Source organism: Nycticebus coucang, chromosome 11 (genome assembly GCF_027406575.1).
Source record: "Nycticebus coucang isolate mNycCou1 chromosome 11, mNycCou1.pri, whole genome shotgun sequence".
Classification (NCBI taxonomy): Eukaryota; Metazoa; Chordata; class Mammalia; order Primates; family Lorisidae; genus Nycticebus; species Nycticebus coucang.
Window position 1 is genome coordinate 56,497,571 of NC_069790.1, and position 118,688 is coordinate 56,616,258.

The following is a 118,688-nucleotide window of genomic DNA, read 5'->3' on the forward strand; positions in this document are numbered from 1 at the left end:
ATAGAATGAGGAACCAACTGAAAAAAGATCTTGGTGTTTCTAAACTATAAGAGCTCTCTATATATTCAGGGTATTGGATTTTTGTCAAATATTCATGTCCTAAAATTTTCCCCCTTGTATTTTTTCTATTTATGTCTTTTGGCGTGCTGAAGTTTTAAATTTTCATGTAATTGTAGCAATTCTGGTTTTACCTTTTGATTTATCCTTATTTCTCATCCAGGGATGTGATATTCACTTACATTTTCTACTTATTTTCATGTCTTTAAACCCATTAATCATTTTACATTTCTTTTGGTATACAGACTAAAGAATGGGAATTTACTGTTCCCATCCCCTTAATAAGCTTTTCTGACAATCATTTTTTTGTATAAGAAAATAAGCCAGAATATATCTTGCCAAGTAAGTTCACCCAAATCTCAATTATTCTAAGAATGAACAAATTAAATTATATATTTGTGTAATCATTTCTGAATGTCTTTGCAGAGAAATATTCAAAGTGGTAAGATGGGCTGAACTGCCAACCAAAATTGGCAATCTTTATTTCAGCCTTCACTATTAAGCTAAAAAAGTCATTTTCTCTTGCATCATGTGAAGAATTCAAACTCTTTCAACAGTTCCAAAAGTCTCTAACCTCCAGTCATACAGCAGACTTCGACGTGGTGCTCAATTCATCAAGCAGAACCCTGAATTGTGTGTAATCCAAGTCATGGAACACATCCAGTTTATGATATCAAAGACTATATCCAGAATGCATTTTATTTTTATGGTTTTAGTATAAAGGCATTCTTAAGGAAGAGAATAATAAAGGGACTTCAGTTAAATGTCTTTGCAAACATTATAATTTAGGTGTAGGCTGAATTTTTAATGCTTCTGTTGGCTATCCTCAAGAATGGGGAGGTTTGGCAAAGGAAAGAGGGAAGGATCAGGGTAGAAATGAGTCCAGCAAGTAAGTACCTTTTCGAGCCAGATGGCAGATTTCTGAATGTGATTGTTATATTACAGAAAATCCCAGTTTAGAGAGCATCTATGGTTTTATCTCAATTTCAGCACATTGAAATATTCTGTTAAACATCTTACTCTGAAAAATTAGTGAGTAATGTAACTGGTGTGTATCTGAGTCAATATGGAGAAAAAATTAAGACATTTACCACGTACACTGGTGTTATTATGTCAATTTCCACAATAATCTCTTACCCATAGACTCATTAAGAAAATAAAATATAATGTATTTTAGTAAAAAATACTAAATTTTATTTTAGTAAAAAAATACATTATATTTTAATTATATTATTTTCACTATTACATATAAAAACAGTACTGCATATTAAGTAAGAGATAGGGGTTACCAGGTTAGTTTTATGCTTGAGCTCAAAGAGGAGGAAAAAAAAAAAACGTATTTTCACTTGGGCATTGCTATTGGAAGATACAAGTGTTTTCAAAAGGCACAGAGATACTGGTCATCTTTCTTTTTCAATTGTTTCATCAGGAAGAGTCTTTTCAGGTGATAAAACTTACAAGCTAAATTAAAATGTATTCTACTCATTGGCAAGCTACATGAGCAAGAATAATGTGATCACAGTACTTGGAAGTTTTTGATTTATAACTAAACTATTCCCTACTTATAAGGCTGCAGTCTAGGAGGCAGAGCAATGAATCATTACAATTGTCTATCTGGGAAATGTCAAAAGATTAAGTAAGGGCAGAAGAAGAGAGAAAAGGAAAGAACACACATTTCTGTCCGAGAAATATTCCTCAATTAATGGGAATATATCAGTAGCACATAAATCCAGTACTACAGAAATAATTAACGTTTTTAAATCTTTAAGCAAAACTAATAAACATAACGCTTAAACTGCCTAGGTGGAAAGCTGATAATCCTCAGAACCTCTAATAAGTACATTATTACAAACTTATCCCTACACATTAAGAGTTTGAAAAAGCAAATTTAAGTTGAATAAATGAATTAGAAATTTAAACCAATCATTAATGGATCCAGCTTTTTAAAAAGAGAACACATATAGTTTAATTGATACTTTGCCAATAGAAAAATAAGCATCCACAGACGTTTATTTAATGTTTAAATTACTCCACATTTTCACATACAGTGAGCAGAAAAAATATTTTACCCCACATAGTAAAAGCAAACAAGTGCAATCATTCAGAAATTAAAAATCATAATCAAATCTGTACAGATAAATAAATGTGTACTTCTAACAGTTAGCTTGTAAGAACAAAACAAAACAAACAAAAATATTTATTGCCCAAAGTCACTGGTTTACTAAAAACTCTACTCATGGTAATACATGTTAATCATAACAATTTACATGTTACTATACTGCACAAGTTCAGACTGATAAATATTTTTTAAAAATAGGAGGGGGGAATACCAAAACGGCTATAAAGAGCTTTCCAAACATTGGAAATAATATACAAAAATTAGTTACTGGGGAGAAAATATATTAAATAGATCCACAGGGCAATTGGTATTACACTGGTATAGCTTGTGGAAGGGAAACAGGTGCGCGTTTGGCTTGGAAAGAAAATTTGGCCTTTTTATAAAAAGAAGTAACGTAACACCAACAGTGACAAAACTCCTGCCATGGAGCTTTAGAACTACTATCTAACACAAAGTATACAAAGATTTAGGCTTGTATACCTGAAACCACAGTTAGGAAGAAAAATCATTTCAGGAAACATGTAACATCAGAACATGAACACATATAAATTAAAGGCGTACTGTTTATCATTCCATATCATTGCACATATGACAAGAAAACAATACTGCAGTCATTCTTGAGTAAGAAAGTTTTCAGTGAAGTAGGAAGTTCCATGATGAATACAGGTGCAGTTTTACAACCACAAATTTAGTAATATCAAAACACTCAGTGGCGTCACTAAGCTAAGTAAATTATCTGTACTTTTTGCTGGAAAGGTAATCATTTCCCTGCTTTCATATGTTCACTTAAAATCATTTATAAATGGAAATATAGATTCAGTAGAAAAAGAAATTTTCACATGCAATCCTATACAATGCATTCTGGTTCATCAATTCTTTTTAGTATTTCACATTGCTATATACATTTCCAGTATATACAATCATGCATATTCAACAGGTGTCATAGAACTGTCCTCTTGCCACACATATTTATATTTACATATATATTTATATCTCCAGATAGATGTTTTTCTTCTTCAGGCAGACACAAAGTAAGCCAAAAGAGTTCAGTTTTAGGAACCTAATCTTTTGATTTATCTTGAATGGATGATAAGATGAGGAGTCCACAAAAAAATGCAGCTATACATGCCAACCTTTTCAAGAGAGACGAATTATCTTTAGGAATAATAATGTGTGCCAGATCATTAGTGATCTGAGAGATTTCATGTGCCACACAAACAAATATGAAAGTGCTGACAATGATGTTGAGCATAGGGTTTCCGGGAATGAGTACCAAGATGCCCCTTGTGTCTGCTGCCAGCCATATGTGATATTGGCAAATAAATAGCTAGGAGAAAAACATATTTAAAGTTAAATGTGTACAGAGGGTGCATAAACAAAATCATAGTTTTTCCTAATTTAAATATTTGATAGCATAATAACATCAGAAGGCTTTTCTGAAACCATTTGATTCACTATTGGCCCTGAAATTCCCCTGCTGAGTCTACTTTCTAGAATTCCTACTTCTACACAATTTCTCTTATAAATGAGATTAAAAACACAGAACACTTATTCAAGGACGCAAAGAGAAATCTATTTTCCCTATTAAAAAAATTTAATAAATTTTACACTTTAAAATATACCTGTTACGATTACAATATAAATTCTATTGTTTTAAAACATTCTACTTCAAATAGTAAAGCTCAGACTACTCAATATATTTTAAAATCCACTGTTTAAAATTATTTTGTAGATTATTTCATATTATGTCCCTCATGCAAAATGTAATGAGTTTAAATTTTTTCCCATTAATTTCCAATTGTAATAAGGGTAAATTTTATTATGGTGAACATTAATAAACTGAATTCCAGTAATATAATATTTAATTATGCAGATGAACCAACCACAAATCAAAATCCCCTCCACTTGATTTTCCTTATACCTGGTCTAATATTTTTCTCTCCTGATCTCGGCATCTTGGTTATATCAAAGCTTAAGACAATATAAATAATATTTTGAAAATCATCTATAGCTAGTCATTTTTAAATATGGCTTTTAAAACACTCTAAAATACTATACTCTTATAATTCCATAAATAACATAGCTTTTGTTTAAAAAAAAGTCTGTCAGATTTATAAATCCACATGTATATACTCACATACACGCACACACACATTTAATACCTGATTGTGCAAGATAAAGCAAAATCTTATTGTACCAACCTCTAATGAAATTTTTCCAAACCAAGCAAAAAATGAACTGTAAACAGAACGTGCATATCCAGGGATGTTCCGTATAAGGATGAAGGCTAAAATCTAAAGAAAATCCACAAAAGCAAATATTAATAATGTCCTTGTTGAAAAGTATTTTACATAAAGCTTTCCTTTGACTGGTACCTTTATTCTATTTATGTTCTTGAACTTGACACTTACAGAATTTTTTTTAACAAAGTATTAGGAAGTTATTTTTGCCCTAGAGTACACCAGACTGGATTTCTCAATATATAGACTACATACCAAAGTAGATGTTAGATAGTTCACGGCTGAACAATTTCATTTTATGTATATTGGGGAAAAAAAATTTTCCTGACGCCCTTTTTTGTGCAAAAAGTTGGTATCACATTTATGTAATAAAACTTCACAAAATCCCATGATATAATCCTGCTGCTTTCACATACTATCTGCCTGGTTGGGAGCCACCTCCTTTCTTTATTCTGCCAAAATCTTTCTTCCACTAACAGCCATGTTAGCATGGAAAATGCCATGGTTTTCGAGATATTTTCATGTTTTCTATGCATGGCCTGGCATGAAGTCTTGATCTGTAGTTGCATGTAATTCATTTTCCTCTCTGGATCTTTTCTCCCCCAGAAGAATCTCTAGCTTTTGGGCTCTCAAACTTCACTTCACCCTGCTCACCTGTCCTTTTGTACCAGGTGAACAATCTTATATTTTCTATACCTCCAATTCATAGTCTCAGATTTTTTTTTGCTTTAAAAAATCTGCCTCCTTATTAAAAACACAAGGATTTGAAAAGAAAAAAAGTGTTTCCACATTCACAGCCACCTTTCAAAATTTTTCTCTCATAAAAGGATGGAAAAATTTATTGACACTTCAGAGAAAAACCTATATTCAATGTTGATCACCGTGGGCACAGGCATTTTATCAAAGGATGTAGGAAGAAGTCTCTGGGATGCACATAAGATGAAAAAATAGGAGTATAAGCGTGGATAACTCTATCACCAGGAAAAAGGAACCAAGGTGAACTACTCAGGTACAACTGACTGATCCTCAAGGAAAACAGCATCAGAAAGACTCAACTTTGGATCCACCCTTTGCTTATGTTAGTTTTGGGGCTTTTGGCAAGGTGCATAACCTTTGGGTCTTTTTCTTCATTTATACAAATGAAGACAAACTTAACCGAAAATCGATGGGAACATTAAATGTGAAAACATATGTGAGGTACTTAAAACATACACTGTAAGTCATTTAAAGAAACAGAGTAGGTAATTAACAGCATAGGTAGTATATATAAACAGCAAAAATCATGATAGTGAGACCTAAATGAAGCCTTTGTACATAAAGCCATTTGAATATTATTATAATTAAATTATTGCATAAGCTGTAAAATGCTAAAAAAGAATAACACATACACTTATACATACCAATCACTAGCCTGAGCAATAGAAAACCTATAAATAGTCCTAAGCAAGTCATTTTCCAGTCTTTCTGACTGTAATCTACCATTTTCCAATGTGCATTTCATTTCTTTAGCATACTCAAGTCTGGTGTTTTCTCAAATGCTTAGAAGACAATATGATTCAGAAAGTTGAAAATCAGAGAAACAATGACCACAAAGAAGACAATTAAGGTCTGTGCAATTATTCTTATTGGCCTGCTAGAGAAATAACGTTCAAAATTTGGCTTGATATAGAAATAATGTTTAAATTTGATCAGCATTTGTAACTCGCTGGATACCGTGCTAAACACTTTCCGTATATCATTTATGGGTAGCACCTATTCTATAGCTAAGCCTTTCTGGAAGTATTTATCTAGACTGGTGGACAAAACTAAGAGGTCAGGATTTAAGAAATAACACATAAGCGTTCCTTTGGGTTAGGTTGGGAAAATATTTTTCCCATAGGATACCAGGAATCTTGTTCAAGTTTAAAATCTTAAAGGTGCACCTTTAGATTGTACCTAAGGATATATACATAGCTCATATAAGGAGGTCACTATGAAAGTTTCGAGACAATCTGTGTTACTGTCCATTATTTCTCTTCCAAGAAACACAGTCAACAGCATCCTTTCTGATTCACCCATGCAAGTGTCAACTTGCTTGGCTTATTGGTGTTGCTGGGAAGGCTTCATTTGTTTCCATTTGCACAGATGTTATGTTTCTTGATTTTTATGTATCTCAAAACTTTCATAATGACCTGCATATAATCACAATATCTATGACCCCCCCCCCCGCAACACACCTGTTCACATCTGAGAATAAGAGTGAAATGTAGTCAGGATAAGGATGTAACCTGCAGCATTTGGAGCCACTTGGATGCCCTGATTTTTACCATAGGAAACAAAGGCCCTTGAAAGTAAGTAGCAGCCAATAAAATTGGAGGTTGCTTCAATCTGTGCTCCAGATATATTCTTTTACTTTGCAATGGAGAAGCTAAGCCCCTCACAAAAAAGTCACTTTAGAACTATGAGTATGTGGAGGGTGGTGGTGAGAAAGGCAGTGCGAAGTCTCAGAAGTGCTGATGTCAGTACTGCTCCCTGTGTAGCGCTCTCTCCCTTAGCTCTCCTTACATTGTTCTGTGTTGGTGAACTGTGAGTGGCAATGTTTCCCTCCCATCCTTCAAGACATAGAAATGATACCAGGTAAGATATCATAAAACTATGAGGGAGGTGAGATACTACCACTGACACACCAATGCCAAGGAGTTACTAGTAAGCACTACTGTTTGTTGTCTGTAGAAGTCATGAAAAGGCTATATGAATACAATATAATGTTTAAAATTTCATCATCAATTATGCGTGGAGAATCTATCACCTGGTTGTTGCTACTGACTATTCTGAGGTTTAAAAAAAAAATAGTCCATGCATTTGAAGAGAATTCAAGCTCCATAAAATCCTCCAGAATTTTTCTCTGTTTACTATATGCCCAGAAGGGCTACTCATCTTTCAGACCTCAGCTTAGATACTACTTCCTTCAAGAACTCTGTGCCGATATCAAGATTGACTAGGAAGAATTCCCATGTGTTTCCAAAGCAACCTACATTTAATCATTCTCACACTAATCACAATGACTTATGGTTACCTGCAACCAGAGGTGTTGTATCTCTGGAAAACGTAAATCTGATTTGAGTATCCCCCAACCTCTGCCCACCTCTAACAGTCATTATCATACACTTCTCCAGACTCTGGCTCTGTGAGTTCCCACAGCACTGGCATTCTTTACATTCCCTGAATGTACCATGCTCCCTTCCAATCCAGAGCCTAAGTTCTTGTTGCCCACTGTGCCTTCATCCCTCCATTCTCAGTTTGATTTTCTCAGGGAAATCATCTCTGGTCCCCAACCACTGCTCTTTAATTCCAACTTGGTAATATGCCCTTATTATATTCTCTTACAGAATTATGTACTCCTATTTATAATAATGTGGTTTTTATATGATTACTATCTATAACAGAAGAATGTAGGCTCCACGAGGGTAGGAAATGTGTCTGATTTGGTTATCACTGCAACACCTAGTGTAATGTCTAGCATACAGTAAGTATCAAATATTGTTAAGTGAATAAAAAATTGTTAAATGAATGAATGAATGTTTATTGATCTGTATCTCTATTAGACTGAAGTTTCTTTAGGGAAGGTGCCTTATCTTAAGTGTATTACTTAACACACAGTAGATAATAGCTATGATTAAAGAGATAAAGAAATTTGAATAAATGCTAAAAAAGCAAATATAAGAAGGGGAATTAACATTTACTAAGTGCCCATCAAGTGACAAATACTAAGCTAGATCATTTCCATACATTTAATACAACCACCCTTTGAAAGAGAGTTTAATATTAATTCAGAGGAAGGGCTTAGAAAGATTAAGTAACTTCTTCCATTTTCTGGAGTTTGATCTTAAATCTCTCTGCCTCTAAGAACAATGGTCTTATCAAGAATTAAAAATAAACATTAAATCATTACCTACCTGTACCACAGAAACAGATGGGTGGAGTTCATTGCACTCTGCTTTGTTTTTACAACTGCTAGCCCAGATGGAATAGGTCTAAAACAAAAAATGTATGCAACAGTTCAGAAAACCGTTAATTCTTAAAGAAACATAATTCTCACAATTTCTTTTTATAGTTTTCTTTATAACCTTATACTTCATTATGGCATATAAAAAGCATCAGTAAAAAGTACCCACAGGTTTGCTCAACTGTCCAAATGTAAGAAAGCAGAGAAAGAGGTGCATAGGTCTGCTTTTTCTGGAAATAGTGATGATGAGGCAATAAAGGCTCTTTACATCAAATACCTTACATGTTATTTTTCCCAAATATATTATAACTTATAAAATTCTCATTTCATCGAGCTCTCAGTCAGTCTTCATATTTAACTTATATATTTTTTCTTTAGAATTTATGCCCAATTAGAAAAATAGAGAAAAAAGAATTTAAAAAGTAAAGATTTATTCATAAAAATAATTCATGACATCCTAAATCTTAAAGTTAATTTTATATCATTTAGAATTTTGGAAAATTAGAAGATTACATTTCAAAACTTACCAAAAAAGAAACTACTGAAATAAACAATAGGAAATTTGAAATTTTGTTTGAAAAAAGAGGTTCACCCTTTCCTTCAGAAAGTACATGACGTTTCTGTAAAGCCAGATATACGAAAGCAAACAGCATTCCATGGAAGACTACCTGAAAAATAAAGAAAAAAAAATTGTTTAAAATTTTTAAATAGTTACCTATCAAAATATAGTAAAAATATTTCATTGTTTAGGGCGGCACCTGTGGCTCAAGGAGTAGGGCGCCGGCCCCATATACCAGGGTGGCGGGTTCAAACCTGGCCCCAGCCACAAAAAAAAAAAAAAAAAATCTAATTGTTTAGGAATATTCCTAACATATAAAAGAAAGTAGGGTAAAAGCTTAAAGGTTTGGCATTTCTATAAAGGATTTAAACTTCAATAGTAAAACCTGAAGCAATGAAATAAAGCCAATGACTGTTAGAAATCATCCCCCATAGACAAGCAAAACCCCTCTTGTAACAGGATAAAATAAAGCCAGTTCATTTGGGCAGATCTCAATAGCAAGTAATAAAGACAATTTAAAAATAATAAAGAAACTCTCCTAAAGACATGATAAAATGTAAATGTACCCAACAAAGATAAAACACATTTTGGTCAAATGCAACAAATAATAACAGTAGCAAATAACACTTTAAAAAGAAGTACATGCACATAAGTATAGGAAAAAAAAAAGGCACACCAGAAAGCACATCAGCTTTTTTTTTTTGAAACAAAGACTTAATGTGAACCATCGCTTCAATAGACTGAATGTTTGTGTCCACCCAAAATTCATATGTTGAAATCTAATTCCCCAGTGTGATCATTTTGGAGGTAAGGCCTTTGGTGGGTGATTAGGTAGTAAGGCTGAGTGAGGCCTTCATGAATGGGATTAGTGCCCTTTATAAAAGAGACCCCTGAGAGCTCCCTTGCCACCTCTTACCACGGGAGAACTCAGAGAGAAGGCAGCTGTCTATGAACCTGGCCTCACCAGACACCAAATCTGCTGGTGATGTAATCTCAGACTTGCCAAGTCTCCAGAAGTGTGAGAAATAAATTTTTACTATTTATAAGCCACCCAGTCTGTAGTATTCTATTACAGCACCCTAGACAGGCTAAGAAATCATGCCACAGTTGACTGCATTATTGAGAAAATTGTGAATTTAAAATTACTTGATATGGAGATTTTAGCAAAGATTTTTATTCATATGCTTTTGAAATGCAATGCAGTACATTGGAAAGTATATATGTGTAGATATTGGAAACCAAGAACGGCACAGAATAGGCACTAAAAACATTTGGTGAGAGAAAAAGATGAGTCAAAGATGAAAGAAAAAGGGGAAAAATTGAAATAATTAACATCTATTTAACGTCTATTATTTCCAAATGCTGTGCTAGATATTCTACATTTTTTTGATCCGTTAAATCTTAATCATCCTTCAAGATCAAGTTCATAAAATACTCCAAGATACTGCTCTTTCTGCTTTGCACACTTCTACCACAAAATCCGTATTACATAGTTTAGCACCTCATTGTTAATAGTCATCTTGGATTTTAAACTAGATTCTTAAGGCTTAGCAGCCTGGTGGCATGTCTTCTTTCTAACAGTGTATCTCATAACAAAACCAGTATGTAGGGCACATACTGGGCCTCAATAAATATTATTTTGAATGGCTGAAGCATATGTCAGATCACCTATAAGTTAAAATTACAAGTTGGGCAAAAGCCACTTTATAGACATTTTTAACTGATATTTTTCTAGCTGACCTACATATATATATATATATATGCATACCCTTCCACTGCTACAAAGAAGAAAGAGTAGTGGTAGTAGTGGACTGCTTTGATTTACTACATCAACATGTTTCTTTTTCTTCTTTTTTTTTTTTTTGCAGTTTTTCTTTTTTCTTTTTTTTGCCTGGGCCGGGTTTGAACCCACCACCACTGGTATATGGGGCAAGTGCCCTATTCCCCGAGCCACAGGCACCACCAACATGTTTCTTTATTCTAAAATTAAGTAAAAATAAATGAAAAAAATTCTGAATGATTTTCTAACAATATCACTTGAAATGACAAAATATCACAAAGTAAATACGTACATAACGGTCTAACCTCCATCTGAACCACCATTCATATACATTCCCTTGCAGTTCAAAACACTTGGACAATGGCCACAGAGAAAAGATCTTTTCAAATGCGCCCTGAAAAAAGGAATTCAGAAAATAAATTAAGATGATACAAGTCAATAATTGCTTTGCAATTCTATTATAAATTATAGGTTTTCTTTTTAAAGTTAGGACTATGTATGCATCATTCACAATTTTAAAATTGTATTTATTTCATTTGGAAATGGCACTTCATTTGAGATACATTTAAAAATAAATTTATTTTACCAGCGGCTAATAAAGATGATTTAAAACTCTGTAACTTATTTTTACTGCACATGAAAGGGTACTGAGAGAGCAAAATTAACTCCCCCCCCAAAACCAGTAATCAGAAAATTATTCTATTTAAGGTTTTTAACACAAAATAGCGAATATTCACTAATCAAACAGAAAAATACAAAATACCTCAGGCAATATGGTATTGATACCCTAAAGAATGATTGTTAAGGTTAAAATATAGTTACCTTTCTCCAAATGTTTTTAATAATCTATAATTAACTACCTGAGTTAAAAGAGTATTCTAAATTAGTCACTTTTCTCAATCAACCATACCCAAATGCCATTACTAGCCTTTGAAACAAAGTTTACAATTTTACTCTGGTCAAGTTATTGAATGGTACTCTCTTACTAATCTGACAGCCTGGAAAATCTGGGAATGAAGGGACAAAAGTCTTGGGTACATTCCTGCACATTAATGAAGTCTTTCAAAGAAGAGAACAAAAACCTCAATTTCCAGACTAAAGAATGATGACAAACTCAATTAAGGAAAGTTCTACCATTAGATCTTATGCCACATCATAAAAACATAACATCACGATTTTAAAAAGGCTATTACAAACCAAAGACAAAACATGAAAAATATTATATTTTAAACAATCCTGAATCCTTAGATCAGAAGAACTTTATTATAATAAACTACAATACTCTCCATTCAACCAGAATTTAAAATGTACATATTAAAAATAAGATTCTCTCAAAATTTATGTCCCAAAAGAGTTGCAATATTATGTACATATAGATCACATATGCTGGCATGAATATAGATATATAATAGGTATATATTATATAAAAATATAAATCTTATTGATTATATATGCGGCATATCTATGACATATATAAGATGTATTTACCATTTAAAATTTTATTTCTAATTAAAATTTATTTCTTAACATGATCAAGAAATAAGTATTTATTAGGCAACCTAGTTTGTGAAAGATAGTGGGGCTGCAATGGGGTGGGGATCTTTTTCTTTCTTGTGCAGTGGTCAGCACTGACCTCAAGCTAGAGAAGTGTTCCTAATCCCTATATCGAACCTCTGGTCAGCTTTCTTTTCTTTCCTTCAAAAGTACCCAAAGAGTGTTGGGAATTTTAATGAACAACTGTCCAGTAGTTATTGCTATTATCTGACTAGTTCTTTATATATTTGCCTGTTGCTTCTTTATTTTATTGATCTATTAAAAAAACCTTGAATATTAGGAAGCAATAATAATGCTTTAAATGCTACTGAGTATAAAAATATATAAATGCCTACAAAAATGCCCCCAAACAGCTTTCTAGGACTATATGTATATACACACAAAATGCCTATAGGACATGTATACCTGGCTGTGCCAGGCACAGTGTTGGAGGTAAACCACAGCACATGTCACAACTATAGACATCCAGATTAAAAGGTTGTTATAAACTTCATGCTGCCCAAATAACACAGCTGCCTGAAGGATTTAGTCAGCAGGCAGCTGTGACTGCTACTCTGCTAAAGTCTCAACCATCAGAACAGAGGGATCAAAGGTTAGAGTTAGGAAAATGACCAAATTTTATAAAATTAAACATAATACATATATACATATCCCTTTGCTCCCAAGCTGGTTTTACTAACTGCCAAAATTTTACTCTACGTAGTTATGGAAAAATCAAGTAATACTTTGATGCAATGAATAATGCACAAATTAAGTTGCACATTCTGTCAAGAGAATTTTGATCTCCACTTAGAGTAGTGTCTTACAAGAGGCATTCAATAAACGTTTGATTGATCAAAGTCAAGTAAAATGGATCCTGAACAATTGCCAGAGGAAGAGCTTTAAATTGCTCTTACAACAAAAACAGTGGTAACAAAAGTAGATATATCTCAAAAGAACTACATGGAGTAGTCAACTATCGAGTGACACTTTTATTACAGTCATTAAAAAATGAAGCTTAAAAAAAAAACTCTAAGTCTTCTCACATACTTTAATAGACTTGAACTTTAAAATAAAATATTACAAAATATAAACTGAAAAGACTGTACAAACCTGAGAATATGCCAAAAAACATATGAATAACAGCAAAAAGGCTAGTTTCAACAGTAAGCCAAAATGCCAGAAACAATTTCCTAAGAGAGAAAATATTTAATTTACTAACACATATGAATTTGTATTAGAAAACATATTAAATACTTTCTACTTAATGTATTTATACCCTGAATAATTCTTAAAATAATTTAAGGCTGCTTACAAGGATACACAAAATACATCTAGCTAGTATACATTACAAGTAGGGCAAAACAAAAATCAGGTGGAGGACTCTTCCTAAGAATGAGGCCATAGGGTATCATTGATATTTTAGATACTTGCTGTTCATCTACTATAAATACATTTTAAAATACCTCCTGGATTCAATTCTACCTATTCATTATTGAAAGTTACAACAAAATTTGGGACAATATGTTCAATGTAATTTTTTTTTTTTATTAAATCATAGCTTGTGTACATTAATGCAATCATGGGGCACCATACACTGGTTTTATAGACCATTTGACATATTTTCATCACACTGGTTAACATAGCCTTCCTGGCATTTTCTTAGTTATTGTGTTAAGACATTTATATTCTACAATTAGTAAGTTTCACCTGTATGTTCAGTGTAATTTTAACAAACAGTTATGTTGAATATAAATTAGGTAATATTGCTTAAACACTCAAGTTCCAAAGAGAGAGTTTAAGCACCCTAATGACCTAGGATTTAACCATACGATATGTTTTAACATATACATATTTTAAGTGTGTTCAAAGTTTATATATATTGATTGTTTATTAGATAATATGCTGGATTGGTATACAGAAATTAAACTCCTAGAGGCTATCTAAAGAAACTAATGAATTTTTTTTGTCGTTGTTGTTGTTGTTGTTGTTGCAGTTTGGCCGGGGCTGGGTTTGAACCCACCACCATTGGTATATGGGGCCGGCGCCCTGCCCACTGAGCTATAGGCACCGCCCTGAAACTAATGAATTTTAACAGGCTGGAGTTCAAGTGTTTCTTGAAAAAGTACTTGATGTTATAAAACAGCCAATGAAAAAATATTTTTGAAATATAATATTTGGTTAAAAGAATCAAGTTAAATACATTTTAAAAAATAAATTATTTTTCAAAAAAAGGGAAAATTTTATTTTAATGATATGATCTTGAGGGTAAAAAATTAAGATAAATGACTGTGGCCTTACTTTGAACATTATCAGTAACTGACTATGTAAAATTTGTAAACAACAACCTTTTGGGTTCCTTATACATAAAACAGGTTGATAATAACTGCTTAAATGGTTGTCTAATAGATAAATTATGTTAGAGCTTTTAAACTTTGATTGAAATAAGAAGCCTTTTGTAAATGAATATTTACTCATAATCTCTATTTATAAGAAATAAAATAAAGGAGAGCTGCCAGAGTTAAGGCAGGATGGTTGGGGTCTGGGGTCCTACTTGGCACTCCTTTTTCTCTCATCGCTCCTCTACTCTGGCTCTGTACAAGACAGTTTGAAAACTGTAGCCTTAGTTATTATGTAAAATGGCTTTGAAAAATCGAAACTCAGAAAAGGGAAAATGCACACGACATAAATGTAAGCTATTATTCTTCACTGTTATATTAGTTGAACTATTAAGCTGTAATATTTAGAAAAAGTTAAAAAACAAAATTTTGAAATGTCAAAACTGTTCATATATTTAAACTGTTTACATCTATTAATAAAAATAATAGCCTTTACCAATTAAAAAGAAATCTAGCACACCAAAATAATAGATAATTAACATTATGAAGAGTATATTTACCGTTTGCTTTTTTTTGGATTATTTGTGGCCACATTGCTAACGTAACATATATGATCATGAACCATACTGTGACCAAAGGGACAAAGTAATAGAATTGATAAGGCCGATCCATTACTATACATAAGACCACTACCAGGAAATTGAGACGAAATAAGACCTATTAAAAAGGAGAAGAAAATGGTTTTCATTCCAATTCCAGGTACACATGAACAGCAAAGACATTTTCTCTGGCAGAGTATAAACATTTAAGACTCAGAAATAACTATGAAAGTATATTTTACTTAGACCTAAAATTATATTTGTTCTATAATCACTGTAAAGAGGTGAATATAAAATAGTTATGCATTGTTATATTAACTAAATCCAGGCAAAGCACTAGCCAAGCTGTCCTCTTACTGCAATTGCCATCTTGTTAAATGCAGGAAAAAACTGTAAACCTCTTTCTTAGAGCTATAGTTTATAAACAGAGATTAGATTATTTTAAGAAAGGGGTGCCATTTCATCTCGTTTGATGTTGATTCACCCCGTTTGGGATTAAATTAAGAGTTGTCATAGATATAAAATAATATTACTCTAAGTGTCTTTGGGACCTTTTTAACAGCCATTTCAGGTATCAGTTTTGATGTTATTCAAAGAACACAGAATTTGGGCTGATTTGTATTAGTGTTATACTACTCACTATATAACCTTGGGCAAATTATTTAACCTCTGTGAGCCTTAGTTTCTTCATCTGTAAACATAGAGGTGACAACTTGGGGTTGTAATGGGGGGGGGAATAAATAAAATAATGTTTAGAAACTTTACAGAAGAGAAATTTAATAAATGCTAATCCTCTTCTCTGAGAAAACATATCATCATATAATAATTCCAGATTACTATGTATACTTCTCAAAACTGAAGTGAATCACAAGCTGTGTTTTTTATACCAGTGCTTTTATTATATATTCATTTAATTTCCCATCACTAATAAGTTGTTTATAGCAAATTACTAAATACAGAACACAGAAATAATATAATTTTAAAGTGCTATTTCATAAATTCAAATTATTCATGGTTCTATAGTGACCATATTTATATTTGCTCAATAGTTAGGTGCAAAAGCATGTTGAATTGAAAGAAAATTAAAATAATTGAATACATTCCTACCTGACATACTCTATGGATTCCAAAGTCTCCTTTGATCCAAAAGTATGAGAAATGCCCATAGCCTGTCTGAAACAGATATGCAGCAACCAGAACTCGAATGTGCATGTACACAGGCAAGAACTGTTGACAAAAATAAACAGGGAAAATAAATGCTGGCATCAACTACACTTTGAATTACCAAAATGAGTACGTTTAACAAAGATAATAAGTCACTGTTGTCATTTGGCATTAGTTCAATGAACAGTTTATCCTCAAAAGTTAGGCACTATAGCAGGGATTACAAAAATGTAGATTTTGGAATCAGACAGGCCTAGGTTCAAATTCTGGTTCTGCCATTTTTCAGCTATGTGACTTTAAATTTTCCAATCTGCAAAATAAGACTATCACCTCCTTCTTTAAAAGGTTCTTATGAGGAATGAAGGAGATAAATGTGAAGTACTTTGTACATTAACTTGCACTCAGTTAGAATTCAATATATGATAGTTAAAATCGTTAATCACTATATATCCTGAATGTAAAATTATTCTGGACTTTATATTTTCGCGTTGAAAAACAAAACAAACAAAAATCACACATTTTTGACCCCCTCAAATACATAGACTTTAGACTATTTGAGGGTCAAGTGACTACTTATATTATTACGAAAAATACATATTTTCAAAAACATGCAAACATAATCTAGGAACATTATTTCCTTCCCATTTTTATTTTATGAAATAATTTTGGTTTATACTCCTACATCACTATCTTCATCATGCCCAATCCCTGTAATCATTATCACAGTTTATCATGGTTTTCCAGAGCATTACATCTTCACTTCTGCCTAAACTGAGTGAAATACAACATGGCATATGCTAGGAGTCTCTAGAAATGTTATCTTATTCATAAATACTAATTCTCCCAACCTTAGAACACTGTCATTCTGTCTGTCCACCACACACTGGTCCTTAGGTGTCTATACTTGATCTCCACAATATAACCAGCGCACTGTTTTAAAAAATAATCTTTAAAAGGCTTGTTCAATGACATCCAATCCTCGCAATTATAAGGCCATTCTTTCTAAAGTAACTACTATATCTATGTAACATTCCTTTGGCTTCTATCAATATTTTATGGACCTGTGTGATCACTCCTGCAATTATCCAGCATTAATATTATTTACGGCCATTTTAGACGTATCTTCCTCAAGTGATGCTTTGTAGGACAAAATAATTAAGTGGACACATTAAACAGATATTATAAGGGCTTAAATGTACGCACCTTTTGCGTATACCCTTGACTACATCTGTTTCTTTTTGGGGGAATAAAATTTTTTCTGGAGGAAAAAAAAATAAAAACTCAGAACCTATAATAGACCATAAATTCTTCCACCTAGCCTTCACTCTAAGCAAAATGATAGATTTGCTGTCTCCTAAACTGGTTCTTCTTGAGTTTCCTGGTCCACTCACTTTTGTTTACCTCCTTATTCTGCCCTGGAATATGTTTCCCCTAAATACATTTTGCTTATTCAACTTCTATTTTTCTTCAGAACCTGGTTAAAAATTCTAATCTTTGGTATCTGATGAATGTCATTTCACCTTCTGGAATTTCTAATATCTCTCATAATCCATATATCAAACACAATTTTACTTATTGTCCTTCATTATTAGTTACTTTTAAATGTCTTACCTCATTATTAAATATCAGAAATTTTCAATGAAAGCATAATACATTAGAATCACGAAGACGAAGGTAGGAAATGTAGTACTGAAATAACCTAGGCCTTTATCTCATTCTTGAATGCACTCTAAAATACCCCCTTCCTAGACTTGCCTAAGTAACTTTTAACAGCATAAAACATACAAGCTCTCAAGGCAATCCATTCCACTTATCGGTGGTTATTAATTACTATAAAGTTCCTTTTCATGAAAAGTTGAAATCTATATGTAAAATCTACTAACTTTAGCCCTCTAGAGTAGCAGCTCTGTCCAACAGAAATAAAATATGAGCCATATAAACAATTTTTTGATATGGCTACCAGAACATTTAAAAAGTTAAAAGAAACCAATGAAACTAATATTAATATATGCATTGTGTTTAACTCGGTGTACCCCAAATATTATTTCAACATGTAATGAGATATTTTATATTCTTTCTTTCTACAAAGTTTTTGAACTTAGTATGAATTTGTCATAATTGCATTTAATCTGGTATGTATTTCACAGTTACAGCACATCTCAATTCTGACTAGCTACAAAGTGCTCAACAACCACATGTAGCTGGTAGGCACCATAGCAGAGAGTAACTTTAAGGTTGTATGTCCAAGCTAAGTCACTCTTACATCTGATAGCTCTACAAGTATTTGAAAACAGATGTCAAATTTAGGTTAACTATTCCCAATTACTTTAATCACTCTCCATAAAATATGCTTTCAAATCACTCTACGCCCAGATCTGGGACTGCAAAGTTGGTGTTGGTTATTATATTTAAGTAGTAAATACTATTCATTTAAATAAAATTAAAGACCATCATGACAATTTTCCAAGTTCCTACCAATATCGACCTATTACAAATTTCATGTAATATTTCTCCCATACTTTTATCTTAAGATGTTTTCAACCAACAGAAAAGTTGGAAGAATAGTACAATGGGCACCTAGATGCCATGTAGAATCATGTAAAGGATGCTAAATGTTTCTCCACATACCTCCTAGAAAGGATACTTTCTTACATGACCACATTATCATAGCATATGTAAGACACACTCATATTCACTGAATATGAAGATAATAGTACTTAATATACAATCCATATTCAAATTTATTCAATTATACCAGTAATGCCTTTTATGGTTTCAAAAGAAATTTTTTTACTCTAGGAGCCTTAAATCAAGCATCACACATTGCATGAGTAGTTTTGCCTCTTTCACCTCCTTTAAGCCAAAATTGTTTTTGTTTTTCATGAGTTAAGTTTTACTCACAGCAAAATTTTGGTATTAAAAATATATTTGGAATTCCAACTTCATTACAGTTAATAGGTAGGCTGACTAATGGTTCCATTTTTTTCTCATCCCCACATTTTCTCTCACGACCTTTCATTGAGATCTCTTTATAAAAGTTACTTACAAATTCTTTTTTTTTTTTTTTTTTTTTGTAGAGACAGAGTTTCACTTTATCGCCCTCAGTAGAGTGCCGTGGCGTCACACAGCTCACAGCAACCTCCAACTCCCGGGCTTAGGCGATTCTCCTGCCTCAGCCTCCCGAGTAGCTGGGACTACAGGCACCCGCCACAACGCCCGGCTATTTTTTTTTTTTGCAGTTTGGCCAGGCCGGGTTTGAACCCGCCACCCTCGGTATATGGGGCCGGCGCCCTGCTCGCTGAGCCACAGGCGCCGCCCTACTTACAAATTCTTAAAGGAAGGGAAAAAACACAATGGAACACAAAAATCACCTACCGCATGTACCTAACACGCTGCTTTCTTCATGTTAAGTTCCTAGCATGCTATCCACATTTGTTATAAATTATATTTCAAAAGAATGTTTATACTAAGGATGATAATCTGCCAGACCATCTGCATTATTTTAATAATCCTCTAGAATTTTTTAAATAGTTTTCTCTTTTAGCATAAAACATGGCACAACTGAAGCTTGACATATTTTACTCAAAATAAAAAACATTAAGTTTCGTTAATTAAAACAATTGTGGCAGTAAAATTTTTTCATAAGGGTAATCCCTCAAACATACAAGAATCAAGTCCCAAAATATGCTATCACCTATGTTAAGAATGCTTTGCCAATATAGATATAGGCCATTTTTAACCACGAAATCCTATATAAAAGAATAGGCATATGTTAATTAGTCATTATATTCATCTCTTAATGAAAAGTATGCTCTTCCAGAACAGAGATGTTTTCTAAAAATCATAATTTAGAACGTATTGGGATGTAGCTAAGATATATTAGAATGTTAGGTTGGTAAATGATTATAATAGAACGCCAAATTGCCTTCATCCTTTTATGATCTAAACACTTTCTGGAATCACTGAATTGAAGAACTCAATCTGCCATTAATTCTTTCTGCCTAATTTTTTTTTTACCGTAGTATCACATTTTAATATGTCACCAATTAATTACGTCTCTAAATGATATTTTCTTAAAACAAACACCCTCTTTCCCCCAAATTAACCCAGTCTTTATTTGCATGGCAGAAATATTTCTAGATTCAATATTCATCTCTATTTACTTCTTAGATAAGCACCGGATTTAGCCTACAAATTCTGAGCTGGGTTTATAAACCACATTTTGCTATCTCTATCTTTCCTTTTACTGTCTTGATTCTTCTATAGCTATTCAAATTCACTAGCTTTCCTACAGCTGCAGTACCACAGGAATTCACTGTTGCCACAAATGTAATATCATAGCCATATAACTGCAGCAAAAATTACACTTCATTCCTCTGCCTTCTGGCCTTCAAACAACCCTAAAATCACCAACAATTTTTGAAAATAATAAAGAGACAATGAAGAATAACATTGTTTTCAAATTGTTGGTTGACACCTGAAAAACCCCAGTAACAATATTATTTACCTCCTTATTTGCTGCTGTGGAATTTTCAAAATACTCCTTTCTGGGCAACACTCCCCTCTCACCTCAACTTATTAAATATTATTTATAGATATGTACTTTACATAAGCAAATTAGGTAATAAAACCCACTTCAGTAGCTCCCAAATTATTAATGACTTTCTTAACATTTTAACACATTGTATAGAAGTCAGGTTGTATCTTAACTATAAAATATCTATGTGAAAAGTAGTTGTTAGCCTCACCCCTAAAAGTTTGTTTTAACTGTGATATAGCCGGAATGCTACAACTCAAAATTAATACTTTTTTTCTAAACCCTAATGTAGCAAAGGTGGCCAGAGATCATGAAAATCCTAAGTATTTTAAGACACTGAGGGAGAAGAAAAAAACTATTTTGTCTATGTACAGAAGACTCTGGGTGATCAAAGGAAGGGTTTTGCCCAGCATGGAGGACACAATAGTACTTAGGAAATATGGTATACTCATGGTCTAGGATGGTAGTGCATCTTTATCTGGATTCTCTGAACACCAAGGCAGACAGTGCTAAGTTTTTTAACTTTAAAAATGTAAAGATAGTTGATCAAACTTCATAAAAGTGAAGAATATAAAAATACAATTTGATTTCTTTTGATTGTAACTTGTCTATCTAAAGTCTTTGCAATTGTCATCTATAAAGTTTCTTGATAACTTTAAATTAGTTGTTCAACAAGATGACAAGAAATAACACTTTTAGATATCAGATATTCCCATCATTAAAATTAAGAGAAAGTAAATATAAATCAAGTATTTCCTTGTCTCTTAAAAATTATTTTTGCTATTAAAATTACACTTCTCAAAGAGTAAGGAGAATGTGAAGACAGGATATCAAGTGGAAAATAAGAAGGGTCTTTAATGGGTAGAGAATAAAAAACACAAAAAAGAAACATTAAAATGACATTTCCTAGACTTTCTGAACTTAAAATACTTACTGTACTTGCTCCAGAGATGTGATAAATCAAAATTACTAGTTGCATCCAGCCTTTCCATTCATCTGTTTGTTCTCTATTTAATACTTTAGTCTGTGTAAAGGAATCAGAATCTGTTTTAAAATTCACCATAAATTATTTAGACAGTATATATTAAGTATGCTAACATTTTTCTTACAAGATATAAGGGTAATGCTTCTTTCAAAAGAATCTTCGGAGGGGCAGTTAAAAGTTGTCATTTTATTTTATGATAAAAGATATCATAAAACTATTTTAATTATAATATGAATTTGAAAAGTAAATATAAACTAAAGGAGATTTTGAATATTTGAGTTGATCCTTTCGGTTTTATATTAAAATGACATTTAAACTATAATAGTTGTGAAAATTTATAAACCTAAAAATGGCATTCTGTAATTTTCTTTAGAATTTTTGAGTTAAAAAAAGACCTTAATAGTTCTTTCAGACTTTGTCAGAAAAAGCTCTATTATAGTTTATTTTCCTTTGTAATTCTTACTAGATATGAAGAACTGATTAATAATCCTTAAAGGAGAGGTATTTTTTTTTTACAATAGAATTACTAATTCAAATGAATCATGCCTTGTAAAGATGTAAGACAAATATTCTGCGACATTACACAAATATTCTGAGCAATGATAGACTATTGAAAAATAGGAAATTCTAAAATAGAAAATTCAAAATTCCACATCATTATGTAAGTTCTAATTTGTGTATATATGTCTGACTCAGAAATATATAAATATATGTTCATACATACTAGTATTTGTTAATATGTATAATTCTATGTTTTTAATTTATTAAAGATAATAGTATCTTGTGATTAAAGACCACTGTAAAATGAGAAGCTTCCACTTTCTCAATTCCCAAGCAGGCAAAATAACAAGTCATGAAATCTTTTTCACAATCATATTTCCCACCTTTTCAAAAATTCACATGCAACTCTGAACTTCTTCCAAACTGTTCTGAAAAAAACTACAGCTAAGAGTCCACTAAGTGAAGTGTAACTACAATATTCCTTCATCCTCCTCTTTCTACATGTTTGTATATTCTGGTATGATAAACGACATTTTTTTAAATGTAAAGATGGTAATGATAGAAGAAGGATAATATGAGCTAAGAAGAAAATGACTCTTACCTCCTTAGTATTTTCATTGTAAAATACTCCCAAAACCAAGATGTAGATAATCGGAATAAAGAAAGATGAATGTGTATAAAACTTGTTTTCCTTCATAAACAGATTTGCACGATCACACATATAGAAATAAGCCATAATCAGGCCAAGTTTGCAGAAAGACTGTAAAAGTACTTCTAATGGAGACACAGGGATATTGATAATATTTTTCTTTTCCTCTCCACTTTCCAAATCAGTACATGACTTATTCTTCCGATGAGCATTACGATGAATTATATAAAAAATTAAATATCCAATAATAGATAAGGTGAAAAAGCAAGCAGCTAGCTTCTGTATGAGAGTAAGAGGAGGCCGAGGTTGACAACAGGAACCATCTACAGGCTTCAAAATCTTATTGCAATATACGTTCATAAGAATCATTGCACTCTGTGAACAAATCAAGTTATTTGGTTATTATCTTGTCAGTGATGCATTTCACATTAGATTTTCTCCTGTGAATACTGCTGAGTTTTCAGCACTGAAGCCAAAATGCTTTTCATACTTTTTGCTCCCACTTCCCAAACACTCATCAAATAATGGTATTCCTTCGATCTTTCAACAGCTAGTTCAGGGTGTTTCAAACTTCTGGGACTATGATCCATAATAAAAAACTCATTTTATAATGTGACCCAGGATACATTATAGGAAAGAATACTTACCCTTACTACTTGGAATGCACTCTGACATTGTTCTATTCTATTCTTTTTTTAAAAAAAATATACTGATTTCACGGCTGCTAATGTGTCATGACCTTTGCTTAAAGAAATACTGACAGATGTCAAGGACCAAAGAATTTTAACTATCAAACTTTCAAAACAGAACATACAGAGACTCTACTATTTAGATGTGATAAAAGAATGTAATTAATATCATCAGTGAAAAATTATTAATTCTTAGCTAACAATATTTATAATACACCTTTCATTTGGTGTATAGTTTATAGACCACTTAGGATTCAACAGTTTTAATATTTCTCATGTTAAATATAATACAGAAGCTTCAACACACTTTGATTATAAAATTATTCTAGGAAAGCTGTCAAGATTCTATCTAAAGTTTCAGTCGGACTCTAATTTCATAAAAAATTTATAGTTCAGGTGTTTGTGGAACTCTAGATGATAATATTATTTAAGCCTAAGTATTTAAAGTACTCAAATATTTAGTAACCTCATCCTTTTAGCTCTGAGACTTCAGGAGGTTCTATGCTAACACGCTTGCAGATCCTAACTTACAAATTCCATCGCAAGGTTCTTAATCAGGTTTCAGGAGAGTCTACAAAGCCTCATCAAGTACACAGAGAACTCTGTGTACATGCAAACACACACATTTTATGCAGCAGAGGAACAGAACCATGGCTTATTATCAGATACTCAAAGAGTTTGTGTGATCCTCAAAAAGTGTGTGATCCTCAAAAAGGTTAAGACCATTGCTTCATATGATTTAAAAAAACACCAAATATTTGTTCTACTATGTGTGAAAATTTATAGTTATGTGGTTCTCCTTCATTTAATCCAAATCTCTTTCTATCAGTCAACCTGAATTTGTTCAGCACCTACTCTGTACACTGAATAATGTCCAGGGTATAGATTACAGGAAACAATAAAAATTATTTTATATGTTAAAAAATGTACTTTTCATTGAAGAGCTCTTCATTCATCTTGTCAGCTTAAAGTTTGAAGTTAAGGACAACGTAAAGCAGTTTTCAAACATGAGCATGCTGAGAGCATGTGAGACAAGGTATTTTAACAGCGATTAGTACTCAATAAAGGAAGTTTCATTTCATCCTTTCCATAACTTCTTTCTCTCTTAGAGTATACTAAAACTCCTATTTATATGTTCAGCTAGATAATAGAAAGCAAAACTATTTCTGGATGTACCTTTAGATGGAACAACTAAAAGTAATTAAAACTGCAATAAAGTAAATTACTTATAACCATTATAACCAAAGTTATGACTTATGCCTATAACCAATTGATATTATAGTTCCCATCTACTGACAAATACAAGAATCCTTACAGTTTCTCTGCTTGATTCAGGAAGATGTAAGCCATCCAAAGATTCCATGATAGTTTCCTGAGCAATTAATTTGGAAACACTGAACATCTTAACATTCGATTTAGAATTTCTGGTGCTACTATTCAAAATACTGACTGCAGCTTCATTGTAGGCATCTATCTTCTCATTAGTGATCATCTTCCTATTTTCACTTAACAGATCTTCATAAACAGGATCTACATGTGAAACACATTTTTAAAAACACATTAGAAAGCTCTAATGGTAAAAATTGTGAACATGGAAGTTATTTAATTGACATTTCATATTTTGTTCTTAAAATGTGTATGATACTAGGTACCTAATAATTCATTTGTACATAAAGCTAGCTAAGATAAATAGATTTCCTACCTTATATTAAGTTTTTGAGTCAACCAGTAAGCTCCCTCAAATTTAAAGAATTTTTGTTCCTTCTCTATGTACATAACTTTAAGGAAACATTTTTATGTTCTAGCATCTCTTATGAGTTTAAAATTTTGGAATACTGGGTTACACTATGAAAAGAAATTAAAACTGGACTATGGAATGTTGCCTAATTAAGAACAGCAGCTCATCTTTTTTTTTTTTTTTTCTGCTGTCACTATTTAATTCTGTAAACTCCGTTCATATGATTAGGAGTCAATATCATTTAGGATTAAGGTCTGTCTATTCTTTTATTACTTACTATAATTTATAATGTATTTAAATTTTTCCCATTTTAGTAAGAGAAAGGTTAACAATGAGTCAGGGATATAGAACAAATCATCACAACCCTTTCTTATTCTTTTTATTTTGACATTCAACTTGAAAATAATCATAAGAGTTTCTGACATACAACTTGAATTGTGAAAATACCCAGATTGTGCTGGGTATTAAATAATCGACATTCAATAAATTCCTGAAATGAGTTCATCTAATATCTATTTTCTCTTAAAGAATTTCATTACCAAGTATAAACTATTAAATAGATGGCATGAATTTAAATATTCGCGTAATATTTAAATATTCGCACAATATTCTGTCAATTCAAAAGTATATTTAATTCCAATATTTCTAATATTATAAAACAGATTTACTAATACTTTTTCTCTATTTTTACTTATCACAATAAATATACTTCGTAAGAAACAAAAAACCAGAGGTAACGATCTCATTTGCCTTTAGGACTTACCTCTTTGTTATATTCTACAACCATTTCGCCTGTTGAGAATCCTTGGAGAATATTTTTTATTTACTTATTTTTTACTTATTGTATTTATAAGTCTGTTCCTTACACTTAAAAAAGGAAAGCAAATAACTCAAGTTTATTCTTATCTTGCAAACCTTATTTCAAAAGTTATTCTCATAAAGCAGTAACTTTGCGTCTTGAAATGGAAGATAATAAGAACCTGTGCCTCAAAATATATACAATATGACATTTTCATTATTTATTCCTTACCTTGTAAGACCCAATAAACATCACTGGTCTTTGCCAATTTTTCTAAAAGTGGTGCTATGGAGGTAATGTTCATTTTGTATTGCGAAAGTGCTTCATTGCTACCATTGTGAATCTTGATGGACCACTAATAAAAAGGAAATCAATCATTAATTCAGTATCTTTCACAGAAAAATTAAAGTATATAATTTACTTATTGTGACAGGGTTACTATTTTAAGATAATTCTCAGTTTTGTTCATTCTTAGAAATTACTTCATGAAATATATAAATATATAAAGGCAATTAGACAAAAAAAGCTGTCATAAAATTAGATTTATAATGTATAACAATTAAGAATATAATTTTAAGTATAAAAATTTTATACTTAAATTTTATACTTTAAAATTTTATACTTAAAATTATATTGACATGTAACACCAAATTTTCTAAGTTCATTTAGGGCTTTTTAAAAAATTCAGTCTGATTATAATAGAAATAAGAATTAAAAGGTAAGTACAATCAAGAATTCTATTTGATATAAGTTGACTTTTTCTTAGCACATCCTTAAGGGTGAAACAAAAATCATGATGTAACTTGCCGTGGCAGCTCCTGCTACAATCACATGGGGCTTTGCAATGGAATCCTAAAGGAAGAAAAATCTTCATTATAGTATTATATTCAGTTCAGGGAATTAATACGAGCAAAATCATTTATTTTTTTTTCCTTAAAATTTAAGTTCTTCTAAATGCATTTACAAAAAAACCTATTACTAAAATGTAACATAACCTAGTATTAATCTGAACACTAAGTAAATTACTTAGAGTAAAGCTCTAGTGTATTGTGCTAGCCAAGTAAAAGATACTTATGGAAACCTACAAGGGCACACAGTATAAATGTTAAATAAAATACAAGGTCAGTGCCCTAAAGAAATATAACCTTTAGGGAAACTAAATTCAATGTGTGTTTAACAAAACAAACTGATAATCATTAAAGACCACACGTGGGTGGGGAGGGGGAGAAATCCTTAGTAATTTTCACCAAATGCAAATTATAGTAGTCTCTCCTTATCCGTGATTTCACTTTTTGCTATTTCAGTTACCCACAGTCAACTAAAGTCCAAAAATATTAAATGCAGGATTCCAGAAATAAACAATTCATAACTTTTAAAGTGTGCGTCATTCTGAGTAAAATGATAAAATTTCATACCATGCTCCTCTGTCCTGCCCAGGATGGGAATCCTCCCTCTGTCCAGAGTACCACACTGTATTTGCCACCTACCCAATTGTCACTTAGTTGTCATCTTGGTTATCAGATCGACTGTCAGAGTAATGCAATGCTTGTCTTCAAATAACCCTTATTTTACTTAATAATGGCCTCAAAGCACAAGAATAGTGTTATTGGCATACTGTTAACTATTCTATTTTATTATTATTAATGTCTAATTATGATTAATTTACAAACTTTTATATATATATATTGGTGTAGAAAAAAACACGGTATATATAGAGGATTGGTAAGATCCCTGGTTTCAGATATCTATTGGGGGAAGGGGTGTTAGAATGTATTGACCATGGATAAAAGGGAGACTACTGTATACTGTGTAAAGTATATAGCCATACTATATTGTTAGTATATAATTATACTAATTAGTGTGTAATTATAGTATATATTATACTATCTATAATTATGGCATATAATACAGCATATAGTAATGCTATCTATATATAATTACAGTATATACTATGTGTGGAACTAAGTGTATGTATAGTATAACATATACATATATAGTACTTAGGAACTTACCAAGTACTTTCTCTTAAATTATCTCATTTTAACCTAGATGCTTGCCACTTTGTGAATTTGGCAGAAAGTACTGTGAATATCTTATAGAACATGGATACAGATTCAGAACGCCTACGGGCGTATTGCTGAGGCCTTGCAGGTACAGAGTCAGAACTTAAGTCTTCTTTTGACTTCTGAGTTCAGTGCTCTTTCTATCACATCAAAAACCTGATATTATAATCATGTACACAGAAGCACTTAAAAATAACCAATAATATAGTAAGAAAAAATGTGATCCACATACAAAAATTAAAATATCTGTTATTATGTTATTATAAAGGTAGTAGAATACTAGGAAAATAATCATAAAATGAACCCATTTCCTTCAGAAATATGCCTACTCACTCCTAGTCCAGCATGCTTCATTTTACACTGTTAGAAAATTTTTTAATGAAAAAAATAATTTTTTTAAAATTTCCTCATCCCTAGTTGGCTCTGTCGTGTGTGTGTGTGTGGGGGGGGGTGTGTGTGGGGGAGACAGGGTCTGTCTCTGTCATCTGGGCCAGTGTGCAGGGGCATGATCATAACTCACTACAACCTCAAACTCCTGGCTTTAAGCAATCCTCCCGCCTTGGCTTTCTCAGTAGCTGGGATACAAGTGTGCACCACCCTGCCCAGCTATCTTTCTCATTCTTCACATGGCTACCCCAAACCTTGTATTTGTCTCACAGGTTCTTCCTGTCCTCTTCCTCCTTAGCGTAAAGTCTAATTTTCAAACTTCATAGAGAAAACAGAATTCCTGCAACACAGGTGCTCTCAACTTCTTTCCCTATTCTTACAACTTCTTCTTATACTCACTGTAGGATAATATTTAGAAATAAACATATCCTACATCAAGCACACAAAGTGAATTCAGTGTGAGTATCTTTCCTTGACAAGATAGTAAAAATATATCCCTAATCCTCCCAGTGACTAATCCCTTACTCTGTGCCCAGATTCCCTCCCTTTTCACTTCTGGAGTTATAATCCCTGAATTATCTCCTCCAACTCCCATACTATCAATCTCATCCTCCTTTTCCACTTCTCCTTCTATCTCTCAACCTGAATCACCTTTATTCTCAAAAAATATTTCTCCAATCCCATCTCTTAACCACTACTCCACATATTGCATCACGATCCTCTTAAAACTGTCAATAGTTCTTCATTATATTCAAAATAAATCCAACCAAATGTCCTTACTTTTAGAAAATACACTCTGAAGTATTCAGAAGTACCATCATAAGAAATGGATAGATAGGTAGATAAAATAAGTCCACCCCTCGCATATGGCTTTGGGTATCACTCATAATCCAGTATCTACTTACATCATCTCTTATCACCCCTCCCCCAGAAGGAAGCACATGATCAAGAACAACTAAAACCAAACACAGGTAAGGCAGCAGAGTCATACTCAGCCCCAGTCATACTTAACTGCTGGTGATTTCCTCAATAGGCTATACACCAACGTCAGCACTGTTTCCTTTGCATGGAACATTCCCATTTCTCACTCCTCGCACTCACCTTTAAAGACCTGCAATCCTGCTGTACCCTGTACTTGCCCTATTTTAGCACTTGTCGCATTGCTTCCTTATTCACCTATATATGCCACTCAGCTATAAGCTCTTTGAGGGGAATATCATGTTAACCAACACCGTCTAGCTTAGTACCTAGAATATGTCAGGTGATTTATAAATATCTGCTGAATAATAATCTACTTAGAGTCCTCCTAATTCAACTTTTTTTTATGCCTATAGGCTTCTATAAAGCTGTTCCAGTTAATAAGTACACATATCTTCTTCCTAAACGATAGTTCTTTTGGAAATATATCCTCTGGGAAACTTCCTTGGAACATCACCTATACTCTCACCACCTCCCATGCTAAATGATTCTACCCATGGTGCTTTTATAGTCCTTTGTGCTCAATTCTGTGTTAGCCCCTGACTTACCATATCATCAATAAGTCACCATTAACTAGACTGAAAATTCCTTGAGGGCTGAGATTAGAGCTAATTCTCAGCCACATTCCTATCACTCAGCCCAAAGCTAGCAACAGTACATAAATAATAAAAAATATGGCTCGGTACCCATAGCTCAGTGGTTAGGGTGCTGGTCACATACACAGGGGCTAGAGGATTCAAACCCGAACTGGGCCTGCTAAACAACGACAACAACAAAAAAAAAATAGCTGGGTGTCGTAGTGGGCACCTGTAGTCCCAGCTACTTGGGAGGCTGAGGCAAGAGAATCACTTAAACCCAAGAGTGTGAGGTTGCTGTGAGCTGGGACACTGCGGCAATCTACCAAAACAGACATAGTGAGACTCTGTCTCAAAAAAAAAAAAAAAAAAAAAATAATATTCTCAGGATCTAGCAGCTCACTGTGGAAATGGTAAAAAAATAAATAAATACATATGTATATGCATATATACATACACACTCCCTGAATGAGTGAAAATCAGCAACTAATCAATCTTTGGTGACCACTTAACCATTTACCTAAATAAATTGAATCTTTTCCTACTGTCAATAATTACAAAGAGTTTTACAACAGAATCTAAGGCTTCAAAATTATTTTTAGCATATTAGAATTGAAAATTTGGATATGTAACATTTCTCCAGATTAGTAAATAACTTAAAGAGTTTCTGCAATCTCATAGGACTTACAAATTATACTGTATTGATGTTTAACTGTGAATTTCTACTACTTTAATAAATACACTTTTCAGATCTAGCACAAACATAAAACACACGTTTAAATCATTTTAAATATACATACAACATTATTCTGTCATCTGGACATTTGAAAACATAACAAAAATCACCAAAACACAGCAAGTAAGTGCAGACCCTCAATTTACCAGAAAGTTGAATTCTAGAAGTTGTCTACGTATTTGCTTTTTAGAAACCAGAACACATTTGCTCAAAGAAACAAGGTTAGAAATGGTGGCTAGGTTCCCACAAGATCCTACAAAAGCCTATTTATTGCATGATGTGGTTGCAGCACTAAACATTTACTATAAAGAGAAGCAAAAAAGTTTAAAAATTAAAAAATTTTAAACTATTACAGAACAAGTAATTCAGCAAAACAAGGCCCACAAAATTGAATATTGTTTTATCCATTCCCAATGCAAATGCCTTTAGGAAAGAAGACAGGTTTAATTAAAGGACTGACAAGGGGCTACATGGAGACTTCTGTAGAGATTGTAAAGTGGACTTGTGAAAGCTTAGGGGTGTTTTGAGGTTAACAGCACATCTAACTTATCTCCAAACATTATGAGCTAAAATATACTAGTCTAGTCTTCTGAGTCATAAATGTAATAATAAAAGAGAATAATGGCTACACAAACAAAAGTTTCCTAAAGCACTTGGGCATGAGTTTGAAGGACAAAGGGAAAAATGCTTAAGAGAATGTATATTGTGCTCGGAAAATCACCTGGGTTTGAATTAACTCAGCTATGGCACTAACAGAAAATGTTAAGTCTGGAAAGTCTGGTATAAGCATCTCTCCTAGATCTAAAATGGTGATAATAGGACAGAAATATTGGATTAATACTTTTCTCTTCTCAGTTAAGTGCTAGACTCTGTCCAGCACAACGTAATTGCTATCCACAAGGTATGTATCAAGTATAGGAGAGTGAGACAGGCTAGCAAAAGGAAGAAAACCTGATGCTTGTGGGATTTTATAATCAGATTGCTAAAAAACAAACAACAACAACAAAAAAACAAAACCAGACCTATATTGTCAAATACCCACCTCAGTCCACACTTTGATACACTGTTTCATTGAACCATTAACTTCTGGATGCCACAGAAAATCCTAAAAGAGAAATGTTAGAAGTAAAGAAAAAGAAACTTTTTTCCCAAGTTTCCACACACAGCATTGAAAGAAACCTCTTATTTCTACCATTCAAAAGAAGCGTTAATTCGTGACTCGCCTGAGCGACAGTGAGACCCCGACTCGTGAAAAAAATGGAAAAACCCAGCCGGGCGCCGCGGCGAGCGCCTGTAATCCCAGCGGCTTCCGGAGGCTGAGGCAGCGGGGTGCCCGCAGCCCGAGTCTGAGGTTGTGGTGAGCTACCACGCCCACTGCACTCTGCTCAGGGGCATAGGGTGGGACCTTGTCTCAACAACAACAACAACAACAACAAAGTAAAGAAATAAAAAATAAGCAACGAAATAAAATAAAAAAGCCCCCAAAAAAATAAATAAAAAAGAAGCATTAATATTTGCTTACAGAGCACATAAAAGTAAAACACCATGCTAAGACATCTTCATCCGCTAACTCAGTTTGGCAAGAGTCTCACAGTAGTTCTTACACCTGTTTTGCCTTTCTCTAATCTTTCATCCACATTTTAGACAGATTTAAAAACTTAATTCCCATCTCGCCACACCCCTAGTTAAGTATTCAGAAACTTGAACCCTTAAAATAGTCTATAGTCCTGAAAACTGCTGAGAAGGTCCAGGATCTGCTGTCCACCTTTTCTCCTGACGCTTTACTCTTGCTCTCCACGTGCCCTTTGTGCTCCTGGTCAGTCCCCGAGACGCTGTGTGTTCCTTTTTCTCTAGGATTTTGCATATATTGCTCCTTGTGCCCATAATGCTCATAAATTCTGCCACTGAGCCTGGCTAACTCCTACTTATCCTTGAGGCCTCGGTTAAAATATCACTTCTTCAAGGAGAAAAAATTTCAATTCTTTGCTCTGTACACTCCTAAAGCCCCACTTTTTCTTTTCTGTCCTCTTTATCCTATTTGCATTTGCATGTAGAGAACTATGACGATTCACAGGCACATTCTCATTTACATGTGGGAGCTAAAGAAAGTGTATCGTAAGGAAATGGAGACTAGATTGATGAGGCTAGAAAAGAAGGCGTAGAAGGAGAGGAAGGGTAAAAATACCCTCAGTAATAAAAATGTATTTCTTACCACTGATCTGTACACTTAAAAAGGATAAAAGATGGTAAATAATATATGCATATTTCACCTCAATAAAAAAAAAAACCCTCCAAGCAGTATCAGGTGAAGAGCATTTATATCTTGATCTCGACTGAATTTTCATTGGGAATAGGAATTCAGAAAATTCAGAAAATTCACATATACTCTTTTATGAACCTTCATTCTACATACATACTGGTTTCCAAATAAGGTATAAGACAAAATTTTGAGAGACCAGATTTTCTATTTTATTATAGAATACAACTCACATAAACTTTTATCCCGTTAACTTAATATTCGTACCTACTCTCAAGAATACCTTAAAATATACTTAGTTTGTATAAAGTATTAACCTTTTTATAAACAAATTAACCAATAAATATAGGTTTGACATTATAATGCCCAGCTTACTATGAACTTACCACTTTAACTGATGCAATCTTGTCTTCAAAAGGAATGTTTTCATGCTACCATAAAAAAGAAGACAATAGAGAAACATTAATGTATAGATTAAATTTATATAAATAATTCCCCCCTTGGCCGCTTTCATTGATTTATTTTTATGTACCAATCTCAATTACCTATACATTCAATACAAGGGTGAAAAAACCTGCATAGAATACCAAAAATTAAGTGACACCACTTAAACTTTTTATGTGATTTTCAACATCTAAGATGCAGTTCAAAGATAAAACTTCAACTACAAATAAGTCCATATAAGAACACCCCTATCTAAATTATCCTTTTGCCAAACTTGTCAGGATTCCAATTTAACCACAGTATTACTATCTATGGCAGAGACAGATTGCTTCCCTACATTTATTTCTTGAGTCCCTTCAAGTCAGGCAGAACTACATGGCTAATTCTGGCCAATGCAAAGTGGCTAGATGTGTCATGGGTCACTTCCAGGCTGAATTTTCCAGGGCAGTTCTCTAGTCTCTATCTTCTCTTAACCTGATACAGAGACTGAGGTTGCTGAGTGATCCAAAGTACTACAGAAAATGGTAAAAATTCCAACAGCAAAAATCCTGTGATGGAGTGGAGCAAAGCCTCTTGGCAACTAACCTAGAACATGCAGCACTAAGTGAGATATTAACTTGTGCTTTGTGAAGACTGAGAGTGGTTTGCTGCTGTAGCTACATCTTCTAGTTCATTCTCACCATATACTAGTATACAGGCCCTGATTAAACAGGAATGGACGTAGATGACTCTAAGTTATCGTGGGTTTCACTGTGAAGACAATATATAAATAATTCTTTTTTAGAAAAAAATTAAAATTTGAAGAATACAACTTCTTGTAACCAAGGGTTCCATATAAAGATTGAAATCCTTTCAGAGTTAGAAATCCTAAGTAGGATGGGGGTCAGGGTAGTCAGTAAGAAACCAATTCTGCTCCTAAAACCAAGGTTAAAATGTTTTCATTAATTTTACCAAATAGAAACACTGGGTTGAATAAAATTGCATAAGTCTTCTCTTCTTCCTCCTACTCCATCCTTTTTCCCCAAGTATTTTCTTTTCTTTCTTTCTTTTTTAATTAAGTCATTTGTACTCCCCAAGTATTTTCAATGGCATTATTTGTTACTTGTTAAGTCTTTATATATGCAAGTGTCTATTTTAGAGCTCTATACTCTATGCCACTGGGCTTTTTGTTTGTTTAACTATCCCAATACCACACTGTCTTAATTACTATATTGTTTTGCAGTTTTTTGTTTGTTTGTTTGTTTTTTGTTTTTGGCCAGGGCTGGGTTTGAACCCACCACCTTTAGTATTTGGGGCCAGTGCCCTACTCCTTGAGCCACAGGCGCTGCCCTAATTACTATATTGTTAAACTAAATTTTGATATTGTAGATCAAGTCCTGACAACTTTTTTCTTTAGATTTTTCTGTGGTTATTCTCAGTCTATTGTCATTCCACAATTTAGAATCTAAATTGTCATTTTTTTTTGAAAATTTAGAATCAACTGGTAAAGGTCCACAACAAATTCTCTTAAGACTTCATTGGAATTACATCAAACATACAGATCAATGTGGGAATAAATGACATCTTTAGAAATTGAGTTTTCCCATCCAGGAATCTTTTACTTAATTATGTCTATTTTACACTGTCTTTCAATTAAGTTTTGTGGCTTTGCTGCACACAGATCTTCTATATTTGTATTATTCCTATGTAACATAGTTTTTGTTACTCCTGCACATGGCATGGTTTTCAAAACACTTTTTAGTCCTATGCATATTGCTGACACACAAGCAATTGAGGTATCAAATTAAGTTTTGTTATGTTCATCTTATAATCAACTACTTTGTTAAAATCTTCATAAATTCTAGTACATTTTTTATAGATGCTATGGGATTTTCCATGTGGAGAACTGTATTTTACAGACTCCTAAGTTTCTTTTCAATTCTTACTTTTTAAAATTACCTTTCTTTGGCAAGAACTTCTAATACAGTGTTGGATAGAAGTAGTAGCAATGACCATCCTTGTTTTTTTTCCTGGTTTTAATGGAAATGTATCTAACTCTTTGCTATTAAGAACATCCACTATAGGTTTCAAGAATATTTACCAGGTTAAGTTTGAGGTAAAGTAACTTACATAAAAGAGAAAGAATGATGCCAATTCTTTGATTTTGTTGGGACTTGCTTAATGGGATAACATATGATCAAAAATGTTTCATATGTTCTTTGAGAAAATATATTCTCTAATTTTGGAGTATAGTCTCTAAACTACAAAGCTAAAAGCTTAAAAAATCATGTCTGCTAATCATCTACTGTAAGTTCACTAGTTTTATTTGCTTGTCCTAGTATTAACTGAGAAAGCAGTGAGCAATTCTCCCACTAGGAAGGATTTGTCAATTTCCCCTTTTGTCGTTATATTAATTTTTGCTTTATAAATTTTAAAGCTAATTTATTAGATGCCTACAAGTTTAAAATCTTAGTGATTTGAACTTTGTCATTAGAAAGTGACTTTATATATTCCTAACAATACTTTTTGCCACAAAATCTATTTTGTGTTATATAATATGGCTTACCCTTCTTTAAAAGCATTTGTCTGGTGAATCTTTGTTCATTTTTTAATTAAAATGTTCCTAAATACTTTTATTTTAGGTTTGTCTTTTTAAGCAGCAGCAGTTCTTTTCAAAAGCAAACTGAAAATCTCTGTTTAGCTCACATGTTTAGGCTCTTAATTTCATTATAAATGTTTCTACCATTTTGGTTTTTGATTTCTATCCCCCCTACCTATAGTTTTTACATACATATATGTAAAAATAGCTTTTTATATACATAGATGTTTGTGTATATGTGTATCACATGTGTATACAGGTATACATGTATATATATAAAATATATATTTGACTAGATGAGTTTGTTTTTATTTTTTAATTTTTTTCTCCTGGGTTGTAATTTACACATTTTAATTCTGTTCTTCTAGTCTTTACCCTAAAATTTTACTGCTTAAATCTATAAGTTTTAAAGAAAGATAACATTTTAGAGAGCATAGTGTACATTAGAACATTGTAATTATGATCATCTCCTTCTGACTTACATGGTATTAATTGGCCAGTTCTTTAGTTCTGCCTTTCCACTAAGTGCAAAAAGATATTTTATACAGTGTTTAGATTACATACATGTTTACTGTATCTTTAACCATTGCTTCTTTTATTTCAGATATTTTTCCTGAACATTTCCCTCCTTCCTGGTGCTTTAATCGTTTAGAAACACCCATTTTAGTGTAAGTCTGGTAGTAAATCCTCACAGTGTCTGTACATCTGAAAATGTCCTATATTTCAAAAATAAAGAAATTTTTATGCTAGGTGTACAATTCTAGGTTAAACTTACTTTCCCTCAGAACTTTATCATTACTATTACACTGTCCTCTGGCTTCCAGTATTGTTACTGAGAAACATGCTGGCCCACGCGGGGACGCAGGGCTGTCGGCACGTCCCTTCAGGGCAACCCACACCGTGACTATTGGCCTATCATCATTGTTCTCATCTCTGGTTTGGCCTCACAGTTTGATTCTTTTTTGAGGAGTGTCTCCCATTTCTTCAAAGTTAAGAAATGTATCCACAGTGTTTTTCAAAATCTAGGCTGTAGTTGGATTGACGTAGAAGGGCCCCCCCATATAGCCTGCCCTATGGTTGAAAGCAACACAAAATAGTTTTCTTTACTGTAAGACTCCCCAAGCTTTTAATATCCTAGCCTAAATTAAAACCATTGAAGAGGGAGACATGCTATCCAGCTCTGCCCAAATTCATTTAACCAAATCTTCTCACAGAACTAATTTTTCACAAAATGTAATTTGAAAACAGTCCAGCACTAATGTCTCTTTAAAAAAAATGCTGCAGTAAAGAACAGAAACCAATTCAAACAAGGAATATTCAAATATTCCCATTCCACCCAAACATATCCACACCAAGAATTAAAAAAAAAAAAATGAGCTTTTACAAAATGTCAAATTGTGCTAGGCATAAAAAATGTATTTAAAAAGATAACAATACATAATTTCTGTCCTTGAGGTGTACAGAGTTAAGAGAATATATAAAATGTAATTTGGCAAATGCTCCACTAGCAGTTTGAATTAAATATTATCTTGATAGCTATCTCTTTAAACTTGGTACTATCTTTACTTATTTCTTTTTAAAGGTGTATATATTAAAATATATCTTGTTTGATAATTTGGGGATAAGTGGATATCCCTAGAAAATAAAAACTGGAAACCTATATGGTACAAGTAGGGCTCAGAAACAAGGTACAATATTATATCTACTTTTGGCAGTAGACTAAACCATTATAGCTTTTTTTCAACTATTGGTTGCCAAATACATTATTCCAATTTTCAAAAGGTCATACAATTCTAAGTCCAGAAGTACTTGTATTAAAACTTTCTTTCAAATCAGAAATCTCTTTTTAAAAATTTACTAAAGATTTTTACTAATTTGCAGTACTTTAGGTTATTAAATAGTTCTAACTCTTTAGCATAATTTTGTATATGTACAAATGGAAAATACATTTACATTTACAGATACTAAATAAAGTAACAGTTAACTTTACTATTTCCATTATTCTTATAAAAAAATAATTCCTAAGGACTTAGGGCCTTTATCATCATCACTACGTGAATGGCTACTTAGCAGGGAAGCTCCTAAGTTTTAACTCCTTACCACACAGCAAATTGATGTGTTTAAGCAGATTTTTATAAATTCATGAACTTTGTAATTCAGAACGTTCTCTCCTTTTCTCCACACAAGGTTGAGGAACCTATAGCCTTTTGATTTCAACATTGTTCTTTTTAAAGAATCAAAGGAGACAAAAAAGCTTCAATTACTTTTCTGCTGCACTCTTTTTAATAAAAAGATTTGCTCTGTAAAATCTGGATTTAGTCAAAAGACTGCAAAGTCCAGAAGGCTACATGCCGTGGCCCCAAGGCTGTAGGTTTATTCCCCACTTCAAGATATCTTCAAATAAGAAATTTTCCAATAACATCACAGCAAAAATTTATTGTGTTATTTTAATTTATAGCATGATCACCCAATGCCAGAAAGGTTTCAGAATATTAGGCTCCAATGTATACCACTAATTAGAGTATAAATTAAAGGAATTTGGTAATATAATCAATAATTTTTTTTTTTTTAGAGACAGAGTCTCATTTTGTCGCCCTCAGTAGAGTGCTGTGGTATCACAGCTCAGAGCAACCTCAAACTCCTGGGCTTAGGTGATTTTCTTGCCTCAGCTTCCCAAGTAGCTGGGACTACAGGCGCCCACCACAAAATAGTTTTTTAAATGTTTACATTCTTTAACCTAGTATTTGCATTGCAGAGATCCCATCTGAAGGAAATAATTAAAAAAGCAAAGATTTCATGCAAAGTAACTTAAAGTGTCCTTTTTTATTGTAAAAAATTACTAAAACTATAAACAGCAAAAAAAGATTATATACAATTACATTATATCCACTCAATATGCTGCCATCATAAAGCTATTTAAGTTGATTATATAATATGGGTGAAGTATGATTAAGTGGTGGGGAAAAAAGCAAGATATAAAATTATATATGCTAAAAGATTACAAGTGTAAGACTGAAAAGAAATCTGGCAAAATACTAACAAGAAGATAAGAGATTACATTTTCTCTTTGTCTTCTTTTTAAGAAATTCTAAAGATTTTTCATAGTAAAAATTTATTAGAAAACTAAAAGTTTACTAAGTTAATAAAAATCTTGCCAATACCTTCCCTATCACTTCTTTTTTTCACGTTCACGTTCACCATTATAACAAATCATGCTTCTTTCCCCTACCTTTCCCCAAGTCAAAATAAAACTCTTCCAGTTGCTACTGTCTTGAGAGACACAATTCTCCTAAGACTATACTGTCTAAAAGGGAACAGATAAATTTTACCTTATTTCCTTCTTCTTTGAATTGAGGATTAATTATTTTTACAAAAGAATAAAACAATTGACGAATTCTGGAATCTCCAATAAATGCAATATGTTTATCTACTAGGCAGTTCTTTGCTTCACTGAAAACAACACAGAAACATTAATTAAAATAAGTAAAATCAGAACATTCCCATTTTGAAAGCACATGGTTTGTGAAGAAAGCTGAACAGGATTGTTACATATATGGTTATGTTGCTTTAGAAGTAGGTGGCAAGGTTTGTTTAACTTACCAATTCCAGTAGTTATGTGTAACTAACTCTCAATAATAATGGCCCCATTCATTAAATATTTAAGATGTACTCTATCTCTATTAAGTGCTTTATATCCATTATCTCTTTATCCTCAGATTAGCTTCGTAAATTAGGCATCCAAATTGCAGATTAAGAGTCTTTTGCTCAAGGGCCATTAGACCGGATTACCTCTCACCTGAGATAAAGCAGGTTGGCCAAAACTCCTTCCCGGAAGCTCTAGGACAAGAATACTCATTTGGAGTCAGCCCTACCCCTAGGCTCAGTCACAAGTCTCTACCCTACTCTACCCCATAGAGAGGAGAAGGTACTCTCTGTTTCACCAACTGCTTCCCACTAGATACTGAGACCCTTTCTAAAAAAGAAAACATACAAAAAAAAAAAAAAAAGGAAGAAATCATACCTGATTTTGTATTTATGCATCATACAACTGTGAGGCTGCCAAACTTTCTCTCCAAGAAATCTGCCACTTGAGAGAAGGTATTCACATGAATCATTACCTATAATGGTTACATACAACAGTGTTATAAACCAGAGCTAAATTTTTGTATTTTGCATTTAATTTTTGTATAAAATTTGGTATATATGTTCCTTAGAATCAGAAAGTACTGTTTTCTATGTTTCACTTTACTTTTTTTTTTTTTGTAGAGACAGAGTCTCACTTTATGGCCCTCAGTAGAGTGCCGTGGTCTCACACAGCTCACAGCAACCTCCAACTCTTGGGCTTAAGCGATTCTCTTGCCTCAGCCTCCCGAGTAGCTGGGACTACAGGCGCCTGCCACAACGCCCGGCTATGAAGGCCTGGTTTTAAACAAAGTTCCACAACTAGGAAATCCTTCAGTCCCATGTAAACTAGGACAAGGAGTCACTCTTCTTCCTTTGGACATTTTACTATGCAATATTATGCAATAGTTAATTATCCATAATCAATGGGGTTAAAAAAGAGTTTGCAGACATTACAAATGAGGGGAGTATAAGATATTTAAATTAACATGAGATTATAATAAAATATCAACATTTATTAATCTCTAGTTCTTTATTAACAGTCAATAGCAAGCTACATGTGTTTGACAATTAGTTATGGTCAGGCTGAGGAGTTTGGTAAGAGGAATACTGCAAAAATGGTATATGAACTCTCAGGGTGGAGATAGAAGACCCCAAAATATTTAAAGTCCAAGAACACACTTCTTTTTTTCCAACCTAATTATTCATCTGTCTGGCCCAAGCATAGACACGATGGGATATAAACGCAAGACAGGTGCGCATGAGCACTGAAGGTGCTGCTGACTCGGCATCATACCCTCTAACGCAGAACCGAAGGAAAGGTAACAAGGCAGTCTTATCTTGCTGGTGGAAAACTAGATTAAAAAAGCAGGATAAGGAAAGGAAGAGATCAATTATTAAATTTTTATAATTATATATGTAACCTGAGCAGGTTGTCTCGATTTCAAAGATTAATAACCTGTCTCTGAGTAAACTACAAATAATTAGTGCTTAATAATTCCTAATATTAAAAAAATAATTCTAGCTCTAAAAGAAAATTAAGCTACATAAATAACCAAGGATGAGTAAAGAAATAACTGCAGGAGCACACAATTAAGTTATTTTCCTAAAACCAGCATTCCTGCAGCACTTTTTAATAATAGCCATATAATAAACTCCTATTAAAAATCTAGCAAATATTTAAAATTAGGGTAAAAATTCCATTTTTATAGCATTTCTAGCTCTTTAAACAAATCTATTAAACCAAGTTAAAAGTTAGTAACACATTTATTTTTCTAAAATGTTATAAGCTAGAAATCACGAGGTGTTAGTCTATGGTGCATTTCTTGCTTTTATTTCTTCTTTCTCCCTTTTTTTATTGTTTTTCTTTTTTTTTTTTATTTTTTTTTATTTTTGGCCGGGGCTGGGCTTGAACCCACCACCTCTGGCATATGGGACCGGCGCCCTACCCGTTGAGCCACAGGCGCCGCCCTTATTGTTTTTCTTTTTTAATAAACAGCTAGAAAGAAACATACCTCGGTCAATACTCAGTGTTTGAGATTATATTATTTGTTATGCATCTACATGGATTATCAATATGATTTCATGGCGATGGAAGTGCCACACCAATATCTTAAAATAACCAGTCTTTTCTCACCAGAAACTGTGTTTAAAATGCACACTTCTTCTTTTCCCCTTCAGTGCTACTACCCACACCTTGTTTCTCAGTAGCTGGCTAGTGGAAAACAGCAGCTCTAATTTGTGACCATCTATTAGAAAAGCCCCACAGCAAAATACATTTGAAGTTGTCACTAACTGAAAGGTACTATAAACACAGTATGTTAGAGACTACTGATCATTCCAGGGAAGAAATTCTTAATTTACTAATTAACACGCTAGTTGATGGTGATTACACATATTTCTTAATACAAAGGTTTTTTACAAACCTTGTATCTGAAATTAAATCGGTATGTGTTTCTGAATCATATCAGAAGATATGTCTTTCAGCTAGAAGACAGGAACTACACCAGTTATTTTAAGAGCATCTAATATAGAGAATTGTTAGAGAAATACTAGACAACTGAAAAGGCAAGACGAGAACAGCTATTTTGTAAGTCAGCAAAATAATAAAAATAGTAGTAATCATAAATATTATTGTGATCTGATTAAAATAAATCAACCTTATCCAAGAAGAAAACTCCACCAAATGTCATACTCTAAAACAAGTTCTCTTTTCTTAGAAAGGAAATGTATTTTATACCAAATCACTGTATATAAATCTAGACATTAAAATAAGGTAAGGCGCCACATGTTTATTTACACCGACTAAATGTAAGTATCTGCTGGCACTTATCTTCCTTTCCAAATTTCCCAAAAACAAAACAAAAACACAGTCATTATCTTCAATTGCCTAGCATAATTTTGATAGTTACTTTAATACAACCAACAGGAGATGAAAGGTGCCAAAGTGTTCAGTTAAATCAAGTGAGGAACATAATAACAAAAAGCAACTAAAGGGATAGAATTTTCTACTTCAGCTGCCTCCAACACTAAAAGCATGTAAATGAGTGGCTCACTGTCTTCCTCTTCATACTGTTATCATAAGTGAAAGCATTCTGGTTGTCAATACAATCTCAGGTTTTTATACTTGATTTTTCTAAAAGAGAAAGATGCCCCAAAGCAAACAAAATAAACAAACAAAAACACGCTGAAAAACAGAATGTGGCAACTAAAGAAAACATTTCAATAAACCACAATTTGTATTCTCCTTTGAACAGAATGCCTCTGGCACACCGCACCTTTAGACTGAGTCGCCCTAGTAAAGCTGTGTTTCCTTTTATCAATAATGAAAATACTAGATCATAAAGTTTGGCATACAGTTTGTAGAATATTTTGTTTCAACAAATTATACTTTAATCTGGGCTGAAAACCACCGCAAAACTTTTTCTTTAGACAAGCTAGGAATATGTCAGTACAAGTGATGTCATACAGATCAGGATCTTCTTAACAGTCAAAGGAAGAAAAGAATAAGAGACCTATAGCAGCTTCTTTCTTGCTTTAATTTCTGAAGCTTTCAACTCACTTTTTCCCCAAAAATACAGTAACATTTAACATTGCCATTTAATATGCTTAGTGAAAAGAAAGGAATTCAATTTCAACAAAATTAAGGCATATGAATTAAGTTAACTTCATCAATTTAAAAAATTGAATTTGTCCAGATTGGAAGTATCCTTAAGTGTAAAGATACTGGCCTCCTGTCACAGAAATGATTTTGATCCATAATCACACTATTAATGGACATTTTGTGATTCAATAATGTTAGACATTTATAAAATTTAGGAAAAATACGGTTAAGAGATAATTATTTTTTAAATGTCATTCTATTATATGAACTTAATATTAATAGTATAAACCCCCCCACTTTCTTTTTTTTTTTTTAGAGACAGAGTCTCACTTTATGGCCCTCGGTAGAGTGCTGTGGCCTCACACAGCTCACAGCAACCTCCAACTCCTGGGCCCAAGCGATTCTCCTGCCTCAGCCTCCCAAGTAGCTGGGACTACAGGCGCCCGCCACAACGCCCGGCTATTTTTTGGTTGCAGTTTGGCCGGGGCCGGGTTTGAACCCATCACCCTCGGTATATGGGGCCGGCGCCTTACCGACTGAGCCACAGGTGCCGCCCCCCCCCCCACTTTCTAAAATTGAGATTAGAACATGAAATTCAATAAAAGCCATAAAAGAACCAAATGCAGGGATGAAAATGGGAAAAAATAAGGACTTTGAATATCTAGTTATCCAGTTATTTATGGAGGTCCTAACTGTGAGTTAGGCTGTAATAATTTAAAGATGAGTAAGATACTCCTGGAAGCTCACAGTTTGTGTGGGGAGGTAGATGCCAATTATTACAAAACATCATGGTAAGTATTTACAAGGTGCAGGGCAGAAATGAATTTCTAATTCCTACTTCCAACGTGGTGACATTTGAACCAAGCCTTCAAGGAAAAACCTGTACTTTCTTTCAAGGGGAGAGAGGTTACTGCAGACAGAAAATCAGGTATCTGTGTGATGTGTAAGAAGGGCCAAGCATGTTTAGACTATGGACCTGGAGCTTAGGAAGAATAAGGGAAAAAAGGTAACAAAAAGGAGGCTTAGGTCAGATTTTGAAGTTTTATTACATACAACTTCTAGAAAATCACCACTTGGCTGGAAAAAGAAGGGGAAAACTCTTGGCTAGTACTGTGAAGTTGAATTCCTGTTTCTAAATGGTTTAACCCAGGGCTCCCTGGAAAATGCTTTCTTGATCCATCTTCTATACATCCCCACTGTCTAAGAAGCTCTAAGAAAGGCAGACTATAACATGAAGCAGTCTAACAGTGTTCTAAATCATAGCTCAGTCACTGACTAGTTATGTATCTGTAAGCAATTTACTTAACCTCTCATGCCTCATCTTTAAAATGTAAATAACACGGTAATAGACATAATCTAAATTCATTGATTATAAGACACATCATTATTTTATGTCATAGTAAGAAAAAAATGTTACCAATTAAACTTTGGCATGCAATCAAAGTTTTAACGACTCATCCTGATTACAGGTATGTTAAAAATAGGGGGTGAGGGACGAATATGGTTAATTGTATCTACCTCACAGAAAAATGAATTAGAACATGTAAAACCCTTAGAAGAAGATTCCCTGGCATATAGTAAGTGCCCAGTGTTAGTACACACTATCTGCCAAGCTTTACTTTCTGTAGTGTATAATTCTTTCTTTTACTTTCCATGCAAGGCAAGAGATACTGAATATATATAATCAAACTACATTCACCTCACCTTACCTGAAACAGACTCATAATCACAGATCCAAGATCCTAACACACAGCCTAAACCTCTTTATCTAATATAAGGTCGTTTCTTACTTTAAAGATTTATGATGCTAAATGTATGGTTATCTTTTTATGAAGGGCATTGCACCTGACTCAAGTTTGACAATGCCAATGCATGAGAATGGCAAAAATGTTTCTGGTAAGATGTTTATTTCTTCTAGTCTTTGGCTCAAGTTCTTGACATTCAGTCTGGGCAAGTCTACACGCCAGGTGTACCGCTTCACACTTACGGCACTGAAGTACCTATGGAAACTGATGACTTGCTTCTGGAGGAGGCCTTACAAACAATTCCAGATTGCTACACTGACTCATAAGGTCCCATCTGACATTCTATTCTCCCTGCTGATGACACATCTCGATGAGATGAAATACAGAGGGTGTCAAAAAATGTACACACATTTCAGGAAAGGAAAAAAACTGTATTCAAATTCTAATATTGAATATATATCGATAATATTTGTTATCGGTATGTACCGTATCTTGTATCTCTTGTAATTGCAGAAGTCAAACATGACTTGAGTATTACTATCTTAATCCAGTTTTTCCTTTCTTAAAATGTATACACATTTTCTTGACACCCTATGTATATACCCTACATATAAAAACTAGTATTCTAAACTTATCAAAAGAGAAAAAGCACAATCAAAAAAAAGGAGGGACTAGATGTTTACCTTTAGGACAATATACTGCAGTTATAAAATTTATCTCTACTACTATCACAAAATTAAGTAAGGTTACTGTTATATCAAATCAGCATAAAATGATTAATAGTAGTTAAATAAAATGTTTCCTCAAAAATCACTACAAATTAATGCATCAACATTGCTAGTTTATTTTGCATTTGAAAGAAAATGTTGGACATGTATCACAGTGACTGCAGATCAACCAAGGCCTTGCCATGTCACATGGCTGTGATCTTGAGTAGACTGGAGGAGAGAGGCCAAAAAAAGAGTATAAAGACTCTAACTTTTTGTATCAATTTACCATATTTATCTTAGGAGCTGTTCATCCAGTATGATACTAGATTGTAAAATTTTTAATCCTTGGGAGTTGGAGGAAACAAAACAGCAAAATTGATCAAAATGTCCTATGCTTTGAAAGATGTCTTGCGATGAGACTACAGCTTAGTATCCCACTTACTGGATATTTTGCCAAAGTGAGTGTGAAGTTAAACGGGCACAGCGTTAAAGTGCACCTGTCCATTACACAATACATCTTGACTAATTAATCTCACAGTCACCAAGAGCTATCCAGATAATGACTTTGATAGTATTATGAGCCAAAAATAAAAGATCACATCATTATTAATTTCCCTCTTCCTCTCAGGCTCTCTCCTAGTGGCATTTTTACAAGGAAGAAAAGAATCAATCAGCAAGGACAAGTAAACATGCTGTGATTACTGAAAGATAACTCTGAAATAAGGAGGTCGTATTTCCTTTTCCCCTTTACACCAATTTCAAAACCCATAGCGGAGGCCTGCTTTGAAACAGCTTACAACTTGACTTCACCGCCCACCTTTACTCCTGTCAATCCCTAACTTCTTTTCAAACATCCAGTGCCTCTGCTTTGTAAAAAGTGTGCAACCGGAACCCTTAATGCTTCTGAATCACAAAGGCTGGGGTGGCACCTCCTCATTGACCACACGCATCTTTTGCCAGCAGTAGCCCCTTTGGCAAAGGAAAATGGGGCGGCCCTTGCCGCTGTCCAACAGCCCAGCCCCGCAGTTACAGGGGCAGAGGCCGGATTAAACAAAGGCTAAAGAGCCGGGGCCTGAGAGACAGGATCTACGGCCCCACTCCTGGCAGGGGTGCCCCTAGCAGAGCGACCTCCTTCTCCACGCGCCGGGGGCTGACCCCGAGGGCCGTCTGGCCGACCTCCTGCACGCGAGCCCGGGGTCAGGCGCGTCTCCCGGGCCTAGATCGTGCAGGAGTCAGACCCCGGCGTCCCCCAGGGCCAGGCCCCAGGTTGGCGCCCCCGACCCCAGGTTTGGCGGTTCGGGGACCCAGAAGCGCCGGCCCGTGACCGTGACCTGTGGGGCGGCCGGCGCGGGGGTCCGCTCTGTGGGTCTGGGGACACCTGGGGGCACGTGGGGGCAGCGCCTCCCCCGCGGGCCGGGCGGGAGGGAGGGCGGCCGCGTGGGCGTGGGCGTGTGTCGGGCGCGAGGGGCGGCCTCCAGCCGCCGCGTCGCCGCCTCCCCCCGGCCGGCCCGGGCAGGGGGGAGGGCCCGCTCACCTCGGTAGCGGCGGGAGGCGAGATGGCACGCTGCGAGCAGCAGCACTGCCACCAGCGCCAGCACCTTGGCGCTCCTCACGCTGAAGTAGTGGTTGATCTCCCGCTTGCCCAGGTTGTAGGCCAGAGCCGCCATCTTGGTTCCTCCATGACAACAGTGCGCGGCGGAGCGGGGAAGGGGCGCCGCACAGGGGCAGCACTGGGGTTGCCGCCGCTGCAGCCAGGCGGGCAGCCGCCGCCAGTCCCCGCGGCCGCCGCCCGCGCCTCCCGCCGGGGAGCCCGACTCTGCGGCCGCGGCGGCCCTGGCCTCCGCCTGCCCCTCCTCGGCCGCGGCCGACTCGGCGGCCTCCCCCAAGCCCCGCCGCCGCTGCTCCGCCGTGCCGGTTCCCCGGGCGCCCTGGACGCCTGTCTCCTCCCCTTCCTCCTCCTCCTGTTTAGCCTCCTGCCTTAATAGCGGCTGCGCCTCCGAGGGGGGTCCGGATGCCCAGGGCTCCGGGGTCACTGGCCCCTGCGAGCCCTCGGGGGTCACCGGGTCACGGGTGCCGGCGGGCGGCGGCGGCGGCTGCAGAGTCATGGGGGAGTGTGGAGAGCGGACCAGAGGTTCCAGCCTGGCTGGGACGCGCGCCCTGGGGCTGTCTTCTGGTTTACTGGCCGCTACCTGGTCAGGTTAGGGCAATAGAACTACAGTTCCGGGAGAAAGGTACACATCGCCCCACTCCCACTTTCCCCAACACTCCCTTCCCTGAGCCGTCTACACCCTGAACCCGCCCAGAGGGATGCGGGGGCCACCCCAGGGTCACAGGGGCTTATTGTCTGGCCAACTGGGACCCCCGTCAGGTCAGTTGGGGCGCCCCCAAGTACTGGCCAGCTTTGAGATTTCTGGTGGTTTAAACTCACTGCCTTGGTCCATTTCTCTTGAAACTTTTTTCTTTTAATGTTTTCAGTTTGACCAGTTCCGACGGGTGAAGGTACCTCGAAGTACAGAGTGGAAAGTACAGAAGGAACCTAACTTAGTTTAGGTGTTGTTGAGAAAAGAACCAGGCTGATTTGTATTTACACAAAGGTTGGCTGGGTGAATGCACCAATTTTTTAAAGTGTGTTTATGACAATCATCATCCCTGCTTTTAAAGTTGGTTACTGTTTTGTGATTGTCAGTAAAGTGAGCCCTCTTTTTTCCTCCGTATTCCCTAGTAAAGCACTTGTTATTCCTACTCTTTTTTCACCCTCTTTGTCCCCACCCTGGTCTTTCTTGCGCTGCCTTCCAGATGGGAATGATTATTTACTTTTCTTGCCGTCCTACTTGTCTTGCCTTGTTTAGAATGAGTCATTGGTCAGTTGGGGTGTTGTCGAATTTTCTTTACAACTTTCCCACGTAGCCATTCCTGATCTTGTGCTTGTAAGCCCCTCTTAAAATTATAGAATGTTAGATTTGAAGGGGCTGTAGAGATCTTGTCTAGCTATTCCCATTTTTTCTTTTTCATGTAAGGGATTCTTGTGTTTTCATCCATGGACCTCATATATCGAAAGATGTTGTCACTTAAATGAAATCACATATATCACTGTCATGGATGTAATGCTAGTAAGCAATAAAGTTAAATAAGTGTACAAACATTTAGGCACTGTTCCCTGCAAATGGTCGTTTAATTTTGACTATCATTCTGATCTGAGGTAGATCACATGCTGGAAGAATTTAAATCAGATATTGTAAAAACCAGATAAATAACTCTGCTAACAACATACGGCCCGCTAATCCCATCGTAGACATTGCTGTGACGTCATCAGCAGCAAATTAGAATTTCTGATCAGCATTCAATAACCAGTATTAACCCACAGGGTTGATTTAATGCCTGCCAAAAGTAAAGAAACTTGACATTTAATTGCAATTTCCAGAAGGCTTTCTGAAATACTGTAAATAGCCTGTAAACCTTTCTTTTTTTCTAGTTTAAAGCTAATCTCTCTGCCCCTGCTCTGAATCTCTCCCTGTTACCCTTTCTTGAGGGTACCGATGTTTCCATCTGTTATCCCCACCTGATTCCTCTTTCTGTGTCCTCCAGCTCTCCCTCTCTCCTGGCTGTTTGGCTTTTCCATCAATACATTTCTCTTTTAATGAGAAACATTTATGAACTCTGTGTTCCTGTGTGTTTACATCTTTTCTTTCCTCCTCTGACAAGCATCTAGAAAGAGTGTGTTGATTAGCAATCTTCACTTGCTCAATTACCGTTGTCTCCTCAGCTCACTTCATTGCTCTTCATCAAGGCAGTGGAGAGTGACCTCTTATTACATCCAAGGGACACTTTATATTCCTTATCTTCCTGAGCCATTTTGTGGCATCTGACACTGTGACCATGCCTACTTATTTGGTATTCATCTATCAAGTTGTCCTTTGTTTCCCTCTAGACCCTCTCTTGGTCCCTTCTTTAACTATGATATTAAGCAAAGGTCTATTGCCAGCCCGCTTCCGGCTGATTTTAAGTGATCTTAGAATCACTTTGCCATTAGTTAGTGGTCCCATCACTCCCAAGTGTGCGCACACACACACAGCCCTGATTATATCAGTCCATGTTTACCTCCATCTGCCCACTGGATCTTTCTACTAGGATAGCCTTCAGGTACCCAACACTTATCATTTCCTAAACAAATTTGTTACCTTCCCTTCCTCTGCTTTTGGCCTTTATGCTTCATCTTTTCACCATAAACACAATTGTCCAAGCAAGTGGCTGGGTTGTCCTTGCTGCACTCTAAACAACTCTCAAATTGGTTGCCTCCTCTGTATCCAATTGCTGTTACCTTGGTTAAGGCATGATTTCTTCCCTGCATTTCTTATTCTTTAACTCATCTTCTTCTGGTCATTCAAAAATCAATCCTACTGCCATTCTGCCGCGTGTCTTACCAGCAGAAGCTTCCTTAAACTCAAATCTAATGATACCATTTCCTGCTGAAAACAGGTTAGTGGCTCCATGTTCCTAAATATTTCCTATTCCTAAACATCTAGAATATTTACTAATTCTCAGCAGGTTGCTTCTCCTCCTAATATTGAGGGAGAGAGAGACCATCTGATAGAAACTCTTTCAACCACTGCATAACTTTAAAACAAACTACCACACTTTATCCCTTCTCTTCTGACTCAAAGAAAAATCCTTCCTCCCCTTTCCCAAAGCTGTCACTTTCATCTGTGTCCATGTCTGTATCAAGATCACTTCATTTAAGAATCTGGTCTCATAAGTTTCTCTTCCTTATTTCTTCTGTCTTAAATTTATTCCTCTTCACTGTTCGACAAATTCATCCTGTCTTAAAGTACCTTTCTTAATACACCACACAATCTCTCTTCTGTCTTCACCATCAAACTTTGTTGAAGGAACAATCTATACTTAGTGTCTTATTTTTTTTCTTACTACTTACGAGTTCTCTAAATGCTTGAAAACTTACTTCTGTTCCAACTACTTTACTTAAATCACTCTTCCAAATGTCACCCACTTCCAAAATTACCACATTCAGCATCTTTCTCTAAGCTTTACCTTTCTTGACTGTGCAACGCTGTTAAAACGTTTGCTTTCTTCAAATCTTCTTGTTTGACTTTCGTGAAAATACGTCCTTCTGGCTCTCCTCTGACCTTTCCCATGCATCTCCAAGAAGATGCCTCTTGCTTTTTCAAACCCCTTTTATGAAACTGCTTTCAAGTTTCTCTTGTTTGTTTCTCTTCTCAGGAAACCTAAATTACAAGTTGGCTTTAACTATCACACCTGATCCATTCTCATAACCTGGATTTCTCTCATGTACTTCATGCACTCCACACGTTTTCACATGCATACGGGACAGATTCAACGCTCTTTGTACCTCAGGTTCAATGTGTTGGAAACAAGTTTTATTTTCCTTCCAAAATCCATCATCCTGGTATGTTGACCATTTACTTCATTGGTATCACTATCCTGCAAATCATTCCAGCTAATCATTGACTCATCTTTCTCTTCTACCTTATCTAAAGTTTAAGTTTTCAAAGGAGGAAAATATTTGTAGAAATATTACACCTTATAAGCCACTCAATTATTTTGTTTATTTTTCTTTTTCTCATTCTCTTCCTTCCAGACATTATGCATTGGGGCACAAGGACTTAGTCCTTTTTGCAATATTTGTAGGGAAACCTTGTGAAAGACGTAGAAATTCATAGATATATTCACATCATCCAGGACATGATGCTGGATAATTAGAACAAAGTACAAAAACTTTAATTTAGAGTTAATTTCTAACTACAATAAAATAAGACATTATTACTATTTAATATAAGGACTACCTTCAGTACACTGAGCTGGTCTATATGTAGAGTCCTATCAAGTTCACTTGGAGAGGAAGCCTCAGGGGAGAGAGGGAAGTCATACTTACGGAGAGATTGACAATGGCTCATTTATTTCTTCACTTTTAGCAAATTGTATATACAAGCTCATCAAATGAATGAACAGATTTTATTATTTATTATACTTTCACTTAAACTCATGAAATGGAAAGGGACTTTAAAAATGCCCCCAAGGGAGCTGTGAATTGAAGATAATTCTAGACATACAAATACTAGTAAAAAAAGAATAATATACAAAATGGAATCTTCTACCCCAATACAACAGGATGTTTATCAATTATATGGTAAAAAATGCATGTATGTGTATGTGTATATATTATATATATGACAAATATATATAACAACCACTTACATCGTCATGATATCATCAAAAAGAAATTATCGAGACTGTTTACAATAAGAATTCATATCCACTCATTGTTAATGATGGACCTTGCTGTAAAATAGTGCTTAGAAATGAGAGTTACTACTGATATAAATCCATCAGAACTAGCAAGATATTTAGAAATTAAGCACCCAAAACATGAATTAAATCTTTATTCTTTAAATCACCCAAAACATGTAATGTGAGTGCTTCAAATTACGTTTTATATTTATACATAATTTATAACTACACATAGTTGAAAGAGTATATGCTCAATTTTTTAACTGACCTGAGTACACAGTAGAAAAGTTGGCATCACTTACCTAATGAATGACTGTATTTTTACACTCTGCCTTCCCTTAAGCTTTTTCTTTCTTCCCAGATTTAGCCTCTACTCTGTAAAAAGCTGCTACTGGCCTCCTTACCTCTAATTTCAATCTCTTTTTTCCCCCCTGATTGCTGCTAGAATTATGTGTCTAAGACTTATATTTGATCTTGACACTTCCCTGCTTTAAAAATTTGATAATTCATTATTGAAACAAAAAGAAATAATTAACCTCTCACCATGTTTAAGGTCATGACTTGGCCTAAATCTCCCTTTTCTCTCCTAGTTCTTGCTTCATCTAACCATGCTGAACTACTAGCCAGGAACACTGCACACCTGTGGTTTTTCTCTGGCTTGAACTCTTCTCCCCCTCCACATCTCATATTCTACTTATTTAAAATCATTCTCCTTTAAAGACCTGCTACATTTCGCCTCCCTCATGAACTTGTGCCCATAGATCCTTATGGGAATACAAATCTTTTTTCCCCCCTTCTGATTTCTTGTAGCACTTTGTTTCTGCCTGTGTATGCGTTTGTCACAGGCACCATCCAGTCAATCACAAGAGATAGCTTCCTTACTTGTGCATATTGTATATAATTGGGAAATCATCAGTTTGGGCCTTAGAGATACTACACCTTATAAGTCACTCAATTATTTTGTTTATTTTTCTTTTTCTCATTCTCTTCCTTCTAGACTTTATTCATTGGGGCACAAGGACTTAGTCCTTTTTGCAGTATTTGTAGAGAAACCTTGTGAAAGACATAGAAATAAACAAAAATATCATGGTTGTCTTTAGTGGAAAACTGATTATCTTTAGTGGAGCCTGTGTTCCTTTTATTGCCTTTACAGCAAAGCAAAATAACTGTACTATATTATCTAATATTTATAGTAATGTAAATGATTCTTTTTTTTTTTCTTTTTTGTAGAGACAGTATCACTTTATGGCCCTCGGTAGAGTGCCATGGCATCATACAGCTCACAGCAACCTCCAACTCCTGGGCTTAAGCGATTCTCTTGCCTCAGCCTCCCCAGAAGCTGGGACTACAGGCGCCCGCCACAACACCCAGCTATTTTTTGGTTGCAGTTCAGCTGGGGCTCGGTTTGAACCCACCACCCTCGGTATATGGGGCCGGCGCCTTACCGACTGAGCCACAGGCGCCGCCCGTAATTGATTCTTATTCATAGAATAAGAATTGTATCTCATTTGACAGTCAGTGATTATTTCCCTATGGATATTGAACAGATTTTCTAGCTATTAAACAAATTTATTTCAGCATTTCTGCTGACCCATATATGTGGTGTTCTTTAAATTTTCCTTTGAACTTAGTTGTAACATCTTACTGGTTTTCCTGTTAATTAATGAGTTAAATAAAAGTTTTGATGCATGTTCATTGTATATCTGTATGAAAGTCATAATTGTATCTTCTTTTTAAAAATTATCTTTTACTACATGGATATGCCTTCACTTTCATACATATTAATATTTCTTAAATTCAGATTAAAGAACATTTAATGAAGAATACAGGAGGAAATTGAGACACTTTTCTTCTTGGAATTTTTAAGACCATAGGGTAGAGAAATATTTTCCAAATTGAATTTTTGCTTGTCTAAACAAGGGACTTTAGAAGACTGAAAAGTGCTTATTTTTATCACAGTAAGTTTGAACATAAACTTTGGATCTTTTGATTAAGTTGAGTCTGCCCAAAACAAAACAAAAGAAAACAAAGCCAAAACAAAATATCCGATTGGTATTCACCAAATTACTTAAGAAATGATACAAAAAAGACTCCAAAGAAATTCTAAAGTATTACTCAATTATTTCATATGAAAACATAAATTTTTAATTTGGAAGTTTGCACCTTGAAAAAAAAGATACAGAAATCTTCTCAATAATCACTTGGAAGTTGTATACAGTTTACAAAGTAAAAGTTTAGTACATAATATAATAGTCTTCAATGTAAGTAAAACATCCCAAATTCACCTTGCATTCACACATGTCCTATTTGACTTCACATTAGAGGTGCCTGATGTTCCCCGTCCTGTCTAAACCCTCTTCTCATCCCAGCCAAATTCTCTTCTTCCCACCCTTTTAGCTTTTCTTCTATCTTGTTTCCCTTAGTTACCAATTGTAGTGTTTAACAAATATCCTTACGTCTGAGAAATTGCTTCACTTCTTATGCTGGTGGCCTGTTTTTCTTTTAATGCCTTAGGCAGAGGTGGACAGAGGAGATGAGAAAAAAGTGGACAGATTAGAGACAGATTTTAGAAGTCAAATTGAAAAAAATTGACAGAAGTTGTTGATGGATTGAATGCCTGAGAGGAAGAACCAGGGTGACTTCTGCTTCTGGCTTGAGCAACTGATGGGTTCAGGTACCGCTAACCAGCATGGCAAGACCGGAGCAGAAGCAAGCTTCACAAAGATTATCACAATATTTCTTCAGCTTATTCTCAATTAAAGTATATTTAAGGTTAAAACCTAGAAAATACAATACCTATTTAACTATCATGTATGAAACTCACTCAGCCCTACCCCACCAGCCTTAAAACTCTTTTCGTCAAAACAGAAATACAAAAAGTGCATCTCCCATTCCCTTTCCAGGTTGCACACATTATGCAAATGAAATCAACATTTTCCTTTCTGGAGTTGAATAAAAGGAGAGGAAAAGGAATAGTAACAATTATTTTGCCCTGGGTCTTTCTCAAAGGCTACAAATTCTCCCTTCCTAGGAACAGTTGGTTTAAATTATCTGGAAATCCACAGTTCAGTGCTTTTTAAAAGGTCCCAAGTCCCTTAGGGATGGGGAATACTAATATCTCCCATTGTTCCTAAAGCAGAAGGGTGTTAACCATTTATCAGATCAGAGTGGGGCAATTTGAGGGGGGAGAAGAAAATTCTAAATGACCTGCCACGTGGCCCAGATAGTAGTGACATTTTCATTAAGCAGGTTAAGAAAAACAATAGAGGTTAATTAACTTAGTGGTGTGAAGGCTGAAATGGTCAAAACTGCCCTAGGCCTCAGGTAAGTCTAAAGCTGTTAGCAGCATCTTGGCCTTCCACTTTGCTATATTACCTTTGACTTCCGTAAACAAATTAGGATTGCTTTTGTGTAGGGCTGTGTACCTTACAGGGATGTGTGAAAATGTATTAGGTAATGTCTATAAAGCACTTTAAATGATTTATTCTTTAGCCGGTTTTTCCTAAGGGATACTTTGTCTCTCACCACTTCTAATTGCCATCTAGCTAGATGATAAAGAACAATCTTCAACTAAACACTTAGTGGGTTGCAAGAGATGACTCATAGATCTTTTACTTTGTTGCGCACAGATCGTACACTTACATTTCCCATCAGGAAGTTCTGTCTTTGTAACTAGCATATTTTTGTGTGCGTGACATTTAGATATCATTTTCAGTTTGCAGAAGTGGCAGGTATAACTTTGTGGACGTCAGAAAAAAGTTTTTACTACGGGGGTAGAATAATGTAGTAAAAATAGCGTAGGTTTTAAAAGAAGAACATTTGGGATTTGACACCTGGCTCTGCCATTTAGTAGCTAAATAATGTGGCAAATCATCTTACCTGTTGAACTTCAGCTTTCCGTCTTGTAAAATGAGGATAATCATACCTATCACTCAAGGTTGTTTTTATGACTAAGTGAGTAATGTATAGTCCTTGACACTTGGGTGATGCTCAGTAAAAAATTCTTTCTTTTTCAAACTTCATTGTCACTGGTAAATTCACAAGTAGTTGTTCTTCAGTCTGCTCTCGACCAAGTAAATAGATATATCAAAGAGACCTGATGTTTAATTAACAGAAAACAGTCAAGTCAAAAGCAGATACATTCCCTTAGATAATTAAATAACCCTTGCTTCATCCTGTATATATATAAAAAAAAAAAACCACGCACACACATACAAAAACCCAGTATGAGAACAAAGGTCCCACCTTTTTTGTAAATATATCTTTTTGACTTATTTCCACATTTTAGATAATTTTAACAGTCACCTCTTTGATCGTAAATAACCTTTAGAGCAGTGTTTTTCAACCTTTTTTTTATCTCATGTCACACTTGAACCTATATAGTTAAACTTCTTCCACACACTTAAATTATGTTGATCAAAAAAGACTGAAAAAAGGATATACTTACTGTGCTTTGAACTTCTTTGAAAAATAATGATCTTCAAAATTTTTCATGGCCCACCTAAGATCCTCTTGCTGCACATCTGTGTGCCACGGCACCTCACTGGTTGAAAATCACTGCTGTAGAGATTATTCTTGAGAGGTATTTCCCTACCATATATGCTTGCTTGAACATTCGGTATCGAGCAACTATAGAGGCCAAGGACTTAAATGCTGCCCTGTATTTTCATTAAAGACTATGGAATTCTATAATTTAAAAGCTTCTGTTATTTTTTTCTTCTCTCCTGAGACTAGGAAACCACTCCCCTGCCAAATCTATCCACCAAGATTTCACTATTACTTACAGATTTGGGTTAACTCCTTTCTACTTGAAATCTCCAAACACTCTGAGGGTCCTGGCTGGTCAGTGATATTACTTTAACCATAAAACAGGCCCAGTTTCTAGAACGAAAAGGTTTTCACATTTTGCTTCTTAATGATGGGCTTTCCATATCTGATTAAATGTTATTTATTCTCAAATATTACTACAGGTAAGACCTTGTATGATGGAATCAAAATTGAAGGCAGTAATCTCTATAATGGTGCAGCACATTCTTTTTTATAAGAATTTGATGCCTAGTGAAAAGGAAGACAGCTTCTTACTCTGTGCAAGTGACTTGATTCCCACGAAGGGTATGAAGACTCAGTAAAGGTATTTGTTTTTAAATTCTGAAGGGGGTATTGAGAGTTTAAATTGATTTTGAAAATGTTTCATTTGATTTTTGAGAGTCTGAGAGTTAGAAAAAAATTACAAAGTGAAATAACGGGGTTCTTCATATACTCATCAGAAAATAGATAATTATTATACTAAATACATGCCAATAGTATTTTGTACCAAATAACTATAATCACATCTCTCTCATTAGTTTAGTTGTATGTATTTATTTATTGTTCTACTGTGTCTTGGGTCATTAAGCTGCTGTCATGAAATCATCTGCTTCCTGGGAATCCCAGCTCAGCTCCCATGCATGTCTGCCAGTTGTGCAAAAGATGTTATCTTTACGCTCCAGAGCTATTACTCATGAATCCATTAATTGAAATATCAGTTTTTAAAATTACCTGGCATACTCCTTTCCATGAAATTCTGAGATTGTCCTGCTTTGTTAAAGACAGAAATCTTAACTCATGAGCTTTTTGGCAAACAGACAGTAACAGAAATCATCTGTCATTGAGACTAAATGATTAGTTAAATTACCATAGACAACAGTGTCAGAATTGAAGACAGTAAAATTCTCTATTGGGGTGCAATATGTAATTTTTTAATAAGATTTTGATCAGTGTTTTCCCTGGGAGTAAGAACATATTACAGACAGTAAAAGTACTTCCAAATTTCCAGGGCCTTCAATTCATTCTTCAATGAGTACAATTCCAGAAATATGTATAAGTGATATTTTACCTATAAAATTATCTTCTAATTTGATCATTCTTTTGATCAATTCTTACATAGTGTTGAGGTAATTAAGAAAACAAAACATATCAAGAAAACAATTATTTTGGTTATCCCACTTTTATAAGGCAAAGTAACAATTCTTCATAATTTTCCAGGGGTCTTAGGGAAATTTCAAAGATAGTTCTATGTGGGTAAAGATATCCCTCAAACATTTATTTTTCTGAATCTAGGATGTGATTGTAAGAAAGAAAAATCAAAAATTATCTGAGTGCTTTAGTTTATCTATTAAGACAGAATCAGATGTGCCTGAGAAACAATGAATTCAATATCTATTAATCAAAATTACCATATAATATTTTATTTTTTAATTATTTTTAGTGTATTGTTTTAAAATTTCAAATTAATATGAGGGTACGAATGTTTAGATTACATTTTTTTTTCCTTTCTAAGATAAAGTTCAAGTTGAAATTGAATGCTTCACCCCGGGGGCATGCTGAACACCCTGGAAGTGTGCACACTGGGTGAGATCCCACCAAATGCCTGCCCTCCCCCCACTTCTCTTTCCTTCTCCCTCCTCCTTCCTCCTTTCTCCTCCCCCTTGCTAGACTATATTTGCATTTCATCATTTGTGTGGGCATGTAGTTGTCTATATATTGGTTTCATATTAGTATTGAGTACATTGGATTTTTTAAAATATAATATTTTAAGTCAGAAGAAAGTGACACAAAAGAAAAGAGTCTTAGCTTTTTTGCTTTTTGTTTTTGAGACAGAGTTTCAATCTGTTGCTCTAAACTCTTGGGCTTAGGTGATTCTCTTGCCTCAGCCTCCCAAGTAGCTGGGACTACAGGTGCCTGCCACAACGCCCGGCTATTTTTGTTGCTGTTGTTGAAGTTGTCATTGTTGTTTTTAGCAGGCCTGGGCTGGGTTCAAACTCGCCAACCACGGTTTATACGGCCAGCACCATAACCACTGAGCTACAGGCACTGACCGAGTCTTGGCACTTTCAAAAATGAGAAACTTTAAGATTTTCCTGTTTAATAATCAATCAAGGGCTTGACAAAGCACAAAACCAGAAGACTATTATTATGGGATACAGAATTTCTGTCATGTAGGCAGATCACATAGAACGTAAAGAAATAAACTCTTCCTGTGCTTTGTTAGGAGTCGGCCAAATAGTTTGAGATAAGCTCTCATTTTAGTATATAGAAAACCAAATTCTAGTTTTTCATTAATATAATAGTTAACAGTGTAGTATTTATGAGCTCCCTGTTTTATTTTTTTAATTTTCTTATAAATAAGTCTATCAAAATGGATTGAACGTGGGTGGTGCCTGTGGCTCAAAGGAGTAGGGCACCGGCCCCATATATCTGAGGTGGTGGGTTCAAACCCGGCCCCGGCCAAAAACAACAACAACAACAACAACAACGAAAAATATGGATTGAACTTTGCCAAAATCTGAATATATTTCATTGCTTCTTTTCTGACTCATTATTTGCAGTGCGGCAAATGAATCTTTCCTGCATACTTATAACTTTCTATATCTGTTCAAAATTTGTCTCATATAATTCTTTTTCATATTCTATATGAATCAGAATTTTTACTTTAAGGCAAAAAAAAATCATTGCGTTGAATTCATAGCCATAATTTTCTGCTACCATATCTTTAGTTTTTGATTACCAATAGGAATATCAACTTTCAGTCAACTTAGCTGATTTCTATTCTATAGGGAAAAGAGTAAAGGAGTCTAGAAGTATCTATTATAAATAGTTTAGCAAATTAACCAAACTCCTAAACATACTCATATAACCCTTGAGGGCCACACAGATGCATTTTTCACGTTTTTAAATCAGCAGTCATTAACATGAACAAAATTAACATGAACAACATTAACAATCACATTAACAATCACTATAAGAAAAAAGTGTATATATTAAAATTATGTTGGGTGATCAAATTTCAGCGTCCCGTTTCCCTTAAAAATTGTCCAAGGTTATCTATTAAATAACTTAAGAATGTGCCCCCATTTTATCGGTCTTGGTTAAGTTCACAAACTATAAATTAGAAAATCATTTATCAGTATTATAATTTTAGAGACTAAGACCATTTGTAGTCACATAGCTTAATGATATCCCTGATGTCAATTTAACTTCACTATTTGTTCTGAGAAATTATCGCCCAGAAATATAAAGCTATGAACCAATAAGTAACTTCACTAGGTGCTTCAGGAAATTCCTGGAAACCAACTTATCTATATAGTTTGGTTACCTGGCCTATTAGCTCTCCTACAACAAAATTTACATACAGGTGTCCATAATAATGTCTATTTTAAGTTCACATGGAACTTCATAGACACCCCTATACAAAACTCTTGTCAAGAAGCTGGCCTTCCTATGTCTCCAAATCCTAAAGTCTGATGTTATGAACTGTCCTCCAGCTCAATTAGTTTCCTGTCTTGACAAACCTGCCTTAAAAAATCTTAATCCCAGATCCCCAAGTGCCTTAAATATACTCCTATTACCTTTCCATTTCTCAACACTACTTGGATCTTTTGAGGGGGTATTCTCCCTTACTGTAGAAGGTCTCATAAACTGAGCTTTGACTGATCAACAGCAACCTGTGAATTCTCTTTACTCTGAGAAGTTTGTGGTAATTTTGTTCTGCAGCAATAGAAAAACAAGTCAACCACATTGAAAAAAACAGGGAAGAATCATACAGCTATTTTCAACCCCAAAGTTATCAAACAAACAAGCCTTGTAGGTAAAAGATTCCCCTTTAGAATATAAACTTTGTGTTTTTACATAAACCTGCTTCTGAGTTTGAGATTTCCATAAGAATTTTTGAAGCCTAGTTTTAGATGTTCAATTTCTTTATTTCTTGAGAAATTTGGGAATCCTAGCACAACTATATAAGTGCTTGTTTTTCTCTATGAATCAGAGTGATGCTATTTAGATTTAAGAGGCTTTATAATCTGATTTATTTCCACTTAAGGTGGAAAAATGTCAAACTCATCACAAAGAGAGGTAAAGGTTTTTCTCAGTTACAGATACACAGACTTGCTGAGACTGAGAGCGTGAAGTTTCACTTCTACAACCTTAATCATAAGTCAACAGTAAATGCAGAACCATAAAAGTCACTTGTACAGATCTCGAAGGGACATTTTACTTGCAATGAGCACAAAATGTTTTCTCAATTGAGCTGAGCTCACAAATATTCAGACAAATAAACAAAAAAGACTAACAAACCAGATTTTTTATCATCTCTCACGTAACAGAAACTGGTCCCCATTATATCCTGAGAGAGCGCACCAAATGATTGCACCATAAAACCAGATTTCCAAATACTGCTGTTATCAGTGAAAAATAACTTGCTGACTGTGTTCAGTCAGACTTAGATATACATGAGATAACTTTCTTGACTATGAAATCAAGACTGTCCCAGAGATCTGATGTACCCTCTTATCCCTGGTTCTGGCTGTGGAGTTTGACAAGACACGAACAGATGAATAGTATTGAGTAAAAGCCAAAAATAAGAAACCAAAATCCAAACTGGAATACTGAGAGAACAATGGCCTAGATTGTTACAGTATCGAAGAGTTTATGTGGGAGCAGGATAGCCAAAGTCACCACATGACTGATGACCTTGAAAGTTCAGAAGTGACAGTGTGTCATTTTTGAAAAAGTAAAATAAAAGCCAGGCATAGTGGCTCACCCCTATAATCCTAACACTCTGGGAGGCTGAGGTGGTGGATCTCCTGAGTTTCAGACCAGCCTAAGCAAGAGTGAGGTCCTATCTCTACTAAAAATAGAAAAACTAGTCTGGTATGGTGGCAGGTACCTGTAGTCCTAGGTACTCAGGAGGCTGAGGCAAGAGGATCATTCGAACCCAGGTGTTTGAGGTTGTTACAGGAGTGCCACAGTCCTCTACCCAGGGTGAAAGAGTGAGACTCTGTCTCAAAAAAAAAAAGTAAAATCATAACTTTTATATTAAAATTAAAATTAAAATATGGCACTTTGGGAGGCTGAGGTGGAAGGATGGCTTAAGACCAGGAGTTTGAGACCTGCCTGAACAACATAGTGAGACCTTGTCTTTACAAGAAATAGAAAAATTAGCTGGGTGTAGTGGCATATGCCTGTAGTCTCTGCTACTTGGTAGGATCAGACTGGAGGATTGCTTGAGCCCAGGAGTTTGAGATGGCAGTGAGCTATGTGGATGCCACTGCATCCAGCCTGGGCAACAGAATAAGACCTTGTCTTAAGAAAAAAAAAAAAGCATATTTTAAAGTTTTTTTTTTTTTAACTCAGGAAGAAACGGGTGAGGTGTTACAATATATTAACGAAGATAATTTTTAAAAATTGTAAATCAGGAATATTTAAATAAATGTACCAATGGAGGTAAAACTGGCCTCCCAGGGGCAGGTGGGAAGGGAGAAAAGTCCATTGATCCTTCACCAGACAGAATTTACACCTTTTTCTTAGACAAAAATTACTGTGTATTTATTGCTAACAGTTATCTACAACTTACAGAGTTGTAAAATAGCTCAAAAACAGCAAAGGGCAAGAATCAGAACCTGGAACTGTGGCTCGCAGGCCACATGAGGCGGTGTGATTGTATTTGTTCCTGTTTTGTTTTTTTACTTCAAAATAAGATATGTGCAGTGTGCATAGGAATTTGTTCATAATTTTTTTTTTAACTATAATCTGGCCCTCCAACGGTCTGAGGGACAGTGAACTGTCCCCCTGTTTAAAAAGTTTGAGGACCCCTGGACATACTTTTTTACATTGCAGCACAATTCTTTGATGATGGGAACGTAGGGAGACGGAAGTGAGAACTACTGTAGTGATAGAAACTGCACCCATTGATGCTTTCCTGAATGTAGTCAGTGGGAAATAGGATTCAGAGATCATTCATTACAAGTGTGGCAACTACCCATGTGTTTCAGCGGTTGCTTCATGTGGGCTTGGATAAGGATTTATACGGTGTTGGGGACAATAAAGAAAGGATGGAGGAAACATTTTAAGAAGGAGTTGTTTTGGAAATTCAAGCTCTGTGACATTGAAAAAGGGTCTGTGGTGTTGGGGATTTGCCACCCTCTCCATTGTTTTTAGCCCCTCCATCTTGCAGCCATGTCAAATAATTAAGCAGCCCAAGTGAAAATAGTGTACCTGCTCTGCCTAGCAGCTCCTGGCTAAGTCTCTGTTAGAACTGACTTGGAATATACCACCTTTTGGGGTACAATTAATCAAGAATTATTTATGGACCCACAGAAAAAAAAATGAGAAGTGAACCAAGGGAGACATTGCTCAGTATCTGTCGCTTTTCCTACAATGAATTTGATAAGAGAGTATTCTGAGTATAAGAAAGGAAAGGAGGAGGCAGAATTGAGGAAATATTCTTTTATCAAAAGTTTGGGTGAAGGGACAATTATGTGACCAGGGATCCTTTTTGTATTAAAGATATGACCAACACCAGATTCTTTTTTTCACAGCTGTATTACTGGTTGCTTAGCCTGAAGTCTACGCTCAGTTTTCCATCCAGGTCTCCTCTAAAGTCCTTGCTGTTCTGGTTTCCCAATGTTTCAAAACTTCATCTGAAATTAGTACAATCTCTGTTTACTCTGTACATGAATATGGAGTATTACAATTTTTGTTGTCCCCTGTTGAAGCAAGAAGACAAAGAGGAAGGAAGAAACGGAGGGAGGGAGGAGAATGGAGGAAACAATGAGGGACCAAAGATGATGGGAAGGGAAGAAGAGTGGGAAAAAGAGAAGGTGAAGGAGAAAGAGGAGGAGGAGAAGGAAGGGCGAAAAATCGAAGAGAAGGAAAGAAAGGGAAAATAAAAATAAAAACAATCACCCCAATTCTAGCTCGAGTTTGGACACTAGCTTGTTGCAGAACAACTAGTCTGATTACTACTCTAGACGTGAGATCCCCTTCTTTGGTTTTGAGTGCTGGGTAGTAATAAAACTCTCAAACTGCAACTTCCCTTAAACTCCATTATTTTGAAGACAGCAGCAAGGAATTGGGGATGGACAAACTTCAGGCCAGCCTCCCTTTCTGCGTCTCCATTCAGTCTCTGCTACAGGGGATGAAAGAGGAGTGGGAAGAGAGAAAGACTCAGCTGCTCAAAGTGAGAGTGCATGGCATTTGCTTTTTTTTTTTTACTTCATGGGGTTGGAGAGATAGCCCCTCAAATTCAAGTAGGCATTTGTTAACCCTGATAAGGAAGCTGCAAGAAAGTCACCCATCAAAATTGGGCATCTCTGCAACAAAGTGAGACCAGCAGCTTGTTTTCTTTTTTTGAGTATTAAAATTTAATTTTTAATTTTTAACTTTATTCAAATTGATATGAGGGTACAATGTTTAGGTTACATTGGTCTCACATCCAGGGTAAAGTTCCCTTTGTAGAAGAGCCCCTCACCCAGGAGGAGTGCTGTATACCTTCACAATGTGCATGTTAGATAAGATCTTGACTCATGCCCTCCCTTCTTCTGCCATATGTCCTCCTCCCCTCTTCCCTCTTCCCTCTACCCCTGAACTGGACTATAATGGTGTTTTATTGTTCTTAGGAACATGTAATTGTTTATATTGATTTCCTATTAGTATGGAGTACATTGGATATTTATTTTTCCATTCTTATGATACTTTACTAAGAAGACTGTATTTCAACTCCATCTCGGTAAATATAAAGATGTAAAGGCTCTATCTTTTTTAATGGCTGAATAATATTCCATGGCATACATATATCACAGTTTGTTGATCCATCCATGGGTTGATGAGCACTTAGGTTGCTTCCATGACTTGGCAATTATGAATTGAGATGCAATAAACATTCTAGTGCAAATGTCTTTGTGGTAAAATGATTTTTGTTCTTCTGGGTAGATACCTAGTAATGGGATTGCAGGGTCCAATTGAAGGTCTACTGGGAGAAGATTTTTGCACAGCTTGTTTTCTATGGGGTGATCATCTGCTTATGCATGTACTTAGAAAGCTGCCTCTATTGCAACATAGAGGGAAAAAAAATCTGAAATAAATAGAGCAGAGTAAGGCAATGCATAGCAAGGAGACTTCCCCAGTTCAAACAGATGCTGTAAATGGCCAATGGACTTGAGCTGACCTCCTGGTAGCTTACTTGGTGAATAGATCTTGACATCAAGAGCTTGGTGAGTACCAGGGAAACCACTGTGAGGAGAGTTGTAAAGCAAGCCAGAGTGGGATTGTATGTGTCAGGGATCCTTTAGGGTCCTCTGATAGACAACCAATTCAAGGATTTCTGTTTGTTTGTTTGTTTTTATTAAATCATAGCTGTGTACATTAATGCGATCATGGGGCACCATACACTGGTTTTATAGACCGTTTGACACATTTTCATCACACTGGTTAACATAGCCTTCCTGGCATTTTCTTAGTTATTCTGTTAAGGCATTTACATTCTACATTTACTAAGTTTCACATATACCCTTGTAAGATGCAACGCAATTCGAGGATTTCTGGAAGAGAACATCAAAGACCAGATGGCCTCACTCAGAGAAGCCTCTATGACCAAGAGAGAACCACTGATAGGCAGCTAGTTACATACGATCTCCATTATCTTTCATAATTTTCTCCATTTTCCAGAAGTTCTAATATTGGAAGAAATGGTAAAGAGGTATGAAGGGTGATACTGGGAAGACACATCTTGCAAAAAGAGAATGAGGACTGAAGCCTACAAATGAACTTGACTGGATTTTTGATAACCTAAAGTGACTCAACAGCTTTGAGATCTGCCTGAGTAGTTGTTAAGAGGCAGGAAAGGAAAGCTGCAAAATGCAGGGTTGAAGGTAGTGATTAGAAAAAAAAAACAACAACTATTTAATGTTTGGTCCTCCATAAAGATCCAGCTATGAGTAAGTGGGATACTTTTGTTTATTAATGGTATGAAGCAGAGTCATGAGTAGAAAATAACTATGAAGACGGCAATGGGTAGGAAGCTTCTTTTGCTGTGGTCTAGGAGGGCCTCTTTGGATTGAGAGCTTCTGGGATGAGAAGGAACCACCCGTTCCAAACTCTAGGGCAAAATTGTCAATGCCCCAGGGTTAAGACGGAGCAAGAAGTCCAGTGTGGATGTGTATGAAGTTTGGTTAGTAAGGTGAGGTAGATAGTGATGGAAGATATATCCGGCAAAGTGGCAGAGATCAAGGCCTTGTGGGCCATGGTAAAGTGTTTTTATGGTAACTTTGCTTTCCTCAAAACATTTTAAGCATTTCCTTGGGCCTAGTATCCTTGTTGAGAAGACTCTGGATTTGTTAACTTTATTTTATTTAATGGATCACATGTACATATAATTCTAAATAATTCTGGTCTTAGGGTAAGAAACCACCAAGATATCTCACATTTGTTTCCTTATGACCTCATTGCTACTACTATATCTAGCATTCATTTATGCTATTCCAATTTTCACTTCACTTAGCTCTTCACACCCAAGGATTAGATCTTTGTCCAACACACATGTGCACATAGTTAAGCGGTTATAATTGACATCTAGGGTCTGGATGATATATCTACTTGCTAAAAAATTGGAATAATAGGTCCACGTGTTATTACAAATCCAGTAGAACCCCCATAGTTAACCACCTCCTTAAGTTGACCTAATTTTCATAGACTGGATACACTCAGTGGAAGTTCCTTATGTTGACCACCTCAGTTTGTTATAGTCTCTGGCGTGGTCACCTTACAGAGTTTCTACTGTGGTTCATATTAAACATGCCAAGAAAAGCTATTAATTTGCTGGTGTATAGAAAATGTGTAGACACTATTAACTTGGTAGCATATAGAAAAAGGGTAGAAAATAATGAAAGCATGGCAGCTAAAGGTTCTACTCTTTGATATATGTGATGTAAAACCCAGAACAGGAAACCTTTCCTCTTATACATATGCTTAAGTTTCATGGATAGAAATCTCTTCCTGGAGCAGTACGCATCATCTCTCATTAGAACACTGTTCTTCCATAACCACCTTAAAGAATGTGCAGCCTGCAAGAGACGTGTACTTAGCCCTCTTGCAGCAATGTTCCTGTCTTCTTTTCTAATATGAATTACAGACCTCTCAGCACAATCCTTAAACTCCTACCTGCTACACTTATGCAAATAGTCACTCCAAATCCAACACATTACCTTTTAGTTAATCCTAGAACATTAAGTATTACTGCAGTCTCATGAAAGAAACTGGGGGAAAAAATTCTGTTCAGTATGGAAATAACTCTATAAAGCTCGTGATAGATGGAGGCTTATGAATAGTATATCAGTTATTGCAGTCATCATTATAGCAGTATATTTCCTTGGGTTCTTATGGGAAATTACTTTCTCTGGCACATTCTTGGGAATTATTTCCTGTGTTCCATTAGCTCCGCAGGATGACATCCTAAAATGACGATGCAGTTCTACTGTTTTGTTAGAGTGCTTTGTAACTGCTCTTAGGGATCCTTGTTTGAATGCATGTTATATTCTCTTTGAATATTATCTGAGAATATCATTCATAGTTTAGTCTTAATGTTTCTGGAAAAAAAAAATCTCTTAATGAACAAAGAAGGAAACTTCTGGTAGAAAGATCCATGAGCAGTAGAGCAGGTAATCCTTGGCCTAGTCATGCTTCCATGGCCAACAAGTGGCCCATGGCAAATGTCTTTAGCTGTAGTGTCTGTTTCTTCATCTATTACTTATTGTAGTTTTTCTTTGAGGCCTAGCTTTATTGACTAATCCATGTTAGTTGTCAGGTCTTAGCTACAAGAACAAAATACATTGGGAAGATATCAGGCTCAGCATCATGAGAAAGAGTGGGATAATAGATTGCTCTATCAACAACTTCGCTTTGAAGTAACAAAAAATTATCTGCAAATAAGACAATATTCTCATCAACTGAATTAATTTATTTCAGTGTAACTTATTTTTAAATTCTCCTTCAGTTTGTTTGTTTGTTTATTTATTTATTTATGACAGAGTCTCACTTTATCACCCTGGGTAGAGTGTCATGGCGTCATAGCTTGTAGCAACCTCAAACTCTTGGGCTTAAGCGATTGTCTTGCCTCAGCCTCCGAAGTATCTGGGACTACAGGCGCCACTACAACGCTGGGCTAGTTTTCTATTTTTAGCAGAGTGGGGGGTCTCGCTCTTGCTCAGGCTGGTCTCAAATTCCTGAGCTCAGCCAATCCATCTGCCTCGGCCTCCCAGAGTGCTCGGATTATAGCTCTGAGCCACCATGCCCGACCTCCAGTTTATGCTTTCTATTACCCTGAGATTTTCAGTATTTGCTAATTATTGACTATGTAAATTAAAATTCTGATAGTGAGACAAAATTGAAGTACAAAAGTTAGGGAAGATCTGTAAGCAAGTACTGACTTATACAGTATATTAGTAAGGAATATTAATGGCAAGCAACAGAAGTCCATTGACTAAATTAGCAACCAGGGAGGTTGTTTGAAAGATGTCAGGCACTCTCAAAACTTGCTTGAACGTTCGGTAGGGGCCAGACTGAGGAAGGGGAGACACCAGTGAGCCATGAAGAACAGGGAAGTAGGAATACGGCACCATAGGAGCAGGTGCTACTGCTGTGCTGGCACCACTGTACATGACTGCCAGCCTTCGCTTTTGTTCTTTTCTTGCTTGCTCCATTCTCTGTGAGGGACAGCAGCATTCACTGGGCTAAGATGCAGCCATGTGCTCATTGCCTGTTCTTAGAGGTGGGAGCTTCACAAGGCAGGCACCTCCAGTCACTGTTCAACTGTGATCATACACAAAGAGGTGGAAATTATTTCCTAAAAGGAAGTTAGAGTGTGGTTAAAGGAGTAGAATGGCTAATAGCAAATACCTGCTCTGTATTAAGTCACAGAGACTAGAGAAGAGAGTTCCATTTAGAATGATTTGAGAGACTATGAAAGAGGCTGCATAAATAGAAATTGAGATGAAGTTGATGAAGGGAGATTAAAAATGCTATGCCAAAAGAAGAAGGAAACAAATGGACCAAGAAAAAATGTATGTAAGCCAACTAAATTGGATCTGTGGGACTTTTGATACTGTTTTGCATCAGCCACATTACTTCTTTCTCATGGAAAAGAGAATAGTGTAACTTTTGGCACAGTCTATTCTCTAAACCAGTGATTTTCAACCAGTGTCCCACCAAATTTTTTAAAGACCATTAATTAAATTGTTTTTGAAAGCAGTTCAAAGCACAGTAAGTATATCTTGTTTTGTACTTTTTTTTTTGATCAACATCATTTAAGTGCATGGCGGAAGTTTAACTATAGTCTTAAGTGTTCAGTGGGATAAAAAAGGTTGAAAAACTGTTCGAAACCTAGCAAAATTTCATCTTATCATCAGATTTTACCCTTTTATCCTTTTCCCAAAGGCATACTGAAAATGCGATGCCACATTCCCCAGGACTCTGAAGAATTGGTTCCTTAGTTTCCCCTCTCATTCAGAAGACACATCATCCCCTAAATGGTAGAAACAAACAATGAACACAACAGCGTATGTTATAAGAGCTAATATAAAGGAAAGGAGACGGTGCACTGTCATTACTGATATCGTCGATTATTTGCATAACTATTTTCTTCTCCTTTTCACAGAGATTTTGTTGATGAATTTGCATAGGGTGGCTTATATAGTGATGTTTCTTATGAGTTTCTAGGAACAGAAGGACACTTTCTTTCCCTTAATTAACTAGTTTCAAGAGCTGTTAGTGGCCAATAGGACTACATAAGACTTGTGTGGTTGAGATGTTTGAGTCAAATTTTAATTCCCCTTTGCCCACCAATTTTAATTCCCCTTTGTCCAGTTCTATAGTTAGAACTGAGGCTTATTTCATTTTTCACAGGAAAAAAAAAAAAGCCCAGCTTTTTATGGTAGCAACATGAGAACAAATCAAGACCCCCACCTGTTTCTGTCTCCACACAATTTCAAATAAACACATAAAACCTATTTCAAATGTAACATTTTCATGAATATAAACTTGGGGATTCCTCTGTGCTGAGCATGCATATTAGAGGCACAGTAAATATCAGCTGATTTAATTCAAAATACGTCTGGAAACCGATGGAGAAGTGCTTCTTCATGTTGATTGTCACGAAATTGCATTACTATTGTTTGTGGTAGTCCTATAAAGGAGAGCTCTCACTTTTCCCCAGAAACAGTAGGAGAAGCAAACAATTCTCTAGATAACACAAGTAAACATGAATAAAATACATTTACAGTATCCTACCTTGATGATGGATTTGCAAATCTGTCTGCTTTCAGATATTCAAGACAGAAAATAAATTGCATAGAAAAAACATGTATTTTCTCAGCAAAATGACAAAGTCAACAAGTCTAATAAGTGAAAAAAGCCTGTAAGTTTGAAATTCTTTTTTAGAGTTATCTTTTATGGATTAGCTTGGTGTGCTTCGTGGCAAGGGGAGGGTGGTGATTATTGACTTCCCCATATTTCATTTAGTTTTTCTCACTCAAAGTGACAATCGACATAAGGTAGGCTAAGAAAACAACAAAAGTGCCTTCTCACCCCCCCACCCAATTAGATGTGAAGAATATGTTCTGTATGTGGAAGATTCCCGAGCATGAGGCTGACTAGGATGCCAACAATTAATGGGATGCTATGGTTAACACCGTTGCTCAGAAGCAATAGAAATGTGAAGACAGACCCTGTTTGTGAGAGGCGGCAGCAGCTGGTTTTTTAGACACCCCGCAGAACCCTGCAAAGGAGCTTTACTCTGGTGATTTTATCAAAAAATCTGATCCTGAGCTTGTCTAGGCTTGAAGCTCCAAAGTTTTTGTTAACTCACAAGAAAGGATGCTTTTCTCAGTGACAGATTCATATAAACCAAGCTCATGAGGTTGCTATTTAAAATTGAGTACCAATTTATTAATTTTTAATGGGAAATATAATCATCCCTCTAATCAGAGAATTATAGTTGATGACCAGCCCATTCTCTTTGTGTAAATCTGTGAACATGAGATGTCAGGTTATAACCTGAAGCTTACTGCATGAACATGAAATCAGAACAAAGGGAACTAGTTAAATAAACCTTCTTTAACAGTTAATGCCAACTCAGGATGCAGTCAATTTTACTGGCCTGAAAGCTCTACTTCTCACTTTTATGTCTCCCTTCGTTGGTCACCGAATGTTAACCAAAGTTGAGCTTAACAAAGTTGACTAATACTGAATTTATGAAAAAAATGAGTTGACTGTTATCCACAGTTAAAGAAAGCTAGAAAGAGTTGTTCAGTGGAGCAACAGAGACGCCCAGATGAGGGTCTGAACAATTCTTGTCTCTCAGCCAGGGGACTGGCTCAGGCCTACAGTCCTAGCACCCTGGAGGCAAAGGCGGGAGGATCGCTTGAACTCAAGAGTTTGAGATCAGCCTGAGCAAGAGTGAGACCCCATCTCTACTAAAAATAGAAAAATTAGCCAGACATTGAGACCTGTGGTTCCAGCTACTCAGGATACTGAGGCAGGAGGATCCCTTGAACCAGGAGTTCGAGGTTGCTGTGAGCTAGGCTGCAGCCACAGAAATCTGGCCTGGGGCAACAGTATGAGACTCTCTCTCAGGAAAGAAGAAAAAAAGAAAGAGAAAAAATTCTCATCTCTAAAGATGTGTTCAGTGGAGAGAATGTCATCATTTCTCTTTATAACTTGGATGAGATATCTATTCATAAACACTGTCCATTAAATTCTCCTTGGATTCTAGCCCCCCACATACTTTAGCAGCCACAGAGGAGATATTCTAAATTGCACAAACCATGGTGGAACTACTGTGTAGATGAAATTAAACTCTGCTGCGGCCTGTGTCTCGTTGCCAGGGGAGTGTTTGAAGAGTCGTATTTAATGTGCCATTTCAGATTCCAGCGCCACACTCATTTTGATTTTCCCTCCATGTTCAGTGAAGTCAGGTGCATGACAAAGGCCAGTGAAGAGAGTGGAGGAAAGGACTTCGGGATTGCTCAATGCACATTCTCAGACCCAGACATCTCCCCTGACCTGGGGCAGCTGTATCTTCTGAGGAGGCCTATACTCTAGGCATTCCTCACCGTGATTGACACCTGGATAGACAGGTACCACTTGGAAGAGTGGCGATCCGGAATAGAAATAAAACCAAACTGCCAAGATTCATTTGTATTACAAGTAAAAACAATGTCTACTCCCTTCATTTAAAAAAATCACATTTTAAGGTTTTCATCCTTTTGTCCTGACTTTGCTGGTTCCCAGTCCATAGTGTCCTTGTAGATGGCATTATCTGAAAATGTTTAAGAATAATAGTTGATTGAAGAGGTGTCTTTATTTTAGGAAAAGCAAGGCCGTTGCATTTGGAGAGGTGGCACACTAGATTTTAGCCGAAAGGCTGAGAAGTGATTACAATGTGAATTTCTGACTGTGATAAGGGAGAAGAGAATGAGTTGATATTTTTGGTAAGACAGGCAAGAAGGAGGAAATCTGTTCAGGAGGCAAAAGTTTCTTAAATGCAGAGGGAAGAGCATATGCTTTGAAGTTATATGGACTTAGGGTTCCATTGTGTAATGGTGAATACTCTGGACTCCAAAGTTAAACAAACCTGCTTGAATCCTGTTTATCTCTTACTAGTAGAGTGGCGGTGGACAGGTTACCTGCCTTCTCTGCTTTAGTCTCATCAGAATAAGGAAGGAACAAGATATGCGGTCACAGCATTTATTACAACATCAAATGAGACCACATGATCAAAGGACTCACCAAGGTGCCAAGCCCACTGTGGTGTTCAAATCCTAGTTTCCTTTTTCTTAACCCATAGCCTTGAATAGTAACCAGGTGCAAAAGAGGACTTCCGAGATAATAACCTTTTCTTCCTAGTTGATTGAAAGTTTCTCTTACCTTAATGTGATTGCCCTGGTAAAACCCAGAAAAGAGCTCTTTCATGCCTTGTCTGCAGACATCCCTGCCGGCAATCTCTTTCTCTGATTCACTTAGTGTACTTACCCTTGCTGTGATCACCCATACGAGAGGGAGATTGGTTCAATTCTGCAGTGAGGAGAATATTTCACTCTCCCACAGCGGCAGTAATGGCTCTTCTGCCCTTGGGGAGAGAGATAATAGGGGATACTGAGTTATTTGAAAGTTTCATCTATATGGTTTTGTCCTTTTCCACTTTTGCCCATTTGATCATATGCTACTTAAAAAAAAACAAAACAAACCAAAAAAAAAAACCTTCTTGATGATATCCAAGACTGGGGCCTGGAGGTGGTTTACATATTGCTATTGTTATATTCTCATTTGTTATTCAAATCTTTCAAGATGGATCCAGCTAACTTGTTTTTATCTTTCCTTTTATTTTTTAAGCATTAAGTAACTTTTAAGTAATTTCTTACATCCTTTGATTCTTAGACTTATTTATCTTCTATATGTGCTCTGCCTACCATAAATACAATATGACAGCAAACTAACATTTTCACCCAGGAGAATCAAATCGAATCTCACAAAATTTGTTTTTCAAATGCAAGAGTCAAAGCTGTGATTACCTGGGGGCGCAGGGCTTGAAATGAGAATAAGAAAACAAAGGTATAAAATAAGGCAGATTGTTTTCCAACAGGAATAGAGACATAATTAAAGTGATTTTCAACCTTCACAGCCTAGATGTGACAATATCTGGGATAGCAAGGGATAAAATGAATACTTTGTGCGTCTTTGAGTAACAATGGAAACATTTCATTAAAAAAAAAATTTTTTTTTTCAACTATAATATCCCATGTTACAAAGCCAATCACCAAAACAGAAGATGGGTAGACAGAGAATGTTGACTGTTATATATACCTATAAAGAAATCTAACTTGGAAAATACTGAACACTTGGCTTTCAAAGATGTGGCTTTCAAAGAAGTAATAATTTGCTACAGTTACTATACAGTCCTTAGATAAGCCACTGTATGGTTGTAATTGAATTTAAGATACAGAAACTTTTGATAAAGCTTTTCAAGTTGCATTTAATACATTGAGTGAATCAGAGGTGAGAAATGTTCTAAATCAATAACCAGCATTCTAATGTGACTTTTATGTAATTCCCAAGAGAATGTCCAGGAGACCTGATGCAATGTGACTTATAGTCAAGCCCAGACAACTTGCCACCTTGTTTCTTCAAAATAAAAAATGAACACATGGGAATGAGAAAAGGCTACCCCCTTGGGATTCTATTGCTTTTCACGTGTTATTTTCCATTCTGCTTACCTCCTCCACCAATTTCTCACCCCCTGCTATTTCTTTCACTGCCAGCATGGCAGAGAAAAACAAATGTGGTTATTGGTATTTATTGGTGAATACCGTACATATTGGTACTTTGAGTAAGGTCTTTTGTGTCTGCTCAGGACATGCAGAGCAGGGATGTTTTCCTACTGTCTTAATGGTCCCTTTGGCCAAAAGCTGACGGTAGCCAGCTGAATTTAGAAACTGCTATTTAGGATGACCTTTAAGTGTGTTACTTTACAGATAATTAGGACATAAATTAGATTTCAGGGAGCCAACATAGCAAGGTGGTTAAGGAATATGCTCTGGAACAGAATTCTCATTCTATTTCTTATTGGGTATGTAACTTTGGGTAAATTACTTAACTTTTTTGTGCTTCTGTTTCCTCATTTTTAAGGTAGAGATAATCATCAAATGTACCTGATAGACTTGTTTTGCATCCATATGTTGGTATGTAAAGCATTTAGAAAAATTCTGGTCCCTGATAAATGCAATTTAAATATTTGTTATCTCAGGTCTATAATCCCTTATTTGCAGTTCTAAAATTGAAATACTGAAAAACAACACAAAACAAAACAGTGATGCATATTGTAGCAAACTCATTTAGTTGTAAGACCTGACCAAAAGTGATCTGTGACAACTTATAGACTTTTATTCTGCTTTGTGTGTGTGTTCATAGGTATGATGGAAGAATTATTAATGTGTTTGATTAAGAATTACTACCAGATGCCCCGTAGGGTTGTTACATGAGATATCCACAACTTTCTTAAATTCAAGACATTCTGAATCTCGAAAGATATCAGGACTTAAGAGTTTTTTCCCAAGGAATTGCTGATTCCCAAGCGTTGCTATTATTCCATCTGATATGATAGTAAAGCCAATCTTCTTTTTGGTTTGATGGACACCAAACAAATGGTTTGAAAATGTGAGGGCTCTCATAAATGGTGGAGTTATATGATAGTGATCCACTGAGGCTGGGGAATCTGGTAAATCAGATGTTGTGATTAATACACAATTGGTATATATGTGATTAGCCACAGATTACAAGTTTAGAGTTGGTTTTGAGTATCATCAATCCTAAAACTTCCTTTAATAACTAACCAATAATAATTGAGCACTTCCTTTGTGCCAAGTGCTATGTTGAGTAATTTACATGGCATTTCATTCGATCTTTCAATAGTCCTAATAGTGAGTTTTATCATCATCTTGTTTTACACATAAATAAATTGAGAGGTCATATAGGTAGTCAGTAAATCTAAAACCCATGCTCTTACATATAAATTGATTATCCTTTGATGATTCAGAAAGTGTGACCTATGGCACTTTTGTGTTCCAGTGACAGCATTAAGAATACTGCTACTAGCTGTAGCCATATTTATGTCTTTTCTATCTGACAGATACCATACTAAGAGAAGAATGATAACTGTAAGCCATACCATTTGAACATTTTCTCAACATTTTTGGGTTTATGTGTGTAGAGGTTTTCATAGTATTCATAGATGACATTTTGTATTTCTGTGGAATCCATCGTAATATCTCTTTTTTCATTTCTGATTAAGCTTTTTCTGTCATTTTCCTTCTATTCCTGGTTAATCTAGTGAGGTCTATCAATTTTGTTTATCTTTTCAAAGAACCAACTTTCAATTTCATCTGCCTTAGTATTTTCTTGTTTTTAATTTCATTTAGTTCTGCTTTGACCTTAATTATTTTTTTTTCTACTGCCTTTGGATTTGTTTGCTCTTCCTTTTCTAGTTCCTTATGTGGTTGTTAATTCGTGACCTTCTGTATTTTTGATGTAGGCATTTAAGGCTATGAATTTTCTCCTTAGGACTGCTTTTGCTGAACCCCATTCATTTTTTTTTTATTATTAAATCATAGCTGTGTACATTAATGCAATCATGGGGCACCATGCACTGGTTTTTATATACAATTTGAAATATTTTCATCACACTGGTTAACATAGACTTCCTGGCATTTTCTTAGTTATTGTGTTAAGCCATTTATATTCTATATTTAGTTTCACATGTACCCTTGTAAGATGCACCATAGGTGTGTTCCCACCCATTACCCTCCCTTCGCCCATCCTCCCCCCTCCCCTCCCCTCCCTTTCCTCTTTCCCCATATTCTTAGGTTATAAGTGGGTTATAGCTTTCATGAACCCCATGAATTTTAAAGCTGTTCTTTCCTTTGTCATTCAGTTTACAAAATCTTCTGATTTTTATCTTAATTTTATTATTTACCCAATAATTGTTCAGCAACAGGTTGCTTAATTTCCATAACTTGTGTAGAATTGAGAGTTTCTCTTAGAGTTGATTTCTAATTTTATTTCACTAAGGTCTAAGAAGATACATGGTGTGATCTCTTTTATTTTTAATTTGTGGAGGCATGTTTTGTGGCCTAAATTATGATCAATCTTAGGGAATGTTCCGTATGCTAATGAGAAAAATGTATATTTAGTAGTTTGGGGGTTGAATGCTCTGTTAATGTCTGTTAGGCCCATTTGCTCTAGAGTCAGTGGGATGTTGAAGCCCCCAGCAATTATGACACTGCTGATTATCTATTTGCTTAGATCTAGTAGGTGTGGTCACATATATGGATCTGGGTGCTCCTGTGTTATGTGCATAAATATTTAAGATTGTATGTCTTCTTGTTAAATTTCTCCCTTTACTAACATATAATGACCATCTTGTTTTTCTTTACTATTGTTGATTTAAAGTTAACTTTAGTATGAAAATAGTTATACCTATCTTTTTTGATTTCTATTTCCATGGATTTTTTTTTTTACCTTGCGTCTGAACGAGTCCTTCTGGGTTAGATGTGTTTCCTGGAGACAACTTATGTTTCTTTATTCAGCTAACCTATGTCTCTTGAGTACCTCAAACTATTCACATTGATTGATATAATTGATAGGTGGGATGCAGTTCTTTTCATCCTATTGAAGTAGTACTTTATTGCTTTATTTTGCCTCTTAAACCATTATTTTATATGAGCTCTGAAGTAGCTTTTGGGTGGTTTTACCCTAATGGTTTGCTTGTTGTGCTGATCTATTTATAATGCAATTCTGAGTATTTCCTGCAGGGCAGGGCTAGCTGTGACAAATTCCCTCAGTGCTTGCCTGGAAATGTCTTTTCATTTCTCCTTCATATATGAAACTTAATTTTGTAAGAAACAGAATTCTAGGCTGGCAGTTTTTCTCTTTAAAAAGACTGAGGATGAGCCCTCAATCTGTTCTGGCTTGTAGGTCTCAGTTGAGAAGCCTGCAGTTAGCCTGATGGTTTCCCTGTTAGTTACTTTATGTTTTTGCTTTACCGTTTACGGGAGTTCCTCCTTTATGTTGACTCTGGGCATGGGTTGACTATGTGCCTTGGTGATTGCTTTTTTGAAATGAATCTCCCAGGTATTCATTGACCTTTTTGTACCTAGATGTCTAAATCTTTAGCAAGACTAGGGAAGTTCTCCTCAATTATTCCCTCAAATATGTTTTTCAACTCTTAAGTGTTTTCATCTTCACTCTCAGGGATGCTTATGATTCTTTTTTATTGAGACAAGTTTCACTTGACACCTCAGTAGAGTGCTGTGGCGTCACAGCTCCCAGCAACCTCAAATTCATGGGCTGAAGCGATTCTCCTGTCTCAGCCTCCCTAGTAGCTGGGACTACAGGCACCCCCTACAATGCCTGCCTATTTTTAGAGATGGGGTCTTGCTGTTGCTCAGGCTGGTCTCGAATCTGTGAGCTCAGGCAATCCACCTTCCTTGGCCTCCCAGAGTGCAAGGATTATAGGCAAGAGCCACTGTGCCTGGCAATGCTTATGATTCTTATATTTGACCATATTATTTAATCCTGTATTTCTTTCAGGCTTTGTTCATTCTTCTTAATTCTCTGTTTTTTACCTTTAATTGACTGATTTAATTTTAAAGAGTTATCTTCAAGTGCTGAGATTCTTTCTTCTGCCTGGTTTAGTCTATTCTTAAAACATTCCACTGTATTTTTGTGTTTCCTTAGATGAATTTTTTTGTTTCTAGAATTTCCATTTTTTTTTCAATATATCAGTCTCTTTAGTGAATTTTTCATTCATTTCCCGAATTGTTTTTCTGGTTTCTTTGAGTTGATTTTCCATTTTCTCTTAGATTTTGTTGAGCTTCCTTACTGTCCATCTTTGGAATTTTTCATCTGTCATTTTTGTATTTTCATTTTGGTCCATTGCTAGAGACCTTGTGTTTTCTTTTAGGGGTGTCCTTTCACACTGTTTTTTTTTTTTTTTTTTATACATTTAGAAATTTTTTTTTCACTGATCCTTTCTCATCTGGTAACAAAATCAAGTTTTGGGGAATCGGGTGTGTATTATAGGCGTGTCACTGGCTGGAGTCCCAAAGATCAAGCCCTCATTGTGCCAGGGAGTAACGTGCTGGTCCCCAGTTGCCCATTCACTGAGCTCCTAGCCTCTCTGGGTTTGATCCTCAATGATATCTTCTATTCCTTATTTTCATCCTTCTCTGTTTTGCAGTTTTCCTTCATTTGGCCTCTAGCAGGCTCTGTCTCCATTCTCTTTGATCCATATTTGAGGTACATCTCTTCTCCTCTCTCCTTTATCCAATGTTCTACTTTCACGACAGGACAGTCCAGCAATTGATGTCTCTAGTTGGCCATCTTTCCCCCTCAATTCCATTTTCTATTCTTCAATTTCTTATCTTGCTTAGTAATACTTGATGTAAAAATGGATGTCCTATAAGAAAAATTATAGAGGTCCTAGATGATAATGCATTTTCCTACAGAATTAGAGATATGACAAATTGCTTTGATCTAAGCAAGAGTGAATTCTATACTCTGATAGAGAGTGTCTAGCTCTAATATGCCTTCATTTCTAGGACATAACCCTTATTTCTTCAAATCACGTGGGTATTTCCCAGTTCCCTTTTACTTTTGTAAGCCCTGAACTATAATCTACATGTCTTTAGTACTGCTGAAATCTTTACCCAGTTCTTTGGCATACCACTTCTTTCTTCTAGGTTTCTGGGGGTCTTGGTTTGTGTATAATGCAATTTAGGAGACGTTAACCCCTTGCAAGGAAGTTGCATTCACAATTTCAGGCTTGCTTTATGTGTTTTTTCTTCTTTCTCAAGTCTTAACTCCATTAGATACCCTCCACCCTAAACTCTGTCTCTTCAGCCTATTGAGAGTTTGTGAACCAAGTTTGCCTTCTGTTTAGTCGCTATTTCTTCTAGTTAAAAATCTATAGTTGGTTTGAAGCAAAATACAGGTCAGAGACTCTCCTCGGTGTGTTCCTTCTCTCCAGGACTGCATCTTTTCAAGTCCTGCCTGCCCTACATGCTTTCTGTTGTTGTCCAACTATTATTTCATCATTTTATAGTTGATGTTGGCAATAGGATTTCTCTGAAATATCTGCAAGCAGAATTTCCTTAACTTCATCTGAAAAAAATATATAAGGAAATCCCTACTTTTTGCTTCAATGTAGTTTAGTCACAGCAGTGAATAATATTTTTTTAAATCATATACTTATAAGTATATGCTTATAAGGTGCTTTAACTTAGAGTTTTATTTGTGACCAAAACACTTGACAGTAAATAAATCCTAAGGAGGGCCCCCTAAATTACTAATAAATGCTATAAAATTTATACAGAATATACTAATTTTAAAATTGCAAAAGCAGGATGAGTTCCTTTGGACTATATATAAGGGACCTCAATATATGTTATATGCAATATATTAAAGAAAAATTTTGTTGTATTAATATTTTTAAATCCATAGTTAATATAGTTAGCTACCATTGACATCTAGTTTAATATGTTTTTATCTTAGATTGTAATGTAAAAAACTTAAAGAATGAGCAATTGACTGGCCTAGTTCTCTAAAAAGTCTCTATTAAAGTTTGAACTCCTTGCCCCATTTTCTGTAAGCAAACTTTATTGAGAATTGACAAAATTCTTCTTTTGATCTTAATTTTATCCCCAAATATTATAGTGCATGTAAAAATATTTATTGATATTACTGTGGATAACTTTTAAGACGCTTCTTTTACTAGACACTTTTAAAAGTAATGCTCAACAAACATTTTTTTCCCCTCTCTTTACCTTTGTCTGAGTTCTTGCAAACTGTAAGTCTAGCTACTAAATATCAGAAAAGGAAATAATCATTTATGGCTACTTATTGTCATTAATACATTGAAATTTTATTATACTCTGTGTGACTGATGAGCATTTTCTTTAAAAATAAACTTCAGGTTGACTTATAGAATTGCAAAAGTAGCTATGACAGTTTAAAGACTGTGTTTATCTGAGATATTTACAATCTTGTATAGTGTAAAGCTAGAGTGTAGAGACAGGTAACTGCAAATAATTCTTGTCTGTAGACATGCAAAGAAATTCTGTCTATGGAGGGAAAACCTTTTCCTCTCGTAGAAAAGCCAGTTTTGCAAATTCATTTCAATATTTCAAATTTATAAATCTGTCTTCTTTCAAGTCCCCTCTTTGGACCCCAGCATAATGAGTCTTTTGCTTAATTAAGAGGTTAAATAACATCTTTGACATCTATTTATTTCACATTTGTATGAGAGGTATGTTTTTACTTGTTTTTGAAAATTATCATTTATAATGCTTCTTTGGCCTTAGTAATTTCTGGAAACTCTTAAGGAAGAAATAAATTCAGGTGTGGGACGGAATTTAGACAAATTTGGGTGGAATGACAATCCATGAAGGTGAGAAAGACAAGAGCCTTCTTCCTTCTCTAGACTTAAAATATCAATCCACTCAACATAAGAGCTCTGTCTATACGACTACAAAGATCCCCCAGTGCTCACACACAATCGCTTTTCCCATTAAATCTGTTGTATAGACTGCAATCATTTTTAACATGAATTCCTTGTTTTATTCTTTATTTCAAAGTTTATAGATTGGTTCTGTATCTAAAACTGCTCACACTGCCGATAATCATCAACAAAAAGGTAGTGGAATAGCTAGAGGCATAAACTATCATATACTAACAAATCATTCAGATGCAGGCTAATCTCTTAGGCCACTTACAAAATATAATTCTGTGCAGTTCTGTACCCGTTTGCCTGCAGCAGAAATGCAAGGAGTGATTTCCTCATCATTATTACCACACTAGATAGCGAGTATCATCTCTCTTATCTTGGGCTTAGAGGAATCCTGAAATGTCATAATTAGAAGGAAAATTTTCTTCTTGGAATATTCAAACAAGACTTATTAAAATTGTATAACCCAGGACGCATTTTCTGTGCCCAAAATCAACAGGTGAAGCATTGCATTCTAATTAAGTCCTTCCTTGTTGTTGTTAACAAGGTCATCTGGGGTAGTCACATTGTCATGCAAGGGAAGGCTCCTGCTTATTCAACTTGCATTTAATACCTGAGTGTTGGACTGTGCTCTTGGCTGTGGCCCCGAATTAGGTCCGCCCACTTGTTTGCTCCCAGGCAACAATCCCTGTGTGCCTTGTTTGGGCTCTCAAGCTCCAGGGACTCCTTCTTTTACCTCTTTTTATTTATTCACTTCTTCCTAATTTCCTCTTAGCCAAGGATGGGGGAGAGGGAGGAGAATCCATTTTACTCTGTTCAGATTTCCAACACAAGCACTGTCTCTTCCCTCAAATTCACTTCTGTTCTTTTCACTATAAACCTTGATGGCTCATTACCCTTAGGGGCTGAATCATTAACAACCAAAATATTAGTTCTTTTTCTTAATATTCAAACCCTGCCTCTAGGCAAAGGAAAATATTCACTTTGCATCATTCACTGCATAAAAGAAAGGGAAGAAAAAACTGAACAGTTTAAGTTTGCATATTATAATGGCTACAAAATTGTTGTCTTGCCACAGAAAAATAGTTTATTAGAAAACTGAGAAATAGATTTCAGAGTTAAAAAGCTTTCCTCGTCACCCTATTTCTTAGGTTCAGAATACAGAAGAAAAGCTGTACTTGTCTTGAATCCCTTATACAACTCACTTCAAGTCTGAGGTGCATTTCACAGTTCAAAACTGCTTTGATTTTAAAATGGTAACATAAATTCATATACCATATGTGAATTTATTATGTAATTTCTTCCAGACGTACATGGGGTAGCACTGCTTAGTTAAAAAATTCAGTTTGAATGTTCTCACCATAGCATTAACAAGGATTTTAAGTGACCTCTTACCAATTAAGATCAGTTTTTGCTACAAATTACTTGAGTTTAGATTATGTTTTGCTACCAAATGAATTGAAAAATTACTTTAAACTTTCAAAGTTTTCTGCATTTCGGAATTTTAAGTTAGGAGGGTTTTACTTCCTCAAATTTAAGATGCCATCAGTTATCAGCTATTCTCCCATATGACAGTTTTGAGAATCAAAAAATAAATGCTCCATATATTATGTCATGTTTTTACTTTTTTTTTTTTTTGCTATCACATAGTTGAGTATATAGTTGTATTGCATTGTGGGCAGTGAACATGATATGCATAGTATCAGAGGGTTTTTTATTTGTTAATTTGTTAAAACTTCCTTTGTGGTTGTTTCCTGGTTATTTCTTGTAAATTTCTAGTTGTAATACATTCGAAAAATATTTATTCTCAGGGTGTGTATATTCCTATGTATATACATGAATATATATACACTCATATATGTGTATAACATATATATATATTTATGTTGTCTGTACTTATTGATTTTGATCTGCTGCTGAAACAGAAGTCATAATGGATTCCTACCATAATTTTCCAGTTGTCAGTTTCTCTCTGGAGTTCTGAATTTTTTGGTTCTTATTAATGTTGTATTGATTGGTGCTTAGCATTTCATGACTTATTCTTTTTTTTTTTTTTTTGTCTGATATTATCAATGTTCTTTTTGTTAGAATTTGCCTGGAATATTTTTTACTACTCCTGTTAAACCTTCCTGTATCATTTTATTTCATTTAAGATCTGTGTCATGTTAACAACCCTCAATTTTTTGTTGAAAAGAGCCTGATTAGCTTAAATATGTTTTGAGAATTTTACTCATTCATATTTACTTTAATTACTGTTATGTTTGAAATTATTTCTACCTTCTCTTCTTGAATTTTCAATTTAATATGATTCCTATTTCTTTTTCTCCTCATTTACTTTCTTATATTCCATAAAATAAGGATTTTTCTGTTGTTTTCATTTCTGTTAAGATCTTCTCCCCAAGCTGGGAAACAAGGCAGAGGAAACAAAGCATATTCATGTAATACTAGGAAATACTAAAAAACTATAGATTATGTAATGATAGAAAGGAATAAGCTAGTGCTTATATTTGTTCTTTACTAGACAGTAAGAAGTTACATGTTAATTTATAGTTTTTTTCATTATAAGTGATAACCCTATTCATCATGTAGTATATTTTGTGTAGCTAAAATCTAAATTTCAAAAAGGTAAAATCACAACTCTCATAAAAATGTTTGTGTGAAATATTTTATTCTATTTATTTATTTATTTATTTATTTTTTCTTTTGCAGTTTCGGCCAGGGCTGGGTTTGAACCTGCCACCTCCGGCATTTGGGGCCGGTGCCCTACTCTGTTGAGCCACAGGCGCCGCCCTCAACTTATTTATTAATGAGAAAACCAGTAAGATATTAAGACAAGTTCAAACAACATTTCAGGAGCTATATGTATATGCCATTTAATAATAGGGGTTAGAATAAAATATATTTTTAATGTTTAATTAGTACAGGTACATACCCATTATTGTGGGTAATTGTATACCTTTATATTCAACCATTCTCAACCTGTGGGTCACTACCCACAGGAACTGTATTAAAGGGACATGGCATTAGGAAGGTTGAGAACCACTGTTTTATAAGGTATATGTGATGTTTTGATACAGATGTACAATGTGAATTAATTAAATCAGGAGAATTGGGTTATCTATCACCTCAGGCATTTATCATTTCTTTGTGTTAGGAACATTCTAATTCTACTTTTTTAGTTATTTTAAAGTATACCCTAGCATATTGCTGATTATAGTCACCTTGTTGTAATGTCAATACTGTTTGTTCTATCAATCTAATTTTATTTTTGTACCCATTAGCTATCTTACTTTATGCCCCACTCTGTGCTACTTCCCAGCTTTACGTAACTCCATCATTCTACTCTCTGTCTCCATGAAAGCAATTGTTTTAACATTTAGCTCCCACATATGAGTGAGAACACAAGAGATTTGTCTTTCTGTGCTTGGCTTATTTCACTTAATGTAATGTTCTCCAATTTCATTCTTTTTTGTGGCTATATAATATTCCACTGTGTATATGTACCACAATTTCTTTATCCATTGATAGACACTTTGGCAATAAACTTGGGAGTGCAGATATATTTTCAATATACTGAAGTATGTATCCTCCTCTGGATATATACCCAGCATTCAGGTTGCTGGCTCATACGGTAATTCTGCTTTTAGTTTTTTTGAGAAATCTCTGTGCTGTTCTCCATAGTGGTTGCACTAACTCACATTCCCACTAACATTCTATGAAGACACCCTCACTAGTGTTTGCTATTGCCTGTCTTTTTGGTAAAGGCCATTTTAACTGGCGTGAGATGATATGTCATTGTAGTTTTGATTTGCATTTCTCTTATGAATAATAATGTTGAGCATTTTTTATATACCTGTTGGCCATTTGTACAAGGTCAGGCACTATTGTTCACAAAGTGTTTCTAGAAAAAGTGCCACATACCTCATTGCTGAATACTACTATGGTCACCCTGAGGTACTCCCTTCAGAAAGCTGTGCACCGACTCTAGCACCTAGTCTACCCTTCAAAGCAATTTGGCACTTTTTTTCTGGAATGGCCATCAAGTTGTAGTTGTATTGTTCCATTTTTTCTACGTTTTCCACTTTATTGGCATATAATGCTCATAGTAGTCTCTACTGATGCTTTGGATTTCTGTAGTATCAGTTGTAATGTCTCCATTTTCATCTCTGATTTTATTTATTTGGGTCTTCTCTCTTTTTTTCTTAGTCTAGTAGTATAACATTTACATACAACACTGGCTAATGTTCTATAGTGCAACAAACCATAATTTTGCAGGTATGTTTGCTACCAAAAGAAATTATTTACATCTCCATTGGAAAAATACGTATAAGTTAATATGCAAATTCATTAAATCTGGGACCTTTAATCAATAATAAACAGTGTGTCAACAAAGCATAATATATATGTATGGATCAGGGGCTGGTAACTACAGTATCGGCCACATCAAGCCATGCCTATTACTTTATATATTGTATTCAGCTGCTTTTGTGCTACAACACTGGAGCTGAGTAGTTGTGACAGAGAACGGTGGTTTGCAAGGCCAAAAATATATACTTGTTCTCTAGAAGTATATATTTTACATAAAATCCAGCATCCTGCTTGAAAAAATCCTTGAGTAGGTTTTGCCCCTTTTTTTATAAGGATGTGTTGCCTTATTTCTCCATTTTAGATAATTTTTCTTAATATTATCTAATCCAATAATTTTTCTTCTAACATTTATTTAAATGCTTATAAACATTTTGTAAATCTTTAACATGTATTCTTTCTGTATTTCTCTGACCTTCATATTTTCAACTTTGAAAATTATACTTTGCTTCTTTTTCCCCCTCCTGTTATCTTTGCATTTTTATCATATGGGCTCATTTTGTACTTTTCTTGCTCCCATCCTGGAATCAGCTACTTTCTCCCTTGGGCTCTTTTTTAGTGGAAGATGGAGTTTTGAGAATATAGGCGCTCGTTTATGTTTATCATTAGTTCTTGGGGTGCCATTGCACCCTCGCCGTGGATCAAGTTAGAAAACATGTATGTGTGCATAAACATGGGTGCACCCATAAACACGCGTACACACGAGAATGTCTGTTTATGTATCTATTCATACAAACCTAGAGAAACAAACATGAATTCATGTTGATGCTCCAATTTCAATTTAATGGCTCAGGGCTCTTTCTGGCCTTCCCCTTTTTCATATTTGTAACTCACTTCTCCAACTCTAAGAAATCTGACTCCCATTATCCTTAATAGATAATCATGCCTCGCTTTACAACAGGAATATATTCTGAGAAATGCTTCATTAGGCAATTTCATCATTGTGCGAACATCATGGAGTGTATTTACACAAACTAAATGGAATACACACCCAGGCTGTACGGTACAGCCTCTCGCTCCTAGGCAGTACCGCGGTCACTGCACTGACCCTGCAGGCAATTGTAGCACGGTGGGGAGTATCTAGGTGCCTAAACATAGCTAAACATAGAAAAGGTACAGTGAAAGTATGATATAAAAGATTAAAAATGGCACAGCTGTATAGGGCACTTACCAGGAATGAAGCTTGTAGGAGTAGAGGTTGCACTGGGTGAGTGAGTGGTAAGTGCCAAGTTCTAGGTCTCTAGGATATGGCTGTGTACTATTGCAGACTTGATAAACACTGAACACTTAAGCTACACTAAATTCATAAAAAAATACTTTTCTTTCTTCGATAACAAATGAACCTTAGCTTACTGTGGCTTTTTTTTACTTCATAAAGTTTTTCAATTTTCATAACCTTTGGGCTCCTTTGTAATAACACTTGTCTTAAAATACAAACACATTGTATAGTTGTATAAAACCATTTTTTCCTTTGCATCCTTATTCTATAAGCCTTTATCTATTTTAACGTTTTTTGTTTGTTTTTACCTTTTAAACCTTTTTGTAAAATCTAAGACAAACGTGCACACTAGCCTAAGGCAAAACAGTCAGGACCATTAATATCACTGTCTTCCACCTTCACATCTTGTCTCACTGGAAGGTCTTCAGGGGCAGTAACGCACATGGATTTGTCACCTCCTGTAATAACAATGCCTTCTTCTGGAACACCTCCCAAAGGACCTGCTTGAGCCTGTTTTACAGTTAATTAAAAAAAAAATAAATAGAAGGGGAACACTCTCAAATCATGATAAAAAGCATAGTATAGTAAATACACAAGCCAGTACATTGTTAATTATCAAGTAGTGTGCACTGTACATGATTGTATATGCTATCTTTTTATATGACTGGCAGCGCACTAGGTTTGCTTAAACCTGTATCATCATAAACCTGTGAATAATGCATCACACTACAATGATCTTTCAATGGCCCCAGTGTCACTAGGAGACAGGAATTTCTCAGTTTTATTATAATCTTATGGGACCCCCTTTGTGTATGTAGTTTTGTTGTTGACCAAAAGCTTTTTATGCAGCATGTCACTGTATTTATTTCTTTCCCTAATCTTCTTGCAGATTTCTTCCTTTAAATTTCTTGACCATGAGAGCTACCTCTTTGGCCATTAGCTCCAGTATCACCTCCTCAAGGCCTTTCTTTCCCCCTCCCCCATGCCTACATTGTCCCCAGTACTTCCTTGAATACACTGGTGGCCTCATGGCCCCACGGCCCCAAAACCCGTGGTCTCCTGGGTTCACCTGTGGGCTCTTACTGCTTCCGTGTCCGTGGCCGGGTGCCACCTCCAAGGAAAGAGAAGTAGGAAAAGGAAATCAATAAGGTGGAGAAAGAAGAAGAGGAATCAAAGGATTTTCTTCTTCTTCTTCGTATTCTGAAATTTTACTCTTAATGTTTCTGGTTTGGACTATTTTCCAAATGAATTTACTTTTCTAATTGCACTTGGGGAATCAATTGACAAAAGAATTCCATCACTTTTTGTCCTTAAAAATTCCTTGCCTCAATTTCTTCAACCGTAGCTATTCCTTTTTGTCTTTTTCTCTCCTTATGGAAATTCTTTAATTTAGATATTAGAACTCCAGGGCCTATTTGCCATGTCTCTTAAAACTTTCTCTGTAATTTTCATTCATTACCCCTGTTTTGGACTCTGGAAGAATTACTCAGCAATATATTCAAACTCATCAATTTACTCTGTAGTAGTTATAACATGTTATTCAGTCTAGGTATTAAATTGTGCATTTTAACAAGTATATTTTTATTTATAAACCTTTAGCTGATTATTTGCATTACTACTTATTTTATAACCACTTGTTCTTATTTTGTGTTAGATTAAATACTCAGCTTCAATTTTCCTATATATTAAATATTTTTTAGAATCTTTTCTATTAATATCCTTTCTCATGTGTAAGTCCTCTTTCTTATGAAGTAAGGGGCTGAGTTTGCTGAAAAGTTTTCACAATGTTGCCATGGGCTTGGTGAATCTTATTTGGGCATTTATTCTGGTGACAGAATTCTCCTGCGTATGTGCTAGGCCACTCCTGTGGGGATGATGTAGTTCTCCTCATAGAACATGACATGGTCAGAGCAAGGGTAGTATTTTTTTTTTTTTTTTTCAGAATAGCTTTCTTGACTCAGCACAGCAGCTGTGACATGTTGCAGATGTAAAGACCTCAAAGATTTCCTGTTTATAATGACTTTCAATCATGATGGCTTCCCACACAATGGATGGATGCCTTCTAAGTTTGTGGATGAAGTTTTGGCTCACTGCACAGCTTCTCTTTTGATACTCTTTCCCCTTCCTTTCCCTTTCCTTCCCTCCCTCCTTCCTCTCTCTCTCTCTTTCTTGTTCTTCTCCTCTAGTCCGGTGTGGTAGGAAGAGATATCGGCATGTGTTTAGTCCATGTCTTAGAACCAGAATTTATGAATAAAATTTAGTCCCTATATGTAAGGAATGACATTTTATGTCTATAGCTTCATAAAGATTAGGAATCTAAAGACTTTTCTGAATGATTCTCATCCACAGCCACATATAGCACCACGTGGTGAACACAATTCCTGGGAGACTGACTTTCATATGTTTGGGATTAATATATTGACACTATAACATAGGGAAGCACCGGGATTTTGTCAGCAATTCATATTTGACTAAATTTGTATTTTCTTGTTTATCTTTAATTGAGTTAAGTATTTCTGGAAGTTGAATAGCTTCTCTTCAAGTCGGCCAAAGATTTTTGACTGAAAGCCCCCCCAAATATGGGGGCCTGACTGTCATTAATTCCAGCACTGCTTCATAATGTAATCTCTTTGAAAGCATTTTAAGTGAAAATCTGGAATCTGAATTTAAGTCAGTGTGCAACTGTACAGTGTGTGACACCACTGCAAATAATAGAATCACAAACAATGCCAAGATTGCTGCTTCTACTTAGATAAGTTTATTTATGTTCAGAAAATGTCTCAAAGATTTTTGGACATAAAATATGAAAAGGTATACTTTAGAGTCAAGAAATGTGGTGTTTTGTTACATATCTAATATACTGAATGAGGGACTAGAAATAAGAAGAAATTAATGGCGTGTATATAGTGATAGAGTAAGAGGAAGCAATCAAATCTGTTTTTATATCTGGTAAGTCTTCTCTGGGTACGTGGGGGAAGGAAACCCAATTCCCAAATAGCTTAAAAAGAAGAATTTATTGGCTCAAATAACAGAAAATTTTAGAGTTTTGACACTGGATTCAAATAATATCATCAAACCCTAGTCTTGCCACATCTTTCCATTTTTTTTGTAGTCTCTGTAATGGCTTCTCAGGCTACCTCTAGGCCTAACTTTTTCAACATTCATGTCCAGAGGAGGAGGGAGAAAGTATCTTTTCTAGCAGTTTCCACACAAATCCTGGGACCCAATTGGATCATACGGTTACTGGTCCAATCTCCTGGGGTATTTGTTGCTCTGGCTGGCCAGGGACCAGTATGGTGTGCCACCTGAAACTCATAAGTTAGCAGTAGAGAAATAGTTCTTTGAGAAAATTTATGCAATTTAATTAAAAAAGAAGGCTGTGGATATTGAAAAGCAACAATATGTTTTATAGAGATGGTTGGATATGAAAGACACAGAGAGAATAGGCTTTTAGAGATGTTTATTTATTTATTTTTTATTGTTAGGAATTCATTGAGGGTACAAGAAACCAGGTTACACCTATTGCATTTGTTAGGTAAAGTAGGCCTTTAGATTTCTAACACCCAATTGTAGAGCATGAAGGTGGCTATGAGTTCTGTTTTATTATATAACTAATCAAATTATGAAGGTTTCTAAAAGTCTGTAATAAGTTTTCTGGTATCAATCTTACATAATATTTCTGTTCATTTACCTATATAGATGAAAGGGCATTTATTTTGGACCAAACTAGAAAGAAAACAAATACATAGAGTAAAATAGAAAAACCAAATATTTCCTTAATTAATCCAAGCACACTCAAGACTTTGACTTACTTACTGTGATGATGTGAAACCCTTTATTACATTGCTTTACTTGGCTCTGGTGAATAGGTTAATAATAGTCAAAAAATGTGTTTGCTAGCGAACTGTATTGTTTATTATTCCCATACATCTCAGATACAGGATGCTGCTTCTGGGGAGATCTCAATGATTCTTGTTTACCTACCCACTTACGAAGCAGAAATATATGTAAAATATGATTGTAGAATGGTATTCTAACTTTAAAATTTATCTTTAATACCTTTCCTCTGGTCTTAATGCAGATAAAAATAGAACAACAAGAATATAAGCAGCCACTGGCTTGCTTAAACAATGATACTCTCTGCATTCTCTGTCACTCTGGGTGACATCCCCATATCCACATCCCCAGAATTGGTAAATACACAGAACTGAGTTGTTCTCCCCTCAGAGCGTAAGATCAGAATCAGGCTAGGGTGTTATCTGGCTCTAAGTTTTTCTAAGTCTTTTGCAAAAAGAAACGTGAGATTTGGGTCCATCTTAAGGGTATTTACATGATAAAAGTAAATTCTTGGGACTCTAAATAAGCCCTGGGAGCAGTAAATGGATTGTGGGAAAAAAAAGTTCTTTGAAGGAGAGAGGAAATGCCTCAGTCCTACATTTTGTGTGGAGCAGCAAATGTGACTCAAATATTTTTCAAGATGTTTCTGCTTATAGATATAACCTAGCTGCCTTAAAGTACAGGATATGTCCACTTCGGGGCATGCGTGTGTGAGTGACCTAAGATCCTAGAATCCCTGCCTCTTCTAGTCTGTGAGAGAGTGAATAAATAAAGACTTGGCAGCCACCTCATAGAGGCTGCTGACACCTGCTCGGGGCGAATCCCAGGGCAATGTGCTTTCCATCTTCATTGCATGTTCTGCACGAAGGACTAAACTTTGTTTATCCTCTGTCCAGCTAAAGAGATTATATTTCATGGCCAGCTGGTTCCCTTTGAGGCAGAATTTGGCTCCTTAAATATAGTATTTGTCTAGATAAATGTTTAAGTTGTTTAATATAAGACATGAGATCACTTTTTCTCGGTATAGTTTTTTACTTTTTATTAGTCAAATATGGATTGTTTATATGTTTATTGGCAATTTTTTTGTTTTGTTTCCACCCCCCCCAGAACAATTTTAAAAGACTATTTGATTTCTACAAAAGGAATTCCTTCTACTTTATCATTAGTCATAGCACTCTCTTCCTGAGGTTGTGACTCTTATCATAATAGGTCTGGCGCCATTGGTTTTCAATTAATGTAAATACTCTCAAATATTCTCAACTAATTTGGGAAGTGTATTTGTGGGTGTATTTCCTTTTGGTGCCATGGAGTACTTTTCATACTCCCATCTCTCACTCTAGCTTTGTGTGCTTAGAATTCAAAATTTAAGTTACAATGAAAAATCTTAAGAAGTATATCTGCTTAAAGAGCTGTAAACATCTCCCAAAGCCCTGCAGTGAAGGCTCATAGTATCCACTGCGGTGCTTTGCACCTAGTCTACGTTCCGTCTTGCTTGTTATCTGAGCAGAAAAGATGTAAATAGTTTTGAATGATCTGTGTTAACATCCCCAAATCAAAGATGGATTGTAACATCGATTTTTCTCATCAACCTCCTATTATGGATTATTATATTGTTTATGCTGCTCATTTTCACTGAACCCTAACCCTCCACTGTGGGCCGGATCCTCATCAGTGCAGTGGACTCAGATGTGACAAAGCTTCAGACCATTTCATTATGGCCAGTTTGCCTGCGTTTCACATAAAAAGGGAGATGGGAAGTGCCAATCCCTGCAGATTAGAAAGCAACTACCACCAACCAAGCTAAATGAGACACCTCTAATTTTTTTTGGCACGACTGAGACTGATGAGGCCCCAGCTGTGTAGGGGGAAGGCACAGCAGAGTGGCTGTATCAGTATCTGGAGTCAGGCTGTCTAGGTGCGGGACCCAGATATTCCCAGTTCCCAGATAGCTGTGTACTCTTGGGCAAGTTATTTAACATCTGTAAGCCTCAGTTTCCTTGCTTGTGAAATACAGATGATTATAGTATCTAACTCAGACAGTTAATGTGAGGATTAAATGAGCTCCTTCTGTGGAAGTACATGGGGCAAGGTCTGGCATCAAATAACACTCAATGAACGCCATTTGTTAAGTCCTGTCTGCCTTATAACTGTTCCTTGACTCCAGACTCCTAAAGCTCTTGGAATCTGAAATGTTCGCTTTGGCATTTGATCATGCATTAATTTCTTCATCACTATCGGGGCAATTTCAATCCCCCTTTGATTGCTGAATGTGGCTTAAATAGTGTTTAAGAGAGCAGACTGTCTGTTTCAGTGCTGTTTACAGTTTAACTGACCTCCGATAAATCCTTAAATCAAAGCTCTAAGTCAATACTAAGAAAGCTAAAGGAATATTGTGTTCTTTCAGTGAGGAAAACATGTATGGCTTATAGAAGGTCTGTTTTATCCCTCATTGCTAGCATATGAGGTTTAATGATGGGAATCTACATTCTAAGAATTGCCCTGATAACACGAGGCAAGCAGAGGAGGGTAGATATGATGGTCGTGTGTGTGTGTGTTGGGGGGGTTGTCTAGAAACCTTGCATTATATGAGAAATAGTTGAAAGAATTGACGGTGCCATGGATATGAATTTCTTTCTGTCTTTGATGTTAGGTGCTGTTAGAGAGGTTTGCAGTTTTTAGAAGCTTTAATGTGAATGCCCGAGCCTGAATTGGGGGTAGTTACTAATAACAGTCACTGAACTTTAATAGCCCTTACTCTTGAAGTGACTACAGCTTTTTTCTAGGTTGGCTTTGTCATCCTTCTCATTTTCTTTGCTTAAGTAGTTTTTCCTAGAGGCTCCTTAGTCTTTGCTCGACTGAATTTCTTGAGAGAGTGCCTATCAGTTTTCCAGAAGGCACTGGCATTGCCGAATCCTGAATCAAACTCACTTCATACCCTGCTCCCCCAGACTAGGTATGCTCTGGAGCAATGGAATAGAAACAATTGAAACTAACAAACTGCGGGTAGCCAGGGGCAAGAATTCTTCGTTAGCAAGAGGGAATTGGGTTGGAGAGACTGGTTCCAAAGCTCTAAGCTCTAAGGAGTGTGCTCTGGGTTTGAAGACACACTCCACTGCCAAACCTAACCTCCTTTAAATTAGACCGCCCTGCACTTTGGGGATTCTCTATCTCAAATGATTTTTTTTGCCTCTTCATTTAGTTTCAACTCCCAGTGCAAGTAAGAGTGTGGTTTCTCTCCAAAATGTTGAAAAAAATTGCCATGTTTATATTATCTTCAAGTTGGGGACTGGGTATGTAAATTTGTAGATCAAAACTATCACTGAAAGTGCCCTAAACTGCTTTCTTTCATGATTTCATGTTTGGAATGATCGAATTTTTTACTTAAACAGTTAATTACTTTAGTTTTAGGTTTGTTTTTGTTTCTAAAATTGGAGATAAGTATGATTTCAGATTTGTATTTGCAGGTCTTCCTTGAGCAGATGCTTCTGCCTCTCTGAGCCTCCTGCTGCTGGGGCTGCCTTTAGCTCCAAGGCGGTTTAGCAATGTTTGGGGTGTTTTGCTAATGAAATTCACTGTTTCCTTATCACAGTTACATTCCTCATAGCTTTCGTTTTGTTTTGCTTGCAGTAGTTAAAATACTTAAAATTGTAGGAAATCCGATGTGTATTTCAATCTTATCTAGAAATATGTAAAACACTGTTTTTTGTTTTTTGATTTTTTTTTTTTTTTTTTTTTTAGGAGCACATGGCTGTTATTTTCACCAAGCCCGCATGAAAACCAGTGTAATTTTGTTCCATGTTGTGTAATGTTCTCACTTGTGATTATTCCTGCAGGTTTCTCTTTTTCTTTTTTTTTAGTCACAACAACTGAAGGGCAACAACAGCTGCTGGAGTCACAGTTTTCAGACATTTTAGGGAGTTTTCCCCTTTGCATGATACAAGCCTGTGAAAAACACCAAGCTGTGTGTATGTTGAGATTGCCACCCACTGGCGAAAAAAGAGAATTTCCATTTTAATGAGTAATTAAAAAAGATTGTTTTTTGTTTTCCGAGTACAAATTTGTTCATTTAGGTTCCTTAAAAAGTATGTTTTAAATCCCATTAGAGGGATAAAGAATTTCATCATTATGAACCAATTTAAAACTCTACTGGAACAATAAAACAATCATCATTATGAAAGCATTTAAAGACCTTTATTTTCATCTGGAGCAGACTCTACAAAGGGGGAAATGTGAAACAAAAAAAAAAAATCATGAACTTAAATATGCCAAGGTGTTGTTAGTGGTTGCTGTTAAGTACTAAGATTAAAAGAGATTAAAATATTTTTTAGTGCTGCTTTACACTTTCGTTTACTTAATTTTCTTTCTTTTATATTTGCTACAGAAAACTTGTATTGCTTTAAAAAATATAAATCTGAAGAGGAAAAATAGCAGCATGTGCATATATAAATTGAAATATAAGCACTCAATAATGGTGCTTTATGAAGTGCTAAAAACAAAAAAAGCACCACCCTAAATCAGTGCCACATTTAACTAAACAGATACAAAAGGAAAAAAAGCCTAGAGTCTGAACTGCAGCTTTCATCACTCCACTAGCACAAATTTTAAATTCAAATGCATGCGGAAGAATTTATTATGTGATAAAGATACCATTTCAGATCCATGTGCAAGGATGCTCGGTCACTTCACTTCTGTAACAAATAAATTCCAGATGTGAAAAATTAAAAATAAAAATATCAAATAAATTCAAAAATATATTGATGAATATTTAGGTTAAGCAAAAACACAAATAAAAAATTATGCAGGAAAATATAAAGAAAAATATAAAGGAAAACTTCTGCCTATGAAAATCACCACAAAAGCAAATAATAAAATAGAAAAAATATTTGTAGCATACAGAACCAGCAAAATAAATAAGACATTTAATAAAAAGGCCCGTGAGCTTCTGAAAACAAATTTATATCTCATGACTAATGAAAGGATTGCACATTTTAAAAAAATGAAACATTTAACTATAAATTTACCAAGACTTCAAATATTTTATTATGTCAATGTGTCAAAAGTATTCTGTGTAATTGAACTACTCTGCTATTAAAATTATGTCTTAGAAGATGTATAATGTGGAAAAATGCTTATTTCAAATTTAGATTAAAAATAGTATTAAAATAATAATGAGTTTTGTTTGTATTTTTCTAGAAGAATATTCTTCAAACAGTGTTTATCTATATTACTAGAGTTATTGATAACAATTTGCTTCTTCATTCCTTTCTGTATTTTTTAACTTTTTTGTTAATAAAAATTACAAATATAGGGAGGCGGAGCAAGATGGCGGCCGAGTAACAGCTTCCTTGCATCTGGGCACCGTGAGTCTGGGGAGATAGGACTCCAGGCATCTCTGGATGGTGGGATCTGCCTATCATCACCCCTGTGAGGATACAGGGAGTCAGCGAGAGACTTCTGGACCCCAAGAGGAGGACTAAAACAATGGAAAAACGGCAAGTGGTTACATGTGTTCAATCCATCTAAACCAGCCCGCAACTGTAAGTTCAGTAGCAGCAAGACTGCAAACCGGAAAGGCCTTACCTGTGAACTGTTTTTGTGTCTTTGGACTTGGCACTCAGTTGAACTGCCTTGGGGAGAGCCTGAGTGGGAGTGTGGAGAACTTTGGCCATTGTCTAGGGCCCCTTCTGAGCCGCTGAGCCAGACGGAGCTAATAGTGTTTGGCTGTGGGTCACAGGGAGCCATTGTGAGCGATCTGCCCCGGCAAGCTCCGCCCTCAGGGTCGCAGAGCTAGAATCGGGTGGGAGCTGGTAACCCAGCGACTGAGTAGCCTAAGGGTGTGGTCTGAGCCACCTTGCAGCCCTAACCCTCAGGGGCAGAGTGAGACCGGTTTTGGCACACTGGGTAAGTGGATAGCCACTTCAGCAGTGATTCCAGCGATAAGCACTTTCCTGGGAAAGCTTCTGCTCAGAAAGTTTACAAGTTCAAAGTGCCTTTTAAGTGGGCTGAAGAGATTTAGGGTGTCTACCTGCTGGGGTTAGAGAAATCAGCAGCCCCCAGTCGTATCAGAACTGTGATTAATATCTCATACCCCAGAAGACCACGTGTTGCCCAGACAATATTCAATAACATATACATACTGCTTTGTTTTGGGTTGTGTTTTTTTTTTTTGGTTTGGTTGTTTTTTTTTGTTTATTTTGATGTTGTTGATGTTGTTTTGTTTCTTAATTTCAACCTTTTCCATATAGATCCTTTTTCTTTCTCAATTTTTCTAGTTTAATTATGATTTCCCATTGCTGCCTTTTTCAATAACTAGAATTTCATTTTTGCTAGTGTTTCTACCGCTATTATTTGGTTTTTCACCCAATTTTATCCCGTAAAGTTTTCTGTTTGCTTGTTTTGGTTTGATTTATAGCATTTTTGTCTTTCCTCTCTACTTGGTGGAGCTGGGGTACTGTGTCTGATCAGGTTAGGAAAGAGCTGCTGACCTCAAGGGAACCACCCAACTGGGCACCCCCAGAAGGTGGGTTTTTTTTAAGGTTGTGTCAAAGTACCCTACTGTACACCTATATTGCTCTGTCTCCCTCTTTCTGTACCTCTCTTCTTTTTGTCAATATTCCTTTTACACAACCCATCTCCTTTCTCTATTTTTTTTTTTCTTATCACTCGGTCCTCCTTTCTTTCATCCCTTTTTTGCTCTTCAACCTTCTCACCCTTCTGGTCCTGTAACCCTTAGTCCACAGGCACGAGAACTTAAAGAGCAAGAGGAAGTGAAAGGAAAATTAGGGCAAGGAAACAGATAAAAGAAATCACTCATGAGGAAGAATCAGCAGAAAACTCCAGGCAACATGAAGAACCAGTCCAGAACAACCCCGCCAAGGGACCATGAGGTAGCTACTACAGATGATTCCACCTATACAGAAATGTTAGGAATGACAGAAAGGGAATTTAGAATACACATGTTGAAAACAATGAAAGAAATGATGGAAACAATGAAGGAAACTCCTAATAAAGTGGAAAATAACCAAAAGGAAATCCAAAAACAGAATCAAATAAGAGATGAACGATATGAAGAATATAAAAAGGATATAGCAGAGCTGAAGGAACTGAAACAGTCAATTAGGGAACTTAAAGATGCAATGGAAAGTATCAGCAACAGGTTAGATCATGCAGAAGAAAGAATTTCAGAGGTAGAAGACAAAGTTCTTGAGATAACTCAGATAGTAAAAGAGGCAGAAAAGAAGAGAGAGAAAACAGAACGTTCACTGTCAGAATTATGGGACTTTATGAAGCGTTCCAACATACGAGTTATAGGAATCCCAGAAGGGAAAGAAGAATGCCCCAGAGGAATGGAAGCCATACTACAGAATATTATAAAAGAAAATTTCCCAAATATCACCAAAGATTCTGACACACTGCTTTCAGAGGGCTATCGGACCCCAGGTCGCCTCAACTCTAACCGAGCTTCTCCAAGACACATTGTGATGAACCTGTCCAAAGTCAAGACGAAAGAAAAGATTCTGCAAGCTGCCAGGAGTAAGCGCCAGTTGACCTACAGGGGCAAATCCATCAGAGTGACCGCAGACTTCTCTAATGAAACTTTCCAAGCAAGAAGACAATGGTCATCTACCCTTAATCTACTTAAACAGAACAATTTCCAACCCAGAATTCTGTACCCTGCTAAGCTAAGCTTCAAAATTGATGGAGAAATCAAATCATTTACGGATACACAAACATTGAGGAAATTTGCCACAACAAGACCAGCTCTACAGGAAATACTTCAACCTGTTCTGCACACTGACCACCACAATGGATCAGCAGCAAAGTAAGAACTCAGAAATCAAAGGACAGAACCTAACCTCCACACTGATGCAAAAGATAAAACTAAGCAATGGACTCTCACAAAATAAGATGAATAGAATGCTACCACACTTATCAATTATCAATAAATGTTAATGGCTTGAATTCCCCACTGAAGAGACATAGACTGGCTGACTGGATTAAAAAACACAAGCCATACATTTGCTGTCTGCAAGAAACACACCTGGCTTCAAAAGACAAATCAAAGCTCCGAGTCAAGAGTTGGAAGACAATTTTTCAGGCAAATGGAATTCAGAAGAAAAGAGGAGTTGCAATCTTATTTTCAGATACATGTGGATTTAAAGCAACTAAAGTCAAAAAAGACAAAGATGGTCACTTTATATTGGTCAAAGGAAAAATACAACAAGAAGACATTTCAATTCCAAATGTTTATGCACCCAATTTAAATGCTCCCAGATTCTTGAAACAGACCTTACTCAGTCTGAGCAATATGATATCTGATAATACCATAATAACAGGGGACTTTAACAGTCCTCTTACAGAGCTGGACAGATCCTCTAAACAGAAATTAAACAAAGATAGATTTAAATGAGACCCTAGAACAACTGTGCCTGATAGACGCATATAGAACACTCCACCCCAAAGATAAAGAATATACATTCTTCTCATCACCCCATGGAACATTCTCCAAAATTGATCATATCCTGGGACACAAAACAAACATCAACAGAATCAAAAGCATTGAAATTTTACCTTGTATCTTCTCAGACCATAAGGCACTAAAGGTGGAACTCAACTCTAACAAAAAAGCTCCACCCCACCCAAAGGCATGGAAATTAAACAATCTTCTGTTGAATAACAGATGGGTGCAGGAAGAAATAAAACAGGAAATCATTAACTTCCTTGAGCAGAACAACAATGAAGACACAAGCTACCAAAACCTGTGGGATACTGCAAAAGCAGTTTTGAGAGGAAAATTCATCGCTTTAGATGCCTACATTCAAAAAACAGAAAGAGAGCGCATCAACAATCTCACAAACAATCTTATGGAATTGGAAAAAGAAGAACAGTCTAAGCCTAAACTCAGTAGAAGAAAAGAAATATCCAAAATCAAATCAGAGATCAATGAAATTGAAAACAAAAGAATCATTCAGGAAATTAATGAAACAAAGAGTTGGTTTTTTGAAAAAATAAATAAAATAGATAAACCATTGGCCAAACTAACAAGGAATAGAAAAGTAAAATCTCTAGTAACCTCAATCAGAAATGATAAAGGGGAAATAACAACTGATCCCACAGAGATACAAGAGATCATCTCTGAATACTACCAGAAACTCTATGCCCAGAAATTTGACAATGTGAAGGAAATGGATCAATATTTGGAATCACACCCTCTCCCTAGACTCAGCCAGGAAGAAATAGAGCTCCTGAACAGACCAAATTCAAGCACTGAGATCAAAGAAACAATAAAAAAGCTTCCAACCAAAAAATGCCCTGGTCCAGATGGCTTCACTCCAGAATTCTATCAAACCTTCAAGGAAGAGCTTATTCCTGTACTGCAGAAATTATTCCAAAAAATTGAGGAAGAAGGAATCTTCCCCAACACATTCTATGAAGCAAACATCACCCTGATATCAAAACCAGGAAAAGACCCAACGAAAAAGGAGAATTTCAGACCAATCTCACTCATGAATATAGATGCAAAAATTCTCAACAAAATCCTAGCCAATAGATTACAGCTTATCATCAAAAAAGTCATTCATCATGATCAAGAAGGCTTCATCCCAGGGATGCAAGGCTGGTTTAACATACGCAAGACCATAAACATTATCCACCGAATTAATAGAGGCAAAAATAAAGATCACATGATCCTCTCAATAGATGCAGAAAAAGCATTTGATAAAATCCAGCATCCTTTTCTAATTAGAGCACTGAAGAGTATAGGCATAGGTGGCACATTTCTAAAACTGATTGAAGCTATCTATGACAAACCCACAGCCAAAATTTTACTGAATGGAGTAAAACTCAAAGCTTTTCCTCTTAGAACTGGAACCAGACAAGGTTGTCCTCTGTCACCTTTACTATTCAACATAGTGCTGGAAGTTCTAGCCAATACAATTAGGCAAGACAAGGAAATAAAGGGAATCCAAATGGGAGCAAAGGAGGTCAAACTCTCCCTCTTTGCTGACAACATGATCTTATACTTAGAGAACCCCAAAGACTCAACCACAAGACTCCTAGAAGTCATCAAAAAATACAGTAATGTTTCAGGATATAAAATCAATGTCCACGAGTCAGTAGCCTTTGTATACACCAACAGCAGTCAAGATGAGAAGCTAATTAAGGACACAACTCCCTTCACCATAGTTTCAAAGAAAATGAAATACCTAGGAATATACCTAATGAAGGAGGTGAAGGACCTCTATAAAGAAAACTATGAAATCCTCAGAAAGGAAATAGCAGAGGATATTAACAAATGGAAGAACATACCATGCTCATGGACGGGAAGAATCAACATTGTTAAAATGTCTATACTTCCCAAAGCAATCTACCTATTCAATGCCATTCCTATCAAAATACCAACATCGTACTTTCAAGATTTGGAAAAAAATGATTCTGCGTTTTGTATGGAACCAGAAAAAAACCCGTATAGCTAAGGCAGTTCTTAGTAATAAAAATAAAGCTGGGGGCATCAGCATACCAGATTTTAGTCTGTACTACAAAGCCATGGTGGTCAAGACAGCATGGTGCTGGCACAAAAACAGAGACATAGATACTTGGAATCGAATTGAAAACCAAGAAATGAAACTAACATCTTACAACCACCTAATCTTCGATAAACCAAACAAGAACATACCTTGGGGGAAAGACTCCCTATTCAATAAATGGTGTTGGGAGAACTGGATGTCTACATGTAAAAGACTGAAACTGGACCCACACCTTTCCCCACTCACAAAAATTGATTCAAAATGGATAAAGGACTTAAATTTAAGGCATGAAACAATAAAAATCCTCCAAGAAAGCATAGGAAAAACACTGGAAGATATTGGCCTGGGGAAAGACTTCATGAAGAAGACTGCCATGGCAATTGCAACAACAACAAAAATAAACAAATGGGACTTCATTAAACTGAAAAGCTTCTGTACAGCTAAGGAGACAATAACCAAAGCAAAGAGACAACCTACACAATGGGAAAGGATATTTGCATATTTTCAATCAGAGAAAAGCTTGATAACTAGGATCTATAGAGAACTCAAATTAATCCACATGAAAAAAGCCAACAATCCCATATATCAATGGGCAAGAGACATGAATAGAACTTTCTCTAAAGACGACAGACGAATGGCTAACAAACACATGAAAAAATGTTCATCATCTCTATATATTAGAGAAATGCAAATCAAAACAACCCTGAGATATCATCTAACCCCAGTGAGAATGGCCCACATCACAGAATCTCAAAACTGCAGATGCTGGCATGGATGTGGAGAGAAGGGAACACTTTTACACTGCTGGTGGGACTGCAAACTAGTACAACCTTTCTGGAAGGAAGTATGGAGAAACCTCAAAGCACTCAAGCTAGACCTCCCATTTGATCCTGCAATCCCATTACTGGGCATCTACCCAGAAGGAAAAAAATCCTTTTATCATAAGGACACTTGTACTGCTGTTTATTGCAGCTCAATTTACAATCGCCAAAATGTGGAAACAGCCTAAATGCCCACCAACCCAGGAATGGATTAACAAGCTGTGGTATATGTATACCATGGAATACTATTCAGCCATGAAAAAAATGGAGACTTTACATCCTTCATATTAACCTGGATGGAAGTGGAAGACATTATTCTTAGTAAAGTATCACAAGAATGGAGAAGCATGAATCCTATGTACTCAATTTTGATATGAGGACAATTAATGACAATGAAGGTTATAGGGGGGAAGCAGAGAGAGGGACTGAAGGAGGGGGGTGGGGCCTTGATGTCACACTTTATGGGGGCAGGACATGATTGTATGAGGGACTTTGCCTGACGATTGCAATCAGTGTAACCTGGCTTATTGTACCCTCAATGAATCCCCAACAATAAAAAATAAATAAATTAAAAAAAAAAGCAAATATATAAACTGCTTTTTAACATTTTTAAAAAATTAGAGTACAAAAGAATGGTACATGTTGTTTGTTTAATACTTAAAAAAAATAAAAGCAATGTATGTATATGCCGTTGCTTATATTTTTAAATCATATAGGTAGATGAATATATATTTTAGAGCTGTAATAGTAGTTGTTATTATTTTCGTGTCTGACAGGCAATGTGCCCGCATTGCGACAAGGACGGAGCAAGGCCCATGTCACACGTGTGTGAACCCCCAGTCATCACGCTTACGAACTACAGAAGGATGGATGGAAGTTATTTGTATGGTTATTTCTATGGTTATATGTTCATTGTTACAGATGGTGGTTATAAGCTGTACGTGGCTATAGGTGACCATTTTCTTCTTCATTCATTTTTATAATTTGACTACTGACAAAAATGTGTTCAATATATGTATATATCAAAAATCATCTTCAGGAAGGTATTTAATGTTACAAAAATTCATGGAAACTTTAGTGAAAAACTAATACATGCATGCACTTTAGTCACAATTTGGTAGAAATAGAAGCACATATATATTTTATTCGTACATGTACATGAATAGATTTTTAAAACACGTAAGGGGATGTTCTAAAATTTTAATTGTGATTTTTCTATGGTAGTATAAATATAGCAGATAGCACTTTTCTTTATTTTTTCTACCTTTTTCATTAGAAAGAAATCTACATATACGTATCAAACATATACATCAAATTATATACATTAAACATGTGCAATTTATTGTGTCCATAATATCTCACTAAAGCTGTTATATAGTGCCATCTAATCAAAAAGCTTTCATCAATTCTTTCTGAAAAGAAAACAAAGAGTTAAAAAAATGAGAGTGTTTATCTTTTTACTATTCAGTATTCATTTTATCCCATTTGTAGGATACCCAAAACATTTAAAAATATTTCTTTGCTGGCATTTGGCACAGTAATGAATCAGCATTTTAAACTAGCTTACACAAATCTGGGTCTGCACATTCTTTACAGGGTGGGAGGGCGAGGAGAGTGGAGTAGACTACTTCTGCTTATCAAGATATGTTTGTCCCTGAAAAGAAGTGAGTATCATCCAAGGACCTGAATTCTTTGTGGAAACATTCAACTATTCATTTTTTTATCACAAGGTGGTGATTTCTTACGATTAAAAAACTTAAGCAAGGAATCAAGCACGATGTGAAGATTCAGATATTTATTCAGATATTAGATTTTCTCATTAACACATTCTGCGCTTCAGCAGTAATTTTATTGATTATGTGAACTGTTAAATAGTCCATCTGCAATGCAAACGTAACTTTAAAATTAAAAAACTGACATCAATTTACTTCCCTCAAGCAACTTCAGAAACAAATTAAACAAATCACTTTGATTTGAGGCAGCCTTTCCTGATAAAGCTTTCAAATATCCGGCATGTTTAAAAGTGTGCGGCTAGGATCATGAAATATGATACTAGACAAAAAAATGACAGTCTCAATCATTTTTTAATAAAGGGAAATCTAAAGCTCTCCTGTGCAGCTGCACACTGCTTGACTGGTGGGTGATACTAATATATGTTCAGAGATACAAGGAAGTATCTGTTTGTTTCACTGAGCTGTGGAGACCTCTGGCACAGATGCTCCCATATGACAGCTGGTGGTATAGTTTGTTCTGTCTTACTTGCAAGGCTCACACTCTAAAACCCAAGCACTTAATTTTAAAATACTAATACATAGCACAGACCTAAAGAATGATAGAAATACTCATCCCTTAGCGGCATGCCATGAGTTGATTATAATAATAATTGCTTAATTATTTATTAGTAGTTGCTTTATAAATTACTCACTGTGGTCTTGCTGGAGGGCATAAACTGTGAGATGGGAGAATAGAGCTAAGAGCTGAAAAAGGGGACGCTGTGGTTAAGGGTTTCTCTTACTACACAGATGCCTTTTGACTTTATCCCGTTAAGTGCTGTGGAAACAGAAATCTTTTAACAGGGGATTGAAAGGTCAGATTTGTGTTTTCTCTGTGTAATGGAAGATGGATTTGAGGGGGATAAGAAAAGAGGCAGGTAGTAGTTAAGATGAAAGAGCGCGAAAGCCTGGAATAAAAAAGTTGCAGTATAGGGCAGAGCCTGTGGCTCAGTGAGGGAGGATGCCGGCCCCATATTCCGAGGGTGGCGGGTTCAAACCCAGCCCCAGCCAAACTGCAACAAAAAATAGCCGGGCATTGTGGTGGGCACCTGTGATCCCAGCTACTCAGGAGGCTGAGGCAGGAGAATCGCCTAAGCCCAAGAGCTGGAGGTTGCTGTGAACTGTAACGCCATGAAAAAGGAGGGCGACAAAGTGAGACTCTGTCTCTAAAAAAAAAAAAAAAGAAAGAAAGAAAGTTGCAAACAAGGGCAGCAGTTGTCCTGGAACAAGGGCTGAAGAAGGTAAAGCATGTAGGAAAAACATTGAGGAGGATTTGGTAATTGACTGGATCTGAGAGCCAGAGATAAAGGAGAGGAAGGAACTGAGTTCCCAGCTTTGTATAATTGGGCATATTAACACCCTTAACTGATAGTGAAATCACAGGTGCTCAGGCCCAGTAGACGGGGGAAACATAAGTGGCTGATTGACCTACTTTTCCTAATGGATACATTCAGATACTCAGAAATTTTACAAGAGCCAATTGTATGGACAAACATACAATCAACAAAGACGGTAAAATTATAGGCAAAGTCCTCCAAATAAATCACAAAAGGCCAGGAAAACATAAGAACCTTTTTATGAAGCTCATCTCAGGCACATGGGCAAAGACAAAACAATTGGATTGTATTAATTGTATTTGTTATGTTGCAATGGGAATGATTTTACTAGCTGTGATAATGAGCTCTGTTATGACGGGCGTTCTCCTTACATCTCACCTATTAATTCACTAGAATGAGGTTTAATTTTTTTCCTTTTACAAAAGAAATATACAATAAGATCAAATAAATTTTGATGATTGCCAACAGATGGTGAGAGGCTCAACTTAAGGACCATCTGATCTTTTGCTTTTCAGTTCTTTCCGGCTGTTCTTTCTACTTAATTACCTTCCCCTCACTTCTTAATCCCTTCCATGTAATTCTACACCGAGATTGGGTCTCACACTCTCTATTAATTTTCTACAGACTACACTGCTTTCTGATAAGATATTCCTGCTTTGGAGCCATGCTGCTAATGGATTTAAACAGTCTGGTTTTAGCAGAACCTTTCAATCCTACTTGAACCATGTCTTTGCTCAATTTATTAATTCCAGTTTAATGCTGAGAATTTAAAACTTACTCTTACAATTTAATCTCATTTCACATCTGACACAGTAGATCAACTACCAGTGATTTTACATAATCAAAGAACTATTTTAACTGACCTGTCTTTAGGAAGGAGCTAAATCCTTCCCTGTGAGACATTTATGTTTTTCAATCATTAAAACGGACTTACTAGAGTGAGATATGTGTTTCAGTAAGAGATTTCCTTTGTTACATGAATGCGCCTATGCATCTTTTATGAATGAAGCAGAGAAAGTATTGCTGTAATGGGTATTTTTAATAATATTCCAAGGATGCACAAGGAATTGATGGAAGCTCAGAAAGCACCTCCTATGTCAATTTTCTGTAGATTTTATATGTATATTTATATAATCCATATCTAGATAAAACCTTCTTTTCTCCTTGACAAGTACCTTTTAATGTCCAATTCAATATATGGATGCTATTCCTATGTCCTTTTCCATAGTCCCTAATAACATAGCTTTCCTAATTAATAGAATTCTATTGATTGAAACATCCTGCATCATAGATGTATTTTCATATTTTTGTCGTGTTTAGTAGTAATTTGTTTAACTGTTTCCTCTTTTGAAGCAGAAATTGCACATCAAAAATTACATATTGTTCTTTCTCTGTATTGATTGCATTTGTAATAATTAAAGCTTAATTTTAAAGATATCGTCTATGTTTTGTGAGTGCTATTTAAAAATAATTGAGGTTTGCTTTTCTGGTAATAAAAGCAAGATATGTTTATTTAAATTTTTTTTTTTGAAATATACAGAAATATAAATGAAAAAGAGCCCTCAACAATACCCATCATCTCACTATTAATGGCTATTAATATTTTTTGCATGTCCTTTCTGGATTTTTATGCCCATCCATATAAAATAAACATTTTTGAACCAACTTGGACTTGCATATAATGATTTACATAGATGATCACTGCACACATTTAACTTAGGGGAATGTTACTCTGGGTGTATGTGAGAGATAACAATTTAAATAGATTTTCAAAATTCCCTTTCATTTATCTCAGGAGTGTCTTCTTTGGAATCAACAAGAGATGGGAGAGTAGTAATTTGCTGTTTCCTCAATTAGTTCCAGTTTCTGCATGTTTATTATAGAATGTGCATCTCGCTACAGTGACTATGTTTTTTGATAGTAAATATACGTATTTTTTCTTACAATGTGAAATCTCTAGCTAACAGCCTTGATGCTCAATCACAGAAACGGCTATTTATTCTAACACTAAAAGAAAAGTGGTCGAAGCTATGATATTTGGTCTCTAACCTGGAGATTTTCAAGATAATGTTGACTACAAACAAAATTTTTTTTTTCATTAGGTGCTGGTTTTAAAACTAACTTCTGCATGAGATGTAAAGCCCACTGTAATCTACTTTTTTTAGTATAGTTGCTATTTTTCCCTATAGTATTAAGTAGATTTTGAGACCATTTTTAAACAACTGTATTGAAATCCATCATATGGATGTAAGATAGCTACTTTAACCAATTGACTATTATTAGACATTTGGTTAATTTCCAATGTTTTGTTATAAATGAAGCCATGGCAACTTTGTGTCTGAGAAATGATATGAGGGTCAGTCGTTATTTTTGCAAATATACTTAATGTTGTATCTCTTTCAGGCATTTTTACTGCTCTTACACGAAGCTGATAAGATGTAGAAAGAAGGGGTGCATGACCTCGCTGTAAGTAATTGAGGATTGCCTTCAATGGAAGGCAATAAACCATGCATTTTTTAATATAACCTTTTGGTGTTTTTTTGTGGACTCCTTGCCATGGCACCTGTTCAGAGGGCTAGATTGGCACTTAGTCATGTGAGACACCTCAAAGAGGGTGCTTGCTGTGGCTTTTTGAGAGCTGCAGTGTTCTAGTTCCTTCTGTCAGCTTTGTGCTGCAAATAGCCATGGCATTTCCCAAAGTTAGAAGATGTCTGTGATTCACGTGCTTGTTCTTCAAACCTGCATAGCTCTCCCTCCAAGTTTAAGTTGCCCTGGACAGCTGCAGTGGAGGACAGCGATGTGCTGTCCTGACTTAGGTAGTGGAGGGAGAACTTGAGTGTTAGCTTTGTGAGAAGTGCTTCTTATGGACTCTCCTTGTCCAAAAGTCTTCAGAAAATTCAGAAATTCATTTCCTAGGATATATTCCTGGTCCAAAGCATAGACATTATTAAGGCTTTTGGTAACATATACTGATAAATTCTTCTCTAGAATTTATACTTACATCATCTTTATACTTTATAGCTATCTTTTGGCTAAACACTTACCAACACTATAAAGTGAGGTTTTTCTTCATGTCTCCTTAATTTCTAAAGGAGACAAACCATTTTTTTCATTGTAATGATTTTTTATCTTTTATTATTGATGTTCTATGTCTCCACCTTGATTTTTTAGTTGCAAACATTTAGAAAAAAGGTGGCTAAGAACTTTTTGTATTTTAAGTCCTTATCTAAAGACAAAATGCTCAAACATCATGAAATAAGATATATATTTTTTCAGGAGAAAGAAATGTTTTTTTTTTTTTAATTTTTTTATTAAATCATAAGTGTATACAATGATATGATTATGGGGCATCATACACTCACTTCATAAACCATTTGACACATTTTTATCCCAGTGGTTAACATAGCCTTTCCGGCGTTATCTCAGTTACTGTGCCAAAACATTTATATTCTACATTTACCAAGTTTCGCAAATACCCCTGTAATATGCACCACAGGTGTGATCCCACCGATTCCCCTCCCTCTACCCACCCCCCCCTTTCCCACTTCCCCCTATTGTTAAGTTGTAGCTGGGTTATAGCTTTCATGTGAGAGTCCCAAATTAGTTTCATAGTAGGGCTGTGTACATTGGGTATTTTTTCTTCCATTCTTGGGATACTTTACAGGAGAAAGAAATGTTAAGAGGAACAATTTGGTGAGATGAACAGACAGGTAACAGACATTCAAATGGAGTTTCTACTTTAACCAGAACATTATGGCTTTTGTGATGTAGCTTGTAATACAGATGTTACTTATGGCCTTTCGTACTCCTTTAAAAATTGCCCACCACACGGCTTCAGATGTCTGGGGGCTGTGTTTTATACTACGTGACTCCCATGAAGCGATGTCTACTCAGAGGTCACAAGTTAATAGGCTGCCTTGGGGTTTATGAACTATATAATAATCTCTCCTTAGAAATTAGAACAACAATTAAAAACAAAAACAAATTGCCAATTAATAGCTGTTGTGAAAAAACAAACATGTAGGATATGAATGAACCATATTGGTGGTGGAGCTGTACAGGAAAGAGTCAAAAGAGTCACACATTCCTGCTCCTGATAACTCTGAAGACACCCTTGAAACAAGAGTCAAGTGGGGACCCCAGGTAGTGGCACAGACTCAGGAGGCTCAGGCAGGAGGATCGCGTAAGCCTGGGAGTTTGAGACCACAGGGAGCTATGATGGTGCCTGTGAATAGCCACTGCCTTCCAGCCTGGGCAACGTAGTGAGACCCCATCTCTAACAAATAAGTAAATGGCAAGCCAGGGCACAGCTCCAGCTTCAGGAAGCCGTTACCTTTCCTGCTCTTACTTCTGTGTGTATGTCCATGTTACTGGAGCTTCCGTCAGTGGCTCTCTGTTAGTCATGGTTAAATAAACCTAAAGAAACAAGGAGATTCTAAGGTAAAGGACCTATGATACAGATTTAAAACTATCTTAGTCACTACAATTCTATAATAGGTCCCAGCAGTCATTTTTACTGTTAGCTCTTTCCCTTAACAATCGTTCAACATAAAATCATTGAGTAGACAGTTTCTATTATTGGCTTAGGGGGTAGAGATACAGAGATGAATCAGACAGTCCCTGTCACCTAGAATCATGTAGTTCAGGCCCACTTTTCTACCTAGTGTGGTTGTTCATTACTGCAGACTGTCAGATCAATGGTGACCAATTAGTTGCTAAGCAACTCAGAAGACAGGAATACAGAACTGATGCAGCTTTGTTCTGATATGAATTCTTCTTGGAAATATTTGTCAAGAACTGTGATGGGCCTGGAATTTTCTCTACTTTAAAGCTAGGATGTTAGTTTGCCACAGTTTAATAGATCCTGACACAAGAATGCGACTTCTGGGTCACGGAGACAAAGGACTTTATTACAGCGAGGCAAGGAGCATCAGTTTTATGTTTGCTTCAGGCTCCCCTCTCCCCCAAGTCCCATGGGGGCAGTGCAGGTGGACATGTCACAGCTGAGAAATGCCAGCATAGGAAACCCACATGGTTCACAGTGGGCTGCAGGCAAACCTGTCTGACATCTGCCCTGCAGGGAGACATTATCTTTATTATACTGGACAGTAACTGCCCTCTGCTCTGGAGACAGACGTACTTTCTTCCAAGGTTGTTCACTATCATTATACAAACATCCTTGAACAGATGTTCCAGAACAAAGGTTATCAGTGTGTCTGCTTGCAAGGCTCGCAGAAATGCCAAACATCCATTGAGAATGTCCTCCAACGATGTTCTTTCTCTGGGTGTTTTTTTAAACCATTCAACATTTTGGCTCTTATTTCTACTCTTGCTAAATACCTGCTTACTTTAAGATTGCCTGTATGCCTTCATTTTTGTCCTGTTTTGTTTACTAGGTGTATTAGTTAAAACTGTTTTTGTTTTGTTTAACCGAAATTAAGTTTTTTCCATCTTAAAAGGGAAAGTTGGTGGAAGGATACTGGATTATTTTATAATTCAAAGAACCACCACCAAAATCCCAGTACTGTTCTGGGATCTCATCTGCAAATGTTAACCACTGTCTCCAGAGTGCTATCATTAGCACAGCTCCATCCTCCTTGGTCGTTCTCCGCTCCAAGTTTTAAATTCTCAGAAGACAGAAATTGAGTGGCCCAGCTTAGCTAAGGTTCTTTCTCTAGCTTTTCAGTTATGTCCCAGGAGAAAGGGCCATGAAAACACAGACCTCATAAATCTTGGCTGTTCCCATAGAAGGAGGGATAGTTTCTTGAGAGCTCTGGAGTCTATCCCAATTGCTTTCTATTATAACTTCTATCATATCAAGCATTTGTTTTGCTAGAAATTTCATTGCTCATAAGAGAAATGCAGTACTATTAAATTGAGTACGATTTCATTTCTTTTTAATCAATTACGTACAGTTTTGTACTTTTGTTTTCTTGCCCATCTTTTGCCATTTCTCAGTTTTTTTTTTTTGCTGGTGGAGGGGGGAATCATTTTGTGAACTGAGCTTAGCTAATTTGGTGATTTAAGAGTTTTGGGTAAATGTTAGTGGTGTCTGATGATTGAAGATAGGACTTTAGTCTTTTCATGTTAATCATGCTACCAAGTTGCATGCTACAAGTAGAGTAAGACTTAGCCCAAGCTTTGTTAATGTGAAATATTTATTAGCTAGCCATATGTCTTTAAGACCATTATTTCAACAAGGGAAAACTATTTTTAACATCTTTTATGCTAATTAACACCCTCTGGTGTAGATTTTAATGCTGTTTGAAATACCAGAGCAGCCATCTCTAAAACTGTGGATTTTCTTAATTAGGGTATTTCTAAGGTTACTCCATCAGCCCTTGAACGTAGACTAATGTTGCCTCATTGCCCTCATGCACACATATGCACGAAACCTCCTGTGGAACTATTTTAAAAGTAAATTACCAGACAGACAATATAATAGGTCAGAATCTAGGCATTTAGTCATGCACTCACGCTAATTTCCATACTCCTTTGTAATTAACATTCTTCCTGACTGGATTAATTGGGTTTGCAATAAGTAATCACATTTGTAATACTGCAACTGTTCCCAAATTAATTGCTCACGTGTTCAATGAGCCATTACGTGTTCTTTTTAAAAGCAGCTTAGCCCACAATTTGAGAACTGTGGTCCTAAATATTTGGGGGTGGGGGACACAGACTCATCCAAAAATAGGATAATGGCAATAAGCCAGTGGTTCCCAAACTTTGAGAATACACAAGAATCACCTTGGTGTACTAATTAAAAATGGAGATATCTTGGCTCCACCTCCAGAAATTCTAGCAGATATTGTATGGGGTCTGGAAAATCTTTGAGAATTTCCCTATCTCCCTAGGCAACACACAGATGTACATACTTCGACATGGCCAATGACTTTCAGGGAGGGTTTCAGAACCTGCTTTATTCTAGTACAATTTTCTCAATACGTACAGAAAATCACAATTAGTAAGGAAGTTTTAATTGATACTTCCAGCTAATTAAATCATAACATGAGTAGTATAGGGCAACTCCACCATCTTCATTGTTCTTTTCCCCAACCTGGAATGGGGACTAGAGATTTTTTTCCCCCAAATGTATTGAATCTATTTTAGCGAATCAGACTCATTGGACAGTCTGGCAATTCTATAAATCTTACAAATCCCAGAGTTTAATTTGTGAATTGGTGAGAAGGCTCATGACCTTGACTTGTCTTTCTCACCTCAAAGGTTCAAAGGATTTAGCGGACTTTGTGCTGTGTTTGATAAATAGCCCTCCAAGTTTGAGAAAAGGAAAGCAAAGCTCCTTTTCTAATTTATGGTGGCAAAGTGACTGTTTATTGTGGTATTTTAGTTGAAGGAAGTCTAAGAAAACATGTCGAGCCTACAATTCACCATAAATCCACTATGTTTTTTTTTTTTTGTAGTTTTTGGCCGGGGCTGGGTTTGAACCCGCCACCTTTGGCATATGGGGCCGGCACCCACTCCTCTGAGCCACAGGCACCACCCCCAAATCCACTATGTTTTGATACAATGTGTGCCCAGCTGTAACTAAAAGTACATATTCACTATGAATAACCCAGAGAAATGGTAAAACAGGCAATTTTCTAGATATTGTCTGGGGAAGGTTTTTCAAAATTCTTTTGATTAGGAACAAATCTTATCATGATGAGCAAAGTAGTAGGTGGAAACTTTAATTAGTTATATTGACGAAGTTTTAGAAATTATTGCAGACTTCAGTATTATAAGGGGAAGTAGATCTATAATCAGCGATAGAAAAATCATGTTGGAAATATCTATAATCAAAGCTTCTTCTGTTTCATTGAAGTAGATCCATTTATAATATTACTCATATAGACATTCAAATCACTGGAAATAATAGGTGATTTAATATGTTTAAAGCCCTTGAGTAAATTCATATAGACCAAGAAATTTCCCTGAGAAGATGAATATGATAATTATGATCATTTCTTTTGATGATAACCCTTGAGTTAGAATTTCTACTGCCAGAGATAAAGTTTTAAAAAAATCAAATTATAAAAATGAAGTGTCAGAAATTTGGCAAATTTAACATGTATGAGTTATATAGTTCATTGTGTAGAAGAATTGGCTCCTTAGTAAGCAAAAAAGAGGACATTTTTAAGCCCAGGAAGCCTTCTCTCCAAAATTGAATGCACCTAATGGCATGGGGTAGGGACCAATTAAATGCAAATTTGTTCTTTTTGTCAGCAATTTTGCTTTTTTCCCCCCAACTGTGAAGGCAGCATTGTTGGTTTACTTTTGTAAACAACTGAAAAACAATTCATACTTCTAATAAAATCTGGGTACATGTTTATTGGGTTATAGAGAAGGATTCACCCAAATTGTGGAGGTTTGGAAGTGTGCTGGAATCCATGTGTGGTAGGAGAAATTGAAATGTAATTGAATTGTAGATGATGCTGTCATTTTAGGCCACTCTTGTCAGAGAAGACAGAACTTGTGGTGGTGACTTTTCATGGTGATAGAATTAAAGACTTTTAGGGAAGATTCAGGTTTGTGGGGATATTGACAGGAATGGACCTAATAGTCTGAGTGCCTGCTTTCTGCCAACCTCACCAGCTGCTATGCCTTTCTAGCTTGGATCCTCCCTGTCTCATGGGTATTGTTATCATTATCCCCAGTTTTACAGATGAGGAGATGGTGGAGAGGATTCAAATCTAGACAGCTTGCTTCCCGAGCCTCACTTCTGTCTAGCATCCTCTTGTCTCTGTTCTATATCATCTTTGAAATGTGTCCACTCACGCTTTGATTAAATCCTCAGGGATTGTTCACTACATCTTGGGGCGGTGTTGTAGCATTAGACAGTTCTACTCACTCAAAAGTCCATTCTCTGTTTAAGCTTATATTTGCCTCTTTGTGACTTCCATGTATTAGCTCTAGGGAAGAGATATTAAAGATAGATTGCGGAAGGTAAGTAAAATAGGGAGCACTGAGTACGTGTAGGAAGAACACTAGAAAAGTTGGAGAGAATGTCGTGCATCTGAGGCATTTGAAAATAAGTGCAAGAAGCTGTTCTATTCTCTCCTCCATTTGAATTTTCTTTTTTTATTTCAAATTAATATGAAGGTACAAACAATTAAGTTACAATGCTTGCACTTGTTAGGTAAAGTCCCTCTTGTAACCGTGTCCCACAACCAGGACGTGTGCCATCTATCCTTACATTGTGCTCGTTGGATGGGAGCTCACCAATCACCTCCATACTCTCCTCTTTCCTCAACTTGCATTGAATTGATTTTTTCTCTTGTGTGGGTGTGTATTAGTTTGTCTACTGGCTTCTTATTAGGATTGAGTACTTTGGATACTTGCTTTTCCTTTCTTGTGATACTTCACTAAGATGTGGAAACAATCTAAGTGCCCATCAACCCATGAATGGATTAATAAACTGTGGTATATGTATACCATGGAATACTATTTAGCCATAAAAAATATGAGGACTTTGCATCTTTTGTATTAACCTGGATGAAGCTGAACTATATTTGAATTTTCATTCTCTTCTGTTGTGCCGGTGGCACTGTGAAAGGATGGGGGTGTTCTATTATCCAGCCAGCAGGGGGAGCAGTGAACTTGAAGTGACATCCTGCAGGGAGCGAAAGGCCTGCTCAGCACAGTGGTTTATGAGTATTCTTACCCTGCCTGGTATTAATAGATTCCATTTTTTAAAAGATTGTTCCTATTTTTTCCCCATCCTGGACTATAGTTAATTAATTCATCAGTCACCAACAGCAATACTGCACTGGAAAAATACGTTCACTTTTGTGGAAAACATGTTGCTAATTTCTTTGAATATATGGTGAATTGCATTTTTAAGAACATTTTCCCAGATTCCGGTAAGATTTTTAATTCTGGCCAAAATTTATCCTATAGGGTTAGAATAATAGGTTTTCTTAGGAGCAGCCAGATGAGGAGACTGGGTTGTATGAGGTGATTTGAGGGTTCCTGGAAAGTGTTGTCCTGACACCATTTTATGGTGCCCAAAATAGTAATCTCTTTCAGGTTAAATCTTATCACTTTTTAAAATTGAGTAAAAAACATTATATTTCACCTAAAATGAATCATTACTCAACTTTCATTACAGAGTTTGTTTTTTCTCTTTAAAAAGTTTCTGAGGACAGGTGCATTTTGATATTACAAAGAATAAGACTGGGTCATAGAGTAACTGACAAGCCTTGTTAAAGCATAGGACGGAAAACTCATGACAGGAAGGTGGAAGAATGAAAATAAACCTCTATTTTGACTTGGGCTGGTGCTAGTTGGTGTGCTTAGGTCTTAAGATATAGGAGAAGCAGCATGTTCTAAGTAAGATATCCAAGAAGAGATAGGAAAGTCATAGTTCAGAAAAGCCCAGAGTTTAATGAAGTAAGTAATACTTCTTTTGTACAGTGGATTATAACATCTTTCTGGTTCATGGACCCAAAAGTTATCTGAAGAAAATTGTGAACTCTCTTCCAAAAAAAAAAAAAAAATTTTTTTCACATGCATATAAAATTTGACATGTAATTTCAGAAATTCACTGAAGCCCCCTCCCCTGCAGCCCACCATGGATCCATGTTTAAAACAGTAGTCTCAAATATGGGGGGCAGAGTGTATGAACCCCAGAAAGTCCACTAGTATAGACTCTTCTATTTGTATTTATTTTTTGCCTTAAAATTTTTTTTCTGTAGAGGTTTTATATTGCACAAATTTATACTATAGTACCCATGTAACATTTATACATAGATAAAATCAGTCATCAGGGCTCAAATTGTTATTAAGAAAACACAACTCAAAACTTGATAGACATCAATTCAGAGGACGGTGCTAATTAAATGTAAATCCTAGACTCTCTTCTCCTGGTATTGGAGGGCTACTGTCAGTGGCTGGGAAGTTTCGGACCTCATCATGACCAGTAATATTTGCTCACACTTTACTCAGCACTTTTGTACATCCCCTCGGTGGTCCCCCAGCAGTTCTGTGAGATAGATATTCTAATGGAAATCTCTGAGGGCAGGTGTGTTAACCAAATTCCCAGATAACTTAAGAGACTTTCCCAAGGGCCTTTGGCTAGTCAATGGTAGAACTGGTATTCATAACCTTGGCTGCTGACCACAAATTATGTGCTCCTTTCACTGAACTGAAGGGATAAGTTGATTATTATGGGTTCTCTACGGCCCCTTTGGTGCAATTACTGGTTCTCCCTGGGGACACGGAGTTGCTGAATCCCTGGCTGACCCAGGCATAGGGATAGAAAACGTAATTTAACTACTTGATCAGATGGCCAGGAAGCTGAGATAACAATTTGGCCTTAGCTGTCTCTTGTTGGTACTGTAATACCAACATATTTCAAAACAGATAGAGGGCTCTGGAAGGGTTTAGATACATCTATGTACAAAAAAAAGATTTACAATGGGTTATTAAATGGGAGTTCGGAGGCTGCCTTCACAAGAAGTGCCAACCACCACTCCTTCTCCCGAATTTCCCTTGGTGCCACTGTCAAAGGCAAAGTACTCATCCGGATGAATTGTTGTTCTGACTCAGAATGACATTTCCAACTTTTCTTATATATAATCCAATTTCTGGACTTCCTTTTCAGTGATATTAAGTGGAATAGCATAAAAAAGTCTTTTGTCATTAAAGATAATAAATGTGTTCAGCATTGCTCAGGTGTCTCTGCTCTTTGCCAGTGCATTAGCTGTATTGATTTTAGAATTTTAAATGAGTCTTTTTACCAGACTTGATTAATATCCCTTCCCCAGATCTTGGCTACCTGCTCCTTCTCTCTCTCATGTGCGATTTTATTCTCTCTCACACAAGTTAGAGGTGGCCGACCTTCACTTGACCAAGGGTCAAGAAATGTTCTAAGGGGTGTCCCTTTGGGCCTGTTGATTGGCCTCTACAGAAGGGGGCTGGTTACGGAAGGGTAAGCCTTCAAGACATTGTTCTGCATCCTTTTTTTTTCTTCTTTAGGCCTGGGGCTCTAGAAATACTCACAGTGGACCTCTTGGCTTGGTGAGTACCAGACTATTTCAACACGTGGCTTCCAGAGAAGCATTAACCAGACAGAGGGCTTATAGGAGAAATGAAATCTCTATCAAGAGAGGCCAGTTCAATCCAAATATCACTGTTACTGCATGAGACAAAGGTTAATTTCCTGGGACTCCCTCTAATTAATTATTAGCATCCTCTGCTTTTCTCAGAGGATACTTCATTTAAAATTCTGCTCACACATTGTTTTATTCTGCTTCTGCAACAGAACTGCAAGATCCCTGAGATACTACTGCCTGGGACTACCTTGCGTACTCTCCCCTGTGTCTCTCCAGTTGTCTGGTACCTGGTGGTTATTGACTCTTAGGCCAGGCTTTTCCTTCTTTTCAGGATGTGGTGGGCGGGGTGGGGAGGGGTGTTGACTGCCCTTTCCCTAGAGATGGTCACTCCTCAACCAGGATTGTTTTTACTTGTTGACTGCTTACTTCTTTTCATAATGTTTTAATAGCACATGAGGTGATAAATAACACAAGAAATAAAACTACATTGTAATTGCATTATAGTAAGTATGAAAAATGAGGGCCTAAAAATCATCCCTAATTTCACCATCCTAATATACCTACTCTTTGCATCTTTTAATGTGCCTATCTGTTCAATGTATTTCTAGTAACAGTGTACTTGAATATTATATTTTAAAGAATGAAAATTCCATTCTAAGCATTTTTTCTTTGTTGAATCATCCTCATAAATGTAGGTGGGATAACAAAATTTCACTACTTACCTAATTATCTACTAGATATACTGTGTAATTTATTTTTTCACTGTTATCCATTAGATATATCATTGTTTATTTAACTGTTTTTCTGATGTTTTACACCAATGATTAAATAATTATTAAGTGATTGCTGGCTTAGGAAATCTGCGGATTTGAATTCAGGTTGACAAAGGTCATTATTATTATTACCTAGCGTAGTGTTTGGCATCTTATAGGGCTTCAGTAAGTGTTTTCCTTATACTATGGTATCCAGACACTTCTGTTTTATCATGTAAGTTTGCTGTGACCATTTCAATTGCTAATTTGTGTGGTGTACTAGCATTCTGATGCCAGGAGCTACATTTTCATCGTATGATTTGGTCAGGTACATTGAATCATTCCTGTCAGGGATAGAATGTTAGAGGTGCCAAGGACTGTGGAAATAACATTATTCAGTTATTTGTGAATTGGTGCACATCAGAATTTCATAGGGAACATAAGAATACTAATTCTTTACTAAAACTGAATTTGTTGCGTGAGGCCTGGGAATCTGCATTTTAACAACCATCCCAATTTTCTGATTTGGATAGTGTAAGGACCATAATTTGGGGTTGCCATATGTTAATAGACCTTGGTAACTTTTTAGATTTTCATCAGGTTCAGTTTTCTGCCTTTAAACTAATCGAATCTTGAGATGACTTATAATAGGAGGCAAATATTACAATCACAATTATGTTCTGCAACAGGAAATAAGTTCTAAATGAATCTTAACACTTTACTTGACACATTACTATGTTTAAGTGTATTAAAGATGTCATTAAAAGGTGCAAGGGAGAAAAATGAACTTGATTTGGCAGGTAGGTGTTCGTGGTACTATTATCCACAAACGTCTATGCTGATTGACAGCACACACATTACCTCTTAACAGGCATTGTGCTCAGCTGCATCAGATTTAAGTGTA

At 35.8% G+C, this 118,688-nt stretch overlaps 1 protein-coding gene and 1 non-coding gene across 2 annotated transcripts; both read right to left on the bottom strand.

Moving 5' to 3' along the window:
• Positions 1 to 2,049: 2,049 nt before the first annotated feature.
• CASD1 (CAS1 domain containing 1) lies at positions 2,050 to 48,196 on the bottom strand. Its single transcript, XM_053553601.1, has 18 exons — positions 47,506 to 48,196; positions 40,313 to 40,409; positions 39,621 to 39,741; positions 33,656 to 33,700; positions 32,055 to 32,117; positions 27,081 to 27,125; positions 26,505 to 26,628; positions 25,052 to 25,266; positions 23,000 to 23,422; positions 21,847 to 21,936; positions 16,319 to 16,438; positions 15,173 to 15,329; positions 13,387 to 13,466; positions 11,033 to 11,134; positions 8,929 to 9,069; positions 8,352 to 8,429; positions 4,378 to 4,470; positions 2,050 to 3,503 (listed from the first exon to the last, which is right to left on the bottom strand). The coding sequence occupies exons 1-18, from the start codon at positions 48,074 to 48,076 to the stop codon at positions 3,237 to 3,239; spliced, it is 2,832 nt and encodes a 943-aa protein (XP_053409576.1). The 5' UTR covers positions 48,077 to 48,196; the 3' UTR covers positions 2,050 to 3,236.
• Positions 48,197 to 102,633: 54,437 nt separating this feature from the next.
• LOC128560658 (small nucleolar RNA U13) lies at positions 102,634 to 102,735 on the bottom strand. The gene has a single exon (XR_008373127.1). It is a non-coding gene; the product is annotated as a small nucleolar RNA U13 (small nucleolar RNA).
• Between the last annotated feature and the right edge of the window lie 15,953 nt (positions 102,736 to 118,688).

What these genes read in the sequence shown, in the direction of transcription:
- CASD1 (XM_053553601.1), bottom strand. Translation starts at nt 48,076, where the DNA reads ATGACTCTGCAGCCGCCGCCGCCGCCCGCCGGCACCCGTGACCCGGTG. An exon ending in TTGTAGCAGGAGCTGCCACG is followed by an intron (nt 26,629 to 27,080) that starts GCAAGTTACATC and finishes CCTTTTTATTAG; the next exon opens with TGGTCCATCAAGATTCACAA. An exon ending in GTTTTTTGGCATATTCTCAG is followed by an intron (nt 11,135 to 13,386) that starts GTTTGTACAGTC and finishes TCCTTTTTTCAG; the next exon opens with GGCGCATTTGAAAAGATCTT.